Source organism: Pyrgilauda ruficollis, unplaced genomic scaffold (genome assembly GCF_017590135.1).
Source record: "Pyrgilauda ruficollis isolate IOZ18807 unplaced genomic scaffold, ASM1759013v1 scaffold6, whole genome shotgun sequence".
In the NCBI taxonomy this organism is placed as follows: Eukaryota; Metazoa; Chordata; class Aves; order Passeriformes; family Passeridae; genus Pyrgilauda; species Pyrgilauda ruficollis.
In genome coordinates, this window is record NW_024527710.1 from 14,075,528 (window position 1) to 14,183,249 (window position 107,722).

General features: G+C 41.8%; 5 protein-coding genes across 8 annotated transcripts in view; 2 read left to right on the forward strand and 3 right to left on the reverse strand.

Annotated features, from left to right (window-relative positions):
- Positions 1 to 21,233, forward strand: part of PODN (podocan) — a 24,093-nt gene extending 2,860 nt beyond the window's left edge. For both annotated transcript variants that reach the window (XM_041483013.1, XM_041483012.1), the window contains exons 2-11: positions 785 to 1,029; positions 2,559 to 2,652; positions 4,213 to 4,277; positions 8,347 to 8,456; positions 10,604 to 10,760; positions 12,210 to 12,325; positions 14,174 to 14,831; positions 17,127 to 17,275; positions 18,886 to 19,102; positions 20,186 to 21,233. In XM_041483013.1, the coding sequence (XP_041338947.1) occupies positions 790 to 1,029; positions 2,559 to 2,652; positions 4,213 to 4,277; positions 8,347 to 8,456; positions 10,604 to 10,760; positions 12,210 to 12,325; positions 14,174 to 14,831; positions 17,127 to 17,275; positions 18,886 to 19,069 (1,773 nt within the window). In that variant the 5' untranslated portion in view covers positions 785 to 789 and the 3' untranslated portion in view covers positions 19,070 to 19,102; positions 20,186 to 21,233. The remainder of the gene's footprint in view (positions 1 to 784; positions 1,030 to 2,558; positions 2,653 to 4,212; positions 4,278 to 8,346; positions 8,457 to 10,603; positions 10,761 to 12,209; positions 12,326 to 14,173; positions 14,832 to 17,126; positions 17,276 to 18,885; positions 19,103 to 20,185) is intronic.
- Positions 21,234 to 32,690: 11,457 nt separating this feature from the next.
- SLC1A7 (solute carrier family 1 member 7) lies at positions 32,691 to 79,579 on the reverse strand. Its single transcript, XM_041483275.1, has 11 exons — positions 79,439 to 79,579; positions 78,292 to 78,371; positions 65,058 to 65,273; positions 54,070 to 54,112; positions 53,077 to 53,296; positions 50,664 to 50,763; positions 49,136 to 49,369; positions 42,302 to 42,496; positions 38,971 to 39,105; positions 35,014 to 35,113; positions 32,691 to 32,927 (listed from the first exon to the last, which is right to left on the reverse strand). Exons 1-11 carry the CDS (start codon positions 79,577 to 79,579, stop codon positions 32,691 to 32,693), a joined length of 1,701 nt encoding a protein of 566 aa, XP_041339209.1.
- A 1,400-nt stretch (positions 79,580 to 80,979) lies between these two features.
- Positions 80,980 to 87,072, forward strand: CPT2 (carnitine palmitoyltransferase 2). The gene is made up of 5 exons (XM_041482975.1): positions 80,980 to 81,148; positions 81,933 to 82,013; positions 82,121 to 82,227; positions 83,819 to 85,123; positions 85,422 to 87,072. The coding sequence occupies exons 1-5, from the start codon at positions 81,027 to 81,029 to the stop codon at positions 85,751 to 85,753; spliced, it is 1,947 nt and encodes a 648-aa protein (XP_041338909.1). The 5' UTR covers positions 80,980 to 81,026; the 3' UTR covers positions 85,754 to 87,072.
- A 584-nt stretch (positions 87,073 to 87,656) lies between these two features.
- CZIB (CXXC motif containing zinc binding protein) lies at positions 87,657 to 93,870 on the reverse strand. 3 transcript variants are annotated; one of them, XM_041482976.1, is made up of 8 exons: positions 93,726 to 93,870; positions 93,467 to 93,550; positions 93,328 to 93,384; positions 92,541 to 92,622; positions 92,031 to 92,062; positions 91,525 to 91,602; positions 88,720 to 88,785; positions 87,657 to 87,968 (listed from the first exon to the last, which is right to left on the reverse strand). In XM_041482976.1, the coding sequence occupies exons 1-8, from the start codon at positions 93,729 to 93,731 to the stop codon at positions 87,891 to 87,893; spliced, it is 483 nt and encodes a 160-aa protein (XP_041338910.1). In that variant the 5' UTR covers positions 93,732 to 93,870; the 3' UTR covers positions 87,657 to 87,890. The 3 variants fall into 3 exon arrangements, with proteins under 3 accessions (XP_041338910.1, XP_041338911.1, XP_041338912.1); XM_041482977.1 differs by having other exon boundaries at positions 93,477 to 93,550; positions 93,722 to 93,834; XM_041482978.1 differs by having other exon boundaries at positions 93,477 to 93,550; positions 93,726 to 93,814.
- Positions 93,871 to 94,519: 649 nt separating this feature from the next.
- Positions 94,520 to 96,366, reverse strand: MAGOH (mago homolog, exon junction complex subunit). The gene is made up of 5 exons (XM_041482979.1): positions 96,209 to 96,366; positions 96,044 to 96,102; positions 95,803 to 95,913; positions 95,419 to 95,501; positions 94,520 to 94,805 (listed from the first exon to the last, which is right to left on the reverse strand). Exons 1-5 carry the CDS (start codon positions 96,294 to 96,296, stop codon positions 94,706 to 94,708), a joined length of 441 nt encoding a protein of 146 aa, XP_041338913.1. The 5' UTR covers positions 96,297 to 96,366; the 3' UTR covers positions 94,520 to 94,705.
- Positions 96,367 to 107,722: the final 11,356 nt, after the last annotated feature.

A 107,722-nucleotide genomic window follows, 5' to 3' on the forward strand; every position in this document is an offset into this window, starting at 1 on the left:
AGAGTATTTATTTGATAAGGTCATTAATGCATTGTGCCTTTTCACCTCAAAAGATCAGCCTAAGTCTTTCTCATTGCTGTCAAATTCTTCTGTGAAAATAATAGCTGAGAGGGTAAATGACAAGCCATAACCAGCCCTGACTGCAAACCTTTATGTGTGAAATCTGAGAAGGGCAGCAAGTGGGACCGAGGGGGCTGGGTTAGGGCCAGCTGGCTGCTCCTGTAGATACTCAACTTCTGTTTGGATTATTTTAACCTGCTGCCAGAAAGATAAAAGCTGAACATTGGCCAAGTGTCTTAGGTTCAGATCAGCACTGTCCAAAATCCATAGGAAGCCCGTTCTGTTTTCAGTAGCTGAAGGTTTTGTTACTGTTCGATGCACGCGTAGCAGCCCCTCTGAGAGTCACTCCTGACCAGCCTCTATGTTTAAATAACGAGAAGAGTTTCTTCCTATGCAAAACTGTGAGGAACGGTACGACAGACAACCACATTGAACTAACATTGCACAACCTCTTCCCTACATCTGTGGGATCGTCTGGCGTTTCTCAATATGAAAAAAGCAATAAATAACTCGGGGAGTCGGGGCCGGTGCGGGGGATGCTGCCGGGCCGCCGGCTGCACCCGGGACCCACTGGCTGGGCAGCGCAGTCCCCAGAGGGGCCGCGAAAGCGCCCCGGGAGAGCGGGAAGGCGGCGGTGGGGCTGGCCCCGGCCGGGCCGGGGTTGGGGGTCGGCCGGGCCGCACCAGCGCTGCCCCGCGGGGCTGACCCGCTGTCCGGCCCGCAGGGGCGATGCCCGCCGGCGGCCGGGCGCTGCTGGCGCTGCTGGGGCTCCCGGCGCTGCTGGCCCTGGGCTGCGCCGCCGACAGCGACTTCGCCGAGGGCGGCCCGGAGCGGCGGCGGCCCGGGCCCGGCCCCGGCTGCCCCCGCGACTGCGGCTGCACCCAGGAGGGCGTCGTGGACTGCGGGGGCATCGACCTCAAGGAGTTCCCGCTGCTGCTGCCCGAGCTGACCAACCATCTCTCCCTCCAGGTAAGGGCGCGATCCATCTCCCCCCCGTGCCCTCATTCCGCCCCTGAACCCCGGCTCCTTCCCTCAGCCCCTCCTCGGCTCCCGCCGGGAGCAGCAGGTGCAGCAGGCCCGGCTCCCGAGCTCGACGAGTGCACCTGGTTATCGGCATGCTCTCCCCTCACATCCAGGGAGGGGAAAAAGAGCTCCACATGCTCTCACAGCTCCATGAGAAAATTTTTGTCCAAACTAACAATTTCTTGTTTCTCCTTTGGCCAGCCCAAATTTCTGGTGGAGCCCTTCCATTTGAGGTGTCTTTGAAGAAGGTGGGCTAAATGACAGAGAATTCTTTGGGCAGCACGGTGTGTTAGTTCAGACACAGTGAGCCAGTCCAGAGGCAGGGCCAGCCCATGTCCCCCATTGTCCCACCTCTCCCTGCAGCACATGGGCTCAGCAAGGAGCAGGTTGTGACATGGCCCGTGCCACCCATCACCCTGAGTGGCATGTCTACAGCAAGCGGTCCTGCTTCAGACACCTCATGTCTTGTCATGAAAAAGACATATAAGATGTGAGATTCCAGCTTCAGGAAGAAGAATCAGCATGTCCTAGACTGTCAGCAGGTTTCTATGCACTGCTCTTGTTGATTGATCCCTGTGGCCTGCATTTGAGCAGGTGTCCTTTCCCTGCCAGTGCTCTGACACCTGAAAGGCCAGAGCATGTCAGCCCTGTGGCTGTGCCTCCTCGGAGCAATGGCAGTGGCTGAGGTTTTCAATGCCTGGCCCTTCACCAGCTGCTTTTGGTTTATTGTTCCCATCTGTCAGTTCTGCCCAATGGATGAAATGCAGATTTTTTTTTAGAGCTTTTCAGTTAAAAAAACTGTAATGTAAGCTGGCACTGTCCTCAGCAGATCTGTCCCAGGCGTGTGTTAGCCATGACTCCTGCCTCTGCTACCAAAAGAAAAGAAGCTTTTTGGAGCTGCAGCTGTCACTTTCTGTGCACTGGCCTGGCTTCCAGGGCAGTGGGTCCTTGACTGGTCCCCTGGATGCTAAAGCTAAAACTTTACTGGCTGGAATGTTAGTCAGCATGTTAATGAAAATCTGACGGCAGTCACCCCTGACAGCACAACCAGTGCAAGTGAGCCTGGTTTGACACTCCCTGCCCGTGACCAGTGGCTTTTAAAACAACCCATGAATAACAGAAGCCATGAGCTTGGAAATCCACTGTGCCAACCTTGTAACTAATGCTTTGCTGCAGCTACAAGGTTTGGCTGTGGCAGATGGACTGTGGGCCTTGCCAGGCATAATCACACTCTTTGTGTGCTACTGCTGCATAAGCTGGATATTCCTGGGGATGAGCAGAAGTTGGGCTTTCAAATACTCCTGGGTTTGGATGTTTTGGGTTTGAAATCTGAGTTTGGCTCATTATGAGAGAAGTCTTGACAAGGATTTGACATGGTGGGTTCACTTCCAGATTTTATTGAAGTTCACAGTCTGGGTTTACTGGGATCCTTTTTGAATTACTTTGTTGATGATTAATACTCTCCATTTTCTTAGAATAACCAAATAGAAGAAATCTTTCCAGAAGAGCTTGCTCGTCTTTATAGACTGGAAACTCTCAATTTGCAAAACAACAGGCTGACTTCAAAAGGTGAGCCATGGGGTGGACAGAGCCTGTGCCTCCAGAGCACCAGCTTATGCAATGAGGACAGTGACAGCTGATAAGGAAAGCCAGGGTGATGGATTGCTTGGTTGGAGTGGTTTGCTGTGAGCCTCACTCCTCTGGCCATCACACAGAGCATGGAGACACTTTATCATCTGAAACACAATACTCAGTGTGGAGGAATGCAGCCCTGCTGAACCAGTGGAGGAGACCTGGCAGCAGCTCGTGTACTGTGGCGTGAGATCTCCTCATCCAGGAAACTCCCTCTGGTCCCACAGGCACTTCCATGCAATGCACTTGAGAACCAGAAACGTCCACATGCTGAATGATTTCCTCCTGAATGACCTTGTTTAGTTCAGTCTAGTCAGTCAGGGCAGTTTGGTCCAGTTTTGTCCGTGTCAAATTTGGTATGAATTTATATGTATATTGCAAATAAGGACATTTCTACCCTTCTCAAACCATTTTGATTTTCATAGGCAGGTTTTGCTTGTTCAGTCTCATGCTTATTAGAGAAAATTAACAAGGGGTTTAGTGAGGAAAGTAAAAGAAACAGAGGAATTGGAGTAAACAGTAAGAGAGGAGGATATGGGATACAAAAGATGTAATTGTTATTAATTTATGTGTTATCCACTTGATCTGAATGCTCTTTTTATCTTTACTGAAATGATAGAGAACAAAATTTACTGAGAATGTGGGTATATTATACATAGGCCCTAAGGCACAGCAATCTTACATAGCATAGGGAAAGCTGTGCTTATTATATCCAGCCTTTGCCATTATTACCTTTGGGCCTTCATGTTTTCTTTCACAAGCTTCAGTGCAGCCTTGAGTTTCCAATGTGTTTGGACGTGGAAAATAGCTTTGTCTTTGACAATTGCCAGGTGAAAGTGTTTCTTGCAGGCTTTCCCTTGTGACAGCAATTGTGCTTGTGTGATCAGCTGGATGTGGAGTGACTCAGCTGAAAATTAATAATTATTGGGGGAGGATAAGCCCTGAGTTGGACCAGCTCTCTGAGCTGGTTACTGTTTGGATACCTGAATTGTGGAGGAGCAGAGCAAGAGAAGGGTTGTGACATGCAGGTTATTTTAGCAATATAGTCATACATCAGGTTGATCTGATCAAGCAACCTCAGATTATACCCTTGCAAGAAAAAAGACTTGCAGAATCTTATGCAAATTACAGGAGAAGGTTCTCAGAAAGCGTTGTTGCTCCAAGCACTGACAATCAGCCATAGAGCAGATCTGCACAGCCCTGTACCTGACACCTGCCAGTGGGCTTGGCCACAAGCCTTGTGTGATCAGGATTTTAAATAGTCCTCCATTGCTCTTAACAAGTGTGTATTGTTTGATTTGGTTTGTGGATTTGTTTTTTCTTTTTCCAATAAAAAAATACATATATCAATAGGTCTCAATCAGATTGTTTCAGTGGCTATAAAAAGTGTCTCAATCTCACATGGAAGATACTGAGAGGGAAAGCTGCCCTCTGGTATGTTCACTCAGAAAGGCAGTAAGGTGCTGATGTCACTGATTAGTTATTCCTGTTTTTAAGGGTTGCCAGAGGAAGCATTTGAGCATCTGGAGAACCTGAATTACCTGTACCTGGCAAACAATAAGGTAAGAGGCTCTAAAGCCTTTCAGAGCTCTTTTCTAATTGGGTTCTGAAAATTAATTGAGCAAGTTGTCATTCTTTTAAAATGTATATACTACATAAGTAAAACTGTCCTAAAGTGATATTCTAATGCAGGTTCATCTAAGGTCAAAACAGTATGTGAAGTTTAGAGGCTACACATGCAGGTATATTTTGAACACTTGTTTATTTGTGCACCTGGTGAAAAGATTCCCTTGTGTGGGGAGGTACAGAAAGCCCCTGCATGCATAAATTACCATTGTCTTCAGTAGGCTTTGGATCAGCTGCATGCAGATTTGTTTCATGCCTGTATGTGGGGAAATTATGTGAAATGCTGCCTTATCAGATGAGGCAGGTTGAAAAATTTGTGAAAAAACACATCCTACTCCCTGTGTTTGAATCATCAAGATCTGTAAAATGCTATCCAGTTTTCCCTGACTCTCATTCTTATTAGGTTGAATATGGGGAGGATACCCCACACAGTGAAACTGTGCCAGTCATTAATTTATTCTTTTAGCTGCAGTGGTAGGAGCTGTATTTCTTCTTTTGATGGAGAAGATCCCAGGTGCTTTCCTATTGTGACCCACGTTGGATGTATTGACAGAAGCACATCTTTCCTGCCAAAGCTAGCAAGGAAATTAAATAGCTTCTAATATACCCTTGCATCTGGGTGGTTCCTGTTATGGCTTCCTTTATTCCCAGTGGTTGTCCACAAATATTTGCTACAGAAGAAATTAGGACCCACAGAAAAATATAAGTTAAAACATCAGGCAGAGCTTCTTTGTCTACAAAAATCTTGCCCTTCCATCCCACTCTCTCTCTCTCTCTGCATGTCTGTATATATATTTTATTATCCTCTTAAAATCTGGTACTATTTGATGTTCTGATTAAATACATGTGGCCACATTCAGGTTTCAGTCAGGCCAAGACACATCCAGAATCACTCCATACATTTCTGTATGGAGTGATTGAGAATAGAACCCATTCCTAAGTACAGTAACATTGTGTTCTTTTCTCTCTTTCAAGCACCATTTCCATGTAACAATCTTGGCAGTTAATAACTCCATAAAAAGGAACAAGCCAGACTGTGACTAATATTCCAGAACCTAGCACTCTGATTTTCCCTGTGTAACACAACAAAGTGCTTGGTTTTTCTGGCTTTGCTGCAGAGAGAAAAGAATCCCAAAAGAAATTGCAAACATCAGCGAATGTCACAAGTAGTTATAGTGAGAAGTTGTGGACCCGCAAAAATAACACATTTCTTTATAAATCACAAGCCAGGACAAACCAGATTGGCTTCAAACTGCATCTCCTCTGCAGCAGGAAACACTGGGGATCAAGTTACTGTGGTGTCTGGAGGAGAGCAGGGATTTGCTGGTAGTTTGCTTCTTGTTTTATGGATTATCTTAATGCTGCTTTATCTTCCATTGTGATCCCGTCAGATGTAGCTAAATCATCTTTCATTAAACTGGCACAGTTGGTCAGAGAAAAGAAAAGTAAGAGACTAAAAGCCTTCTGTGGCCTGTGAGTAACAAGTATTTCAAGTAAAGAGTGGCTGCAGTAGTTTCCAATTTTTCTCTCCACTCTCATGTTTTGTGTTTCTCAAATAGAGTGCACAGTAAACCTTGTTAATGAGAGAAATTGTTCCACCAAATGATAGACCTGATCCTGAGCTGTCATTATTGACTATAAGCAGGTGATTTTGATGACAGAAGGTTTATATTTCCCCATATCCTCAAAGTGATATGGGATTCACCTCAGTCTAGCACTTCTGTTTTTATCAAAGCTTCATCCAAGCAAGAAAAATCCAAACAATTTAAATCTGGTAATGACTTTTGTATTAACCTTTTGAATTAATTAGTTAACAGTGGAGAAACACTCTGTCATATGGAAAGGAAGGTGCAGCAGGAAAGTTGAAAGAAAATTGCAGATTGCTTCTTGTTAGGCAATAAATTAGACAAAGCTATTCAAGTCAACTTTATTTTTGCTAACACTTAAAACAATCCAGCATGAATCCTTCAAGAAGGTAATCAGTGAAAATCAGTCTCATGACCAAGTGCTGAAATGCCAAAGCAAAATTCTGAGCAAGTGAAAACTCTTTTTGGATTAAACTTCTTTTTCTCTTTCCTCTTTCTTGTGGTTCTGATGTGTCTCATTTCACATGTCTGAGCCATGCCCTTTGCTTTGTACAAAAGTTATGACCTAATTGACTGGAGAAAAGTTTTAATGTACCACTGTGTATGAAAATGATTGTTTCCTGTGTCTGAATTGTCAGTGTTACATCATGGCAGAGACTTATTTCTTTCTGAGGCACTGTCAGACCTTCTCAGTCAGAGATGAGTGCTTTTATCCAGCCCCCCGAAATCATATCTCCCAGATCAGGAGGTGAGAGATTACCACCAAAGCCAAGAGCAACTGCAGGAATATGCAGAATGGCTCATTCCAGTGCTCACAAACCATCTGGGAATGCTGATAGGAGTGTGATTTGTGGGAAAGATCTTTTTGTGTGTTTGTGACACACAAATGTTTAAGACAGGCTAAGGATGGAGGTTTTGGGACAGCTGAAAATGAAAACAGTAAATAATGTATTCATTAAAAAAAAAAAGACCATTTTATGAGTGCAGTAAGTTGGAAGTTCATGGATGGAGTTCATCAATGCACTCTCAACATACCAGCAGAGAGGGGTGTAGGCAGCCTTTAGACATAGTTTAAGGCTTGGGTTAGGCAGTTCTCCAATAAAGTGTCTCTTCTTTCATAAAGTGTTCATATCTTAGATATTTTTGGTTTTACACTATTATTCATAACCCACTGCAGTTTTATGGTAATAAAAGTTAGAAAAATATGGTTTCTCATTATGTGAGTCTTGCTGTGCTTTGTAGGCTGAAAGAACCAGGTTCTGTTTCACACAACAGAGCTGTGAGGAAGATTACAGATTCCATGAACTTCAGGCTAGAAGGCAGATCCCTTCCATTGCCCCAGTTTCCCCTCCTGATCTCAAAGAATTCAGTATCTCCCTTTGGAGTGGACATAAAACAGAGTGGTCTCATTAGTACTGCAGTGAACACCTGTAACCGGGGTGGCTGCACCTGCTGACTGCAATTCAGTGTCTTCTCTACTCAAGGGTCATCTGCTACAGCATTGTGTTAAATTTTTTTTTTTTTCCCAAGGGCTTTATCTTAATGCATAAAGCTTCTGGGAGGACAGAAAACTGTCCTCCATCCAGCCTGGATTGTAACCTGTCTTCTTGGTTTGTGGTGAATGACTTTGTTATTAACAGCCACTCAGTGAACCTGGCTATTGTATCACCTGGATGCTCTCCAAAACGGAGCTTTTTTTGATCATTGCTTTTCACTCCACCAATTTGTTCAGATGCAGGCATTTCTAGGGTTAGCTTTTAAAATCACTGATAAAACAGCAACAAGAGCAACACATTCAATCCTATACCTGTTTTCAGCTCTGAAGTTTTGAGGACAGCGCCTTTCTGTTCTTCCTGATGCATCACTGGTTTATTGAACAAGGTATTACTGTACCCTTTGCTTTGAAGTACCATTCAATATTCCATCATTTGGCTCAGAAGTGTCCTTGTTCTTTGGGAGCCTGAATCCCCACTTCAGAGATCATCATAAATGGCTGCAGTGGAGCAGATGTGTGAAGTGACACCTCCCATCCACAACACACTTTTGTAAGAGAATGAGCAGTAGGTCACTGTGAGGGGGGTTGGAGTTTTTTTGGCACAGCGGGCTGAGGAATTAGGAACAATAATAAGCAAAGTGTTTGCTCTCTGAATAACAATTTCTTGATTTCTTTCACCAAAAAGAGACAGGACCCTTCCAACCAAAACAAACATTTTCATATCTTAGAGCAAAAGTCCGTCTCCTTCCTGGAGAGATTAGTGAGTGAGGACAATTTGTTTTTGTTCATGAAATCTACATTCAGTTTAATTTATCTTTGCCTGTTTAGGGAAGATAAATTTGAAAGTGTTTTGCTGCTGCTCTAATACTTGGTTAAAATATTTGCTACATTTCATTGGACCTCCCATGTATGTTTCTTTTACAGCTAACAGTGGCTCCAAAATTCCTACCAAATACCTTGATCAGTGCAGATTTTGCAGCCAATTATCTCACTAAGATATATGGGCTCACATTTGGACAGAAACCAAACTTGAGGTAAGGAACTGGGAAGTAAAACAATACTGGTGTTCTGCCACTGCTTGGATGCAGTTGGTGGTTGATAAGAAAATATCTGGCTAAACTATATTATTACCTACTCGTGTTTTTGGAAAGAAGCTGTTTGTTATTCTCAGCATGAAAGATCAAACAAACACATTCCAAGGTCTTTTGCTTGCTGCCAGACACTTCTGCAAATGTCAAATGAAGTTGTCCCCATTTTATTTGTGTATTTGAGTTGAAAAGAGCAATTAAGTTTCTCAAAATGGAGATTAGCTGTCTGGAAATCTCTAGTTTTATTATAGAATGTTCATTTTTAAAAGTAAAATCAGGTGGACAGGACAATACTCAGTGCAGTGTAACTCAGTTCTATTCAAGGTAAGCACTTCAGCACCTTCAGAAGGGGTTCATACTCCAGATCTGCTGACAAAGGTCTCTGCTAGGTTCAGGCTGTGATTTTCTCATCTGGATTGATAGCAGCACATCCATGTCAAACTCAGAGGCACACAGACCCCCTCCTGTGAGGTGTGGGTTTTTCTGAATGGGTCTTGAGTGATCTGCAGCATCCATACACTGCACCATCCAGATCCTGCAAAGACATCCCAAACTGTTGGGAGCAATTTGTGCAGCCAGGTTTGGAAGCAGTTAATTACAGCTGACCCAGCTGCAGCCCAGCCTTGTGATGAACTGAAGAACTCTCCATTCCCCTGAATTCACTGAGAGCTGGAGCTGCTCTGCACTTCCTGGGCCTTTAGTCTCTCAGGCTCTTGGAAGCTGAAAGGGCTGAGTCACTCACAGATTTCTGGCAGTATCTCATATGAAAGAAGATAGATTAATTGTTGTTTTCTTCCTTAATCTCAGGTGGAGATGCTGCTGTGTTTTGATCCCATATTAAAATTATTGACTCTTCTGAAACGATTTTCACACTCTTCTATACAACCACAAATTTTAATCAGAATAAGAGCTAATTGATTTCCAAGGTTCCTCATATAAAATCCCAACACAGTTGTTTCAGTTGTTTTTTTTGCCCCCAGCAGAGTTCACGATCTCAGACTGATTATTTGGAGAGTAAATTTTTCAGAAAGGCAAATATTTGTGAGTTAAAAGTACAGCTGACCATGCAGGGTAAACAATACTTCCAGTGTAGCTCTGAACTCCCTGGAGTGTGTGATCACACAATTGTATTTCCATACTCAGCCTTTCCTTCCTTCCAGAAGGATGTTGCCAAGTTCTCTGCTACTGGTAGAGAATCCAAGAACAAGTTAAAAAAGCTCACTTTGACACTTTTGCATTTTTAACCTCTCTCTACAAATTTATCTGGGGGTAAACACAGAAAAGGAAGAGGTAATCAAAGTCACTAAAAGCCTATAATTTCTTTTGTTAAAAAGAAGTAAAATGAATTAATTTAGCAGTTAAGCCAGTGAAAAGGAGGAATAACTTCATAGAAGTACATTGCTTTGTACAGAATTGAAACCTGTGTAAGGAAAAGGAAAAGTAAGAAACTCTGTCTCTCAATCCCAATGGCTCATTAAAAACCAAAGCACAGAAAAGAGAAAAGTCTGCCAGACTGAGTAAATCTGTTGTCTTTCTGTCAGTATCCTATTCTGAGTTCTAGGAGTAGGAGAGAAACGGTTTCCTGGGGTGTTTCCAGCCTTCATGGGAGCAGAAAGAATGGAAGGTTAAGAGATGATCCTTTCTTATGAGACCTCCAGGCTGATTTTGTAAGCCTAAGCAGTCCAGACTCAGTTCCAAATAGAAGTTAAAATTGGGGCCATATCTGTTAAAAACAGATGAATTCTAACCCTCTGAGTAGGGCCCCCACACTGACATTCTGTGTTTCTAAGTGCTGCACAGTCCCAGACTTGCACTCAGTTTCTTGTAAAGAAGTTGAGGCCACTTGTGAAATTTGTATTCATGTGCAGGTTTGGATTTTGAATAGTCCTAATTTGAGAGAGTATTGGGCTGACCATTTGGTTTTACATCTGTATCCCTTGCTAAATTAAAAGGCACATTTTAAAAACAAATCTAATTATCTCAAGGAAAGAAGATTAGTTTGAAATTAAGTTTTAAACTAAGCTTTCTCTCAGTAAACAAAAACTCCAGATCTGCTTATCTGTTGAACTTCATCTTTTGCTTCCTTCCAACAGATCTGTGTATCTTCATAACAACAAACTTTCAGATGCTGGGTTACCTGATAATATGTTCAATGGCTCCAATAATGTGGAGATACTCATCATGTCCAGCAATTTCTTGAAGTATGTTCCAAAGAATCTCCCTCCAGCACTATATAAACTACACTTACAGGTAATGGCAACAACATTTTGTAATCTTTTAGGATTGTGACAAAATACTGTATTTGTGTGGGTTTCACACCACACAGCCAAGACATCCCAGTGCCCCTGGAAACATCCCCAGGCCCACTTTAAGCCTTGCCTGCTGCATTCTTAACAGTAGCTATCCCATCTCCTTCCTTTTTTGTCCATAAGCAATAGTGTGTTTTTGCAAATCACCAGAATGCTCACAGGCGGCAGAAATGCCTTTCTTTGTTTGCAGAATCAAACACAGAAATTGTATTGCAAATCCCTGTGTGGTTGCATTGTTGGTCTCCTCCCTGCACAGAACGATATTAATACATATTAGAGCAGGAAGTGCATCATTCCATGGACGTGCCTCCATGACCTCCCAGTTAAGTTTGCCACTAATGCCACTTGTCCTGACAGCTGCTTACCCACTCTGTACTGGCTTTGCTCACTGACTCATTTCACACAGACCACTGCTTCCCACCATCAGTGGCTGCTGCTTGCTACTGAGCTGGCAATTCAGTTTGGATCAGGCATTCTCTATTACTACAACTCTTCCAGCCATAGTGCAAGAGCAGAGTTGTGCTGTTAACTACTCTCCAGCATTTTTAATTCCATGTCATCTGATTCTGATAAAAACGCTTCATCATGTCTGAGCTGGAGATCTGAGCCTCAGCAATGGGAGAGCCACAGCGGTGGGGGGTCCTGGGTCTGCTTGCTCTGAGTGTTGACAGCTCCTTGGACGTGCAGAGACCGGAGTCTGTTATCAGCCCTGGACTGAGGCAGCTCTGTGCTGCCTCCCAGCTCTCTTTTCCCTTGAAGGTTTCACCAGAATTCCTGTTAAAGTCTTTTAGAGACCAGGCTTCTCTAGCTTGAATAAAAGTAAATGCAACCAGTCCAGTCCTTTAAATTGCTGGAATTTCTCTCCAAAATATGAACTTATTTGTCCCCTGCATTTTTTCAACACTTACAGATAATCATTATCTCCCAAAGGGTTCTCACACTGTGAGGATTACACTTTGAACTTGTCTCCTTCCCTGCTGTCCCCAGCTGTGCTAAGGACAGAGGAGATGAGCAGAGAAATGAGTGTTTTATTTGCAAGTGCACAATCTGTCAGTAGTAATATTTAACTTGATATTTGGACTGGGAAAAACCAGGACAATGAGAAATGAGAGGCAGACAAAAGTGGACCAAAAATATCTGACAGATGCATTTTAGATGTGATTTTTTTCTTTTACTATTTATTGAGACAGCCAAATTTGTCTGTGTTGGTTTCTACTTTATATTGGTTGACAAATGAATCTGGTCCAGTCTGTCCATCACAGACATTATAATGCCCCCTAAATATTTTATGTCTAGCCCTTCTGAAGTTTAATTGCCTATGCTAGTTGAACAGAACCCAAATGTGTTGATTCATGCCAAATACTGTGCTTTGTGCTTCTGGTGACTCTAGAGCAACAAGCTGGAGAAGATTCCCAAAGGAGCCTTCAGTGAGCTTGCTGGTCTGCGGGAGCTGTATTTGCAGAATAACTACTTGTCTAATGAGGGAATGGACAACGAAACTTTCTGGTGAGACTGAGATGTGCACTGTGTACCTCTGTGTCTGTCTGCCCCCTCTGGGACAGTCCTGCATCTACTGAACAAAGAACACAGTAGAAAGTAAAGTTATTGAAAGCTGGATGGTGTTATGCATTTCACTGCTGAGATGCAGATGCTGCCATTCAAGAGCAAAGGTCTGGGTGAGTGGTTGCAGAATTGTTTTATACAAAAGACAGAACACTGAACATTAGACTGCACCACTCCCTGCCTGTCACAGACCCACTCACACCAGGTACTAAGTCCCTTCTGGGAACAGCCACGTAGAACAACATTGAAAGCTACTCTCTGTTCTCTGAAAACAGTCAAAAGTGAGGTTACCTGTGACTTTCCAGTTTCTAGGGCACTTCACTGGGCATTAAAGCCAGACCTTCATCTTCCCTGGAGCCACTTGTGGGTTTCTGTGGAAATGGCTTGAAAGCAGCCCCAGATACACAGCTGTGAATTCCCCATGCCCAGCTGTACCCCAGTGCAGGTGGGTGCTGGAGCAGGCAGGGCTGCAGTGGTGCTGCTCAAGAGCCAGATGGCTGCAAAAGCTTTCCTACCAACTGGTGCAACAGAAATAGCCTTTGGCTGTCCTAGATTTAGCCTGGGACTTAGCACTACAAAAGTTTAACAATTTTTTTCTCTGCTTACACGGAATGCTGTCTTTGTTCTACATGAAAATCCAGACCACACAATTGGTCCTGCCCATAATTTAGTTCTGTAAACCCTCCTGATCTCTAGACACAAAAATGTACCAAACTGTGCTTTTCTTTTCCATTTCCCATTCCCAGAAACCTCCCTTAGTCAGTTACTATATCTGTATGAGTCCACCTCCAGGTCATGTTGGACATATAATTTCTGTTAAGATATTCCCATCCTGGGGAAACCTTTCAAATGGCAGCAGTGGAGCATTTTACCTAAAGATTATATTTGTTTATTCAGAGCATGCTTGGATAGCTGGAGCAGCAGTGTAGTAACCAGTAAGTAATGTCTGTAACACATTAGCCCTCCTGTTTCCTGAAAACTCTCTGGTCATCTGCAGTGGGTTATGTCGTGTCAAGCAGATTAAAACTCTAATTTGAACTGAGAAACTGCCTTGAAATACAAGGGAATACAGGGTTCCTCAGTCCTGGCTGTGGAACAACCATTGATCCACATCCAGTTGGTTATAAGTGGCTGGTCTGAGGATTTAATTTAGCTTCAACTGAGACCGTGGAATCCAGATTCAGTAGCTTACACAAAGCAGCTCTAGCCCTGACTCACTTCCATAATACTGGAGGGTCACGAGAAGTTCACTACCTTAGCCTAGGACACTAAGTTAGCATTTCTGCTTTTCATAAAAGTAACATTTCATCATCTAGAAAGCAGACCTGCCTTTCACTTTCAGCAAATACTTTAAGAGAAACAGAAATTACTCATGCTCAGGCTTTGTTTCTGTGAAACTGAGAGCTAAACTCTGTGTTCTGGTGGTGCTCCCATGGCATCTTCCTTGTGGTATTTGTTCACTGCAATTGCTCATATGTTGCTATCTGGGACTGCACAACTGATCTCAGGCCTCAGCTCAGTGACAGTTTGGGTGTCTGTGGACACTGGCATGTTCTCTTGCTGGTGTGACTGGGGAGCAGTGGCAGTGCCAAGTCCTAATCCCTGATGGCAATATGGGAGCTCCCTGTTTTGGTGTCCACATCACTCATATGACAAGTCAGAAAAGGGCAGTCAGTAGTGGGAGCTGTGCTGGGTAAAAAGGCTCTAAAGCAAAGATTGCAAAATCTTTGAGCAAGCTGGTTATTGTTTCACCTTGCAGAATCAAAGTGTTTTCTTTCCTGCTTTCCCAAGGAAATTGTCTAGTCTTGAATATCTGGATTTGTCCAGCAATAACCTCTCACAAATACCAAGTGGTTTACCTCGAAACATCGTCCTCCTCCACCTGGAGAAGAATGCAATTAAGGTGATTGACAGAGATGTCTTGACCCAAATTAAGAACCTGGAGTACCTTCTGCTCCATAATAACAAATTAAAAGCCCGAGGTATTCACCCCTTAGCCTTCCAGGGCTTAAAGAAGCTGCACACTGTCCACCTGTACAACAACATGCTGGAAAGGATCCCCAGCGGGCTGCCCCGGCGAGTGAAGACACTGATGATCCTTCATAACCAGATCTCAGAGATTAACAGGAATGACTTTGCTACCACTTACTTCCTTGAAGAGCTGAACCTGAGCTACAACAAGCTCACAAGTTCCCAGATCCATCGGGAGGCCTTCCGTAAACTGCGGCAACTGAAGTCCCTGGATCTTTCTGGAAACAATCTCCACACGGTGCCTTATGGCTTTCCAAAGAACTTGCAGGTTTTGAAGCTGAAGGAGAATGAGATAAGCATCATCCCAAAAGGGACTTTATCTGGGATGACAAAACTGAGGGAACTGTATTTGAGCAACAATAAACTGAAAGTAAATTCAATTTATTCAAGAGCATGGAGAGAACTCAGCAGTCTTCAGGTAGAAACATCACCTTCTCTAATTGTTTTAATGATGTTGATATCCTCATCTGTATGCCTAAATCAAATTATGTAGCAGCAATACTAAATGTGCTTGGTCCTCGTGTTTTGGGGTTGTATTTTAAGTGCTACACACTCTGTTTCTAGAGTAGAAATGGTGTGCTGTTGTGCCAGAGGTGAGTACCTTCCACTGCTGGCCAGTCCAGCTTTGTTTCTGAATCCTGACACTGTCCTATATTTTCAGAAAAACATCAGCAAATGTTGTCATTAAAACTGAAATCAGGCCTTTCAAATAGCTCGTCTCCCAAAAGATTTAAAATCAGCTCTGAATAGAGACAGCAGGAGGAAGGAATGCATAAACAAAAACACTCTTAATTCTCAAAGCCCCCACATCAGCTTATAGTCAGACAAGCCAAGCTGTAGGATTTAGCAGCTCAGCTGGCTAAGGCACCTGGGGAGCAGCTCGGAGTCTGGATTCAATCAGCAGTCTTCTCATTTGCTTAATTGTTGGAGAAAGTTAAACACAAACCATAAGGCAGGCAGGAACAATCACATTTGTGCTGAGCAAAATGACCTTTCAGAATTGTTACGCCGGCTGAAGGATTTGTCTGCATTTCCTTTTAGGCAACGGCCCCTTTCCTGCAGTGAAAGGTATTGCCTGTGTCATTCAGCAGCCATGGAGGGGGCATATGGTCAGGTCACTGCACAGGCAAAGTGTGCACATCTCAGAGCAGATCAGGGATAAGGACATGCAGCATATGTCACACTGGCCCCCAGTGTGTTTTCAGACAATCCTGACGTTAATCTATAGGAACGTTTCCCTTTCGTTATGTCTGAGAATAACCAATAGCTTGTTTCTCAGTTAATGTCAGTCAGCAATGCAGCAACAGTGTCTGCAGAGCTGTTTGCATCAGCTGCAGATTTGGTCCCTGGCTTTAATAATACCTTTTGTATTTGTTTGGTGCCTCGCTGATATGTGTGTGAGCAAATATATTTAACATGCAAAGCAGTCTGGAAGGAAAATGCTGCTGAAAAATTACAGACGGCTGGGATTGGATTTTTGCAGTACCTTAATAAAATGTAGGTTGTTTTATTTTCAAACAAAAATGGGTCATGATCCCTGCTGGGCAGCTGGAGTTGCTGGTTGGAATGACAAGCTTTCCTTCTCAAAGGTCCTGATTCACAATTATGTGGAACTTTTGTTCTGCTCTCCCTCCCTTGCAGTCGGTGTAAAGCCAGAGGTGTTGCTGACTCCACCATTGGCCATCCCCAGAGCAAACCCCACTCCCACTAAACAGGGTTCAGATAATAGCACAGACCTAAAGTTCTGCTGGAGTAATGGGGCATTTATGGCTGTTGCTTTTCTTTGGAACAGAGTTACTTCTTGTTGGTTGTTTCCCGCTGAATCTTTTTTATTATTAAGTGCTTAACTGCGCAGTTGGTTTCTGAGTTGTTGCACTGGAGTGAATTTGGCAAATAACCCTCCATAAAGATCCTGATTATGCATATACTTAGTAAATGCTTCAGTCCACACTGTTTCCATGGAAATCACTGGAGACTCTGCAACTGCAAAGCAAGACATTTACATAATGGACTTGGCAGTACTGGGTTAACAGTTGGAGTCAATGATCTTAAAACTTTTTTCCAACCTAAACAATTCAATGGTTCTATGATAATTGTTTTCCAGACTGGCATTATGTGAGGAATAAAAACACTGGAATGAGGACAATTGTTTGCAGAAGTGTGGCTTTGAGTAGTGGATAAATAGTGTCAGGTTGGTGCTATGAAAATACTACAATACAGGATTACAAAACGTTTCCATTTATCAATATTCTTGCATAAAATTAATCTGAGAAACGACCATGACCTTTAGTCCTGCTGTCTTCATACATTCTCCATGTTAGAATATTTCCAGATGGTTTTATGTATAACTGTACCTATCACCATCCTTAGCCAGCAAAGTGTTTGCAGTAGCAGATGCCAAGGAATTCTGCATATCTGAAACCCAGCCTGTTTTTAATTTACTTAAACAGACATGGGCTAATGCCTGGAGACAGAGATAAAGAAATGGTGGAACTCTGAAACAAACCAGCATGACATATCATGTGAAATCAGGATGCTCCATAGGAGTGTAAGAGACTAGAATTGTCTTGGCCACACTTACCTTGCTGCAAATTAGAGGTAGATTAAATTAATTTATTCTATAATAAATATAACTTCGAACTTAAATCTCTTTCTGGAGTGTTTCTAATATTTAAATTCAGTTATTTGACCCCTTGTTGTCTCTTCCTTGCAGTCACTAGACATGGCTGGCAACCAACTGACATCTATTCCATTAGGCCTGCCAGAATCTCTGGAATATCTGTATCTCCAGAACAACAAGATCACAACGGTTTCAGAGAATGCTTTTGAATCCACACCCAAAATAAAGGGGATTTACCTCAGGTAAGGTTAAGCTTCCACTTCAACACTCAAGATTTTTTTCCTTCTTCATCTACTTTATAATTACTTACTTTTTAGAAAGTATTTAAAATCCTTGCTTTCTGAACAAGCATATTTAGTTTATACTAATGTGTGACAAAACTATATTTATCTGCTCAGAAACTACATGGATACACATAATAAGCTCTTTTTAGAGAGCTTGACTTTTCTATGCTTATTAGACTGGGCATGCCAGTAATTCTGGGCAATTAATGTTTAACCTGATGTCATATTCCAATATTCAGCTGTGAGCCAAAAGTTTACAGTCCCCTTGTAGAAGTGCAGCTTTGCCTGTGTCTGTTGGCCCTGGATTTTGACAAAATCCCCTTCCAGTGAGGTGTGTGTGACTAATCTTGGAGTTGTGTGCATTCCCTTGACAGCTTTGTCAGAAACAAGTGACAAGTTACAACTGTGACAGTTATGTAACCCAGTTTAGGGGCTTTGCTGGATTCTCTCCCACTGTCAGTTGGATGAGGACTTTGTTTTTGTAGATGACAGATATTGACCTTTTTTACATGTAATGTAAACTCACAGTAACAACTGACTGAAGCAGAGGTTTCTAGCACAAGAAGGGAATCTGTGCCTGTAATATATTCAGTTTTAATCTGAAGGAATATTATTGAAAATATTAATTAGAAATAATTTATGAATTCCTTAATATATTATTAAGCTGATCAAATGGCTGTGTTCAGAAAGTCTAGATTGCAGAAGACTAAATATGGTCTTATTCTGACTATATGCAGCTAAACTGCCCTGTAGTTCTGAACAGTTCTGGAGCATACCTTTATGGATGAATGATCCCATACCAAGCAAATAAAATTACAAAGTCTGGTGTAAATTAGAGCAGTCTGTCTATTCAGCTGCTCACATTTATGAGATTTTAGTGAATGCTTGGATGTGAACCAGAAACCACATCCCACATTCTATATTTCTATATAAAGAAAAAAGGAATTTGCAAAACAGTTTTGCTAACATATTCAGGAGGCAACTCCACCCAAGCTCAGTCGTATTTTTAATGGGAGGCCATTAATCACTGCAGTGCTGTGAAACAATAATATACATATGGAAGTGTACACAGAATACAGTTCTAAGCATGTTCAAAAGTAACAGACCAGTATATATGACAGGTTCATAAACTGCAGATTAGTTTACTTGTATTCCTGGAAATGCAAATAACAGCTGAAAAATGACTGCTTTGTCTTTAAAGGGTTACTTTGTTTTGAGTTTAGTAGGTGAAGAATTAAACTGTCAAGGAATGACACAGAATTTTATGAAAAATCAGTTATACTTTAAAATATGGGCTGTGAAGCAGATGCTTTTCCTCTCTGGGAAGGAAAAAGGAGAACAGCAAGAGAAAGAATTTGTGGGGGAGGAATTCCAATATTCTGATTTTTTTTCTTCCCCCATCCAGAGGAGTCAGCACTTCTAGAGTGCTGTTTTGAGTCAGTGTAAACTTAGAGTAACTTGGGTCAGTGTAGAGTAGCTGCAGAATGGTTTCCTCTTAGTCCCCTAATTTCAGTGTTGTATATAAAAATGGGTTTATTTTAACAGGAGTGCCTTTTTGTTTGTTTAAGGTTTAATAAGATTGCAGTTGGAGCACTGAAAGAAAGTACCTTCCAAAACCTGAAGCATTTACAGGTACTGGATATTGAAGGGAACCTTGAATTCAGCAACAGTTCAAAGAATAAGGATGGCTCAGAAGAGGAAATGGAAGAAGAGGAAGAGGAAGAAGAAGAAGAAGAAGAAGAACTGAGATAAAATGTGAACTCACACAATCCCATCATGTGGGAGGTAACAGCTGTAGTTGAGTTAAATCAAGGCCCCAGTTTTCAGACTCTAGTGTAAATAATTCCAATTTACACACGTGATTGAAGCATAACAAATGAGTATCTGAACCCTGAACTTAAAGACTTCCACTGAAGCTTGACGGGGAATCACAAATCAAAAAGGGTTGAAAATACAATATTTTGTAAAATGAAACATGATATATCTGTTTTATCAGACCTCTTGATGGACTGTTCTTATTGGCTTTTTTCATAGCCAGAGCAGACACAGTATTTAAAGATTCAGCTCCTTGTTCACTAATTCTGACAACAAAAAATGCAAAGGTATTTCATAATACTTTTAAGCAATTACTTCAAAAGGAAAACAAAGAACAAACTGTGAAGCTTGCTGATTCAGAAGACGTGAGATGAAAATAGATTAAAAATTAGACAAATTAAAGTAAGATTAGACCCATTGGTGTCTGTTAAATGTGTCATTAGATTACAAACTCTGTCTCAAGCAGTGTTTAAATCACTGATCACTCGGAGGGGAAAAATAATGCTATACTTTATGTATTTCTTATGGAAAGAATAGCATCTCTACTTGAATCTCTTTTCAACTGCAGAAAAAAAGATACAGGGACAATGACACTTGAAGAATATGCATTCTTTTCATAAGAATAGTGATCTATTTACTACATCTCTTAAGCATCTTATGTTCAAAGATTATGAGGTTCAGGATTGCTCTTTGCTTCTGGAGACCTAAGGGTGGGGAAAAAATAGTTTTGTCCCTAATCAACATATTGTTACTGAGAATGACACAAGGAATTGCTAGGAATAGTGCTAATAAGCTTAAAAGATGATGGGGCTTGAAAAGGGCAGAAGGTACTCGGGAAGTCAAACATTAGCCCTCCTGGCTGGGTTATATGAAAACTGTGTTAAACAAGAAATAATTTATATCTACAGACTTAGGGTACTTTCAAAATCAACGCCTCTCTGGTTTAGTTTTGGGGTACATGTGACATGTCAACAGGTACTATGTTTGTCTTATTCTGAATTCTGTATTCCATTATGTAACTTATTTTATTTTATTTTATTTTCTATTTTGCAGGAAAACATATGGAAAAATTCATATATGTCTATGTGTATACATCTATATAGATATACAGAGAACACTTAGCAAAATGTGCAATGAATTATGCAGAAACTGTCGTGGCACTGGGCCAGGCTCATGGAAGACAGTGTGTTTCAGTGCCTTATTCAGGGAGAGACCCTGAATGCCTTTCCAAAGCTTCCAAATCATCTTATACAAGACCCAGGATCATAAGGGATTGCTCTGGAACTCACAAAAGCTGGCTTTTGTTTCTTCTGTTTCTCTTCCCTCACTGTTTCCATCTGTAATAACAATATGGGACTGTTTTGAACACAGGCCTTCAAATGCCATTTTTGTCACTGCATTTTAAGTGAACCATGTTTATGCCTCTTTTATTTTCCTCCACCCAAAAGAAGCTGTTCTTGGCCAGATGAATATCTGCAGTAGTTTCATGTGCAGAGCAGTGTATGAGGCATTTGGTCATCAAGCAGCAGTAATAATTCTGGATGCAATTATTTCTCTGTTATAACAATGTGTATATTTGGATGAGAAAAACAAAATAAGGCTGGATCCCGTAATATTTTATCTCTACTGCCAAAACCTGCAGTATATTCTGGTTTAGAAAGGTTTTAAGATAAAACAATTGCTCTTGTGAATATATATATATATATATATATATATAAATGCATATATAAAATCTCTATGTCTGCCTTCCAGAGCTTTGGTAAAGTTTCTGTCTTGCTGTTTGCCCATGGGGCAGTTAGGAATGTCTCCAAAGGTGTGATCAGAGGATGGAATGACAGGATGAAGTTTAATGGATGTGGTAGAATTTTCTGCAGTTTCTTTTTCCCACCAAGAGGCAGGAGTGAGACTAATGGTGTAGAAGAGATTAGTGAGTGTGGGCTGTCTTAGGAGAAAACCATTAAGTATCAAAAGAAATTTGTTTCGTTCAAGACTGGAGACAGTACCTGCTGTCATACTCCCTTAAAGCTTCCCCTATTTTATGATGCTGAATGCTCTCAGCTCCTGTTGGAATCATAGAAAATAAGGAAATCAAGGAAAAGAAGACCTACAGAGGTACAAGTTTCTCAGCTGCTTATAATGTCCTTCATCTGAGGCAGCTAATCTGCTTGACGAAATGGTCTTTTCTTTTGAGGATTTCTGATTGAACACATGTTGTTTTGCATACTGCATTCCAGGATTGACTTGGAAACACAGTTGGCTTAATTTTTTACCAGCTGTTTTCCTGCTGGAGATCTAGTTCCACACTCTCCCTTTTGTTTCCCATAGCTCATGACAGTAATTTCAAGCTGTTGTTTCCTACCTTAGACAATTCAACACACTCATTAATCATAGAAGGAAATATTGCTTCCTGAAGAAGTAAAAGCTTGGCCCCAGAAATTGCAAAACCCACACATTTTTGAATATCAGCTATACAGCTGAGCAATAAAATATCCTTCCAACTGACTGCTGGGATAGATTTCTATGTAAAATGTCTACAGAATGTCTACAGCTCAGGTCAATTAGCCATCTCCAGCAAACTTCCAGTGGAAGTTCTGCCAGTCTTCTGTGAAAAAGACCAATTTATTAAACTCCTGAACAAGCTGAGAATATGCAGATTTGTATACTTTTAAGGAGAACTGTTCTATTGTCTTCAAATTTCTGTCCCTTGGATTAAGATTCTATGAAAAGTCAGGTGCCTCAGACTTCTTTGAATCCCTTGAGAGTCTGACGCAGTGAGTGCAGGAGTGAAGGTTCATTTTAGCACCTGTAGAATCAGGCCCAAAATGTCAGGATGACACATGCACTGTTAAGCTTCTTGAGCAAGCAGCAGCCTTTGCCAAAGGAGACTCACCTACAGTTTAAGGTGCACATAGCATAAAGGTGAAGTTAGAAAACACTTATCCAAGTTTGTTTCAAGTAGTTGCGCTGAATTTGTCCTTTAAATGGGGCATTGTTTTCCAGCAGCAAACCCCCCCTAAAAAACACCACCACTCTTACCCAGTAAAAGCCTCAAATGCTCCAAGATTATTTGATTGTTCTGGAAGAGATTGGTGAGGGAGAACCACAGGCCTTATTCCTCACTTACCTGCTATTGTCAGCCTCTATGACATTGGACATAAATGCTGTCAGGCCAAAATGGCAGTTTATGTCTTTCTCTTAAAAGAAGAAGAGATGCCATGAGGGATGTTGAGGTATCATCAGAAGTCCACAGGACTAAGCCTACATATTTTTGACTGTGGGTGGTACCCATCATCCAAAAGTCCAATCCAGACCTTGTATGGAGCAGGACCCAGGAACAGGCTCTCATTTTATTATTTCCTTTAGTGAAAATGGGAGTTGGGAAGTTGGCCTTTTCTTAGGCCACAAAGAGGCAACACAAATATTGCTTTCATGTAACTTCTTGTAATTTGCCTGGATTTAGGAAAGAGAAGAATAGAAGGGTTTTAAGGCTGAGATAGATGTATAAATAGTGAAAACTTGAAGTCTAAAACATTTGGTTGGCAATTTTATCCCTAAATATGCATTTGTGCATGCTTGGTATTCCTGTGTGGTCTGTATGCAGATGGAGGTCTGGGTTTATTTGCTGCTTTTCTTTTAAAAGCCATGTTTCCTCATTACAGAGAATACTGCAAAAAAATGGGGGAAAATGGGATTTTTCCGAGCTATGATTTTTCACAGCGACAGGAGTACAAATGCAGCTTGAGAGCTATAAAGAATTAATCAGGTGCCAAAAATAGCTCGTGGATAATGAGCTTTTATTTCAGGCGGTGGGCACGCAGCCCATCTGTGTCTGCCATGTGGACGGGCCGTTCCGCAGCCGTTCTCCCTCACCCCGTTCCTCCAGGATCCTCGCCCCATGGCCATCCCCTCAGAGGGTACCAGCCCCTGCTCCTGCCCACTGCCGCCTCCTGCCCACACCGCCGCCTCCACATAACCCCATGGCTTCTTCCTTGGGCATTCCTGAGGGAAAAAGGCCTGCGAGTGCTGCATCTTCCCCAGGGCTTTTACCTCCCCTTTGCCTCCCCGGCGTGCTGTGAGGGGCCGGATGCGGGGAACCCGTTCCCCTCTGCTCCCCACACTCCCACAGCCGCAGGCTCCTCCTGACCCAAAGGGCACAAAGGGGCTCCCACAGCGGAGCGGGCGCCATCCCGCCGGCTGTGAGGGGAGGAGCGGCCGTGGCCGTGGCGGCCCCTCTGTGGGGAGGGAGGCGGCACAGGGCCGAGGCTCTCCCCGTGCAACATGGTACCCTGTGATTCCCTCTGCAAGGAGCACCATGATCCCGATGTCCCCAGCCTCAGCTGGCAGGAGGGGTGAGCTCCAGGGGGCCCTTGTGGGGCGGAGGGAGGGAGGATGAAGGACAGAGCCAGGGCCTCTGTGGGGTGGTGAGGAGCGTCCTGCCCTGCCTCGAGCGCCTCTCACGCCGTGCTGTGGTGTCCGGGGTCTAAGTGTTCTGTTTAATGAAAAAGAAGTGCTTTATGCAGTATATAGATACTCTTCTGAGGAAAAAATATTTAAAAACTAATTTTTTTTAAAAGTAAAGGTGGGACAAGACTATTAACAAGAGCATGCAGTGACAGGACAAGGTGGAATGTGTTCTAATTGAGAGTAGGTTTATATAAGTTATTAGGGAAAAAATTCTTTATTGTGAGGGTGGTGAGGCCCAGGCACAGGTTGCTCAGAGCTGTGGCTGCCCCATCCTTGGAGGTGTTCAAGGTGAATTGGATGGGGCTTGGAGCTGGTGGAACGTGTCCCTGCCCATGGCAGGAGATTGGAACTAGATGGTCTTCAAGGTCCCCTTACAATCCAAAGACTCTGTGATTCTATGAAAAAAAGAAAAATCCCCAAATCAAAACTCTGGATGAAATTTGAAGGGGGATGTGGTGGGGGCAGAGGGAGGCTGCCAATGCCTCCCTTGAGGGAACAGTGACAGCTCTTGAGGAAGTGACTGAAGATCTGGCAGCAGGACAGTGTCCCCAGCAGTGGGACAGGGTACCTGGCAGAGGGACAGTGTCCCCAGCAGTGGGACAGGGTCCCCGTGGCGCTGCTCCCTGGAGCTGGCAGCTGCTCCCCTCACTGGGAACGTGTCCCGGGCCAGGGAGCCCTGGGCCAGGGAGCCCTGCTGGGGCGAAGAGCTGCTGCATCTGCTCAACAGAAGAATTGCTGCTTTTGGGACTTGGAGATTATTTATCTTAGCTGTCATAAATCCTTCAGGACTACATTGAAAGGGAAATTGGGGAAAGGATTCTCCAACTCCTGCAGGTGCTGAAGAGCTGGGCTGGCAGGGTTGCTCCTGAGGCGTCTGTGGCCACACGCCCTCCTCCTCTCCTGCTGCTGTGCAAGACGGACACGGGACTTTTCCTGAGCAGCCATTCGGTGTATGCAGAAGTGAGACTGGGGACCTGCATGAGCAAAGTGCATGAGAATGGGAAGGATCCTCCTTCCTGGGACCCCACTGCCATTTCTTCTGCTCCCTAGTCGTCCATGCAGAGCAGGGAGGTGGGAGGGGTGTGATCAAAACTTCTTGATTGTTCCCTCTTGAAAGCGTTTCCAGGTGGTAAATAAGAGTTTAGTTTATGATGCCCCTTCTCACCATATTGACTGAGCCCACTAACATTTTTGCAAATTTTTCTTAAAAAAACCCAAGCAAATTTATTCTTATTTAACAAGAATAAAGACATATTTTACAAATAGAATTTTTGATGGGAAGCAGTCTCTTGGGAAGCTTCTATGATACAGTCCAATATCCTGTTAATTGATTTCATTCTACAGTGTAATGTTGATGAGTCTTAATTCCTGGGTTTGGGTGTAGGTATCCTAAAAACTTAAACATATATAGAGTCTTACATAATATAAGCTTAGTTGTTGTTTTTTTTTAAATATTTCCTTCTTTAATGGATCAATTTATGGAGGTCATTGTAATTGGTTTATCATTCTAATACAAGAACAGTGAGTAAATTCCCTAAGGAACTCCATTGCCTTTAGTAAGGAAAATATTGGTGTGCCCTGTAGCTGTGATTCATGCTGCTATTGTGAAGTCAGCCAGCTGTGAGATATATGTGCAGGCAATGGATGATAAATGTGTTCTAATAATCCAGTATACAAAGTATTTCCATAAAAATTCTTCAGTAGTATCCAAGGACATTAAAAAGTCCATCAAGAAAGTCCTTCTTTAAATGGTTTTGAATCAGGCAAAGAGTGTTTTAATGCACAGTTGTACAGGCTACTCAAATTTTCCCCATGATAGTTCCAGAATCTCTTTTTAGCATATGATTATGATACTGCTGAGAATGTTGCTTCTGATAAAAAATTGTATTGATTTTCAGTATTTTCAATTCCAGTTGCATACAAGAAATTAATGAGACTCATTTTGTTACTTGGGATAGAATTGTGTGTTTGTTGACAGTCATCACAGGAATTAGCTTTAAAAAGATCTTAAGATCATCTTTTATGCAGGATTAAAATTCACTTTGATTACTTCCATAACACTCTAGATGTCCCCTTCTTTCTGGTGGACCTCTGTTTTGGGTCTGTTTATTGCAAATGCAGCAGTGGAATACAACTCAAAGCATTTCCCTGATGTGCTGAAGAGTTGAGGTTGTGTACCCTGAGGCGCCCCCACCATCCACAGCTTGAATGATTTGATGCTGGAAGACTCACTTTGGTTGTTCCTGCTCTCTCTGCAAAGCAGCTAGGAGGAACCAAAGGGAATCTCCCAATGCCAAACCAGGCAGAAACAACCAAAGTGAATCTTTCCAGGTTGTTCCCACCTGTGGAAGATAAACAAAATGGGATGCAGATCACCTCTTAATACCTATTGTGAAATTTACTCTGGAGTGCTTGTGCAGAAAGCGAGGTGTGGAGCTGTACATCAGTCCTGTGCTCAGCGCCAGTGTGGAGACCACAGCTGAGAAGGAGTTGGGAGAAAATTCTCCCAATTGCAGAGCTTTTAAACTTCCTTTCAGAACTTCCTGCTAGAGCTAGATCCAACCACTGCTGGACTGACACCTCCTATCCATCCTGATTCCTCCCTCCCCAGATATGAGGTTAGGAAGGATTAATGTCAGAGAAATTATTTATTTTATTGAAAAAAGTGGATGATTTATTCTAAAACAAAGATTATACTGATTAACTATCAATATAGACTACCCAAATCTCTGGACTTTGTTTTCAGGAAAACTCATTAAAGAAATATGAAAGTATTTAAATGGAAAAGAAGAAGGGTTGAAAATGCTCAGTTTGACTTAGTTCTGTATACTTTCCACATGTTTTTAATAGCCTAGTGGTAAAACCCAATACAACCACGAGAAGCCATGAAATCATAATGAAACATCTCAAGGTCAGTCTCATTTTTCTTTTGGTTTTGCCATTTAGCCCATGCAGTTTTTGTAGCAGATGTAATATGAGATATCTGTGAACATAAAACACTTCTTGTTTTGCTTCCCCTGGTTTTTCCATCTTATTAAAATTCTTCTTTTTTCGGGGGAGGGGGGGCGGGGGGAAGGCAAGTGGTGGGCTGGAGATATCAGATCCTTTTTAGGAAAGTTCAAAAGCAATGATTAACTACGGTGAGTTTCATGTGGTGGGTCAAAGCCTGGCTTTCAGCTGGTGTGGCGTGCAGAAACACAGAAGCATACATTTAATTCCTAAATGAAATGCAGATATCTCTTTGTGATGAAAGAGGGCTGATTTTAAAGCAACAGATGTAGAACTCTTCGTACCTTGCAGAACAAAACTTCCAGAGATGGAACCTGAAAAGCACATCTGTGACCTACCTGAGCACATCCCAGTGGAATTCCCAGTGGAAGGGGAAATCTAGAGTTTTATAATGATTTAGTTGCAAACTCTTCAGGAACAACATTTGCAGGTTCTTGTGCTGGACTGAGTGCTCTGTGGTGGTTTGGAAGGAAGGAGAGCTGTGAAGGGAGTCACAGGTGCCTGTGTGTACCTGCACACTTCAGTGGCCATGTGGGGACAGGAGCTTTGTGAGGAGGAAGGATGCTTTGCTCCCTCCCTACATCTCCAGCTGTTGGTACCATCTCATTGAGGAGCCAGCTGGGAAAGAAGGTTTGATTCTATTGCAGGAGAAGTGATTGAACATTTTCCCTCTTCACCCACCATACTCCCCATCTTGTCTTTCTGAAGCCTTCTGTACTCGTTCCCCAAAATACCACTCTGTCAGTAACAGGCTGCTACGATTTTACTTTTGACAGCCTGCAAAATTTCTAAAATACCTTGTGACACAAATCTGCCAGAAGTCTGCTGTGCCAAATCTATTCCCATATATCATCTTCTAGGCAACAGCGATACAACTGTTGCTGCTTTATAAATGATGGCATCTGAGGTTCTGTCACTTAAAATGGAAGCCTGGCAATTCTTGTGACTATTGTGAGTAGTGCTTCCAGAGAGACAGAAGTGGCTAATCCAAGGTAATCATCAGTCCCCTGTACTGTGTTATGTAACTGTCTCAGTCTTCAGCTCATTTATCCTTACCATGCATCACCCTGTTGATTTAGAAAGGACCTTTTCTCTGTTTACAGAGGGGAAGCAAACCCTGCATTCTTGTGGTCACTTGGGAAGTCTGAGTGAATAACGAACCTGACCTTAAGTAATGACCACCCTTCCTGTTCTATTGATCTAATCCATTTGGGGTTTTGTGGGACAAACCCTCCTACAAATTCCAGGAATATCAATCAGTATGCTCCAGAGTAGTTAGTAAGGAATGTAATTTTGAGTGTCTCTCATCTCAGTTGTAGGTGAAATCACAGGCTAAACTGAGAATTTTAATACATGTGTTTAATTTTCAGCTCAGCCCTTAGTGAATGGGTTCGTTAAATTTGTCTATTCTGGAGCCTCTTTTCCAAATGCAGCAGAGCCAGAGTTATTACTGCGAAAAGCTGCTGTGCTCTCCCACTGCAAGGTGGGCAATAGAAGCATCCTGGTAGAAAAACCTTCATTACTTTGTCTCTTCCCTGTACTTAGTCCTCAGATGGGGACTGTGATCTCAGTCAGCTTTAATGCCTGCAGGGGAAAGCCAGCAATTGCTCATTGACAGAGCTGCTCTTGCTGGAAAAACACACCTGGGTGCTCAGCAGAGGCACAGACCGGGGTGCTTAGCGCTGGGCAAGATCAAAGGCAGCCTGAGCTTTCCACATTCACTTATCTCCCAGGTTACACATTTTGCTCGCACACATCAACCACCGTCTGCTAATAGTTACCTCATTTTTATGGAAAGCACAGAAAGGACTGAGGTCATTTCCAAAACTGTCCATCTGGCTTGAAGATGAAGCTTTCTGTCTGCTTTGAAAGTATTATAAATCAGTTTGCTGTTGTTAAAAAGGGACTAAAATTGATGTTTGTTGTAGAACTGAAAGCGAGACCTCATCAAATGGGGGTGTTGCAGAGTTCCTGTCTTTTCCAAATGCTATAGAATTGCTAGAATAGCAGGGTGGGCAACTCAATTTAAACTCCAGTTTTGACTATTTAGATAATCTTATTTGTATGTTAGGATTTGTATTCAGCTGGCACAAATAAACTTAGGTGCAATTAAATAATTTAAGTAGAATCAATTAAGACTAGCAGAGCTTATGAGTAACTGTATTAGTTCTATAAACTTCTGTATTAGGGTCGGCAGCCAAAAGCTCTTGGGAATTAGTGGGATGTGTAAGTGTTCTGGTTGTATCTCTTTCTCTCAGTTCTAATTGTTGCACAAGGATATATTACGGCAATTCAACACTGCAGAACTTCCTTGGCATTGGCAAAGTCCTCAAGAACGTGTTTTAATGTGTCTTTAATGGTGTTTTATGCCACAGTAATCTGCAGTGGCTTTCTTCTCAGCAGTATCATCAGAGCAAAGGAGTTGCAAATTAACAAGCATAAAACCACTGCCTCTGATAAATATGTGCTGATTCGGGTTACTTCCCAAATTCTTTCTTCTATAGCTGTATGCAGTGCACCGCCCTTCTTAATTATCTTCTTTCCCTCCTCAAGAGTCTTCCCCAGTGTGCCTTTAGAAGACTTTAATTGGCCACATTCCCTTTCTGTTTAGCAGGGGGAGGCAACTTCAAAATAGGATTGAATGTTGCCAGTTAAGAAGTATGTTCTTTCCACATATGGTTGAAATTATACCATGTAAACTGTTGTAATAAATGATTGACTGGTCGATTGATTGGTTTTTTAATATAAATTTTTTGACACTGTAAAGGTCACATGTTTGTTTTTATCCTCTGAAAGTAGGAGAAACATATTTGCCAACACAAAGCTTGCACTCTAACTTGATAATCAACAGCTTTGTTATTTTTGTTGGAAGGAAGTGTGATTATAACTGGAAAATGTGAACAGACCCATGCATACAAATATCTTATGGAACCTACTGCTAGTCTAATTGCACTGTGCATCAAGCTGCTTGACAACACACACCATGAGACACAGAAAATAGCTAAATGGAGGAAAACTTACCATAGAAATGATCAGAAAGTATCATAACATCAGTGTTCACCTCTCCCAGCTAACAGTGGTGTCTTGTGTTCAGTACAGAACGACTGCAGTAGCAGTCAGGTGCTCCAGTCAAGGACACAATACACTAAGCAAGACGTTCACCAGAACCAAGGCCCAAAGTGCCTTAGGCCTCTAGTTAGAGCATTTCATACCACAAATGGAAAAGGCCAGGTGAGAAACAGGACCATTGCCTTCCTCCCAGCTGAATGGGAGGCAAATTTTAAAAATCCAAACAGTAAAATGTTAAAAACATAATGCATTTCCAATTTGCAGAGCAGAACTGGACACTCTTTGAGTAGGGTTTGAATGCAGAGAGCCGATTTTAAACCAGCCTGTTGATTCCATAAAAATATGCATTCACACATGAGGTTCCCATATTACCTACATGTGAGAACATCATGGGCAAAATTTTTGAAAACCCATAATGAGTTTTCTTTGTTGTGCAGGACTTGAGCAGCACAACTGACTGCTGATGTTTGGTGCTTTATCTCATTTGAAGTTCTCCTTCTAGGAGCTGCTTAAGCACCAGAGTTGACTTAGACCTCTTGAGCCATGATTGCACCGAAAAGTGTCACACCAAGTAAGCTGTCTCAGGCAAGGGGCAAAAGGATTTGCACTTGCAGTTAGCCAAAGGTTGTAGGTGGCTGGGCTGGAAGGAGGTGGAAGGCTGGGAGCACTTTCTGCTTGGCACAGTGGCATGGTGTGTGGGCAGACTCTCCAAAACCGCTTAGTCCAGAACTACTTGTTCCAAGTCTTGGATCCACTTGGCCTCTTTCTTTGTAATTTTTATCTATGCAAGGTGCTTGTAAACTGATAGATGACTGGCAGGATCATACTAGCACTTCATGTAGCTGTTATTGACTGGGTGGAGTTGAAACTTTCTGTTGTGTTTTCTTTGTGGGCACGGTTGGCACACAGAGACCCTGCCCAGAGCATCCCTGGCTGCTTGAGCTTGTCCCTGCATCACCCCTTAACTTGTGTTGATACAACTGTCTGTTAAGACTATGCTAAAAACATATGTGAACTGGTTTGAATTAAAACTACTTCTCATCTGGTTCTTTGTCTGGCCTCATAAATAACTGGGTCTGTACAGCTGGGAGAGGAGGGGAGGCAGTGCAGGCAGGAATGGAAAGCTGGGAGGGATGAGGGGGAACTCCAGGAGCTGCCAGTGCTGCTGAGATGAAAAGCATCAGATGTTGTGTCTGTCAGTCAGTGCTTCTGCCCATTCAGAGGGGCACAGACCAGCCTCAGCTCTCCCCAGTCACTCATTCTTATGACACTCTGCAGAACAGGTTCTTTACTGGGCTTGTTCTGGAGCAAACTGCTCTGAATAATTTCAGTTCTTTCCTATTCGTTGTGTTCTTTGTTGTTTTCACTATAGAGTCAAATCGAGAAAACCGTTACCAACTGTATATATTTTCAAAATAATGCATGATTTCTGAGGAACTACAGACAAAGGAAGACCTATGTGTGTTCTTTCTGGCTTTACTGCTTGGTAATTAAACTACCTATACTACCGTGCTCTGAGGCAGCTATTCAGTGCATGATATAAGAAACAGTCTGAACAGGAGCCCTTGAAGAGGTGAACATGTACATGCCAGAAAAACCTCTAATCATGAATGAATGATACACTGAATCTGCAATGAGCTAATGCATTAAGCACTTCTGCTACTGGTTAATGCAGAAATTGTCCTTTTTGACTCGGTTATTTTTCCCCTACAGATGAGAAGAGCATATTAGAATACCAGGCACATGGTATCTCAAGCTGCTATGCCACAAGTAGCTAAATATAATATGTCAAGGGTATTGGTATGAGCTGGTATGTAATCTCTGGATCAAATCCCAACTTTTCAAAAGGTCTCCTCACTTCCATTCTCTATTTTAGCAGAGACATAAGAAGACACGAATAGTAGAAGTGCACAGACAGCCTGTTTTTAAATGGCAGGTTTATTAAAAATGTTCTCTATCACAAACATTGGAAACATATGTGGCAGACTTTGCTGTAAGTGCAAGATTCAGTAGACAGTGGAAAGGGAGTAACTGTCAACTGAATTATGAGAAATAATGGGGCAGTTTCCACAGCAAACTCCTCATAAAACCCCATTTTAACTCAGCATCCTCGGGTCCCAGTTTGTGTTCAGTCTGCCCTTTGGACACAGCACATAGTGAGCTTGAGCTTTGAGTTTATACATATTTACAGTAGAACAACCTATATGGTACAGGAGAGGACACATTAGCACCAGTGCTTATGGATTAGAGCTCACATCACCTCTGCCACTGCAAGTGAATGGAACTGACTTTACTGAAGAGTTAGGTTAAAAAAAGGTTAATAAATCTGGCACTTGGAAGGCAAACTGTGCTCTGCAGTGATCTAGGAAATCTTTGTGTTAGGTATCACACTTGACTGCCTGTCTCTGAAGGCTGCCCATCACAATTACCTTAATGTCCTTTCTTGCATAAATGCACACTTCACTTCCCCTGTGCTTGCACTATTTAGGAATAGATGTAACCCCTTGAGATCAGGAAATCAGTGTGATTTTCTTACTGCTGTTCTAAAACTAAGCACAAACTCTATATTTAGCGAATATTAGACAAAATTAGTATCTTTAGCAATTTTGGTGAAACATTTTCACATTGCAAAAATTCTACAGTGTTGGTAATTACTGAGATTCACAAAAAAAGGCTTTGGTTAGAAAATCAAAAAGGGTCAAATAAAAAAAAGCTTTTTAAAAAAAGGAAGCCAAGGGAGTGTCAAATACTATATTGAAGTCAATGAGTGCAGAATAAAACAGTAGCAGTCCATCAGTTAATTTTTCCGTAGTAAAATCTTCCACCTAAAGAAGCCCATGTCTCTTGCAAGCTGTGTGCCTCTCTTGACGTTCACAGCTGGTCTCCTAGCTCCAGTACAAGCAGGGTGGCGATACGTCCACGCTTTCCTGTTCAAGGCAAAGAGTCCTTCTTCCAGCTGTGAGGTAGAGATTGGGTATCAGGTCACTGGGGTGTGAGATACCTCGGAGTGTAGCAGTCACACATTTGTTTCTAGTTCATTTATTTCAATAGTGCAGTGGTCTTTACTGTTGGATTTCTTAGTGTGATTCTCCACTGGAGTTTCTTCTTGCTCCACTTGTATGGGTATATGGTGCTGCAACCCTTTCACTGTTTCTGGTCCACGAGATTCATTCATGGTCTTCACACAGCCATTTCTCTGGTAAGCCACAATCTGATGGATGTTAATAGGCTTAGTTTCACAGATCAATGGCACCTATGTGAAAAGCATTAAGATCTGGAATACTGCCACTGATTGCTGTATACAACAGGAAGGGAATTTTTACTTGGAAAGCCTGTGGGCTGCTTTACATTCACCAGGATTATCTAGAGCCCCCATGGACTTCCAGAAGCTGTTTCTCATACACACTAAGGCATCTTTGCACCATCTGCATGAAGCGAATGAGTCTGTGTAAAAATGCACATTCTGTCACAACTAGAATTGAACTTACAGTCATGGTAACAGGTGCTTGCCATTGGTAAATTGATACAAATAGGGTAAATAGAGACCAGAATTCTAGGGCTCACTTCAAAAAGTACAGACTCTCAATGGCCACTGTGCTGAGCTCTGGGCAGTGCTTGTTCTTGGGTGCAATTAAATAGACCAACAAACCATTTGTTGTTGCCTTATGCCTTTCTTCTAACCCAATAAAATAACACCTGTCTCTTCAGTTGTGTCTGTTTTGAAAGAAATAAAGGGGATTTTATTAACTGATTCATAAGTTAAATATTGAAGTGTTCTTTAAATCAAACCAGATTCTGATGGGGAAAGTAAGACGTAAATACTGGCAAAGAAAGGAGGTGGGCTTGCAGCTGAGAAAATATGGCCTTTGGGTATATATTACTAACTGCACAAATTATGCAGCCAAAATGTATGGCAGACTAGCAGTATATTTTAATACCATTACAGAGCATGATTCAAAGAAAAATCTCATCACAGATGACTAAATAATCCCTCAGGAGGGATTTCATATTACTGCAATGTCTATTCTTAAGTTCTGACTGAGTTCTAAATACAGCAGTGAAATGTCAGGAGGCCTGTGTTATGCAGGAGCTCTGCCTACACTTCTGGCTTTGTAATGGGTGACCTACCTTGCCCATAGGTTGTATTTTAGGGGCTTTGTAGGTAGCTGCATGTGTAGCCCCTGTAGTCAGGCATAATCTTGTCATCAGTAATTACTGCAGGTGCTAATTACCTCAGAGGACACTGCCTGTCTTTCTACATACTATTTGAAAGAGCAGGAATTTTAAATGAATGTTGCAGGAAGGCATGGGAATGGGATTGACCACAAAATTGTAAAATGAGAGAAATAATGATAGAAGCAAAACTTTGCTATTTGTGTGGAATACTACAGATGATGCACAGAAATGAAACTTGTCTTGTGAAGATTAGTCCCAATGAAGAAGTGTTCCTGCATTACTGTTCTGTCTTAGTTGAAGAAAGGTAATGAGATTCTGCCATGAGCTAAAATGGTTGGAGATTAGCACCTCCAAATCTGATGGGCTCATGGAATTAGGAATCTCCTTTGTCAAGGATTGAAGGAAGGACATGAGGAGTTCCTGTTACAAGGAAAGACTGAATCATGCATGCCAAGGAGGAAGGAGAAAATGCATAGGAGTGGAAGGAGGCAGGGGCAGAATACAGATGTATGTGTGCTTTATGAAATAAGATACAGAGGAGGAAAAACCAAAGCTGTAAGGAAGGACTTGTATTAAATGTAGAAATCATGAAGGTGTCTGAGAATGAAGTCTAGAATGGAGTCATGTGCTTGTGCTAGTCTGGAAACAAAATTATTGCAAAGGTGGCTTCAGATTATGCTGACTCAGGGGCTAGCAGTGCCAGGGTAGTTGCATTTGATGTGAGCTCATTGATTACACATATACACACTCATGGATACCTTTACTTCTCCCTCCACACAGGTGGTCAAGGACATCTGTCACCCTGCTCTGATGCTGGTCATACTTCTAGCAGGACAAATTACTGGCCAGTCAGGACCTGGGTGCTGAGTGTGGGACTCACAGTCCCAGCATCTCATGCATTTGCAGGACAGTGCAGCTGCTTCTGCTGCTCCCATCCCCAGTGTGCCAGACACAGCTGCCTTGCAAGCTCTGAACTCCAGTGGCTTTTCACATGACATAATGGAAAAAGATCCCTCCATCCCATGTGCTAAGCTGCCCATTGCCCAGTTCTGTCCTTTCTCTGAAACATCCTTTATAAACTGGAGGAATCAAATGGGGAGGCTCACAGGTTCTTTGCCATAGTACAGCACACCCTGGCACACCCTGGCTCACAGTGTGGTTACCTCATTGCCATCCTTGATGAACTCCTTCCGGCAGATGTGGGCCATGATCCCAGCAGCCAGCGCGTCCCCCAGGACATTGATCATTGTTCTAAACCTGTCTCTGGAAAATGAAACAATAATGGTAAGGTGTTGGCTCTTTGGGTAAATTCCTGTGCTTCCATCAGCTGTAATTATGCCTGAAGGCCAGTTTTGCTGGGTTTATGAGCTAAAATGTTTAGAAATGTTAAGAAGTTTGGTATCAGGCATCCTGTAGTTATTTAACGGGTAATTTGGGTTTTCCAGCCTTTTCTGAGCTTGGTGTGCTGTGCTGCCACACACTTGATTGTGTAACTGAGCTAAGTGGAGTAGCTGTGTCCCCCTAGAGCTGCAAGCTGATTCGCCACTAAAAAGGTGGAACTGCACATCACACCTGCATTTCTGTCCCAGCTTATATGTTAAGGTCCAGCAACATGGCCTGATTTGGAGACTGGTGCTGCAAATGTCAGAATTCAATAAAAGCAGAGATCAGCCAGCACAACCAGTCCCTTATATTAGTGATCATGGTACCAATCTTAGCAACCAAAGTGCTACTTAATAAGATTATTGTGTTGGTAGAATGGGCAGGATACAATCAAAATAATTCAGAAGATTGCTATGTAGCTACACTCACAAACCAAGCAGCCACTGACCATATTTAAGTAATGTTCATTTCTGTAAAACCTGTGGTGACTTTGACTCTTATGCAACCTATGCAGTAGCTCTTAAAGACTCTTTCCAATTTAAATTTGTATGCTTGACAGTATTTTGTGTATACATAGTTAAACTATTTTTCATTTATTCACTTACGGGATTTCTTCCCTGTTTACACCTTTTACCCACTGTCTAAAAAATAAATCTGTTAAAATACAGATTGCAAATAGACAAAAGTAACTGTCTGTCAAATAGAAGCATTACACTTGAATCATCCTGGAACCTATTAGTTAAAATTGATGAGATTTCAGATAGATTATATAGCTTCTAGGTCTGAAATACATCATGTCTTTTCCAAGAAAAACATATACATCTGAAAACTCTGTCATATTAGTAACTTAATTTATAAATGTACGTTATAAAATGGAGGTTCAGAAATCTCCAGATGTTTGGCTTATTAAAGTCAGTGACGGTCCAATATCAACACTGCCCAGATTTCTGATCCTGTATCTTAATATAGAAAAGAATTGAAACTCTGTGCTGATTTTTTTTTCAGATACTTTGGGTTGGTACTCAGTGCATACAAATGTTTATGCATTTGTTTGCTTAATTATCATGAAAATTCCTGCATGAAAGCTTATTTGTGTGTGGAGTTACCAAATTGTGTGTGCAACTGCGAGTAACTTCAGCAATAGTACTCCACAGCCTACACCTAGACACAGTTGTTGACTCCAGGACCCAGTCCTACACTTGTTTGCTCAATCCATTTTTTTAATTCCTGCTGTTCTGATTTTGGGTTTTGTCTTTTTGGGTTTGGAAATTTCCACATTTAAGAACATGTTAAACAGGGAAAAAAAGCAGTTACAGCACATACTGTTAAAAGTTCCTGTTACACACTGACTTCTTTCCTTCTTGATTATCAAATAGTGATTCTTGGAAAGATATTCAGTGTTGTGAATTTTGGATTGTGCAACAAGTCAGCTGTGGTAGAGAAGAAGTTGTATGAACAGAGCTCAAGAGTATGAGCTCCCTTTTGAGCTCTAATTAACATCCCTTCAAGACAGGGTTTTTCCAAAGAAACAGTGCTCCACACTGAAACTCAAGAAAAGGGACTGCCTGGCACGTTGTTTGACCAGTTGTGTTCCACATTCTGAGTGTATGGAGCAGTCTGCACTATGCATGAGGAGAATCATAACACACACCACTGGCATTTCTCCACTGAGAGGCCAACCTGCTGCTGGTGGCATTTCTCTCAGTGCAAACGTGTGTCTCATAGGTATTTGAACTGTAATTGATATTATTAAAGATGCAAAACTTTTACCTTGTGTTTGATAAATGAGCTAGGAAACATTTTGGTTTTCTTCTTTATGTCTCTAAGCACTAGCTAAAGGTATGAAGGTCACATACACGTTATGGCTACCTAAGAGAGTTGTAATACCTGCAGTGCATTGTAATGGGTATTTCAGTCTCGTGAGATCATCTAACCAGCCTCCTTTAAGCATTCTTCATACTCCAGTACTTCCAAAACTAATACTGAAAATATTCATCGTGTCAACCATGTTGACACTTTGCATCTGCAAGCTCTTGAAACCACCAAGTGCCGAAATACAGAAATATGCTTTTTGTTTGAAAGGTCATCTGCAAAAGACAGAAAATTTGGTCTATTCCTTACTCACTTTTTAGTACCATCTGGAGCTATAGCCTGAAAAGTCTTTGCTCTGTTGTTTTGAAAAGTTGTGTAAGACAAAAAGAAGAATAATTCCCATGTACACTGGAAGGCTTACTGGAAAAACAATGAAATGTTGATGTTGCAAGAGCTGGGCAAAAACTGAGCAATATAGAGGGAAAAGGCTTTTGTAATACAGTCTTAAAATATTCATACAACACAAGATTCATTACTCCTGTTAATGCTAATGATAATAATATTCTATTACACTGGACAGAAAATATTTTTTTCTCACAATTCTTCATTAAAAAAAAAGTGGCTAAAAGTTGAATAAAATAGGATATGTAACAGAATGGACTTGTATCACAATTTATCCAGAACCCTGATGTAATGAAACTCCCTATACTAAAGGAGATATATTTTAAATAACTTAAATAAAAATAATTTGGAAATTACCTTGTGTATGCATATGCTAGTTACACAGTTAATTGACATGCTAATAAGCTAGGGACCAGTATTTTATGATCTATCTTCCTAGACTATTCAAAATTGATTGTTCATCAGCATATACATGAAAGTTGAGAGTTCATCACTCCATATGAATTTTTAAAGTGACTCTTCTCATGGGTGACACAAATCCCTTTCATCCTGGCTGTGTTAAGTTTCAGCCCCTGGTTGTGCTGTTAAATGCCCCCTGATTGGGGATGCAGCAAAGTGCCCTCTCTGCAGAATGGCTGCAGTTGCAAAATTGGGGGCTGCAAGCAGGTGCTGCCTGTTTCGCACTGAAATCAGAGAGCATAGAATTGCATCAGGATCTGTGGTGAAAGGAGGACATTATTGGTGCCAGCACTCAGGCTGACTGTACTGGGGTTGCAGCAGCAGTAGCCATACACAGCCCACACCATCACCATGCTGTCATGGCTCTTGTGGGCACGGGTGTGCCAGTGGTGGCAGTGGTGGCAGTGGTACTTGCTGGCTTTAGCAGTGGCTCAGGCCTCTTGCAGAGTGCTTCACTACCACATCTGAGATGATGGCCTTGAAATGTCAGTGGGCTGAAGCAGAGTGCAGGCAAACCATGTTTCCTAGGAATGTTGGTCCCTTATCCTTGCCCAAGGAAAGGTGCCAGAGTTGCCCCTTAAGCACACTTGTCTGGCTCAGCCTTCAAACTTGTCTTGAAGATCATCATCCAACCTGGCTAGGTGCAGCCACTTCCACTGCCTGACTATCCTTCTAGATAAAAGTAGTCCTTAAGTTCTTTTGGGATCTGAATTGAGGTAGGTACTTTGCTCTGCTTCTTCATCCTCCCTCCCTGTGAAGGTGAAGATTGATCTTCTGGACAATCTTGTCTATGTAATGAACTGCTGTAGTGACCTTTTCAGCTCTGGTTTTAGACTAAATGGACTCCATTTCTTCAGCCTTTCCATGCAAGATGTATTTCCAAGACTTATCTAGACTCCCTCATTTATCTGTCTTTTTCAATATAATGTCCACATCAGCAGAGTTTTTAATCTAAGGCTATATTAATACTATTTCAAATGACATAATCACTTCCTTTGCCTTATATGTATATGTATATGTATATCTATATCTATATCTATATCTATATCTATAGTGTTACTTACAGTGCCCAGTCGACAGCAATAATCAACGTGATGTCGTCTGTTGGTAACCCCACCGAGGTGAGAACAATGACCATTGTCACCAGGCCAGCCTGTGGGATGCCTGCAGCACCTATGCTGGCAGCTGTTGCTGTGATACTTTAACAAGGAAAGAAAGGAATAATCTTTACTTTCTGGAAGAAACCACACATGTTTCTAAACCATGCTCTTACACAAGCCACTGCATGGAAGTGCCAATGTTTTGTGGACAGAATACAGGTGAGACAGCAAGGACAGGCCAAATGTCTGCCCAGGGCTGAATTCTCACCCTCAGCCTTTGCAGCCTTGGCACTGGTGGGGCAGTTCTGTTCTCTCCCAGTATCAAAGGTGCAGAGCAGAGGGGCCAGCCAGGCTGTGGGCTGAGTTCTGCCAGCTTGTCCTGGGTGATGACGCCACCCAGAGCTGTGTGCCAGGAGTCTGCCAGCCCCCCTCATGGCTGTTGTCCTTGGCAGCCAAGCTCCCAGCAGACACCTCTGGGTCACCATGGGCAAATCTGTGGCTGGTCCTGCCTGGGGCCTTTACTGTCAATCTGTCTCAAGGGTTAGGCCAAGGGTAAAGAGGCTGGGCCAGGGTGAAACCCTTGCACAGCGCATGGCTTTGCATACTTGGATCTAAATATGCAGCAAGCCTGAATGTGACTGTACATGTTCAGTTTCTGGAAAGTATTTTTACTTGACCTTCATACCATTTTTTCAGCCAGGCAAGTAGAAATGAGTGGGAGACCAGGGCAAGAGTAGACCTGGCAGGTTTAACATTCTTTTCATAATGTTATTTTTAAGGGAGGGATTTAATTCCTTTTTCCAGGAGCAAAAGTGACTGGACGTATTCATTTCCACCGAACTAGTGACTTCCAAGAGCTAGGCCGTCCAGTAGAGAGACAAAGAACAAATGTTGACAGTTGTAAAAGGATGACAGAAAGCATTTACACTGATAATCCTCTGTATTCATCAGTCAAGAATGTCAGAGCTTTTGGCAAGCAGTTAAGTCTCATTAACCTACTATGGAAAATAAGGATAAGTGTATTCACCCATATGGAAACTGAAACACAGGGATATCCAGTCCCCTGCTTACAGCCGTACAGTGTACCAGTACAGCAGCAGCAGTATTTCTATCTAGAGCCCTTTTTGTTTAAAAAAATGAAACACAGGGATATCCAGTCCCCTGCTTACAGCCGTACAGTGTACCAGCAGCAGCAGTATTTCTACCTAGAGCCCTTTTTGTTTAAAAAATCCCAAAACATTAGCATGTGGGTGTGATAGGGAAGGGGAAAGACCTAAAATTAAATTTTGCAAAAGTTAACTTGTGTAGCATCCTAATAGCATTGTAATGGAGCATAGATAGGGACAGAAGCTCAGTAGCTGAGTAAGAGATAACTATAACTAACATTTAAAGGCTTTCCAGTTAGTGCTATGAAATGGCTGTCTCATCAGGACTGCTTCTGCCTCTTACACCAGGCCACAAAGTCTCAGGACTTATTTGGGAGTAAAACCAGGAATATTTAACTTAAGATTTTACAAACAAGCTCATCTGCTATTCCATTCCATCTTTACCTTAATATAGATGTTTCTTTCTGTAAGATGATCAGTTGGTGGAAATCTTTACTTTCTTTCTCTGCTATGTCAATGTTTGCATTGATAGAAACTGTTAACCTGGATTTTACAAACTATGAGCAAAGTAGACTGATTATTTGTCTAATTCTTTTTCCTCTCTGGCAAAAATATTCTGGCATTCAGAATTATTTGAATTTTAAATCTCTGGGTCCTAAAGTATCAAGATCTAGGTTTGGTCTATAGAATACTGTTAGAATTTGGATTACATCATTGATGGTACTGAGTCCACCATGATTTCCTGTTTAGCTTCCTCATTTGTGCATATTTTTATTTTTCTTCTCTTCTTGGATTTTCCCCAATCTTTACTTGTATTTTCACTCTACTGTTTTATTTCTGTCTTGTCCTTATGTACTAGCACTTAATGTGGGGGGTAAAGGAGATAAAAGGAGGTTCTGCTAAGAAAAAGTTAGAGCTTACATTCTTTCCATTTACTGTCACCCTTCTTCTCCTTCATTTTTAAAATTACTGTTCTTTACTTCAAAGTGTGTGTAATATCTGCTCATGCTCTGCTATATTTTAGCATCACATGCTAAAAAAAAATCTCAAAATTCTAAATCACAAAAGACGAAATTTTAGAACAAGCTCATTCCAGCAGTTTTCAAAGAGTGCAAGCCTGAAGCAAGAGCTCATATGGGCACAATTTATTTCTTCTTTTTGTAGTCCGACCAGGTCTTGCCAAAAGCCCATTAGCAAACCTCAGCTGTCATCTGGGGTTGGTTTCAGCACACTCCTCTTCTTGTCATGAAAGTTTTCAGGTCCAGCAGAAGATGGGCAAGGCCCAGCAGTGTACATGGGGCAGTGATGAGGTCAGTGGGTGGGTAGTTAAGCAGATCTCAAATATATTGCACAAAGCTCTGACTATGAGGAATGTTTTTATAATAATTTGTTCCCTGCTGGAAACCTGCAGGTTTCAGTCCCTGAGGAATTCTTTGGCAGTCACTGGAGTTATTCTGGCAGTAATCGTTCAGCTGGATCTTCCAATCTTTTGGATCCATTACAGACCTTTCAAGGATGGAGTACGCAGCTATAACACTCTCTACCAACTGAGAGTGTGGTTGTTTAGGAAGCTTTCTGCTTTAACAAGCAGCAGAGAAGACAATTAAAAAGACATCTTAGTGACCTGACATCTTCATGAAAACCTGCCCTGATGGTAGCATCTGTCCTCCTTCCCTCTTCCCCTGATCTTGCCAGGGCTTCCCAGAACACACTATTCCTTGTTACTTGATATAAGACTTCCAGTTTTGCAACTTTTAACCTTTTCCTTTCACTTGAAGACACAAGTCAGACTTCAAGTTGAAAACAGTTGTGAAGTTTAAAATAGTGTTCTAAACACCAATAATAATAAAATGTTCCAATGCTAGAAGTGATCAATGGGTTGCCTAAAAGCAAAAATTAGACAGTTACCCTCAAACAGAAGCACATTTCCTGGTGTCCTCAAGCATCTATTGAACAGGACCACTACAATTCCTCTTTGAGAGTCCCCAATCTCTGTGTTACTCAGAAACAACCCTTCGATGAGGGATGCATCTTTGATAACAGCAAAGATGAGTTTTGTTCTTGCTACATCCAAGAGTAGTGCCTCAGACTCAACAAAATGATGGGCCTGATGTGTCCCTTCCAACTCAACTGGTTCCATGATCCTATGCAAACCAGCAAACCCCAGGATGTGGAATTTGGGTTTGTACCTTATGGTGATGATCTGCCCAAAGTCCAGCTCGTAGTTGTTGACTTGGGCGATGAAGATGGCGGCCACGGCCTCGTACAGCGCCGTCCCGTCCATGTTGATGGTGGCTCCCACGGGCAGCACGAAGCGCGCGATCCTCCTGTCCACGTGGTTGTTCTCCAGCAAGCACTTGAAAGTGATAGGCAGAGTGGCTGAACTGCACGACAGCACAGAAACACACACTGGGTTATTTTTGTTTCTGGGGAATTGTAGCAAACCTTGTCCTGGCAGGGGAGGTTTCACACAACCATCTGAGCTTCTGGCTCCTTGCTGTGCCTGGGACTCACTTGCCAGGTAACTCACTCCTTTGCTGGATGGAGGATAAGGACAGTTACATGTATAAATGTTGGAGTTAGTGCTAATTTTGCCTCCTAAATTTAGAAATATTTTTCTCTCTTTCACTGTTTCAGAAGCAAATGGACAGAATTCCCACAGAAGCACTCAAATGTTGTACACTCAAATGCAAAACAAAGGAACAACATTCTGTGCAGCTTATTACTAAAATCTCTGAAAACTGTTTTACACTTATGGTTTCTAAAAATGTTTCCTTCCAAGCCTACCTCATATGTAAACAATTTTTTATTTCTGCAAAGGGTTAGACAAAGATCTTATCAACAGCAGCCTGAAAATAAAAGTTGCAGACAAAACGTCTGTATTTAAAAATATAAAATCCCATTTTCTCCCTGGGACAAATCTGCCCCCATCCCTTGTCTGATCATATAACAACACGTAACTGCAGGTCATAAAATAATGTGTACATATGTAAATGAGATGTGTATGGAATAGAATGGAAGGGTATAAGAACATTTGACAGGTATTCATTTTAAATTGAGCTTGATACCCTAAAAAATATTTCTGATTTTTGTTTCCATTAACTGAGACAATTAACAAAACACTATATGGTCATATATTTTCTCTTTATTAATAAGAGGTACACATTTTTAAATACTAATACACTGAAATATATTTATTTGTATATTTTATCAGCCTTTTGGTAACATTCTGCATTTTACGATGTGGTGTCTCATTCACTGATGTCATGATAATGAGACTGCATTCAAGTGAGTGAGGGGGTATTTTTTATGGCACATTAGTTTGTATGGAAAATAAGTAACAGCACTGAAAAAATACACAAATCACAAAATATTTCCAAATCTAATACCCTGCTTACTATCTGAGACTATTTAAATAGATGTAATGTAGCAAACTTCTTCAAAATTGCTCCAAAGTTACCTCTTAAAAAAGATGGTAATAAGGGAAATACAGTATGGTGACACTGTGATCTTCAGTGTCCTGTTGTCCTGTGATGTACATGCCAGGAAATCCAGGTGTCTTCCCCCTGGTTTGGCAGTTCACATTGCTCTGTCACTGTGTGTAGTGACCCTCACATCACAATGTGGCTCCAACACCTAAATCTTATAGTGACCATGAACTGTTCTCAATTGAAGATAACACATTGCATCTGCAAATTCTTTCTCAGTTGTTGCAAATGTCCTATAAAAGCACAGAGGGATTCCAGAAACTCTGAAATCACAACCCCAAGTTTGCAGGAATGCCTAAGCAAAATGTTTCCATGAGTAGGAGTTGTCATTTCGTATTTGTGCAAGCTGTTGTTCGAGGAAAGTAACCGTGTTTGGAAAGGAAAAGTAACTTCCTGCCATGGAAACACAAAAGAAAAAAGACAAGGCTATGTTTTCAGTGTGATAGCTGTTTTCTATAACTTTATGAAGTCTGACTGCTGAATTATTTACTACAAACTGGCAGTCACTGCCTAAATATCCAGACCAAAGTCTTTCTCTAAGTATGTAAATATGCTGGAAAGGCAAGAAAGTAATGGAAATCTGATTACTTCCTGTAACTGGGGTATATTAAATTTTTAAATTCAGGCAGTCCTAGTGTTTAATCAATATTTACTTTGAAAAACAAACACAGCAAGGCATAACCCCCTAATCCCCAAAGCTGCTCATGAGATGTTGTTTCTCTCTTGAGCGTGCCTGTCATTTTTCACACGGTCATTTGTGAGTGACTGAAATTCTCTGCCTCTTGTTTACCATAAAATGTTCATAAAAAAGGAGGCTGTGGCTCACAAATAGTGTAGAACTGAAAGCCCTGGGAGTAGCTGCAACCAGGAGCAGACTCAGTAGCATTGCAAGATGTTCTGACTAGAGGCTTCGACAAGAAAAAGTTATTTTACTCATTGTCTCCCTTTCCTGCAGCTACTCAGTTTTGGAGAGTTACTTGTTTTTAAAAACAGCCTTCCCTCAGACATTTGACTTTTCTGTAACAAAACCCTGTCTAATTTCTTTGGGTGGAAATAGGGACAAAAAGGTAATCTTACAAGTCCTTGCCACCTTGCCCACACTCTGACATACCAGAATATTAAACCTGTCTGTCTGTTCTGAGGGCAGAGAGCTGAGCTGTGAAATGTGCAAATTTTAGCTGATTAACATGTTACAGTTTGGTTGAGATGTGAAAAATATTGTGCAATACAATCTCCAATACCAATGGCATAACCAGCAAAATCTGTATCTATTTCCATTGTTGTAAACAGACTTTATGACACTTTTTGCAAGAATTCAACTTTTAAACTTGTTCACTGTCTCACAGTTAGTTGTGTCTTTCATTTGAATTTTGTGCTGCTTGAAGTAAAATTTCTAAGGCGCATAAGAACACATTGGATTTGTTGTTTGTTAAATATTACAATAATAAAGAAAATGGTCCGAATGTAAATGCAGTGATGGTGAAAAACATGCAAGATAATGAAAGAAAACACATTTCCAGATTCTTTTACTTTCTTAGATGGGCAACTACTACATTGTCTCACTCAAATTTATGACACTGCCTCTTAGAGTTAGTGGGGTGTGTGTCCTACATACTCCTGCTGAAAGACTTTCAGAACTCTCTGCTCAGATGAGAAATTTAATTTATGATATAGAGGTAGTCTTCTCAATTTGCACTAAATTTGCTTATATGTGCTTTCTATATTTCTCCTTGCACAATCAGCTGTTGCAACACATGATGTTAAAAATCAGCTTTGTCGTCTCTCAGCCTGGATTGTCTTTTTAACCTCTCACTTAGAAAATTGCTACTTTGCATCCCTGGTTACCCTTTCAGCACCTGTTTCATAGAAATGAACTTTTCCTGAATACAGCTGACAAAAGTTGTGTGGAACATCCTAGAAGAGGTTGTCCAATGATGTTCCATTTTTACTCATATTGTATCATCTGGCACACACTAGAAAAATATGTCTTATTTAAGGCTTTGGATTTGGTGGCTCTCAGGAGGCAAAGGGAAAAAATAAAAAGGTCCTACTGTAGTTTTGGAGTAATATTAATGTATAATTTCAATATTATAAAAGACATTATCAAATAATTTGTCTAGTTTGTCTTTCTAGTTAAACTCGGTGAAGTTTGTTTTCTTGAAAGCTACTTTTATCCACTGTTAAACAGTGGGGAAGTAACATTAAAGCCTGACATTTAATATTTACTAAGAGAAAAAATAATACTCTGAAGCACTGATCTTAATCTGTTAAGACTTTTAAAAACTGACCCAAAGCTTTCAGCTAAGAGGTATCTTCTGCCAGCATTAACTCTAACAATTAAAAATACATTTTCAGAGTCTTATCTCAATTTTGGGACAAAATGCTGCAGCTGCAGAGACTGAGCATAAGCTAATGCTGGCCCAGGCCAAGCTCTTCCTAGCGAGAGCCACAAAGACAGCCAGTCACTGTGGAAGAGCAGCTGTTCAGCCTGCTCTGTTTATCTTATCATTCAAATGCATTTTGATATTTGCTCCAAAAAATCAGCAAACTGATCTCATCTCCCCTTTCTAAATCTGCCTTTAATTTACACGGTGCAATAGCCAAGATCTTAGTGTTTCGTAAGCAGCAAAACCCTTGAAAAACTAATGGTTTATAATTTGTCTTCAGAGAAGATGAAAATTGCTTCTTTTGATGGGATGTACCACTGAAAAGATGCTGCTTTAATTCATTAATGATATGGAAAGATGACCTAGAAAAACAAATTCCCTCTTGCCATTGGAATTAGGAAAGCTAAAATCAAGAAGAATTTTGCCTGCTGGCCAAATTGTGCTTTTTCAGCATAGTAAAAGGTGACAAGATCAGGGGCAGTGTGAGGGGAAGGAAGCAGAGTCAGAAATCCCCACATGTGCAGCCTGGACACCCCAGAGCAGGGTGGGCAGGGGCAGCACGTGCTGTGCAGGAAAGAGGAGCTGCGTGCATTCATTTGTGTCCTAAATGATGCACCAAAGGAAAAAGATCTGCTTTTCTGCCCCTGCCTCTGCACTGATACTGGTGCAAACCAATTGCTGTGGTTGGGGATTCTGGAGAAGCATAAGGGGTGAGAATGGGGTGCAGAACCTTTCACTGAAGGGAAATAAGCAGAAATAATGTTAAGATGCAGTAAAATCCTTGGCAGCAGATGGCTGCTTAGTGGCTTTCAGGTTCTCCTGTGTTACATTCTTGGGCTTTGTAAATGGTATTGTTTTTGCTTCTTGTAGTTTGATCTTCAGCTTTAAAAACAAGCTTTCCCCAGGTGCAGGGTATCTGCAATGAGTATCAGCACACTGTCTCGTGGTTTTCTTTCTATCTTTAGATGTAGACCTGAACCAACACAGAAACATCTCCAAGAAACACATCAGTATTCTTAAAATCAACTCTTTGTTCTCCTCTAGGATGATCTGAAAATCCAATACCCACATGACAAGTGTTATATAATGCCCCTGTGGCAAGCCTTATTTAACCAAATACAGATGTGTTGACTGTCAGGAGAGGCAGCTCTCCTGTCCAGCCCCAGTTATTTGTGCATGTTCTTTTGGCAACAGCTCAGTTATGTGCAGTATCCATTCCTTTCAGTGTAATGAAGGTGAAAAGTTCAGCTATCTCTAGAAAAGACACTGTGATTTGAGCACAAAAAACTTGGAAACCATGTTGGGCCTGTGTTGGATTTGCAAAATACACACACTCTTAAGGAGGGACAAACAGCTAAATCCAGAAATGTCCAAGGCCCAAATCCATATGTTCAGAGCCTTCCCTCAGGACTCCCCTTAAATTTGGTGGTACTTTAGCTTCTGCCAGTAAAGATACTAAATCTGGTATGAGTCCTGCTGGTGGTTCTGGTGCAGACTGAGCTGCCAGCTGGTGCCAGAGCTCTGTTCCCAAATACTCTTTCTGGGCCTGTAAGTAATTATTCCTTGCACAGCTGAAGGGAGCATGTGCTGTCAGAGGGCATTCTCACATCAGCTTGTAATGGGTAAGGAAATGGGGCTGAAAAAAACATCAAGTAAGAATTGGTTTCCCTTACAGAGCAGAGACAGAAACCTCTCTCATCACTTTACAGATCAGTAAAGGACTCCTAAATTGGTGATAAAACCAAAATGCAATGCTGATGCACAATACGGAAAATCAAGAAAAGTAATGATTTTGAAATGGTGGAACACATGCTGATCTTGTAAGTCTTTATTAAACCTCCCTTGTTAAAGGCATCTATACTCATAAAAAACTTGTTTGTTTGTTTTCTAAAAGGAGAAATACTCAGATTTTTAATAAAAGCTGTTTCCTTCTAGAAAAAAAATAAAGAGAATTAAAGGAATGGCACAGATTAAAAATCTGAATTGTCAGCAATAGAGTTTTCAGAAAGAGAATTCCTAGAGAAGCAGGGAAGGTAGTCAAGTATGTCAAATGTGAGCCTGATGAGCCTTTTCCAGCATTAACATCTTTGAGTGCAAAATTCTCATCTTACTTGAATCTGGGGATGTGGTGACATCTCAAGCTACAAACTTTGTACATTCTAATAAAAAATTTTTCCTTAATTATTTAAGTGTAGTTAGAGTTTAAGCACCACCCACCATGTAATTTTTCTTGACTGTGTGTTTCTCAGTATGCTGCTCTTTATAGGTCATTTTGGAGCAAACTATTATATATTAATACACCTTGTAAAATGTCACGTGGAAATCCAGTACCTTTTGTACTGAAATAATAATTCCCTCTTCCCCTGTCTTTTAATCTTCTACATTACTTTAGCCACAGATGCCATGAAACTGTGTTGTCATATTGGCTGCACAGAAATGTTATTTTAATTGTCATTTCTGTATCTGCTCCATGCAAGGCAATTCCAGCCCTTTCAAGCACATCTCATGCACCATTTTATCCACGTTGGGAGTCATTTTCATAGCCTGTTCACAAGCTGGTTTCCATTTTCACTGTACCTTTGTTCAGCTATGGTTAAAACTCATTGTACATCTTCTCTAAGAAGGGTGTAAAAGATACTATTCCTTGAGCACAACAGTTAAATACTTTCCCAGTGCTGGACAATAGCTTGCAACCACAGTCTTTTGTATAATGTACCAAGAAACAAAGACTAACATGAGTGGAAAGGATAAAATGTTTCCACATGACTGAAATAGGAGGTTCCCCACTAATACCAAAGATGAAGTCTGAACAAACTGTATGTCCCTTGTATACATTAACTTTGTAGAAGCACAGTATTTTTTATATGGAAAAATAACTTATTTCCTTTCTAGTCCTCGATGAAAAAAATGGTTTTATCCAATATTTTTAAACTAAGGGAAAACAATATTATTGTGCAGTGGTTCCCACATAACTTCCAAATGTTAAGACACACGTTTTTTAAATTTATACCAGTGAATTGGGCAGAGACCATTGTTCAGATACAGATATATCTGCTCCACTGTAGCAATAGTGTGCTCTTCCCAAGAGGTAGCTGTAGTAAGGATCTAGCAAGTATTTTATTGGATCTGTCTAAAAACTCTGTAATACCTGGAGGATGTGGCCAGAGCAATGAGCAAGGCTTGAAGGATCCCTCTGATGAAGACAATGGGATTCTTCTTGGTGATGAAGAAGTACATCATTGGCAGGATGAAGAGCCCATGCACCACCAGGCCACACACCACTGTAATGGCATAGAAACCCAGCTTCTTCCCAATGGCCGAGGGGTCATCCATTTCTAAGATTTTGCCAGCTATTAGGAACACAATTCCAAATGGAAAATACCTGAGCAAAAAGAAAGACAGTCATTATTAGGAGACAGCTCCTTTCCATCACACGGTAAGAGCTGCAGCTCCTTCCAGTGGCAGTGCAGTACCTGCCCTGTCTGGGTTTGGCTGTTCTGCCTCCACACCAGAGCAGGATGCCCAGAGCACTGGGCTGGACAGTTTTGTCTGTGGGGTCCCCATCAGCACGGCTGGGATTATGGCACTGGCAAGGAACAACTTTAAAATGTTTTGGTTCCAAAGGCAGCTCTGACTTTTTAGCTTCAAGCAGGTAAATTAATGGGAAGAGGGGGAATGAATCCTGAGCTCCTCTCGTGTGTTTATGTTCCTGTAGCTGTTCATGGATTTTAGTTGGAAGCTCTTAAGTAAACGTTTATATTGCCTTTGGAAGACAGAGGAGAAACACCACCATGTATTAGACATGCTCTTGGACTGCCTGGGGGTTTGATTTGGGGCAGATAAATAGGCAGAAGAATTGTTAGTTTCTGAATCCACTCTGGAAAGGTGCTTTATAAAAAATGTTGTGCTTCTGTGCGCAGCTGCATACAAAGTCATGGATGCCAAAAAACTTTTAAATTAAAGAAAAAATCTGGGAGCATCCAGCCATCTTCCACTTGCAGCTGTGTCATCTCCAGAGACTTGACACTACTTCCTCATTTTTCCAGAAATAAACTACTGTCTTTGACATATCCACCCAAGCAATCATTCCCTGACCCAGGTCAGTCAGATTGGACCACGTAGCCGGAAAGAGAGGGTGTGGGCTGAGTGTTGGTTCCCTGTCCCACATCAGGCTGCCCCACACTGGGGGACATCCTGAAGTGGGGAGAAGGTGCTAAGCTGATAGCTCTTGTTGTTGGCAGCCACCTGCTGTTCCTCTGATCTTTGGGGCAGGTGTGTTGGCAGGTCTGGCTGGGCCTGCAGCAGTGCTGGAAGGGATGGAGGTACCAGCTAGAACATCCCATCATACCTGTGCCTTGTGTGGCCTCGTGGCTATGACCCTCTTGGCATGCCCAGGGGTTGGCAGTGCCCTCAGGGCATACAGCACACCCCACCCAGCTATACCATGTTCTGCTATGTGGGAGTAACTTAGAGGGTGTCCTGTCAAAAGGATGGTACAGACCAGGGACAGATGTATGTGCATCCTCAAATGCTGATGCCCTGCAAAACTAAGGGTTATTCATCCTCATTTATTTCCCTGGAAATAAATGTGTGAAATTTCTGTGCATTTTCTTCTCTTGAAATATTCTTACTCTTTTTAAAAAATACCGATTTTCTTAGCAAAAACAGTTACTTACCAAACAGCAACTGCCACTATCTTCATGACAGATTCGTTCAAGCACTGGCAAAAGCTGACCAAAGGGACACCGCTGTTCCCCATTCTTCCCAACATTATACCTGCAATCAGAGCATTTGGGTTCAGTTTCTCAGGTGTCTTCACACACAGCCCCAGTGCTTTCCCTCCCTCCTGAAACTCAAAGCTCCCTGGTCGCAAGGCTGTGTCCTGAACCATCAGTCATAGAGCCCTGCGTGGGATTTACCTGCTCTGAGTGATCTGTGGAACACAAACTGAGAAACATTTTCTAGTGAAGAAATCTGTCTCTGCCTACAACCAGGCAGCACGAACGAGGACTTGGGAGGCAAAGCCAGGTTTTGAGGTTTGCTCTGGTAATGGGGAGTTAGTAATGGAGTCTCTGTCATATTTTTAGTAGTTTTCTGTCTACGTGATAATGATTAACCTTTATAGTCAGCAGTCAGGCTTTGCAGTTTTGGGGGAGGTAAGGAAATGAAGATTCATGGAGAGAAAGGCCAAATTGCTGTGAAGACTAACCAGTAAAGAAGAAGGCAAATAAAACCCATGTATGCGCCCCCATTGCTCAGAAAGCAACTGAATACAGCTCTGGGATGTGTCATCTAACCATATAGCTCCAGACAGTGTTATTTCCATTAATGCATATAAATAGACAACATTTTCCTATAGTTAATTATCCTCCTTGAAAGGATTATAAGGAATCGAGTCAATTGCTCAAGGAAACACTTCAAAAACTGGCTGCACCAAGGGAGTTTGCCTTTGAGGGGAGCTGCCTGGGGAGGCAGGGGCTGGCAGTGGGGTGTGTGCTGCCGCTTGCTCTGGATGTGCTGTGTCCTTGCTTTGAGCAGGAGCCCAGATCTGTCCCTTGGAGCCCAGAGCTTGGAGCCACGTCTCAGGCAGCACTGCTTCCAGGGCCATTCCCTGCTGAGGCAGGCGGAGAGGCTTTCAGTTGCCTTATCCAGGGATTTCACAACAGCAGTGCTCTCAAGATGGGAGTTTGTAAGCCTGTTAGATCATCTAAGCCATAACTTTTAGGTCAGAAGACAACACTCTGTCATTAAGCTGTTTCAATGCTTCCATTTTGGAGGGTGGGGGGATGATGCGATAGGCTGAAGACAGCCTTGGCCACATCCTTTGTTCAAAACAAAAGCCTGAAGTAGTCCTTGGTGATGATAATTATTGAGGGTTTGCTATCTCAGGTTTGTTGGTGGCTGGTACAGCTGGAGGTGACGCAGCAGCCATGCTGTGGGTGGCAGTCCTGGTGCTGTTTTGTGTCCATCAGCCAGGAAGAAGCCAAGTCTCCGCTTCTGCCTGCTGAACCCCGGGCTAGCAGGACTGAGGGGCTTGGTAAAAGTCATACATTCAGTTCAGGGCAGACAATGAATGATCTTCTGTTCTCAGGAGCAGAAAATTGCTCTTGGTCCTAATAAGTAGATGTAATTAATTCATTCATATCCAGTAGGTTTTGACTGGAATAGTGTTTGTGGTGATGTTGTACTTTGGAAATGGACTATAAAATACTACAAACTGGGAGACAGCCAGTTTCCAGCAGGGTTGTACAGGGAATACCACCCACTGGAGAAGCTAAAAAACCAGAGACAAATCCATTAATTCCAGGTTTGAATCTTGACCCCTTGTGCTAGTATGAACCATAATATAAATACAGTCAAAGATGTTTTATGGAACTACCTTTGCTGACCAGATTAACTTCCAAGAATAAATTTACATAAGGAAAATTTGATCAGCATTTTCTTATAAAAGTCGTCAGAACTTTATGGTTAACTTGGAAATGTTTGTTTAAACTTCTTCTTTGAAATCCACAAACATAATATAACACACATGGCACCAATTAGTTCCTTCAGTAAGTTAAACTAAATAAATAAGCCAGACAGAAGTTCTTACTCTTACAAGCTGGTAGGTGGTATAGAACTATCTTCATTGCAGGATACCAAAAATAAAATCAAGAGGTTTCAATCAAAAAAGAAATATCCACAGATGAAAAACTCATAAAACAATATGGGTTGGCATACTGGTAGAGGGGCCATGGGTCTGATCTGGTGGTAGTTCCTACCTCCTCTGAGCACACTGTACAAGGCTGTCTTACAGTCAGCAAAGGATGGGTGATAAATAAAAGCTCAAAATAGTTGAGAAAAAAATAAAAAATTATAAGTGAATGCACAGAACACCCAACTCCGTGGAACAAAAGTCATCAAGGATTTTGAAAATTTGCCTTTGAAAGGGTGGGGGTACAGCTCTGTAACAATCTTGCCTTTTCCCCCAAAAAGTTTAGATAGAAACAGTTAAAAGTGCTGAGTCAAGAAACCAAGCAACCCAACCCCAATCTTTTCCTCTTGAATGGACACTTGGATTATTACAACCCAAACATGTCTGAAACCTACCCATTGTGGCAGAGAATATCACAATCCCAAGCACATTCATGCCATCACTAGCTCCTGGCTCTGATTTGTAGATCACTTCAGGAGGGGGGGTGATATCCAAGGCAAAGTTCTGGACGTTGGAGCCATTCTCGTCCTGGACTCCGTAGATGATGATGCGACGAGTGGTGCTCTCGGATGGCGCTTTGTTCGACTTAATGATGGGAATACTCCTGGTGCGATACTGAAAGAAAGCAAAGTGGTTTTTATTACAATACCCCAACAGGAATTAATAGTTTAATGAGACCTCCTAAGTGCTCTGTTTCAACAATGCTGCATGTTAAAGGGACTGGCATGAAAAGGAGAATGAACACTCCTGTCTTTATCTGATAAAATTTGTAAAAACAGTTGAATTTTTGGAAAAGCATAACAAAACCAGAGTTTCCTATAATCAGAGCCTGGTGCAGCAAACACTTTGCTTCCTGACAGAGCAACTTTCCTGTAAGATATAATTAGGAATGACTTTCTGAGTGCCCTTCTCTTTGTGAGGCTCCCATGAAATGTTCCCCCAAGTTAAATAAATACATCCATGCCTCTTGCTCCTTTAGAACTTTTAGACAAGCTTTTCTTGCCAAATTCCAACCTGAGTAATTAGATTCTTCCGCAATACATTATTTTGTTGCTTTAATTGAACATGGTATTCTATTCTTCCTTTGTGTGGTGTTGCAGGGTGCTCTTAAATAAATTCCAGCTCTTCTCAGGTGGACATGGAGCTGACATGGGAGTGCATATCTATTCTCTAGTCACACTGGAGAGCACTTTATCCCTGTTTTGCCTTCAGATACCATGGCTGCTGAGGCTAATGGAATGGAACTCATTAATTCCTAAATGCTGAAGGTACTAACAGTGTCTGCAGTCCTATGCCATGTCTATATCTGGGTTGTGTTTTACAAAGGTTCATGTTTCATATAATGCTGGCTCATGTCTTTCATCAGTAAAAGGAATATAACCACTTACCTGCTTGAATGTGGCCTCAACAAGATTGGCTGGAAACATGTTCCTAAAAATGAACAAATAGAAGAATAATTTCTATGGGACTGAAACCAACTTCTTTTTACTGTGTGTTGGGTCTGCCATGATAAATCAGTTCTTTGCCCTCCTGGAGAGCAAGGGCTGGGCAGGTGCAGAGGATGCCACTCTCTCCCACTGAGCCATACAGCTGTGCCTGGCTGAGCACAGCTCAGCAGAGAGACAGCTCTTCAGAACTGAAGTTTTGGGAGTTGCTTCCAAACACTTGGGGTGAGACCCAGGAGCTCTGGCTACAAATTCTGGCTCTGCCACAGTCTCCGTGTTGTAACTGAGGTGACAGAATTGCTATGATTCCCTTCCCCATCTGCTGAATGGTGGGAAGAATATTCTTTTATTTATATTCTTTATTTTATATACTATTCTTTTATTTATATTTTGTCTTTCCTACTTAGATAATGAGCTGTTCTGGACAGTCAGGGATGTATTCCTGAGACCCCTGGGTGCTGTAATCTGCTGTGGGACTTCTAAGTATTCCTGTGCTAATTCATAAACTCTAGTACCCCAATATATTTTCATCACTAAAATTGCAAGTGATGTATACTTTGCAGTGGTTTGGTCAAGAACAGTTTGCTTTTCAAAAAGAGGATCTCTTTCCTGAGATTGAGATTGAGCTAAAAGAGATTGAGTTGAAAGAGTTGAGATTAGAGCTGTACACTGCTAAATTTTATTTAGATACAGTTCTGAGGCTTCAGAATAAGAACCTGAATGAGGTCAACAGCTTCATCTTTGCTCACAGCTGAGCTACAGAGGAAGGCAATGACCCAACACTGAGATTGCAGGGAGACCAATAGATTTTTAATTCCAAAAGAGATTATTTTTGTCACCTTTTCTGACTTTCTGTGTATCTCACTCTGTAACATTTCACATAATTATATATGGAGCTAATTTATAATTTCAGTTTGAGCTGGAAAGACAGAAAGACATTCAATCCTTATTTGAAATGGAGAGTACACCCTCTGCAGGCTTCAAAGAGGAATCATAGTATAATTAGGAAAAAACAGCTAAAAAATCATACATTTCCATGCAGCATTTGGGAACCAATATTTGTGTGATGATTCTAATAGGATCATTTTCAGGACTGATTTATTTCCAACCCTAAGCCTCTGAACCTTGGGGCAGAAGAAAGTGAGAGTCTAAGCACTGGCTTAGAAAACATGATTTTTTTTCTAAGTGATCATAACATGATATTATGGTCACACTTAAAAGGATGAGGTAGATTCTGCATCAGTAGCATCAATCACTGAGAGCACTTGCTACAAAAAGGTAATTGATTATCGTTTTTAGGGAGAACTGTGGGAGAAAATTTTTAATTAAGTGATAGTAGTACTGCCTAATGATTGAAAGAGAACACTGAACATGAGAGGAAGTTGTTGGCCTGCTGCTCAAGGGCAGATGAGTCTCATAAAGGCATTGGCTTGTCTCTGCAGACTGTCCATGAAGCTGCTGATTGTCTGGTTCAAATGTCAAGTGTGCAGCCAAAGCAAGACACAGGCAAGAGGCAGCTGTGCATCCTTTCCCTGTCAGGTGCAGGCACAACCTTCTGCCTGAGCCCTGGGGCTTGACTGACACAGGCAACCAACTGAGGAGCAGCTGGATGGAGCTGGGCCTGGCAAGACGGAGAGGATGTTCATAGGAGGGGGAGCACTGGAGAGTACAGGTGGTTACTGCTTTATTATGCCTCATAAGGGAATTCTGCTTGCAGATTGTTAAAGGCTTCATTAATATTAACTTGTCTTTATTTTGCTGGGCTGAAAGGTGCTACAGGAGTGCTCAGTGTGGTGGTTGTGCTCTGACCTGCTGTGTGAATGTGAAATATTCTGAAAGCAGAGATCCACGCAGAGATTCCGGCACAGCTCTGAATATGCACCTCACGTACAAGCTGTGGCTTTGCACAGAAACATGAATTTAATTGCTGATGACTTCCACTTTCTCCCTCATAGTCCTAATTAGTAGAATTAAGAACAATTAAGACTGCTTGAGAAGGGAAATATCATATGGTTAGTAGCTAGATTAAATGTTAGACAAATTTGTAGAGGATTAAAGCATTTTGTTTCTTTATCATTCTTTATCCTGCAGGAATTACAACTACCCACTTAATACTAGGTGCTGGAATTCTCCCAATATTTTTTAATAAATTATGCACTGTGATCCAGTCTTTGAGACTAGCCTTACCAAAGTTACACAATTTATCTGGTGAAAGGATGACCTGAATGTGCTTGCCAGAGCCTCGGCTTATTTTTATTTTAAGCTGGTTTACTTGGATTGAGAAAATCCAGTATTAGCCAAAATTAAGTTTTGTCAATCGAAAACATTTAAGAGAGCAATTGGTGAATGAGAACTTTAATGGACTAAAAACAAAAAATGAGAAGAAAGAATTGAACTGCCAGCTAGAGATGGAAGGTAATTGGGAGGGTTTCTTGGTTGTGGCAGGCCTCTTCAGAAACACTTGTTGCTTGAGGGGTATGTTTTGCTGCACACTGATATTGCCAGCCATGAGCTGGGTGTTTAGCAAGGATCTCCTGGGAGTGGTTCAGAACAAGGGACTGAAGGGACAGTGATAAGGAGGATTTGACTTTTTAGTACAGAACTGGGATGGGGAGGCTGGCTGGATCCTCACAAGGTCCTGGGATAGCCCTCCTGTGGGTTCCTGCCCACCAAACCTGAGTCCTGGGGAATGCTGCAGAGTGGGAGCTTCAGTCTGGCTCAGAATCCAGACATGTGCATTTGCCCCAGCATGCAGCAAAATGAATGGCAGTGTTGTACCTGTCCATCTCTGCCCACCTCTGTTCCAAGCACCCAGCCTGCCACCAGATTGTCCCCTGCAGACCTCTGTGAGCTTTACTGCAGCTCTGGATGAGATCCAGATGTACTCACATGGATCAGGTCCCCAGATCCTAAAGTGAGGCTGTGTCTCTACTCAGGCACTGTGTTTATCACTGATGCAAATTAAAGTAAATTTATCACTGATGTAATTAAAGTCACTGCCAGCACCTAGGAAGGAGTGATTCAAACTGAGCTCATCATTACTGTCAGCACCTATAAATACTCTTGTGTTTGTTCAGTTAAGAAAGCCAAGCAGACAAAATACTTCTGATGCTGCAGCATTGCTTTCAGATTGCTTACAAAACACAGGTCACAAAATAACAGTGCAGGAAACTTAACGTGATCTGGGATTCATTTCCCTAGCACAAGCAATATTGTCTAACCTCAGTGGCTCAGTTCAGCATTCCTAGCAGAAATAATTTCACGTAAGAGTAGGGAATTAAACCTACTGCATAACAGTGACTGAGTCTGGTTTAAAACATAGATAAATTTAGGTCTGAGACAAGGATATTGTTGTAAAACAGAAACTGAAGACATAGGCTTTCTGGTTACATAAAAAATTTACAGCTAAATACTGCCTGCCCTGAGGAATAACATTTCCCAGAGCATCTTCTGCCTCAGGAACTCTGCCAGATAGAGCAGGAGTATTCAGCTGGGGCTAAAAGGATGAATGTGCATGAAACTTCAATTCAGCTCAGTGAACCTTCTACAGAGCTCAGCTACTGAGCCCAGCTGGCACGGCAGGCCTGGCCTGCATTTGCTGTGACAGCAGCACATATGCACAAGTGACCCACTAATCACCATCTTTGACTGCAGCTGCTGTGATGCACAGGCTGCTGTGTTCTATGAGCACATTTTGGAGCCTTTCCCTAATTCTGCATGGGCTAAGAGGATTCAGATGTAGATGTATTGAATTAGGAATGTGTATGTACATATAATATGAGACAACTATGGCAACGTATGTTCTGCGCTTCGGTAGTCATGGATTTTGAGGAAATCCTAAAGACTTGTATAAAGTGCAGGCAGCACCTGGTCTGAGCAGCAGGTCTGAGGGTGCAGCTTCCCATTAACACAGGATGAATTAGCATCTTGTCAAAAGTGGAAGGTCCTCTTCCCTTCCCCATTGTCTCCCAGCAGCTGACCATTGAATTAACAGAGTTGATTGATTTTGCTCCCCTAATTTCAGCAGCTTTAGGAAGCTGAATTGTGTTAGGAAGCCATTCTTCAGCACTGTCCCCAGGATGTGGGAGCCCTCTTGTCTCTTTAGAAGGTGGTTGGCTCAGAACCACAGTAGTGGCACAAAGAGCAGCACAGTTAAACTGTGTCACTGTGACGCTGTTAACTGAACTGTCCAGAGAACATGAGCCTGCAGCCACTGGGACAGCTCCTTCACATCTCCTGGATAACTTCTATTAGAAATAACAGGCCAGGTTCTGCTTTCAGTAATGCTACTGAATATATGAAAATACTGAAATACTCATTCTGAGTCCTTACCACAGTGCCATTAACTCAAAGCATTCAGCTTTTGCAGATCCTTTCAGTCAGAAATGAGGCCAGCGGCTCTAGCGCGGGGCTGCCGCAGGTACAACAGATGTTTCCTTGACTCAGAGCACCCCTTCCCTCTGGCACTCTGTGCTCTGCAGCCCCAATCTGGTTTTGCTCTCAGACTTCGATGTTATCAGCACCTAATCCCTGCCACACCAGACAGTCTGGCTGCAGTGTCCCATGTTGTGGAATTAAAGCCACCAGACTGGGGGTTTTGCTGCATATGTGTCCTCATAATATTTATTGGCCTATATTTGCCCTAGGCATAAAGCAGCTTTGGATGCTCTGCTCTCAAATTTGAGCAAGCGTAGCTGAGCTTGCAAGAACATTGTTTTAAGGCTGGGAATTTGACAGTATTCTAATGTTTGCATGTTTGAGACCTTACCCTGTCACTACATACAGCAAGGGTACAGAGAGCAAAACTGGAGTCTGAATGGCTTGACATGAGAACTGTAAAGTTTCCAAGTTTTTCAAGAATGAACAGCACTGTAGCTTCTATTTACTATAGGCTGAGGTCATTCTCAGTGACATTACCTTAATCTCGAGAATTTGTTTACTTTTTATGTCCTCTGCATGAATTCATCATCAGCTGTGTAGACTCCTCCCTACTGTTACACATGAGCTGCAAATCCTGTCCTTAGTCATACATCTGATACCTTCCTGCTGGTGTCAGGGGCTCCAGCAGGGTTTGCACTGCTGAAAGCAAGGGCAAAATTTAATCCAGAAAGACAAAAAAACCCAACCTATGGCAGGGACCATGTGAGAAACCATCTTGCACATCAGTAGTCACCTCTGGTACCTCATCTAATTTCTTAGTATCAGTCATACTATCTCCTGCTGAAAGGACCAAAGAAGGCTGTTGCAGAATTAATGAGGCACTAAAATCCTCATTATTGGGATAAAAAGTACTTACAGAAGGCAAAAATCACTAATTGGGTCTAAGTTACTTTGTCTTGCTTTGTTTTTTTTCAAAGATCAGAGCAGAACTCATATTGTGGAATCGTTTTGTCAAATTTGGACTTTTTATCTGTCGTGAGGGCTGCAAGGCATTTCAGTTCCAGGAAAGGATCTGAACTTTCTTATCCTGCTTCCTCTGAAAGAAAAGGTCCTGACAAAGCCGCAGCCGGGCTGTGGCTCTCTGAAACTGGAAGTACAAGTACATCACAGCTTTGGGCATCTCGAAAAGGCTGAATTATATCAAAGGTAACACGACAGGCCCAACATATTTCCACTGTGGTTCTAACAAGGCAAGTTATTCCATAAAAAGTGTATGTTGACACTGGGAGAGGTCCAGACCAATTGTCAGGAGGATGGACAACAAATTCCCCTGCAAGGTCAAAGCTTTCCTAGTGCACTTTTAATTCCTGGTCCCTGTGCACCTCCCCCTTTGTGACTAAAGCCTCCTGACCAGAGAGCAGGATTTGCTTCATAGCCCATCTCCTCAGGGTCGTTTTCATCATGGAATTATCTTTATTCCATGTTGGCTTAATTTTGAGCCAAATAGAGACCCCACAGTTAGAGGGTTGAGATTTCTTTGTAAATACTTAAGGTTGGGTTCCTGTGGAAATCAAACTCTTAAAAATTAACCAGAAGCAAAGACCTGGTCCCAGGGCAGAACATTTCTGGCATAAGGCTGGTTTTGTGAGATGAAAACAACCTGGAAATCTGAAAAGAGTAAAAAATGGTGCTTTGCCATAGGAGACAGATAAATATTTCTATCACAGTACACAGTAGCTTTTGGCAAAAGATACGTTAATGTACAGCATACTTATTTTCAAAACTTCTTTCATAGTTTAAAGCTGGATTATTTAATGCACTCTATATTACTGTGTCTACATACAATTCAGTCTTCAGTTGTAAACTTCTAAAGGTGTGATTCCTGATTCTGCACAGCTTGGACTTTTTCCACACTACAATAGATCCTGAGTTTTTCCTGCCCTATTTTCAAGAAACACAATTTCAATAATATAGAATATAGCCCTTAGCTTGAAAAAAGGGAAAGGAAGTGATTTTAAAGAGTGCTCAGGATTCCCCATGAAAATGTAAATCCTCTACAGTGTTTATATCCTCTTCTAACTCTTACTGGTATAAAAATAAAGCCTCTCTTGGTTAAGCCAAATTCATTTTCTGGGTACCTGCTACTAAATTGGATGAAATCCTGAATTTTCAGTGGTAAAATGCTCTGATTTCTCCCTCCAATAAACCTCGGAAATGCACAAATGTATTTGTCATGGGTCGAGGTGTGATTTCATCCTGTCTGCCTTCACTGAATTGGTTTATTTGGGGCTTTTGAGCTGAATAAGTTTACAATGCCACTCTGTCTTGTTAGGCTTGAGAAAAACCAATAATGTATATGAACCCTGCACCTGCTGGTGCCCATATCTGCAGGCAGCTTGATCTAAAACAGGAGGGGAAACCCAGTTTGGCTGGGACTTTGCTTGTTTGTTTTATTTCATAAGCCGAATTTTATTTCCCTTGGTGGGAAGTGCAGGTGGCGTGGTTTCAGTCGCAGCAGAATCTCCCCTTCTAAATCAAAGGTAACAGATGTCGTGGAAATATTAACTGCTAATGTCAACAGTGTCCTCCTGGCTCACAGAAGGAGTTTTGCAAATGTTTGTCCTCAAATTATAGGCCTTTTCTATTTTCTTAGTCAGGTGATTATGCTACAAAAGTAAACCTAATATTTTAAATGGAACACTATTCCTGTAAGTATGTCCCTTTTTGTCCTTTTGACAACAAAACACTCAAAAGCTGAATTACTTTTAAAGAATTGTATCTTGCCTTCCTTAGTTTCTTAACTCATAAAAGGCTATTAAAATGTCACTCTTATTTTTGTAGACAAAGTATAAAGTTAATTCCAGTAATTCCCACAGGAAGAAGAAGGCAGAGGTGTTTGTTGATTCACTGCTGTTGAGATGCCCCAAAGCCACATTCCTACAAGAACCCTTCCAGCTCTTGTATGAGCTGGGAATATTTCTGCTGGCCCAACAGAATTTTCTGAACAATCCTCAGTGAAGTAATTTCTTTTCCATGTGTTTTGGTTCTCTAGTTGTAAGAAAGGAAAATGGTCCTTGCCTACCTCACAGAGGTATTGCACATCATGAGAATGAATCCATAAAAACATAAAGCACCAGGTGCTTAAAGACAACATGATCCTTAGCCTGAGGATTATATAGAGCTTTAAATGGAAGAAAATGTGCTTTCATAGGCCTTGCAATGCTTGCAGCAGAAACCTTGAATAAAATGAGGGCACATTTGTACATCTGTCTCAGTGGAGCAATAAAGTGGTGGCTAAAGAGAGAAGCATCTTGAGAACAGCATCTCCTGCACAGCTTCAGAGTCACAGCTGCCTCCTGAGCTTGTCCTTATCCAGATCCAATAGAGAGGGGAGGTTCTGCAAGGGGAGGTTCCTGCACAGGAACCACCTGGTGGAATGGGCATCTTCCACAGGCAGCAGAACATTCTTGTTCCAAATCCCTGGGGTTCTCTTTAGAAAGGAAATCTTTCAAGTACAGCTGTTCAGAGTGGCAAAAAAAATGTTTGAACCATGGATGCAATTTTTGAGGCATGAAATTCAGGATGTTGATGAGATTATGTATTTCCTGGCTGATGTGAGGTTTAGAGCCATTTCAGAATTATTCAGAATTATTATCTCCTCACCAAATCATTGTTGTTTGGGGTTTTTGTTTGTTTGACTTTTTTTTTACATAATGGACAAATATACAGGGGAAACACCATGTACAAAATAATTCAAAATAATAATAATGTAGTTATTGATTAGTGTTGCAAGTGTTTAGGATAACCATGAGGGTCTGCTCTAGTTTTTCGTTTAATTTTTTGCTGATTCAGTATATTCTTTAATTTCTAATTAAAACCACTACTAAAAGCAAAATCTCACACAAAAATTCAAGACATTCAGTTTCTAGCAACATCTTTCCTGCCAAAAGTTCTAGACTTGACAATGTCATCTGTAACATCACAAGAAATAAAAATGTTTTTCATCATTTCAAAGTGGCTTCAAATCTGAAATCAATGAGGTTGAATACATGCATCCCCATGCCAAGATTCATGCTTTTAAAATAAACCCCACAATAATGTCACATATATCATCTCTTCACTTGTACATTTAGCATTCTTCATTTGCAGAATACCAGATGTTTCCTGTGTAAACTTCTGGGCACATATGCAATTGATAAATGGAGAGGAAATTAATGAATTGAGAAGATAAGCCAATCTGGGCTGGAAAAGATGGTTTCCAGCTGTGAATGGAAGTGATTTATCATTGAGCTAAAGGATCAGCTTTTCTAGCTCAAACCAGCAGATACATCATTACATTTAATCCAGACTTCCACACAGATATTTAAGAGTCTTGCAACCGACTGCAGCAGAGCCAGAGTTTCACCCATAGTGTTTGCCTAGGCTGAAAGCCCATTCCCCACAGTTCTGTTGTTATTATTTATTTATTTACTTAGTGTGGTTATTTCTGTAGCAGAGGAATAAAAACCATCCATTTGTGCTCTCAGGATAGAAAGAGTGCAGCTGTGGCTGCTGCTGAGCGCAGCAAAAGGAGACTGAGCTCCATTTAAGCTCCTGAGACTGGATTCTCTCTCTTTAACCTTTGGTAATGTGAGGGGCTTGTTGACCTTGTCACTGTTGACACCTGCCCAAACCAGTGAAGAATTTAAGGTTTTGCAGACTAGAAACACATGGCTGCTTGGAAACTTCAATACCTGGAATGTGCACACATGCTATTATGATTTGCTTGGGTAAATGTTTGTAGAAAAGTGAAATTATAGAAGATACTTGCAAATATCTAGATCAGGACATGTTTTTGACCTGCAGTGAGGCTCAGAGGAATAAAGTGTTCCCAAACCTCACCACAACACCCCTGGTGTACAGGGAGTAGCCAGGCAGAGGTGAAGAGATGAGGTGGTAACTCAGGTCTCGGACTTTTTTTGCAAACACAATAGTACAGAAAATTTTGATTTTGAAAACCCAGGTTACTTTCCATCTAACTCATCTCCATGACAAGCTTACTCTGAGCCTGTAAAGGTGACTGGGCTGGTGTGAGAAAGGGAATGAGAACCTGTGGTGAGGGAGACCCTTCCCAGACAGAGCTGTAAGCTCCATTTGGATGTATCTTTGCATTGTGTGTCCCACTGTGCCTTCCAGTGTCTCTGACCGAGGCCTTGGAAACAGCTCAGCAGGAATGGTCCCCTGACACTGCCACTGTGAAGACAGTCACTAAGGTCACATTTTTTCTTAGATTCTCTTTTACTTCTTATTCTACTCTGTCACACTGGGGAATTCAAAGCTCCTGTAACTTGCTCTTGGTGTAGGAATTCCAGTCCTTTGTGCAGAAGAAACAGAAGAATGTGACTTAACCCCATGTCACAAAGAGATGTGGGAATTCCACTGCACATCCATCCCTCGTGGCAAAGTCACTGGAGAGATACAGATGGGTACCTTCCAGTGCAGATAAAGGTGGTGGTTTTGTGAGAAGCTACAAAAGGGATTGTTCTCTGCTGCTGCTCCATGACTAAAATAATTTGGCCCATTCTCACCAAGACATTGATAAAATACAGGTGGCCTGGGTAAATGCAACTTGGAGGAGAAAAGAAGGGTCTTTTGTAAGCTTCTCTTCCCAGATCCTTCTGATTTGAAGTCCAAATAAGTCTAATTAAAGTACTTTGTGTGCTGACATGCTGTTAGGGTCAGGAATTTGGGTTTTTGAAAGGCAAACTGTGAACCATTTTTAATTTCAGTAAGTTGAACTCCAAAGAGAATTCTCTGTGGCACGGATACACACTTGGCCTGAAGTCCCTTGAGTGATGAGATCAGCAACTTGAGGAACTACCAAGCAAAGGCAAAACTTGGTGTTTCTGCATGAGCAAAATAAATCCGAGGCACAGAATATGTTCAGTCAACAAACTAATCCCACTAGCACCTGAAATACTAGGACAAAAAGGGATTTCAGGCAAGGCCATCAAATTCCAGCAGTGCCCTAATGCTGCTCTAAAAGGACAATTGTGTGTTTTGCCAAGCAAAAAAATAAGAAAAAGCCCCAAAGCAGAATAAAAAATACACAACAGTGGTCTTTCTAATTGTGTCCTTTATCTGCAAATTGGCATGAACAGCTGTAACAGCACTTTTAAGAATTATTTTCTGAAAAATGTGTGTTTCACCCCTCTATTTAAGGTTTTGCTTATTGCAACTATTTGCCTATTTGAATTAACATTCAATTTTAATACTCCCCTGACCCTAATAATGGATAGATGGTAAGGTCCACAGGCTATATATATGGAGTCCTGTGGGGTATAAAAAACCTGCTCCATTGTTGTTGGTTGGTGGCCATTCATTTAAATTTTACAAGAAACAGACAGTATAAACATCTGATAACTTACAAACTATCTTCTAGAACTTACTTTTTTCTCAGTCTCAACAAAATATTTATCCTTAGATTCAGAACTGAGGCTCAGGCCACAGTTCCTTCTGCAGTTCTGTACAAAATGCTGCCTTCAGAAAGCACAAAGAATGGATGTCATTACCGGATTAAGTCCAGCAGTGCATCTGCAGAGCTCATGATGGGCTTTCCACCCTCCTCAGTGCTCTCCTTCTGGGCTGCTCCACCAGGGTGGATAATGGACACCATAATTATTCCCACAACCACAGCCACAAAGGTTGTCCACAGGTAGTAAGTGACAGTTATGATTCCCAAGCGACTGGAAGTCTTGGCATCCAGGGCTGCCAGCCCAGACATCAAGCTGTGGGAAGAAAACAGCACAAATTGTATTTAAATGAACATTATTTTCCATTACATTAATGCAGCTGAAAGCCTAATTTCTGAATTATTCCATCCTGCCTGCTTCTCTGACAGCTGATTACGTGTGTCAGTGTTTCAATAAGCTTGCCAGTAACACTGCAGCTGTAGTCTCTGTGTCTGAAGGGGCATTTTCCAAGTGCCAGGTGAGATCCTGGTTACTGGAAGGAACTTGCAACTCAGGCTGCAGGACTGAATCCCACTGACTCTTCCCTGAAATTCCAGGGACAGTTTTACACAAGTTACACATGGGATGGCTCAATTCACAGGAGCAGTGGCAATAGTTACTAAAACTCAGTGTGTCATACTTTACACATAATTTTACAGAATAATAGAATAATTCAGGTTTGAATGGACCTCTGAAGAAAATCCAATCAACCCACTCAGCCCTTCCTGTGTGAAGTGGGGACACAATTTTAAAATTAAAAACATTAAGGGGCAACTTTGTCATATAGTCCATTCTTTAGCAAAAATAATAACTTTTTTTTTCTTTTTAAAGAAATTCAATGTATTTTTGCTTTGCCGGGGAGCACATTGGGAGCAGACTGTAATTCAGTGTGCCTCCAGTCTAAAAGGGGACAGTGGATGGGATCCAGAGGAAACACCTCCATGGGAAGTGTGGCTACCCAGCTGGGAGCAGAGAACATACTGTGATCACTTCAGCCTTTCCATAGAATCAGAGAACAACAGAGTCATACAATCATAGAATATGCTGAGTTGGAAGGGACCCATCAGGATCTTCCTTTTCATTACCTCTTCTCCCTGCCCAGCACTGCCAGAGCATCACCAGTGTCCATCTTGCTTGCACAGTTTGCCTGTGCCAAGCCATGCAGTTCTCTACCATGAGATTTAACTCCCCCTGAGCTCCTCTTGTACAAGCAGATTAGACAGGGCTCTCTTTGGCCCCTGAGATTTTTTTAGGCTGCTCTGACATAGACCCTCATGCAATTTCCAAGTGACCTGAGTCTGGGATTTGATTTTCCACTGACAGCAGTGTGGTTTGGGGCTTTAAATTGAGATTTCCCTTTGGATAATTCTCTGTGAATTCTCCAAAGCATACATCTCAGGAAAAGTACAGGTGAAATAAAATACCACATTTGTTATTAGGTGTGTCCAGCTTTCTTATCAAAACAGGCTTGTCTGTTCTCAAAAATATTTCTTAAGCTGCACCTCCTTGAATGAAATCTCCTTGACCTCACACTGCTGAGAGAGGTTGTCTAGAGCCAATGCTAAAGTGCAGCTTAACATTTATAGTAGATTTAATGAAATCAAATGGGTGGATTTAGTGTTCAGGTTCCAGCTATCCACTAGATTAATTAAGAAAATGTATTGCTTTTCTGCATTGCCAATCTCTCATCTAGCATGGGTTTTGTTAACACTATAGGAGCAAGGGTGCACTGGAGTTTGGATAATTTAGAAAATTAGCATCTCAGCAACTCTCACTCTTGTAACCATTGTTCTTTGCTTTTATTTATCAGTGGATTTGATAAAAATCCCATCTTTCTGTGTGTCTGCAAAGCACTGTGTGCAAACACAGCACTGCATATTGAAAATACAGTAGTAGGAATGCTACTTTGTTCCTTGACATTTCCCTTGGATGAGTTCATGCAGAAGAGTAAATATTCTAAAACATTTTTTAAAATAAAACAGTTAAATATATTTATCTCAAATTAATGTGACAGTTTTCTGTTTAAAAAGCCCTGTGTTGTTATTAGATTTTTAGGACTGAACTCTTCTCTCAGGCTGAGGTTCCACAGGCCATTGAGCCAGTTTGACAGCTCATTTCTGCACAGAGTAGATACCTGTATTGTACTAGAGTACAGCGCTGTTCCACCCCAACATTCCCAGGGGCAAAAAAAAAGAAAAATGAGAATCAGGTTGATTTTTAACCAGTTGGATGTTCTTCATGGTAACAGTTTCCATGGTTCCTTATAGATACATTATGCAGGTGACACCAGAGGTGTGAAGGGCTGACTGTTGAGCAGCAGAGCTGTAACTTGCAGGCAGAGCAGTTCCTGGGAGAGGGCACTGCCAAGGAGATGGAGAATACACTCCCCTTCCCTCCCTGGTGCTGCCCTGGAGCCACTGTCACTGTGGGGAAGCCACCACTGTTCCTGTTGTCCTTGATGACTCCGGGCCGTGTTGGTTCTACAGAACAACAGAGGGATGAACCCTGTCTTGATTGCTCACCTGAGAAGGATTTCCAGAAGTACTTAGGACAAAAATCCTAATTAAATATGTCCAATGGTTCGGGTGAGTTTAGGGTTGTTACCTCAGCCTCAAGATGATGGGCCTTAGGATTTGGGAGGATGCTTTTCAGGTGGAAACTAATCTTACCTTGCCTCCTAGGTGGCAAATCCTGAGGGGGCTAATAATGAGATTGCTCTGTCTTGGGGATATTCATTAACAAGATCATCATCTGTAATGAGATTATCCTGTCACCAGATAAAGTCATGCTCAGTTCATGCTGTGATGAGAAAGTCATCAAAAGTAATTAACTATGGAGGTGCAGTGGGGTAACTGGGATGTGACAGAAGCATGAGCAGAGACCTGGGCTCAGTCAAAATCCTATGTTCTCCATGGCCTGCAGTGCTGAGGAAGGGACCACTGGAACCAGTTCTCCAAAGGCTGGGGAGTAACAGTGGTCATTTTAGGCAATAGCTCAGAATAATTTCAGAAAAAAGTGCCTGGAACTAGAATGAGACAGTAATCACTCATTCACTGTTTTTTGTTTGACTTCATGTGTTTGATATCAGAAGGAATGGGACAAAAGACACAAAGAGACATAGAGGTTATCACAGTTATTGTACAAAGCAAGTAATACACAGTCACATCACAGGAGATTATTACTGTTGATCTCTAGAGTTCTAACACTCACACCATGTAGCCAAAGGATGACAAGAACAAGTACTCTTCTTACTTCCTAGGGAACAGGGGGGCAGGAGGAATAAGCTTCCAGCTGGTTTAAACTAAGACCACTGTATCATGCTCAGGTCCTCCCTCAAAGTCTAATTTTCATCAGACACTCTTGGCTACATAAAAACTTCCTGAAGAGTTTCCCAAGATTCTTCTAAACCAGAGCAAAGCTATTCTCGTGGTTTCCACTGCTAGACTCTCATGAAACACACTGGAAAGGAAAGCAGTGTACCTTTAATTTTTGTCAAACCTCAGAATTTGGTTGGCCTTGGAAGAACAGGGCAGATATTTGATTCATAGATTGAAATCATTTGAGAAGCTGTGTGGTTAAGTAGCTTCCACACATATGATTCATGTGTAGCTATTTCCATAGCATGTTTTAATGATTGCCAAATGGACAAAACAGGATTAAGACAACAAAAAGCAATCTGCAGCTTTTCTAAATAATTACTGTACATCTCACTCCTTTATCAGTCTGGGAAAATAATCCACAAAATTATAATTTAATGTTCAGAGACCATTTCTTAGCTTGTATAGAAAAAAAACCTGTCAATCCTGAAGGGAAGGAGAAGACATCTTCAATTCTAGGAATTATATGTGACTAATTAAAAAGGTAAAGTCAGTTTCTACATTGTTTAAAGTATTTGGAATTGTATTGTATTGTATTATATTGGAATTGTATTTGGAAAAGTATTGGAACCAAAGAACCAAGTACTAAGTTTCATGTCTGCTTTGAGGGAAATCCGTGTAAAACCCCCAAGACTAAAATAGAATTTTTGATGTAAAGAAGAAGGGAATTCTTTCCAGTATCTTGGAAATCTAATTAGTCCCATGCAAACAAGTAGCTAAACCCTTTTGAGCACCTCTAGGCTTGTTCTGGCTGTCACAGATAAGCATCAGGTATTTTATTTACAAATAAAAATAGAACTTTCTATCTTCTCTGCAAGTCTCTAGGTTTTTCTCTTGCTGTCTGATGAAAGCACATTTTTTTGTCCTGTCTCAAGATCAAACCCTATATCCCCAGAAAGGGAAAATGCAAGAAGCTGCTGCTAAAACCCCATTCTGCATGTTTATTTTGTCTTCCTCTCCACCAGAAGCCATCTGGATGTTGCTTTGAAATAGATGGATTATGGATAAAGTTATCAGAAGGGATTAGTGTGATTAGAAGGACATTAATCCTGTCAAGAAGTAATGGTCAAGTATTAACCACCAACAGTTGTTCCTAGAATGATGTTTGTTTTCATTCATCCCATTCCCTCCCTCCCATTCTCATTTTGTAATTGCATGCTGTGGAAAAGACCTTCCTGAGCAAGTTCTGCCAGTGAGGCTGGGAAGTGCCTCCACCAGCTACATTAGAGATGATTATATTCCAGTTGAGCATCATGAAAGGGAAGTGCTGCCTTCACTAATGCTGCTTGATCATGCAGGCAGGCTGTCGCTCACCTTTTTGTCAAGGTCAGTGCCTTCAAGTCTCAACATGATAATAATGTGCATTTAATCATCTCAAAATGCTTCACCAGTGGAACCCCCTCTAATGCAGGAAGGCAGTATCTCCATTTTAGAGACTTCAGAACAGAGAAATTAAGGCACTTTTAAATGAAGACAAACCGCTTACAGTGAAAAAAAAAATCTGCCTGAAGTGATAGAGATATTGCAGTGAACCATTACACTTTTCCTTATCTGTGACCAGCTATCTGTGCTTTCAGAAAACTCTGCTTCACTTCCATGGAGGCATTTTCAGGGTAATGTTTGCAACAGAGAAAATAAAACTCTACAGTGATGAAAGACAGAGATAAGAAACTTTCTCTGGCTCTTTTTATAGTTTAATGCTTGATTTGCTCTTAGTCTCTAGTGTAGTTGAAATTATTTCAGTGAGAAAGAGGGATCAGAATGGCTTTTTATTTCCAGGATATTACTTTGCTTTCTTCTAATATGAAAACCACCTACAGAGGAAGACCCTGCCGTGGCTGCAATAAAGCAAGGGCAGTGGTAGTGGTGGGAATATCACAGCCCAGCCCTGTCTGCTTCACCCTGCCCCATGTTCTGCCCTTCCTGACAGAGTTGTGTCACAGGAGTTTTGCACATTACTGGTGTGCTGCAGCCTTCTGCTAATCTGAACACAACTAAGAGACTATCTCAGTCAGTGTGGCCAGTGCAATGATCCCCAATGTCTTGTGTTATTAAAAATGGCATAGTACTACAGCCTGATTTTCAAAGGAATTGACAAGTCTGGAACCCTCCTGAAGGTCCAAGGGGCTACTGAGGTTCATCTCCTGTGCAAATACACTAATAGAAAACAGCTTTTTTAAAGTTTAGACATCTTGACATAAATGAAATCATGTCTAAGCTCAGAAAAAAAACAAATGCAGAAAGTGGTAGCAGTACTACAAACAGGACTGCTGCAGCAGTTTCTGTATGGTTGGATTATCAGCTGTAAATAACACTTGAAATGTACATTCACTTTTCAGAACCCCAGTATGTTGCTATTTTAGCAAACACAGTGGAAGCCCGTGTCAGGCACGATGGAAAATCTGGCTCTCGATCTTCAAGCAACAAAAGCAACAAAAACATGTCAGAAGATCAATACACTGTTAGCAGTGATTATGTTTAATTTTACAGCTAGGCTGATAGGAAAGAAACCAGTCTGCATTTCTAATGCATCATAACATGCATAATTTTGAGAATTGGTTTCTTAAATTGCTTTATAAAATAGTAAGATTTTTATTTTTTACTGAAAATGTTGATATCTTCTTTAAAATCTAACACTTGTAACTCTTAATGACAAATTGACTTACACAGCAAAAATCCTGCCAGGAATTCACATGATGCATTTTATTTTCTCTTTCTTGTGCAATAGGAAATCTGCTTTTATGGACTAATATAAATAAGGCAGGACTTTATACAGACACAGTGAAGGCTGATGTCCAATGGCTTTCTGTCACCTGCATATGTGAGGTTACTGTGATACATCTGTGAGCCCTGGAAGGGATGAACAGCAAACTTTGGTCACTGACTGACAAAGGGCATTGCAGTGTAGCTCATACAGAATTCAGGTTGGCTTGTTGATTTCAGCTGTTCTGATTTTAAAAAAGGTGTTTCCTAGATTCAAAGGTCAGGATGCAAACAAACCCAAATGATCTATTAAATATGGATGTGCAGCTTCACATGGTGGAAGGAGCCAAGAATCTTATTAATACTCAATTTTTTGATTCTGTCAGCTCTTTCAAGCATTTTTAGATTAAGCAAAAACCAAAAGGATTTGAAACATAAATTTGGTTTATAAACAAATGTCAGATTTATTCAGCTGTTTTTTGTCTAAGAACACAGAGGGAATCCAGCCAGCCCCTCAAGCTCCACATGTCATTCTCATTCCTTTGTGAGGCACTAAGTATTTTAGAGCTCTCAGAGGACTCCAGAAAAATTCTGTCAGGTCGCAAACAGTTCATCCCCCATTTGTAATCCTTTCAGTGCTTTCCACACTCATTCACTCTGTGACCACAGATTCCTTTTGCATGTCACTAGATCCCTACTGACACTCCCTAAATAATTTCTACTGGGTTGGTCCAATTTTGTCATTATGATGTGTAATTGCAACATGTCATTTTTCACGGAAACAGTCTGGACATCTGGGTTGCACAAACAAAAGAAAACACTAGAAAACAGTATTGGATCTGATAATTAGACTTAACATTCCTAAACACAGCTAATGGCATTGAAAATATTCCAGATGATAATGTGGAGGAACTTCTGAAGATGTCTCAGGCATGGAAGAGGGATAAAAACTTTCCTCTACAAGCTGAAGCCATCTCAAATGATGACTTTTGGGGTAATCTGATACCAGTTCTGCAATACAATAGCAATATAGAGAAATGAAAATAGTATAATGGTGTCAAGTGAGATTGCTTTCTGGCTGCTTCTTCTTACCCTTGGGTAATCCTTATCTTTCAGTTTTATCCAAGTAGTTTTGCTTTTCATTCTAAAAATAAATATATTTATTCCCTCTAGTCATCTCCTTAAAACTCACTTCTCTACACTTTTCTCCATAATAAAGGCTTGAGATGATATATCCTAGGAAAGAGCTAACAACTTGTTCTCACTGGGGTGAAATGTACTTTTGTTATTATTCACATTACAGTGTTACACGTGACAGGTAGTGCAGAAATGGGACTCTCTGCACTTTATGGTACCATTCAGGTCCCCCACAGATTTCCCCATACACACCCCACAGAAGGTTTACCCTCCCGTGCTGGGGAAGGCCTGTTCCTCAGTGCCAGTAGAGGTGAAACAGAGGGAAAAGTCCACAGTCCAATAATGTGAAGAAAACAAGCCCTGTGTTCCCAAAGCAATTTCATTCTATGGAAAATACTTCTGCCTTGGTACTTCATGGAACATTTTTCTGAGCAGGCTTTTCAGAGACCCAGAGGCAGCATTTTGCAGCTGCTCCTGAGCACCTCCCTAGATAATATAGTACATAAATTTGATTGCACTCGATTGTAGAACCATAGGATTTTTTTAGTTTGGAAAAGACCTCTAAATCTTTAACCCCAACTGTTCCTTCCCCCAGCACTGCCAAGTCCCACTAAACCATGTCCCCAAGTGCCACATCTGCTTGTCTTTTAAATACACCCCAGTCTGGCAGTGGCACAAGGATAAGAACAGAGCAGCTGGTATTAAGAGGAATAGTTTAACACATACATAGCAGAAAACACCAAGCCCAAACTGACCAGAACCTTCTGTTATCCACCCTTTCTCATTTGGTCTTCAGGTAAATTATGTGTAATATGTGTAAATACCAGAGATGTATTAGAGGAATTCTCATTCACGTAAAGCGCAATATTAATGAGTAAATTAATTTTGGTTGTCCTCATTATTTAAATATAACCATAAACAGAAAAAAAAATTCATAGCCTTTTAGACATCTGTTTTCCTTCTGAATGGATATTATACTGATTTTATCAGACAGTGGTTTATATTCATAGTAAATTGTCAGTTGCAGTGCAGGTCTTGGAGGGTTTGGGTCAAACTTTTCATCCCTAGGAAATGATGATCTTAAGTAGCAAAACAGAGGAACAGTTTGTGTGAGGTTTATTGCCAGTTTCATCTGCAGCTGAGAACAAACAAACAATGCCCAACACAACCTGCCCAGGCCAATGGCCAATTTGGTATGGCCCCATACAGCCAAACAATGTTTGAATACCATTAAAACACAATGAGCAATACCTGTCATTGGTGAGATGTTCAAATGCCAGTGTGTTCCCCAATCAGAGAGCTGGGGAAAAAATACGGGGAAAAGGGTACTAGTAAAGAGGGGTTTCTAATTAAATACTAGGCTTTAAGAGCATGAGTAAGAATCACCAACTCGGGAATGTGAGCAGAAGGATGAAGGATTACCAGAACTGATGGCATTATGGACAGGAATCCCTTTAAAGAAAGACAGTACTATATTTAGAATATTGTATTTAATTCATCAACAAAACCACAATAGAACTAATATTTATTACTACCCCCAAATGAGCCTTCAAGTAAATATGAAATTTTATTAGCATACACTTGTTGTTTGTACCAAGTGCAACATACCCAAAGGAACAAGCTCTATAATTTAAAAAATACAGGTCAAATCTATAAAGGGAATAATATTTCTTTAACAGGATCTGCTCATGGAAAAGGAGCAAATCTCTGCTACTGAATATTTCTTAAACATCTAGAAAATGGTTGGTGGTAAATAAATAAAAAATGCAATTATCTTCCTAAGCTTAAAAAACTAAACTGTGTTTTCCAAAGGGAATATAACCAGGCTGTTACAACAGCTAAACAGTTTGAGTCTGACCTGACAATTCTTTCCCACTCTCACTGCTGACTGCTAACCACAATCTTAGAAAACTTGGCCCTGTATCTTTTTCCAGACAAAAGCTTAATCATATAAACAAGGAGAGTGCTGGAATAAAGGATGCAACTTTCTGTGGCATATATAAGCAGACACATAGGACAAAGGGAACTCCGTATGTTCAGCTGGTGCCAACCTGTGTAACTCTGGCTTTAGCCTGCTTTTCTGAACGACCAAGGCTTGTGCCGTCAAACACTGTGAGAGCCCTTACTAATAACATTAATTCAGAGAGGGTCATGTTCCTGAAAGGGCTGTCAAACTTCACATATACAGGAGAGAAATAATGTGTGGGCTTCTGGAATGAACTTGAGAAAGAACCAGGGTCTGCATGCCCTGCCTCTCCTCCAGCCTTCCTCCCGGGGGGGCAGCACACACATTTTGCAGCTTGTTTTAGGACATGAGGTGGCTCTGCCCGCGGCAGCAGTGCAGTGCTGGGAGCCAGATCTGCTCCTTCCCTGCGGGCTCACCCGCACCTCTGCCTTGTGAACAGAGAGTTGCATTTCTGTTCTGTGGAAAATGCCAGTGTGAGTTCTCTGCCTACTGGGAGGAATCCATGCCAAACACCAGCATTAGAAATGCCTCAGCAGTGGTGAATTATTCAGTATTATTCCAGTACAATAATATTCTTCAAAACTTGCAGTTGTGACAGATCAGGTTTCAGTACCAGCCTCCACAAAAAGCTTAAGTCAAAGCAGTCATGCTTACTGAAAATCAAGTTTTTGGCCCACTGGGAACTGATCAGTACAAAGCTGATAACATGAGCTGAAGATGATGGGGCAGGGAATGGGCACAAAAATGCTCTGAAGGAAGGTGATAGTGTGCGAGTTGTGGCACAGTGCCTGCCTGCACTCCTGGGCTGTGCTGGAGCTGGCACAGACAGGAGCAGGTCAGAGGGTTTATATTGCCTTTAGCAAAGGTGAGAAGATATTAAGGAGAAAGTTGAGTCTTTGTTCCTTTCCCAGTATTTTGTGTCATGCAGAGCACAAAACCATTGACATCAGAATTGATTACTTCGAGCATTTAAGAAGTTGAGAAACTCAGGTGATGCACAGGTATCTCTGCTCCGATCAGCTTGTCCTGGGAACAGGTGAAGGAATCCCATATGTGTGTGTGTCTGAGGAAGTTTATAACTAACCACAGTGAAAGAAAGTGGAAGGTTTATTATTTTCTGGATAGGGAGTGGCAGCGGCAATCCCCGGGATGCGGGAACACGGGCAGTGGCAGCGGCAATCCCCGGGATGCGGGAACACGGGCAGTGGTGCCGGCAATCCCCGGGATGCGGGAACACGGGCAGTGGCAGCGGCAATCCCCGGGATGCGGGAACACGGGCAGTGGCAGCGGCAATCCCCGGGATGCGGGAACACGGGCGGGGAGCGAGGCGCGGGTGCTCGGTGTCCCGGCAGAGCCGCCCGGTGGCCGCAGCGTGCATTGCAGGGTGTCACCGCCCGAGCCTCCGGCCGCGCCGGGAGTGCCGGAGGGGCAAGGAAAGGGCGTTTAACAAACCTGGGCAGCGGGATCTGCCTGAGGGGTTTGATTAACAGAACTTCAGGGCAGGATGCACGGGCAGCTGTGCGCGTGTCTGCTGGAAAACCTGAGATCTGTTGAATGCTGAAACGTTTTGCGTATAAGGAGGAAAATACACTGTTTGCATTGTCCCTGTCAAATGAGGATCAAAGCTTCTGTCCCAGAGAGAATCAGGGAACTTCAGAACTTCTGCAGCTGATCTTTCAGGCTTGTTGAGGACATCTCTCTGTCTGGCTGCAGTAAGAGCTTGGACAGTGTCTAAATGTGTAATTAAAAAATCAGATTTGGCTCCTATTCTCTCCGAGTTCTTGTAATATTTCCATTCCCAGGTCTAACAGCAGTATCCTGTATTTACACATAAAGTAAGCAGTGTGCATCTAGTAACTACAGGCTCTAAAATTTGGTCTTGTAAGGTTCCAGTACTGAGTATCCCTTGGGCAGACATGAACTGTCAACTATTTGTAATTATCTTGCCAACAGAAGTATTGTGTTGTCTCACCTGTTCTCGCAGGTAAGAAGAGCGAACTCTACACACAGCAGATACTGACAGGTATGAGCAGGCTAAATCTCAGGCAGAGGATGGGTGCAATAAATACATACTTATTTCAGAGTTTTTCTATGATGCTATGAAGCTTGTTTATGTATCTAGATAGCTGAAATAATTTCAACCGCCACCCTTCATGAAGGTCCATGCCTCAACAAAAACAAAAGCTCATACAGGGCTCAGACTGACAGGCTAATGGGTAATGGTTGCTTTTCCAAGATTTTTCTGTCTGGGAAAAGAAAGAAGTGAGACCACAAATGACAGGAGACATCAGAAGTAGGTACAGGAGCTCTGGGATAGAGCAGTTCCAGGAGCAGGATCAAAGTTCAGGAAATCAAGAAACTGTACTTTGAAGAAATGGTCTCCTGTTGTTTGACAGATTTCCTCTGCATCCAAGGAACTTTTAAAATAAACATCATTCAGAGATACCTGACTATCATAATTTCCTCATTCCTAATGAATACAATCTGCAAAGTTCTGTTTTGACTCTAACAATCAGGTCAAGAGGGGGAATACAAATTTTCAGATATTTCTGTTTAAGGCTGGATTTCTGCTAGTGGTCTGTAAATACAAGATTTTCTAGTCTATTGTCAATCTTCTGACCTATCCAGTTGCCACTTTTTATTTCTGCTTAAAGCCTTCAAAGTAAGTTCTGGACTTGGAAACAGGATAGTTTGCACTAAGTCTCTCTTTAAATCTTCCTTTCTCACCTCTCCTTTTCTTTACAAGCAATTTCTTTGCTTGTGTGTTCAAATAAAAACTTGCATTAATTTCAACTAGGAGAGCAATATTTAGAATTCTTTTTTATGGTGCTGTGCTCCTGGCTTTTGTAAACAATAATAGAGAGTAATTTAAAAGATAATTTAAATGCCAGTGCTCTGGCAGAACAGGCTGAGGATATTCCAAATCCACAAAGAAATGTAGTATAAATGTGCATGCAGATTGGTAAAAATACAGTACTGGTTTACTGATTTTATGAAATATGTGTGGAAAACACTGTGCTTGTTATAAAAAAACCCAAAAGACAACCAGAGTCTGTGGTTATAGAACCAGTTTCATGCACAAAGCGCCATGACTCAGCTTTGTTCTGTGAAAAGCCATGAGAAGGCAGATGTCAGGGGAGATGATTTAAAAATAAAATTAGTGCTGTTAATCATGTTCATTTTCAGCAATTGTCAGTGATCTGAAGACTAGAAACTTGTTTTTTTCTCAATGTGGAAGATGAGGTCTTGATGTATGAATTAGGCTCCAGAACTGGAACCAAATACTGCAGTAATTTTTCCTTAGCTCTGGTAAAGTTAGCTTTGTTACTTTCCATCTCTTTACTAAGCTCTCAGCCTCAGCACATGAGAGAGTTTTTGGCCATCCAGCTGGTGTGTTTTTGGGACTGCAGTCAGTGGGAAGGCAGTCAGACTTAGGGGAAAGCCTGCCCTGAGTTACACCCTCCCACTGCAAAGGCAGCTGCCATGCACCATTCAGAACCAGCATTGAGATCATTAATTCTGCTACTGATACAAAGTGCCACCACTAAAGGTTCTATCTTTAACAAACAAAGAAATCACTTTCACTTCCAGCCAAAGACAGCTGTATATTATTGGTTCACTGGAGACACAAGGTTTTTTCAATATTTATCATACTATAAACACATACAGCACACCTCAGAATACTGCAGGACACTACAAATTAACTGTGCTTTTAATCATATTTGTATAGTGTATTATTTTAATTGTTTAGATTTAAGGCAGGCTTTTTGATAAGGTGGGCTATTTATTCCGTGTATTTAACTTCTAAGTAGCTTGAAGGGAAAAGTCCTCCCATTACAGGGGAAAAAGAAAGCAAAAAAAACCCCAACACATTAATTTTAAAGGAAATAGTACCTACATGAGGCAGAAATGATGTGAGGCAGAAATGATTTATGGCAGAAATGATTCTATCAACTTAAATACATGTTTATGGCTCCACTATAAATATGAATGTGCAGCAGCACCGATGCCTCTGGCACTGTCACCTAATTCAGTCACAACTAAACCATTGTGATGACAAATCTCATTTAGGACTTCAAAAGTTACTGGAATAATAATTGTCTTTTCTTACCTTGAGACAACCAGAGGGAGAATCAGCATTTTCAGCATCCTCATCAGTAACTCACCAGGAAACTGGAAGTAACTAATTTCCTGGAAATACATGGAGAGATGCTTATTGTTTTGAGCTAAAGACTGACAGTCCTCACAAGTGCTGCTAGAGCTGTGGATCAGATAACATTGCTAGAATCTGCACCTTTGGTGCAAAGACAAGATAGCAGGCTTTAAAAGGTAATTTTAAAATTAATTAGATTACATAATGTGTTCGTATTCAATAAACACACTGCATTGCTCATTCCTTTCCAAAGGAAGACAAAAATGAAATGTGCCATCTCTTGGAGACTACTGTTAACCAGTTGCCCTGAATAATCTCTCCATTCTGCATTTTGTCTGTTTTCCTAGATGTCTTCGAAGCTACGGCTTGGACACAAATGATGTTCAGACAGAGAGTGGTTTGCAGTAGCAGAGGCCAGAATTGATTTAATTTAGTTGCATTTACTAAATGCCTTATTTTTTAACTGAGATTTCTATTTTGTGCTTAAACAGTGCATTTATTAATGCATGTTGCTGTCTAGTCTGTCTGACTGATACAGCAGAAATGAGCACCTGCAAAGGGCTTAGTTGAAGTATGCTGGGGGAGAATTCCCCAAGTGACTTCAGTAACATGTTCTGCTAATGATGGGAAATCCCATATTTATTAATATGAAACACCATTAGTGTAATATAAACATCTGCACCCCTGTGCATCTGATGCTGAAAAATATTCCCAGTGTTTTCTTTAGCTGTATGTATTCCAAAATAGTATAAAATGCAATATATTGCACTACCAGTTTCTGCAGGCCTATATGAAATGCTACATTTCATCTAGCTTAAATGCCCACTATTATTATCCATACCTGCAACATTCTGCTGTGCTCCTGCTACGCTTCCCAGGAGTCTGAGAGACCAGAACCCTTTGCTAACCTATTGTTTGAGAATGTGTGGAAAGACCCAAAGGACAGCACAGATTGACAAATAGATGAAATCAAACAATTTTAACGAACACACACAAGTAACTTTTACCTCCCAAAGCCCACCCTGAAGTTCCCCAAGGTGCATATGTCTTTTGTTATGTAAGTCTGGCATTTCCTCTGCAGGGACTTGCTGTGAGCTGCTCTTACCTGCTGGGAGAGGCGCCTGGTCCTCAGGAAGAATCCCAGGAGGCAGCCGATGGTGACGGACAGCACGGAGAGGATGAGCAGCCCATTCCTTTTACAAACATCTTTGATCCGAGCGAGGATTGCATCCAGGGCCCCGGCCATGCTGTCCTGCCTGCTCTTTGGAGAAGAATCAGCATCCCATGGGGAGAGAATTCACTCGCTCCTCTTGTTCGGGTGCACAGATCTGGCTCTGTATAGATCAGATCAAAGCACTTCCAGTTCTGCTTAGCTGACCCGCAAGGTCACCCCTCTGCCAATAGCCACCAAGCAAGCAGCTGGCATTATTGTTCCAAATTAATACCAACAATCCTATTATCAACTACATCATTAAGAGCCTGGAAGAAGATTAGGGAGCTCTGGAAAATTAGAACAGAATGCAGTAGTATTTCTAAAACAAGACCAGTTCAAAACAAAGTGACGCTCTTGGGGGAAAGGAGGTGCATTCTTCAGCCTTCCCAGTTTGGGGTCTGGACACCCAAACCCAGAAAGGCAGCCCTGCAAGCCAGCATTCACACAGAGAATTCACACAGAGTTTTCCCAAAGGGCAGAGCAGGTGATGTTTTGAACAGGACTATCACAGCAGGGCAAGCTAGGTGAAACTGGACTTCATTAATTAAAGCAGGCTTGGGTTTTTTTTGTTTTCATTGCCAAAAAAAGGCTGAATGATCAGCATGAGAGACACACATCAAACAGGAAATAGCCACAGACTGGAACATGCAAGGACACCTTCTGTCACTGGGCATTTATTATCTTGGAAGTGAAATGATTTCACTTTTCTTCCAACCACTATGTTGATTAGAGTAGGGCCAATTTACTTTCAGAGGATTATCAGACTAAGCCACAGGGATTGCCTTCCTTTCCTTTGCTGTGTCCGCATTCAATCCCAATGCTGCTTTTTATGCTAGTGAGTGTCTGATAAAAATACACCACCATAACCATTCACATGCCATGCTTTCTTATGAAAGCATTTCTGTAGTTTTTGGTATACTCTTGAGATTATTCAAAGTTTTTATGGAAAATATTCCCCACAGTACAAGAAGGTTGTGTGTTTATAATGTTACATTTTATACCATGATCAAGTATTTGTTGTTGCATGCTCGTGTATGAGTGAAAAAAGCCTCAGGAGAGATTAAACTGTTCTTTTTTGGGGCAGGATCTCAATCCTGTGTAGTCGGTAGGACATATGGATACACACACCCAGAAAAAAAAAAAAAAAGTGGGGTGGGGAGAAATAAAAGAAAAAAGACTTGCAGTCTGTATGTGAACATAAAACAAGAAGAAGTGCATTGCAGAAAAAAAAAAAAGAGGATTGCAGAAAATTTTATTAACGAATCAGAACGTTTTATTAGTGTGTAAGTAAGAGGACTGGTGCTGAACCGCCCCAACACCCTGGTAACTTTGCTACCTTAGCAGCACGTATCCAATTGACTTTTGGAATGGAATAACAGAAAAACGCTTCGCTTTTCCCGTTCGTTCCCGGGGCTCCGGGCGCGGCGGGCGGGGCTCCGGGCGCGGCGGGCGGGGCTCCGGGCGCGGGCCGGACGCCATCATGGCGGCGCGGCAGCTGCTGAGGGCGGCTCCGGGGCGGCGCGGCTACAGCGGCGCGGGCGCCGCCGAGTTCCTGCACCGCAGCATCGTGCCCACCATGCACTACCAGAAGAGCCTGCCCAGGTACGGCGGGGCCGCCGCTCCGAGGGGACGCGGGCAGGGGGCGGAGGCGGCTGCCCGGGGTGTCCGCTGTGAGGAGAGGGCAGAGGGAACGTCCGCCCTCCCTGGGCGCCGCGGTGCGCGGCTCGCTCGGTGCGCGCTGTCTGCACGGGAGCGGGTTCGGCTTTCCGAGTGTCGCTGTAAGCGGTTACAAGCCTGCTACTGAAACATCCCCTTGGCGCCCAAAGTAACCTCGTGAGTGTAGCGGGGTTGTGCTATAGGAAACTTAACTCAGGCTCAGAGAAAGCTGACAAAGATACCGAATAGAAAATTTGTGAGAAAGAGATGTCCAGCACCCAGCTGTGAGGGGAGGGAGGGGCCGAACAGGGCTGGCAACAGAACTGTTCCTTCTACAGAGCTAGCAGCGGTTCCTGTCACTGTATTTCTTGTAAGGAATTAGCTCCCATCACTGCAGTACCTTTGTAAAAAGACAGTCAATTTGGTTTTCTGCCTTATTTCCCAAGAGTATTATGGTGCTGACTGGTGTCCATCTAGTTCCTTGCTTCTCTTATTCCACAAGAAACTTGTGAGGCATTTGAATAACGTGCATAAGTATTACCCAAATTTATATATAATATAACAGTATATACAGTATAGTGTGTATACATTTTTGTATGTATAGTGTATATAATAGTATAAGGAAGGATATGGAAGAAAGGAGGCAAAGGGAGATGACTGTGTAAGAAACACAGGCTTCTTTCACACCCTTGCTCATCAAGTGCATTTCTCTGTGTTCCACTTCCTTCAGACTGCCAGTTCCCAAGCTAGAAGATACAATTACAAGATACCTGAATGCCCAGAAACCACTTTTAAATGATGACCAGTTCAGGTATGGACAAACACACATTGCAGTGTCATGTTCTGCTTCCAAACCAAGTGTTAACGTAAGAAATGCGACTTGTGACAGCATTTTGACTCTTTTCTTGATTGTTGTAGGAAAACTGAAGAACTTGCTCATGCCTTTGAAAAGGGGATTGGAAGAGAGCTGCATGAGGAACTGGTTGCTCAAGACAATCAGAACAAGCACACAAGTTACATCACAGGTACGTTGGCCTGCTGGGTGTAGGACAAGTCTGTAGATCATTATACTTCATAATTGCTCATGATGCCATAAGTGTTATAGGCTGAAACTTAGTGTAGCCCAGAAACTTGGAATAACCTGCTGTGAACACCCTCTGTGGCTGTATTTGAGCAATTTCAGAGGCTGGTAGAAAGAAGAATGCTCATTATCTAATGTCATCTATTCTATCCGAATTCTGGGTAGATAGATAGTAGAATAATGATATTTTTTCATGAGTTTATAGGTTTAGGTTAAAGAGGAGCTTATCTAGCACTTCCCTTAAGGAAACTGAAGCAATCATTTCCAAATAATTCCATGTTATTTAGCAAGAAACTAAACTTTGAGGGAGTGGAGGGGTCACAGAATATAACTAAATTTGGGAGGCAGAAGTGGTCAGTAGTTGGGATTTAAAAGCCCTTAAAACTACAAAACTATATTCTTTTAAGGAGCCAAAGTAAAGGAGTGATAGTAATAGGAAAACGAGAATAAATAGAAACAAATCAGGAGAGGGAGAGCATGTGTATAGATTATTCTTACTTTTGATTATTCTGCTTTAGTATTGCTTCCATGTACAAGTGTCTGCTCATGAAAGTATTCGATAGCAGCAGAGATGGAAATAGTCAAATGCCTATGGAAGTAGAAGTTTCCATGTTGCCCAGTGAATGCACTTCTGTCCCTGCTGTGTGTTCAGACTGCCTGTTAAGGTGTTAGCTGCCACTCAGTCTGCAGAAAATACCACATTATTTCACAAAAACTGCTCTTTGGTTTGTTGTACTTTACTTTCCATTCACTTTGAACAACATCTTGGGTCGTGGCTTTATGTTGTTCATCAGTGCTAACCAGTATGCTGCTTTTTGTTTGTGAATGGTGGGGTGTCTGTATTGCTTTTTGCTCAGTTATTTTTCTTCTTTATGCCTTATAAAAGACCTGTTCCACTTGAAATTGGTTTCTGAAAGTACGTAGAGTTGTCTCCACCCTGGACTTTCAAGTCTGTGTTTAAAAGGCTACGTGTTGATGACATATGTGGTTTTAAAACTGTAGGAGTGTTACTTACTTACCTGTAAGAACCTGTAATTAAAGTTGTAACTTAGCCCCTGGAACTGCCCATTGCCTTTCTTACAGTCCAGGTCGAAGGTTCAGCCTTCTAACCTCAGCAAGATGCACTCAGTGACAGAGAGTTGCAGAAATTAATAGTGTAAGAGTAGGTAAAGGCATGAACCACTCCAAATGTAAGTATGCACCAAAATAGAGCTGGGGAGCTGCACTGTATGTCCTGGGAGTTAAGGTTTATCATTGAGCCATAAAGAAAATAGGGAGTTGGCCCTTGTTGCTAATGACATGGACACCCTTGACATGGATTATTCCAAACCCAGTATTTTTATCATTAGCCAACACTATCCTTCTTCATAATGGGGGTTTGGAGAAGCCTTGGGTGAATTATTTCATATGTTTGTCTTGTTTAAAGGCACCTCAGTGTGTGTGATTCATGATCACTGTTGGACTACATGACCCTCTTTTCTGACTCAGGAAGATGCTTTTATGTTCTGACCTCTTTCTGAACTCTCAATTTTCAGGTCCCTGGTTTGACATGTACCTCAAAGCACGTGAGCCTGTTCTTTTGAATTTTAATCCATTTATGTCTTTTAATCCTGATCCGAAATCGGAATACAACGATCAGCTCATACGGGCTACAAACATGACTGTTTCTGCCATACGTTTTATGAAGACCTTCAGGGCTGGTTACCTTGAGCCAGAGGTTTTTCACCTCAATCCAGAAAAAAGTGACACTGAGATCTTTAAAAAAATTATCCGATTTGTGCCTTCTTCAATTTCTTGGTTTGGTGCCTACATGGTCAATGCTTACCCCCTAGATATGTCTCAGTACTTCAGGCTTTTCAATTCTACACGGCTTCCTAAGCTTGACAAAGATGAGCTTTATACAGATGAAAAGGCAAAACATTTATTAGTGTTGAGAAATGGAAATTTTTATGTGTTTGATGTTATTGATAGAGATGGAAACATGCTGAAACCCTCAGAAATACACGCACACTTGAAATACATCCTTAGTGACAACAGTCCGGCCCCGGCCTTCCCTCTTGGCTACCTCACCAGTGAAAACCGAGATACATGGGCATTGCTGAGGAAGAATCTACTGGACAATGGCAATGAAGAAGCTCTTCAAAAAGTAGACTCTGCTATGTTTTGTTTATGTTTAGATGATTTTCCCATTAAAGACTTAGTGCACTTGTCCCACACTATGTTGCATGGAGATGGTGCAAACCGCTGGTATGACAAATCCTTTAGTCTTATCATAACTAAGGATGGCACTGCAGGGATTAATTTTGAACATTCCTGGGGAGATGGTGTGGCTGTGCTCAGGTTCCAGAATGAGGTTTTTAAAGATAGCACCACGACACCAGCCATCAGCCCCCAGTCCCAGCCTGCTTCAGTTGACTCTTCCAGAGCAGTGCAGAAACTTGACTTTAAGCTGAACGATGCCTTAAAAGCAGGGATTACCAAAGCCAAACAGAAGTTTGAAGCCACTATAGAATCACTGTCTCTTAACATGATTCAGTTCCAAGAAGGGGGCAAGGAGCTGCTAAAGCAGAAGAAGGTGAGCCCAGATGCTGTGGCTCAGCTGGCCTTCCAGATGGCTTTCCTTCGCCAGTACGACCAGACTGTTGCCACGTACGAGTCCTGCAGCACTGCAGCTTTCAAGCACGGCCGCACAGAAACCATACGGCCTGCCTCTGTCCACACAAAGAAATGCTCTGAAGCCTTTGTCAAGGGACTCTCCAAACACAGCACTGAAGAGCTGCAGAACCTGATAGTGGAGTGCTCCAAGTACCACGGCCGTTTGACGAAAGAGGCTGCTATGGGTAAGTAGGAATGCATCAAATGCTCCTCCTTCTGCACTAAAATGTCTGGTAAGGTTGCTGTAAATATTTACAACTCAGAATTTTAATGCTGATTGTACTCTCCTGCTCCTGTTGAGCCTTGCAGTAAAACAAGCAGGCCCTGTTCTCCTAGGACATGGGCATGAAAAGCCTGAAAAATATTTCCTATCAGTACAAAAATAAACTCCAGTTCTACAGACCTCCTCTTTTGTGGCTGAGGTGAGTTTACTTCCCACAGAAGTCAGGCACCTCTCTCACATCTGTTACTTTCTTTCTCCAGGCCAGGGCTTTGACCGGCACCTCTTCAGCCTGCGCTATCTGGCCTTGTCCAAGGGGCTGGCACTGCCGGAATTCTATCAAGACCAAGCCTACGCTCGCCTCAATCACAACATCATTTCCACCAGCACCTTGGTGAGCCCGGCTGTGCAGTTAGGAGGGTTTGGCCCCGTGGTGTCTGATGGCTTTGGAGTAGGGTATCAGGTACAAGATGACTGGATAGGTTGTAATGTTTCCTCTTACCCAGCTAGGAATGGTAAAGAATACCTTCAGTGTATATACAAGTCACTAGAAGATATCTTTAATGTTTTAAAGGGCAAGAAAATTGGGAGTTAGACATTAAGACATTGGAACACTTTACAGTTGCAGAAAAAAATGCAGATTATGTCTGACATACTAATCAGTGTTCAACATGGATGAGATTGCCCAGCCTAACTGGGTTCATATATCATCACTGAACTTGAATACTGTTAAATTCACTAGGAAATTTCTATCTATTTCAAAGAAATCAATTACAGACCTTGAATGCATTTCAGGAAATACAGACATTAACTACATCAAATTAAGTAATAGATCCATGTGTTCTTAAAACACATAATCTAAAATAGGCATTTTTATTGAGTTAATGAACTTGGAACATCTGTGTTCCGTGAATGTTCGGACAGACTACAGTACTGTGATACCACTCTTGAACTGTTTGGTTTTAAAAAAATACATGCAATAATTTTAAACATGGAAGAGTGGTTCCATTTGCACTCTTGCAGTAAGCTTGCTTACTAACTTACCTCTTTAAACTTGAATTTATATCAGAACTGATTGTGCCTCAACTGCTTGAAGCCTTTCCACTATAACAGCTTTTAGAGACACAAAAAATGAAGTGGGAGGCTTTAAGAAACCTGCAGTCACCAACTAGGTTGTTAAACTCACTGGAAACAACTGTATTTTAATAAAGCTGCCTATTAATAACCACGAAGTTCTTTTATTGCCATATCTAAATCATGCAGCAAGGGGAGACCCTTTGTCAATAGCTCATGTTTCTTACAAAGGTTGGAAAGAAAACTGCTGCAAACATTCTGCACTCTGTCTGGTATGTAGATCTTGAATTCCTCTCTTTTACCCTCTTGATTTCCACTCTTCTTCTGGGAGGCCAAGTCTTTCTGTGGAGCTGAATTGCACAATGGTGTTGCCTTCTGTGATCTGTGTAAGACTAATGCAGCTCGTGTCCCACTGGCATGGACAACAAAATGTATCAGCAGAACAGGAAAGTCTGAGCATATTGGTTGGATGTGAAAGATCAGGTTGAGAGGCTCAGAAACTACTTCCCTTTGCTCTTCCTTTGGGTATCTCAGTTTCCAGGTTCCCCCAGGGTCTTTTTCATTTAGCACAGTAAGTGTAAGCAATACCCTGTCCTGGAAGTATGAAATAAAAGTGCTAGCAGGTGAAAGCCTTTCATATGTAAGCCTGAAGGCTTTGCTCTTGTAATGTTGTAGTTTTCAGCTGAAAAGCCGTATTTTAAAACTGACTTTAAAATTTAGCATGGTTGTTTTTGTTCATTTAAACAAAGAAGGAAGGTGATAATTTGGGAAGATGCAGGAAATAACATATCAGGAAACAATTATCAGACCAAAAGTCTGAATAAAATTCACTAAAGACTGGCTGAGCTTTTTTCTTTTCTTTTTTGGGTTTGTTTGGTGGGGTGTTTTTGTTTTGTTTTGAAACATGAGAACAGCTGGCAAGATGGTGAATGCACTCGCCAAGGGGTACTAAGGCTGTCTTCACCCAAAAATGAGCTTTACTTAATGACACATTTGGAAAGATAACTAGCTTTTCAGAGGACTGTAACTGTGTAAATGTCAGCAGCAGTCAAGCTTAGTAAGTATTCTCAGGAAACTCACCTCAGTCTTTACCTGAAGTGGCAGAAATCTGCTTAAAGGTGTAGCTGTTCCCTTGAAGAGTTAACACAGTGCCTTTACTAGTGCTGGTAGCCATTTCCTCATGATAGGAGTGGTGAGTGGGAAGACTTTATTTGCTTGTGTTAGACAATCAAATGTAGGTACTTCCTGGTGACCAACTATGAAAACCTTTAAGGCTGTAAGTTGTGTAAGCAGTTACTCAATCCATTAGCTAAGCTACAGTCCACCACAACCATGTAATTCCCAAACCCCACAGCATTAAGGCCGTGGCACAGCTCAGTCAATGTGTACTATTTACAGTTTGTACTGAGGCCATCTCCAAGTGCTCCATGGGAAATACTTTATTAGGGCATGCTGGGGACAGAAAGTACAACTCAGTGATGTCGGTCAAAGGTTGAACTCCATCTTGGAGATCATTTCCAACCTAAATGATTCTGTGAACTTAGGTTTCCATTTCTGAAGTGTGGCCATGTAAAACAGTAACTCCAAGGAAGCTGCGTATCTGATGTTTACAGTTCCTCCATCAACAACCATGTCGTAACTTGTTAGGGGTATGAACCTCAGCATTTTACAAATTTATGGGTAACTTCATAGATTCCAACAGATTCCTTTGTTTTTTCATCATAGTCATTCCAATCCTGTAGGAAGTAAGATTTCACAGTGTTAGTCACAGAGAACAGAATGCACACAGACTGGAATTTAAGCTGGAACTAAATGTTACTCAAAGTTTGGGTCTTAGATATCTGTAGAAAGTTAAAATTTAACAGCTGAGAGTAGCAAGATCACTAACCTGAAATAAAATGAGCTTCAGTCTCAGTGTTTTTATATATGTATATTGCTGGGGTTTATTTTCTTATGTAGTTCCCAGCCTGTAGTGGACAAACAGCAGCCATGGCAGGTGAAAGGATTATCTATCATTTACAATACCCTGGTCAGGTGGGTAAGCAGACAAGCAGATCCCTGCCAAGTAGGATACCAGGGAACAGATGTGACCTTGAGATTCCTGCTCACACCCAAGAAGATTTGCAGTGCTGGTGTCATTATCCTGAGCTTTGAAGGACAGTGTCTATATTACTTTTTAACCACTCTGTGCACAGGACAGTGGGCAGGGATCTTCCTAGACAGCCATTTAGTATTCCAGGTTCTTGGTCTCTGGAATTACTGAGTGACTTAAATCTTTGTCAGCTGCTAAGTTAACAAATCCATACTTCTAAAAGGACACTGTTAGTAATGCTAGTTGTTCATACTTGATTCAGTTTCTCTCTCCATCTGTGGCCTTCCTGTGGCTACAGGAAGAGCAAAACCGGTCTAGGGTGTGTATTTTGGAGCAGTGACATGGGGAAAGCAAGCTAGGTAAGTAGTTTTGCTAGTGAAACTAAGACAACATACCTTTTCTAACAAGTTTATGTCATTGAAAGGTGTGCCAGATTCTGCGCCTTCAGCAGCAAACCCTGCCTGCAAACACATTTGCAGAAAGTTTTTCAAATTACATTGTACTGACAAAATAATAAATATAATCATTGAAACATCCAAAGAAGGTAGCTCAGCACAAAAATGTATTGCATTTCTTTTAAATTAGGCAGAAAGAATGGGCAAACTCTTTCCTAGATAGGGGTCAGTATAAGGTTGGGACCCTGCTTGTGCATTGGGAAAATTCAATCCAAGGAACCAAGTAAAATGAGGGAACACTGCTCCTCTGTTTTTCCCAGAAAAAAAAAAAAAGTATTTCTAACTATTCTAGGCAATGTTAAAGCTTAGTTTCTACGTTTATGTAGCAGCATCCAATTACTATTAATAGCTTTGTGTTCAGAGTCCACACAGGCATAATAGCTTCATAATACATTGCAAGGAAGGTAATTGAAAATGTGGAAGAAAGCTGATAGTTCTGGCTTGAATACTGGAGCCCAAGACACTCTAGAGAAGGAGCAGCTTGTATTGGATTTAGGTACACAAGTGACAAGCAAGCTTTATGTGTAAGGAGGATCAGCTGGCTGAGTGAACAGATTAGTATCCCAAACAAGCACTGCACAGGGGACAGTTCTTCACTGCCATCACTGTTGCTGTTTTTAAAGAGTGGAGGAAGGACAGCTCTAGGAAGGTGCTGTGGTTTATCTTCCATAGGAACACCTCTCTCACTTTAGGGTTCACCGTTTCCAAGCTGTACAGTAAGATTTACTAATTTTAAAAGTACATTTAAAAATCCCAGCCACTTCTGTAGCATGCAGGAAGGTTTCTTACACTGTCAAGTCTAACTACAGAATTTTATTAACAACTGGCTCAAAATCAAAGGTAGCTTCTTTCTGGTTTTCTGTAAGGGATCTACACTTGCATTTTGGATAAAGAAATCCCCGCTAGTGCTAGTAAGACATTTAGCTGCAAGAATGTGCAAAATAAGCCACAAGACTTCAAAATATTTGGGGATTTGAATGGAAGGTTAAGCACTTGGGAGTTAAGTAAACCACAGAGTGTGGAAGATCTAACAAATCTAACAACAGGAGAGGGATCTGCAGGGCACAGTGGCTTTTCAGTAAAGCCCATGTCAAGGGAACTGCTGGGGTGGAGAGGACGATCTGTATTGTGGGTCAAAACTGAGCTGAGTATAGAACAAACACCAGAAAAATCAAAGAAGCCCTGCTTTTGCCACCTGGAGCCATTCACCAGCCCTGTGACTGCAATTGTAACTTCTGCCCTAGGACTAAAATGAGGGTTTATATCAGAGAAACAAAGGATACTTTCTCCTCTCTAACACTCAAATGTTTTGTGGTGGTGGTTGGGTTTGGTGGGTTTTTTTTTTTATAACTACTATAATTTAAATAAGACATGCAAGCATTAAGCCACTTTAAATTGACTCCAGGTGTGGTTCTATTATGTGTACCAAAAAATACAGCAAAAATACAGTGATTATATGGCCACATGCCATGTTCAGTGCTAATCAAAAGTGAGATTTAGGCTTGTGCAGAAGCCAGGCTGGCTGGGATCATGCCAAATATAAAGCAGTTGACAAAATTGTTTGGAACTGCAGAAGTCACTTGAGCATCAGAAAACTCTCATTTACTGATTTAGGCATCCAAAAATTCACTGAAATATCTCTTCAGGGATTCAAGTACTCTCCAGTCAAGTGCACCAAACTCAGAATATTAAATTAAAACTTTTGTTACAGCTGTGAAGTATTTGTTCTGTAAATAAAATTGACAGCTAGGATGCAGAGCTATAAAGATCTCCTACATTTTATAGTCTTCCTCTAGACTTTTCTTGAAGTGCAAGTTCCTAAGTCTGGTTGCAAAGCTTTCAAGCAGGAATAAACTAATAACCATTATGGAATAAAGGAATAACCATTCATCAAAAAGATGGACTTCACTTAAATAAACACCTCCCCCAGCACACTGCAGCAGGGATTCTATTTTTATCAAATTCTTTGTAGGATCAGCTTTTTTGGGCTGTTTCTTAGCACAGCATCCCAGTCTGAGGGAAGGATAAGACAGGTTTATATTTGTCAGTCTATTTACACCTAATCCGACTGGAATAATAGGTTAAAAATAGCAGGGAGTTAAGTGGCATAGAGCATGACCATGCACAAGAGATGAGTCACTGCAGACTGGCCCTGAAGAATCCTTTCACTCTGAACCTTCAGGTGTGCTTTGTACCAGCCTGTAACTGCCAGTGATCTTCAGGCTTTGTCTGCTCAAGCTGCAAATGGAAAAATGCCAGTGTTCATCTCCTTTGGCTCTGGTGATGTCAACCCCAAAGAAAATCTCTTTGTTTTTTAGAGGACACTGAGGTGTTCATAACTGAGCTTGATGAGCTCTGTAATACAGCAAGGGGCAAGTGGTGCTCTGCCTAATGCTGCACTTTCCCTTTGGGAAAGACTCTCTTTTGCAATGACCTGAGCAGTGAAGACGTCTCAGATGAATTCAGATTAACACTGAGTCACCTGGGAAGCAGGTTAAGTACAACTCCAGGGTGTGCTTAGCTCTAGATTTTACTGGCACAGAGAATTCCAGCTGTTCGTGTTAGCTCTTGGCAAGTTTTTTGTTTGGTTTGGTTTTTTTCTTGAGTCAAATGAAGTAAAACAGGAACTGCGGAAGGATGGGAATCTGGGAAGGTCTGAGATGTTCCAGAACCATTTCAAATAGTGTTTATCATTCTGGAAGAAGTGCTTTTAAAAACAGAAACAAATCACAAATAAGAACTCACCTGTGGTTGAAAGTCAACTGGTTCCAGACCTCGGCATTCAAACTCCACAATTGTTTTGAATTTCTCGCTGTCTTCAGCCTGTGATTGAGTCAGAAAACCATTAGTTTCCATCTAATAGAGACAGTGACAAGCATTAGTCTAGGAATGGATTGCTCCAAAGGCAGCACTGTCATCTCTGATGCCCCTGGTGACAGCAGAATCCTAGGGCTCATTTCAGGGGTGGTCACTAACTAGAATTTCTTAATCTGCCAGGAAGGCTTCAAAAGGAAACCTGGAGGGGACTTATATAATCAACTCTAATTTGAGTGATACAGTTCTGTGTTGGCTTTTGAAATGTATCAAATTAGTCTACACTTATGCTGTAAAGAAGTCTACAAGACAATTTCTGTCCAGGGACAAGACCAGCTTTTGGTGTTCTTGAAGGAGGGTGATAAAAGCAAAAACTCAGAATACTCTTAATGCTTGTTTATCTTTCACTTGTTACATAGAAGAGGAAACAAACTTACATTGTAAGGCTTGATTGTCTGACTTAAAATATCTAAAACAAAAAAAAAAAGTATACAAGTGAGTGGCACTATGTCTTCAGTTTTATTTAGCACAAACCAAGCACCAGGATCTTCTTTCACAGCAATTTCCTTATACAAAGCAAATTAAATGCAAGAAGTGCAAGGTTTTCCCTACAGCTTTTCTCTTCAAAAAGTAGAATTCAATTTTTCTCCCTTCTCCTGAGAAGTTTACACTGCACCATTTTCCCATACCAATGCCAAAAAGATTTGCATGCTTTTGTAAAATAACAATTCAGATGAGTTTTGTTCATGCAGAAGGCTGGACTCACCAGGAGGCCTTGCTGTCTCCCTGAACGGGATGTCCAGAATGTGCCTGTTGGGAACTCAAGCACCAGTGCACAAGGGCAGAAATCCCTGGTGAAAGCTCTTTACAAAAGGTGTCAAGCAAAAATGGGGACTGAAAGAGAAACTGTGAAATGGATGATGCCTGGTCAGTGTCCGAGCACGTACCGATGGAGTTCTCCCTGGAGCACAGCTTGCACTTCTGCACCATCGTGGCGCTTCCTCGGCCGCCTTTCAGGGGAGCACTGTCCTAGAATCCATGGCAAGAGAGACATTTTTAACCACTTCAGCTCAGCCTGTGGAGACCTCTGCAAAGGTAAGGTAGTTTTTACAACAACCTTTAGCTTTTTAAAAATACTTCAACAAGGCAGCGTTTTTCTTAACTACAGGGAATAATAATTGAACAAGCTGAGATTATCAAAGAATATTTCTCTTCTAGACTTCAAAGAGGGAATAATAGATACTTGTGTCTTATCCTTATAGGCATGCTCTACTAATTCTTTAAAATACATTCTTACCATTCAGCTGTATGCAACAAAAAGGGATGATTATTGCTAAGAACAGGCAAGTATCCCTGACAAATTTTATCCTGCTTTTTCAGCTTCCAAATGCTGATTTAGCATGCTTAAATAATCTTGATTTACCTCACCTTCTCCAAAAGGATTCCATCAGCATCAGAGAAATAGGCTACAGAGAAATACGTATTCACAGAAATGTTTTTAAAATATGTAATACTTTGTTAGCAACAGTCACCCTTCAAATGGCATCTGTCAATTAACAGTCTCCAAATATTTATTTTAATATGGAACACGACAATTTTCTAAATGCATATAGCTATTAAAAAACGATCTCATCTAGAGGGTAAGCTGTCACATCCTTGATGCGGATAGGCGTGTAAGAGGCAGGTTTGCGTTCTCATTTTTGCTCAGAGGTAGGTTACGAGGGGCACACGCACCATCAGCCGCAGGTACTGCCACTTTTCGGAGACTTCACCGCAGTTCCCACATTTCAGCTGGAGAACACAAATCGGGAGTTTGAAAGCTGTCAGTAATGAGGGACACGCGCCGCTCCCGGCCCCGCTCCCGGCCCCGCACCTTGAGGTACCATCGGAAGTCCTCGCCCTCGGCCCGCAGCCGGGTGATGTTCTCCAGCGTGGCGCGGAGCTGCAGCCCGATCCTCTGCAAGGCAAGCGGCGGAGCGCCGTCAGCCCCGGCCGGCCCGGCTCCCCGCTACCGCCACGGCCCGCGGGGCTCCGGCCAAGGCTCCCCGCTACCGCCACGGCCCGCGGGGCTCCGGCCAAGGCTCTCCGCTACCGCCACGGCCCGCGGGGCTCCGGCCAAGGCTCTCACCTACCCCCATGGCCGCACGGTTCTGTGCCGTTCCCTGCTCCCCGCGCCCGTGCCCTCAGCCAAGATGGCGCCTCGACGCTCCCTGCCCGGCTGGGCCGGCGCGAAGCCGCGTCTGCCCTCAGCCAAGATGGCGGCCGCCACTACCGAGCGCGCAGGGAGCGGGAGGTGCCTGTGGGGAGGGGAGGAAAAGCGGGAGGCACTGTTTTCAGCATTACACATAAATTAATCACTTTTTAAAATTTTTTTAATTTTTTTTTTTAAGTCGCAACGTCTTCTTACAGACCAGACGTGTTAAGGGAAAGTAAAAGCGTGGTTTGGCAGCACTGCCATGGTGTACGCCCTCAGGGCCTGTGGGGGACCCCTCAAAAATCTTTTAACGAATGCTGCACAACAGATCTGCTAGCCTAGAACTAAGCTAAATACATTCTAGGTTGTTTTTCAGCTTCTCTGAAGCTGAATGGGACGGTCGGTGAAGATCCTGGGTGGCCTGTTGTTTGTCTGCTCTGGAGGCAAGCGGGTAACCCCGGGCTGGGAGGGAGGTGATGTGTGTCTGCTATAACCATTTACCTGTGCAGAGTCAAATGTTGTCCTTGGCTGGCCAACAGAATACCCAGCTCAGGACAGTAACAAAAGTTTGCCTTGACAACTGGCAAAAGTTTCGTTTCACAGAGCCTGACTTCATTCCTTTTTGCACTGCTGTGTAGAGAAGTGCAGTGTGTGGTGCTGCAAGTGAAGTGACACATTCTGAATGCACCGTTATAAAAAAAAAAGTATTAGAAGCCAGTCTCTCACCACAGCTTAAAAATTAAAAACGCAAATCTTACCCTTTTATTGAGTCACTGACAGTTTGTAACAACAACAAAATAACAATCAAAAAATAATCTAAAGTACAAAAACCTTTCAGAAACAATGAAGAACTGGAACAGGATCCTCCCTTCCCATCTCTACTGCTAACATTGCAACACAAACTTCAGTTTGTCTGATTTAGATTGGCTTAATCTTGAAGTGGAGTCCAATAAGACTGAAGACGAGACATTTAAGGTCTTGGACCAGGTAGTAGAATACTCTCAAGCCTTCTGGATCTCTGCAGTTCACAACAGAAGGAAGAAAGAGGAGAAAAAAAATTAAAATATTTAAAAAAATGTTAGACTGATGCTCTTAAAGAACAGGTTACAGAACCAATATATTAAAAAAAACCTAAAGCCTATATGGGGACTTTTTAGGTATCATCTTAGACAGACACAGATTTGTTTCATTCTACACTGACTGATTAAATATTCTGTACTCCAACTGTGAATATCTTAAGTTTTTACAAAATATACATTTTTATCATGAAAACAAGTATCAACAGCACTCAGGATTTTACCCCCCACTGCCCCTTCCCCACAACAGTCAAGTCTTTTCAGCTTAGGTGAAATACAGATATCTTGATTCTCCCAAAGAAGCACAAACAGGCCAATGGCAGCTCAGACTCTGTGTGTGTGACAGGGCTCCTGCAGCAGGGTCAGCTCTCTGAGTTTGGGAACACAGCCTGTAACGCCACAGACTAAAGGCATCTGGCACATTGTGCTGCAACACAGAGCACTGGAGCTGACTCGTACTTTAAACAATATAAAATACGTGTACCAAATAACCAGAAAGTTCTAATACAGATTGGTAAATAGAAACAAGGGCAGCATAAAAAGCAGAGTACGTACTTGGACTGATTTACATCAATGAGGGAACCGATTTTTGACGTGGTGAAGGAGATGTGCTCATCACCAATTACTATCTCGAGCTCCTGAAAAATAAAAGGTTATAGGAACTCACTGCCTCATGGTACCAGTGACAGAAATATTTCAGTATGTGATGGTTTTTATTACAAATTTCTATTACAGAGATATCAAATGCAGCAGGTCTGTGGATTGTATTAGCTTCCACAACTACACTACCACTGAGGCATTACTCAGGTTTTAAAGCAGTATTTTTTTTTCCTTTCAGCTGGAAAAAAATACTGGCTTGAAGAAAAAGTTTAGTTACGTTTCCAAGGAGTTAACATATGAAAATTAAAGACAAATTAGAAGAGACACTATGCACCGTACCTGTCGGCCCACTCTGTCAGGAGGAGGCCACAGAGCATCATCTTCTTTTGTGATTTCACTGTCGTCGATTATTCTCTTCAGCTCCTCCATCACACTCTTGTGCACATAAGCCTGGACACAACATTCCGGCAGAGAAATAAATACAGCCCTGCCCACAGCGCCCCGGCAACGCCATCCAACCCCGAGGCCTGCCCACAGTCCCTCTGGCTGGCACAGACGCCCTCGGCCGCGCTGCCCTCACCTCCTTTCGGATCATCACATCGTTCTTGTAGTTGCTGTTGTTGGCGTAGCGCAGCTTCCCTGTGGGGAGAGGCTGCGCATTAAACCCCGCCGGGGGTCCCGCGGCCCGGCAGCCCGCCCTCGGGGAGCGCGGCACACCTCCCCCGGGCCCCCGCCCCGCTCTCACCGTCAGGCCGGAATTCGAACTCGAGGAACTCGTGCCCGAATTTCCCCTTGTGCCCCACGTAGTAGCGGAGGTAGAAATCACTCGCCATGGCCCTCCACAGAGGATCTACGTCATCAAAGGGAAGCGGAGCGGCGCCAACGCTCCAAGGCGCTCACTCGGCTCCCTCCAGGAGCGGCCGCGGCCGCCCCCTGGCGGGCCGGGGGGGAAGGCTGTCCGTGAGGGGGAGCTCGGGCCCGTTCCCTCAGCGGGGCTGCGCCGGCCCGGGGCCAGCACCCCAGCGGGACACGGCCGCACCCCAGAGGGACACGGCCGCACCCCAGCGGGACACGGCCTCAGCACAGCTGGGGAGAGCCCACAGCGACACGGGACGGTGCCAGGTGAGGCATGGCCGCACCTCTGCTGTTCCCAGGGCAGAGTCCCAGCCCTCGGCGGGCCCCTGGGGGAACAGTTATTCACTTGTTACTCATGAGATAGCCTGCTAGTGATACTTAGTCGTAGCAGTGGAAGAGATGATGTGTGGGTCGCCATTTGTGATGAGCTCTGATGGTTGCATTCAGTGCTGCTACAAGACCTTGAGTCACATTTTGTTACGCTGCACTTCTGAGTTAGAAGGGCCCCACCAAAACCATCAAATTTGTATTTTGATAAAGTGGCTACCCAAGGATGGAACCCTTGAGCTTGGCATTATCAGTCCCATTTGCTGCCCACTGGGCTATTCCCGAAGGAGGTGGCAGATCTCCACCAGTACGCTGATCCCAGAGCTGGTGATGAGTTAATCCCAGAGGCATTTCCTGATCTCTTTTCTGCACAGAGGGAACAAACACCACACATTTGTGATTTTTAAGCAAAATTAACTACAAGGGGACAAGATTCTGTCTTGTGAAGCAGTGTGGTGCCTCTGGTGTGTTGCAATCCCTCATGACAGGTGGCCTGAGGTTTGAGAGTAAATGCTCTGGGGGTAAATCCTGCCCTTTTCTGCTTTGGGAGCTGCTGAAACGACATAGCCAGAGACACATCTTTTTGTAAAACATTCCCTTCTGCAAGGGAAGTTCAGAAATAGAGTGTCTCTTGTGCTCATCACTAGATGGGACGTTTTTTACTGAGGACACAGAATGGGGGACAGTGGTTTGCACTGTGGTGGTGTTGGAAATGGGTTTGCACTGAAGAGCATGATTTCATTGAGATGGTGCTGCAGGGCTAATGGAGTTCTCTCTGCTTTCCTTAGAGTTACAGCAGGGCTAAATCAGGCAATATTTACTCTTATTCATTGTTTTTCACAGCTTTGTGCTTGAATACTCTCAGTTGCATTCTGCATTCTTTAGGAATGTCCACTCTAGAAAATGTCTAAAAGTTGTCTCTTTAGTAGAAGAGTCCTACTGATACAGAAATAGCCAACCTGATGCTTTATAGCATCTGCAGGTACTGAAAGAAATTAAAATGTAACATTTGTATTTATACCACACTGAAAGATTTTGGGCAGAATTATTTTGTGAACTTGGCTGTCCAATCTAAAGGTAATACCATCTACTGTCTGGTTTGTCCCCACGTTCAGAGGTTTGGTTTTGTTTGTTTTGGGGATTTTTTGTGAGAGAATTACTCCACTGTAATTGTCTAAATTGTTTTTAAGCCTTTTCAGGAATATCAGTGCTTAATGTAAATTTATTTAAATTACTGTGTTGGAAGGAAGAGCAAACTGGCATAGGAGTTATCCCAAGAACCTGCATTTTAATTCCTTCTGGAGGTGTCAACTGTCTTTGAGTTCTCTATATTAATTCTAACATTTTATGATAAACACATAGTATATATAGGTGAGATAAAAATGGGTTTTTGCTGTGTGTATATTATGTTTTTTGTCCAAGTAAAATAACGATCATGTTTGATGGCAATACAATGGGTAAAGAATTGCTGCCAGTGTTGTTTGGGTAATCTTGACACATTTACAATCCCAAACATGCTCTGCTTGAATGCATTGGCTTAACTATTGAAAAGCACAAATGTGTGCATTGTAGCTCTTTTCATTCTGCATGTGTAAACAGTGGTTCTGCTTCTGAAGAAAATATCTCTATAAACACACATTTTTAGCATTATTTTGCATATGATAGAAGGACTGTAATGTAACAATGTTCATATGCAATATTAATACTGGTACTGGTTTATAATAGGTTTGGGTTAGGGTTTTTTTGTTTGTTTGTTTTTGAAGAAGAGCAAAATTTACATTATTGTCTCCTTTGACCTATGGGGAGCAGGTATCTGTGGGACTTGGAAAAGTGGGAGAAATCAGATAAACATGCTCTGAATACTTCTATTTATTTGGGGTTTTTTCTCGTGTCAATAAAAGAGCAGATGGCTTGAATGAATCAACCTACTTTGGATCCATAATTTAAGTTGGTTTTAAGATTTCAAGATTTGTGATTGTTTCTTGAAATAGCTGTATTTCTGCTATTTTATTCTCTTCACTAGAAATGTTGAATGCTTTGGAGAACTGTGTGACAGAATTTTTTTTTTTTTCACAGATGGCAAATAAATCAGGTTGTTTTCTGATATTTTTCCATGTCTGTAACTTGTGAAACTGTGTTCCAAACATAGAGAATTTTATACAACTCTTTTTCCTTGTATTTGCAGAGGGTTTAATTCTTACTGATTCCCCTATTACAGAAACTACTTTGGCTGAGGAAAGTTAAGACAATATAATATCTGGAAGTTAAAAAATTCCTAAAATACTTCTTTAAAATGTGTTCCATAGCACTTAATGCACTCCATGGTGTGGATCTTGGCTTTGCACGTAGATCCTTGTTAAGCCTGTGTTACTTTACTTGCTGGGAAGAGAATTTTGATTTGGTTTTGAAGGATGTTAATTCCTTTGCCTCTGCACTGTGTGAGAGATAATGAGTGTGAAAATGCAGCTGAGTCAGCAGTGTGCTGTGGCTGCTGAGACAAACTGGGGGTGCTGTGTTAACCCTCAGCTTGGCACTTTAATGCACTAATTACCAGAGTTTGTACTTTGAAATTGCAATATGGATAAGTTTCATCTGCTCGGTTAAAAATACACCTCTGTGAGAAGGAACATTTATTGTTTTGGTGCCAAGTAAAACAATCTTACTGCTGTGAGGTGAGGCTCTCCCAGCCCCACAGGGCTGTGCTGCTGTGGCTGCTGATTGACTGCAGGGCTCTGTGTGCTCACAAGGCACTTCTCACTGCTGTGACTTAGGAAACAAAAATGGGCTGTATTGACTTCTGTATTAGAACCAAATCCTAAGCCTAGCGTGGACTCCTGGGTGTGAATGAGTGCCTGAAAAGGAGAAAGATTTGTGGAAAATAATTGAAAGCAGGACTGGAAGGGTCTGTCATTGTTGCTGTGTTCATCCCCCTGCCCTCGGACAAGATCAGCTCTCCCTTGGGAATATTTGTGCGAGTTTTAAGGAAGCTTTTTGGTTTTGATTGATTTTGATTTCTTGCTTTCTCTACGGATCATTTTTGAGTGAAATGCAAGTTTACAATGTAATTGAATGTCTCATTTAAAATGTCAGCCCCCATCTGAGTCTGCTGGGTTTGGCAAGGCTGGAAGTTGGGGTGCAGTGGTGTGTGGGAACTGAGAAGAGTATCTGGGCTCCAGTTCTGGTGAATCCAACTCTTTAGAGTTTATTGCCACAAATAACTTAGGAAAACAAATGTGACTTATTTAAATGGTTCATTTGTTTTTCGTGGTAGAACTGTGTCTTGAACTTGAACAAAATAGGATTTGCTTTTATTTAAAAATAGATGTGTGTTAATTCTCACTTCAGAATTTTACAGAGATAGTTATGAGGGCTGATGTGGGGGAGCCTGTCTCCAGTGGCTGCTTCAGAGGAAGAATCTGCACATTTAGACTGAAATTAACCTTTGTGAATTGTCCTCTAAGCAGTTTCCCAAACACTACATAAGAAAGAGGTATTTGATGTCACTGCATGTTTCAGGCTCTTCATTTCAACATGAGCCAAGTGCTGTATTCCAGTCATGTATTTCTGTGTAAACTGATTTTATTTAAACAAATCTGCCAAACTCTTAAAGGTTTCCCTGGTGGCAGGGAGTGAGCACAGGTATTTATTTAGCCTTCAGCCCATGACCTTCCTGTAGAGGTGGGTTGTGTCTCTAGAAATGTGGAAATAAACAAAGGAGTGTTGGACATTTTACCTCCTTGACTGGAAGGACATCCTGGTTATGCTGAGTTGCTACAAAGAAACTTCTCTTTGCTTCCATGTGGCCTTGTTTTACCTTCAGTAAACATTATTCTATGGTTTTTTTTCCTTTTATTTGAAACGCTTTACCCAGCTTGTTTGTTTGTTTGTTTTTTAAATCCAAGCTCTGACAGAACCTTCTGAGACAGCAGAATTTCACAAGCTTTGCAGAGGTGAGAGACCCGGGGCAGTGCTTTTATAATAGAAACTTTTAGATTTTACCTTTAGGCATGCTTATGCTGCTCTAAGTGGGCCTCATGTTCTCTGCTACACTTTGACAAAAAGTTAAATAGAATTTTATTTATTTCTAACATTTTTACCTGTGTCCTTTTAAATTAGTTTTGCAATTTTTTTTCAGGCTTGTTGTCATCTCTAACACACTAGTTTTTCCAATGTATTTAATTCCAATATTTGAGTTTTTTCTTTTTCCTTATTCTATAAAGAAAGAAACTTGTGTAGTAAGTGAGGAAATCCAAGCATAAGGCTCCATTAGTAAAAAAGGGAAACACCTGAGGCACATCTGCCTTCTCACACAGGACTTCCAGCCTTGCTTGCATCAGACTCTCCAATCTTGTCATTTGAAAACTTTGTCAAGAAAAATACACTGCTTTCCTTTTACATAGATAATTGTGCCTTCCAGCAGGCTTTGATCTTGTGGATGCAGGAGTCCTATCCATTTCCTGTGCAATCCTTATTTTTTAAATCCTTGTACAATTTTGAAGGATCCCAAGTGAGAAGCAAACCCTCAGCTTTCAAGAGAGCCCTTGCAGGTAGACTTCATGCACAGGTGATGTGCTGAATTCATTCAGGGTTGCCATGGCAACCTTTTTTTTTTTTTTTTTTTTTTCTTTTTCCAGAGGAAGATTGTTTTAACAGTAAAGGTACCTTTCCACAGTACCCCATGGCTTTTGTTCAGGGGTCTCACAGCTCTTAAAAGCAAGAGCTGGGCAGGGTCTGAAATTAGCAGTGTCACAGATCCTCATTGCTCACTAATGCTCTTTGTTCTTCAGCTCTGAGTATACCAGCACTTAGTCTCTCCACCTCTTCTCTGGGGTTTTTGGCAGAAAACTGTCCCTTCCATACTGCATGAGGCCATATCATCTCAGATTCTGGGTTTTCAGCATTATTATTTCACAGCCAGGAGAATACAATTGTCAGTCTTGATGTTCTCCTGTCCTTTTCCCCTGATCTCAGAGAGTTCTTGGTCATCTTTTTCAAGATTCTGTTTTGCTGTGCACGATGGCTCTCCTGCCTCTAGGAGCCAGATTGGTTCTGTTCCATGTTCATATCACTGGCAGTTTTTAGTGATTTAAAAGTAAGAAAATAAGGGAATAGAACCAACCAAGATGAAAAGGATGATACTGGCTGTAATACACTAATCTCCTTCCAGAAGCCAGGGAGTTATTTCTCAAAATAAAGTGATTTGTCTCTCTCAAGGAATTATTCCTGATTTTCAGTCAGTCAGGATTACTCTGAGTCCATCCTGTCAAACCACAGGGATGGTGCACAAGCAGTTCCTTATTGACAGCACTTTAACATAGAGTGGTGGATGCCAGCTTCAGGAATTAATGTATATATTTTTATATATTTCCACACAGGCAAATGCACTTGCATATGGTTTCTTCCTGTATCAAATAAAAGGCCTTGCCCACAGATGGCTCTTGGTATTAAAAGGATTGGAAATAATAACACATTTCTATTTTCAATTAATAAACGTATTTTGCCATTATCCAGCAGGCAGCAGCATCCATCTGTTGAACATTACTTGGGCATTGCTTCCACAAGAGAAATATTACAGGTAAAATTATGTTTAGGCTGTCACTACATTAATTATGTAATTATCATTCATTTACATTATGTTTTTATTTTATGGTGTTTCTAAAACAGTTTGGGTAGAGAATCCAGTAAATTATCAAGAACTCATCACAGAAAAGGTTAATTTCAGATAATGTACTTTGTGCTTCTGATTTTTTGAGAATAGCATACAAAATTATGTGAGTGTTCTGTATATAACCTTGGTGTTGACATACTGGATAAAATATTCCATTGACATATGTCACTTTTATTAGTCTCCATTGTGCAGGTCCTGAGCTGATACTTGTGTGCTGCAGAATGCTGTGGAGGCACAGGGCTGGCTTGGACGGGCACTCAAATTCCAGCCCCAAAATCCACTCCTATTCCAGCCCCTGCCTGGGGGGTCTTTGCCCCTTGTTTTAGGGCCATGTCACACATTTCTGATGGTACCTACAGATGCTCCTGTCTTGGGGTTGGAGATGTGCACAGTTTCCTCTCTGTGGTGGCACAAACCTCTGACTTTGGAAGAAAAAAATAGCTTAAATCACTTAAATCACCCAGTCACTTTGCATCCTGCAGTGGAATAAGAAAGGTCAGGCAATAACTTTTGTTCAAAAAGAAGACTTCAGTAGATGGATTTGGTTTATTTAATAGTAAAGAAAAGGTCATGGATTTTGTTCTTTTATTCTCACATAAATTGATTTTGTAACGTTAAAGTTGGTTTATCAGCATTTGTGTTCTATTGCTTTGTTATTTCAGTACTGAAGAAAAGGTCATCTTCTTGCTGGGTGTCTGATATTCCATGGTCCATTAAAACTGCATTATTTCTGCTGAAGCTGAATTTATTTTCTTGCATTTTTTTCTCTCTTTATTTCACCCACAACTTCACTTGTCCCAGGTGAACTCAGCTGCAGCTGGGTAGTTTGCCCTGCAGTCTGGTACATCAAAGGGGCCTGCACAGGATTGTATGTGTCTTATTGGGGTTACAGAAACATGAATGGCTGTGCTAGCCTGATAAGCCATTTGGGTTCATATAGATTTTTTTTCAGCTTTTGTTCACTATTCAAGAGTTTGAAGAGATACCCACTCCAGCATTTTTTGTAGGGGAGTGAATTGCATTCTGGTGCAAAATGAAGTGTCAGTAGAAGACAGTGACTGAGTTTTTTGCATAGAGGAAGAAAGAAAAATGAAAATATTTTAAAATATGGAGGTCTGATGAGAAATTTATTATGTGACTCTTCTGCTAAGGAAATCGTATTTTCTGTACAGCCAGCTCCTCACTGACTTGTTTGCCTCACTTCAGTTCTACTCCAGCAGTCTTTGAGATGGCCAGAGAAGAACTAAAAAAAAAAATTACTTCAATGTTCTCATCACATCAGAGGTGTTAAGCCAAATGAGCATCAGTGGGGAAAGGCTTAATTTTAGGGTAGTGGTAGAAAAGAAAGTAATCACCTTTGTCTTCCTGTGTTGTCACTGTAGTGTAAAGAAGGGGCTGGTGGAGTTGCCTTTTTATCAGAAATTACCATGCAGTTCTTTGCTCCTCTTGTTGAATGTGTGAATGCCAGCACAGTAATTACACGTGAACACAATTTTCAAACTGCCAAATATTTTTGCTTTATACTAAGTGCTGGTACTAATGATCAGGTGCCAAAGGCTGACATGAATTCACATCTAAAAAGTTATCCTCTGTATTTTTTCTTTATAGTTGTTCTGTTTCTTGTCAGCAGCACCTGTGTGCATGCACTTGGCGGTTAAAATTGCTCCTCAGAGGATTATCAAATCTTCTGAATAAGTCTCAGCTGGGGCTATTGCCCTCCCACAGTTCCATCCCAGCTGCCCTTTGTTTCTTTCTCATTGCTGTTGCTCTCAGATCATTCCCATTTTATGTTCCTTCCTTATCAGTTCATCTCACCCTTTCTGAAGGCAAACTTCATACTTTGATCAGCATGTACTTTTTAAAAATGTTGGTAGAGAAGAGGAGATACTGGAGGCCTGCTGCTGCAGAGGTGGGGGTAAGTAGGCAAAACTGATATTGCATAAGCCCAGTGTCACCCAGCAAAGTTACTTGTTGATTTGGAAAATATGGATTCACTGTAGCCCCAGAAAACAAGAAGTACTCTCTAGAGTCTCAAAAATGCAGTAGTTAATACTTCATGAATATAATTTCACATCTTGTTGGAGATTCATTGGGTCTGATGACATAAATATTCTGATAGCACTGTGTTGATTTTTCACAAATGAGGGAATGGTAATCAAAATAATGTATGGCTGTGGACTCCTGATCTGCAGGAGCACCTGAAGGTTATTCCTCTTTGGCCTTGTTCTTGTTATGAAGGTGGAGTGTGCTCTAAAAGGGAGACATTGAATCAAAGCTCACTGTGTTCTGGAGCCCTCATAGCACTAATAGCTATTGACACTACAAATTATGTTGTCTTCATTAGGATTTTTGCCTTTAAGTGACTCATTGAAGTTAAAAGGCTTCTGTATACCTGCTCATTAGAAGGTGCTGCTCCAGTACTTAGGATTAAATTGAACCCTTTGTAGCCTGCTTGTGTAGGTCACACAGGTCCCTGAGGGAAGAGGGAGATAATTCTGCAGCACATTAATATGTAAATACAAATGCTGATTTGTTTCTGTTTTGGCCAAGGTGTGAGCAGGTGTTTGAAGTTGTGCTGTTTGTGCTCTCTCCAGAAAGCTCCACTTTGGAGCCCGTCCCTGCCCTGTGCAGTTCTGGGGGTGCATTTGCCAAGTGCCCACCTGCTCTGGAAGGTGAGAACTCCCAAGAGGAGCTGTTTGTGCTGTGACACTGGATTATTGGGTCAGGCGTGGAGCTCTGCACGCAGTCATTGGTGTTGCCTGCAGTGCTTTGCTGGGCAGTCACATTTGAAGCACGGTCAGTGCAGAGCTGCTCTGTGTGGTCACTGCAGGGACAGCAGCTGAGTGACAGGGACTTCGTAAGCACAGTCCTGTGCCCAAGGCTTACTAAATTAATGACAGCTAGGGGCAAGTTCAGTGGGTTTTGTCCATTGTTCTTTGGGTTGACCAGGCTCGTCTGCAGGGTCTGAAGCAGCATGGGAGTGGTAAAACGCCAGCTGCTTTGAAAGGGGTACATTTTGACTAAATTTGAGAATTATTTCAGGTGCACATGGAGGAGCTGAGTTTCACTTTCCTGAAAAAGCAAGGCAACACCTGGCTTGGCTCAGCAGGGAAGGTACAGCTCCTGTTCAGCTGGGTTTTCCTGAGCAGGTTGTCCCATATATCCTGTTGCTATGGGAAACCATAACTGTAGCTAATTCCTGGCATAGTGTAGCTGAAAGTCCAGAGTAATGTGTTACAAACAACACATCATCATCATATGGTCCTGTCACAGCTTCTCAATTAATTTATCTAGGTCTGCAGATGGCCCATGTCTTTGGTTGTGTATAAATCAGGCTTGAGGGGCATCCCTCTCTGTGTATATTTGTATTGCTTAGAGTCTATTCTAGGCCAGTGATCATACTTTGAATATCATACATTCTCTAGTTTAATCATTTTGATGCCATATTCATGGAATCATAGAATGGTTTGGGTTGGAAAGGACCTTTAAGATCATCCAGTTCCAACCTCCTGCCATGGGCAGGGATGCCTTCCACTAGAGCAGGATATTCCAACTTGGCCTTGAACACTTCCAGGGATGGAGAAGCTGCAGCCTCTCTATGCAGCAAATATTGTAGCTCTGTGATCTTCTGTAAACTGATAACGTGGCTGAAGAAAACACCAAAATGTTCTGTATTTGGTGGCTGTGCTTGCAAGTTGTAATGATTAAAGCATCACTGCTTATTTATGTCCTGAGCAGAGCCATAGCCAAGGCAAAGGAAAAACTAACTGTAATCCTTGGGGATTGTGAGCCAAGCCCTTGTTTTTGTCTCTTAGTCTGCAGGAGACAAAGTAGGTTTTTATGATTAGATCTGTATGGATAGTTCTTAAATCACCTTAAAAAAAAAAAAAAAAAAAGACAGGAGAGATGTAATTTGAAGAGTTCGTGCCTCACCACAGTGGGATAGAGCTCGTGCCAACTGAACTCCAAAAGGGAAAAAAAGGTTTTAATTTGGCTTTTCCTGCAAGATCTCTATAGCAAGAGATTCTGTTAACCTCACCTGCTCCTCTACAGGCTGTCAGCCACTGATGTGATTGAGAAAATTTTTATTATTAACTTCTTCATGACTTCTATTGCCACTGATGCCTTTAGTATCAAAGAAATATGAAGTCAGTTCATGAGGAAAGGCTTTTGAATGTGACACCCATTTCAGATATTGCTAAAAATAATGTCAATTTCCAGTAATTCCGAGTCAGCTTTTGATTACAGGAAGTCTAGAAGTCAACTTTAGCATTTGTAAGAAAATTTCTGTTAGTGAAGCTTAGACCTAAATATTACCTTCCAAGTATTGTTTATTTTATAAGCATAATTTCAAGGTGCTCTCTTTGCTTAGAACTTATTTAGGTCTGTGCCATTTTAGTAAAATATGTAGATTCAGGGATTTTTCTTGAATGTTTGTTTGTAAGGCTTCCCATAATCTTTCATGTATAATGGCTTGAATTAAAGTTATGTATGTGCTTTTAGCTGAGCTCCAGTGGGGAAATATATGCATGAAAATAAATTACTGTAGGTGGAACTAATTAATTCCTTGATTGGCAGCTCAGCAGATAAAGTCCTGAATAGGATAATGTGGAATGTCTTTGCTATTTGGCTCAGTTGTAGCTGGCCAAGAACTTTAGGTAAAACCTCTCCTCTTCTACCTGACTTTGTAGCCTCGAGGCAAGGGCTGAAGAACTGAACTGATGTGAAGACAAAATTATCAGTCCAGCCTTCTGTAATCCTGTGTACATCGTCCTTGGAGCCAGGCAGGGGCCTATCAAACTATCAGGGAGATTTGCTTGTCTCACTGACATAACTTCAGCTCCCTGCTAAGGCACTGCCTTATCGCCGCTGACAAGATTACAGCGGTTTCCTTGATAGTGTGGGGAACTTTGCAGGCAGCTGTGGCTAATCCATAAGGAAATGTTCTCCCACTGAGGTGCGTGGAGAGATTTGAATGCTGCAAGTATATTTGAAAAAAGTATCATTTTTTAAAGCATGTTAATTCTCATTCTGCTTGCTGATGCATAGGTGCAGATACAGGTTAGCGCTCCTGTAAAAGCTAAGAACTCAGCCTGGACTGATGCTCACTGGCTTCTCCTGGAAGTTGGGATGAGAAATCCACGTGCAGCACCCTGAGGCACACAGGCCATCTTCTGGGGACACTCTGGGAGGTGATCTTTTGTGAAGCTGGTGGTTTGTGTCACGCTCTCTGCTGCTGTGATAGCGAAAGCCACAAGTTCACCTTTATCTGTGTAAAACTGGACTCTGAGATTTGTGTCTTGGCTGGGGAGTCGGTGCTCAAAGCCATAAAGTAAAACAAGGGGGCTCAGTTAATTTTCTGGGGTGTAACAAGCCTGGTAAACTTGGCCAGGCTCACTTCATCTGTGT

Coding starts and splice junctions, on each gene's coding strand:
- CPT2 (XM_041482975.1), top strand. CDS start 81,027: ATGGCGGCGCGGCAGCTGCTGAGGGCGGCTCCGGGGCGGCGCGGCTAC. Junction 82,014..82,120: donor TTAAATGATGACCAGTTCAG/GTATGGACAAAC, acceptor TGATTGTTGTAG/GAAAACTGAAGAACTTGCTC. Junction 85,124..85,421: donor GACGAAAGAGGCTGCTATGG/GTAAGTAGGAAT, acceptor TTCTTTCTCCAG/GCCAGGGCTTTGACCGGCAC.
- MAGOH (XM_041482979.1), bottom strand. CDS start 96,296: ATGGCGAGTGATTTCTACCTCCGCTACTACGTGGGGCACAAGGGGAAA. Junction 95,502..95,802: donor CTGACAGAGTGGGCCGACAG/GTACGGTGCATA, acceptor TTTATTTTTCAG/GAGCTCGAGATAGTAATTGG. Junction 94,806..95,418: donor ATTGATGTAAATCAGTCCAA/GTACGTACTCTG, acceptor TGTGAACTGCAG/AGATCCAGAAGGCTTGAGAG.
- SLC1A7 (XM_041483275.1), bottom strand. CDS start 79,579: ATGGCCGGGGCCCTGGATGCAATCCTCGCTCGGATCAAAGATGTTTGT. Junction 78,372..79,438: donor CCAGGCGCCTCTCCCAGCAG/GTAAGAGCAGCT, acceptor ATGTATTTCCAG/GAAATTAGTTACTTCCAGTT. Junction 42,497..49,135: donor GCTCTGGCCACATCCTCCAG/GTATTACAGAGT, acceptor GCTGTCGTGCAG/TTCAGCCACTCTGCCTATCA.
- CZIB (XM_041482976.1), bottom strand. Junction 92,623..93,327: donor GGCAGTACCTGCGGCTGATG/GTGCGTGTGCCC, acceptor CATGGATTCTAG/GACAGTGCTCCCCTGAAAGG. Junction 88,786..91,524: donor CAGTTGACTTTCAACCACAG/GTGAGTTCTTAT, acceptor ATGTGTTTGCAG/GCAGGGTTTGCTGCTGAAGG.